General features: G+C 41.9%; 1 protein-coding gene across 2 annotated transcripts; it reads left to right on the top strand.

Moving 5' to 3' along the window:
* Window positions 1-28568: 28568 nt before the first annotated feature.
* CACUL1 (CDK2 associated cullin domain 1) lies at window positions 28569-69181 on the top strand. Of its 2 annotated transcripts, none has more exons than XM_079976757.1 (9): window positions 28569-29142; window positions 32076-32202; window positions 40447-40549; window positions 52662-52757; window positions 56630-56732; window positions 60197-60286; window positions 61510-61582; window positions 63665-63708; window positions 64583-69181. In XM_079976757.1, exons 1-9 carry the CDS (start codon window positions 28773-28775, stop codon window positions 64621-64623), a joined length of 1047 nt encoding a protein of 348 aa, XP_079832883.1. In that variant the 5' UTR covers window positions 28569-28772; the 3' UTR covers window positions 64624-69181. The 2 variants fall into 2 exon arrangements, with proteins under 2 accessions (XP_079832883.1, XP_079832882.1); XM_079976756.1 differs by having other exon boundaries at window positions 28574-29142; window positions 61444-61582.
* Window positions 69182-128544: the final 59363 nt, after the last annotated feature.

Genomic DNA, 128544 nt, shown 5'->3' on the forward strand with positions numbered 1-128544 from the left:
TTATGGTCACACGTTCTTATCAAAATCACTCTAGGTGTCAGCAAGGCCACAATATTTTGACAGGAATGTGTTGTAGTGATAAACCGTCCAATAGCACATAGCTTCTGGCGTCCAAAGTGAGATAAACATTCCCCAGTTACAAGGGAAAAGATGTCTCTTTGAAAGAGCTGACAAACATGCTGTCCTAATAAATATTTTCATTCACTTAAAGCCTTTTTGGTTTGGTATATAAATGACAAGTTTGCTTCTGCTAATACAAGTTATCATTTAGGTAGCCTTTGAACTGGCCTCTGGCATATACTATATCAGCAGCAGGGCAAAACCATAGCCTCATAAACAGTTTGGAACATTCAGCTGACAGTGGGAGGAAGGGAACGAAGGAAATGGGGATGGGTTTGACAATCCCAGGAAGAGAAGAAGTTCAGGGGGAAATCTCACTTGCTGCCAAGAGTATAATATCCCAAACTGTGATTCCAGGGACTGCCTACAAAACAACAACTGAACCCCAATGGGGAAGAGGAAACGGAGGAGGAGCTGGAGGTGCAGATGCGGCGCTTGTTGAGGGAGCGGCTATTGGTAACAAAGACAGGGAGCTGGAGCGGGGAAGCCCCAGCTGGCTCCCATAGGAGCATGGCACCGCAAGATGCATGTCCTGATTTTAATCAGTGGAATGTTGGAGGGTATGTTTAAGATGCAAAACTGCATCTTAAAACTACATACTACGTCAAAGCATAATTTGACCTTGTGTACTCAGCTAGGCACTCTGGGCTGTGGTGGTTGTAGGTATGCACAAATCTGCAGGTTTTGATTTATCTTAGTTTCTCATTTTTTCCACCCTGAAGTTCAAATTCACTGCTGCTCAACATCAGTTTGAAACTTTTCTAAAGTCCACATGAATATTTGTATGGATTTTAATGTGCATTTCTCCTAATATGCATATTTTGGAAACAATTTCCCCTAACGTAATTGTATGCTATTTTCAATCATATACATATTTGTATGCTCCTTTTCTCTAGTATATGTTTTTTTGGTTGGAGAGCTGCACTGCAAATTTGTCTGTAGATGTGCACTTGAAGGACAGCTGCAATTCAGCTTATGTCTTGGTCTGGGAAGTGCACATTAGGTAGGTTCACATTAAAATGCAAATGGAACTAATGTCTCCTCCATTCCTAGCTGCTGGCAGTGAAAGTGGATGGAGATATGTTGCAGCAAAGTTTGGCATTCACCTGTGTATGTATGCTGACAGTCTCAATTGAATTTTGTCTGAATATATATTTCCCCACTTTCCAAACACGCAGCAGTGACTGTAGACAATTACATTTTGATTACTGTCAACATTCGCTGCAGTATATGTTTGAGCTTTCAGACATTCACAAAATTTGCTTGGCATTCTGTCAACATTTCACATGTGAACGTTGACATCCACCAAATTTGTGACATTTGTTTTAGCAGAAAAAAATGTGTTGAGGAGAACAAACTTGTCTGGGTTGAAGAAAAAGAACTAGAGAATAATATAAAAGGAATGAGAACATTACATAATCCATCTAGCAGTTGTCTCCAATGATAAATTGACACTCCTCAAGATCTAAACAATTATTATTATTATTATTATTATTATTATTATTATTATTATTATTATACCAGATTCCATTCTATTTAGCTTGTTTGCTTGAATCCGTTATCTGGAGCTGTTGCTTGTTGTGGCATGTCTGTTATCTGCTTGTGGAATCCTGAAATTGAGATTCCAGCAGCTGATGTGGAATTTGGAGTGATGGCCCAGTCTGTGTTGGGAAGAGGAGAGTTAGACAACATACACTGGCTGCATGGATCTACAGAATGGATTCCATGCAATGCAGCTGGCAACATGGCTGCATGTGAACTTAGACAAAAATATCCTCTTCTTCATATGGTTGTACAGAACAAACCTGTGCATGTCTACTCAGAAGTAAGTCCCATTTAGTTCAATGGGGTTTACTTCCAAATAAGTGGGTATTAGGAATGTAACCCTATCTAGAACAGAAGAGGGCTTTAGGGCATGATCTAAGGTCATATGGTGGAGTCACCTTCCTGAAGCTAAGCAGGTCTAGGTGTGGATGGGAGACCAGCTATAAGAAATGTCATTGCATACTGGTGGAGTAAAGGCAGAATATAAATGTGCTAACCAGCACAGTTGTTGGGGGAAGGGCCAGATTCTATGCTACATCCATAATGTTATGTTAATGTTTCATATTCCATTTCTGAAACTGTGCAGTGGCATGGAAACCCTTTTGAAATATTGAAGGACCTCTTGCAAATCAGGCTCTTTATGTATATAATTTGCTTAAAAGCTGGTTGAACAATTTGACTTCCCTTGTGGTATTTTATTCATGACTGCAATTCTGACCCACAGCCTCTTTTAGTCAGACCAGAGTTAGGAAAGTAGAAGGCTGTGTTAAATATAGTACTTAGACTGAACGATAATAGACTGGCCTGGGCTCATGTCATAAAAGCGACAAGAAATTGCTTCTGTGAGGATTAAGTGCTTTCTCAAAACAAGGAAGCTGTTTGAACAGCAGGGTGGTTTCTTTTTGTGTTTTTTAAGCACACACACACATACCCTCACCATATAGAGCTGACCAAGTAAATTAATTTGGTGGCTCAGCATCTAGTCTTCAATATGAAGACAGATTCAGAATTACTGGGGAGTGAGAGACAGCTGTTTGAACAGCAAAAGGTTTTTGTACCAACATTTCTCTGTTGCTCCAGTTCCTTCCAAAGGTCACCGTGTGCATAAGGTCACCAACACTGCTTGTGGCTGGAACATGGTCTAGATTCCATGACTGGGAGGGCAAAACATGTGGCTCCTACAACTTGCACATAGACACGCTATGAATTACTTTGAGCAGAGTCTCTGGATTAATTGCTTTGGCAGTGTGGATTGGCTTGTGGTACAGACATTTTAGGGTTCATTTATGGGTCAAGAGTCAGTCCTTCATGAATAAGATGCTCCCTTTTCTAACAACATTCTTGCTGGGGAATTTGGGTTGCATTTCTGGCCTCCTTTCTGCTGGTATCACTCCCGGTGAACAGTCCTTCCATTTCCTCTTTCTCTATAAGTCCATGATGTCACAAAGTCTTTCTGTCTTGTTTATCAGTATATCTAAGGTCGATTATTTTCTCACAGCCAATGCAATAAAAATACTCATTTATTACTGTGATATTCTTCTTATTAGTCTATCTCCTCCCACTCCTAAACCTCTCTTTCCATCTTAAATTCCATTACCTAGCTGATATTCTATTGCTGGAGGAGACTCTTGAGAGTCCCATGGACTGCAAGAAGATCAGACCTATTCGTTCTTAAGGAAATCAGCCCTGAGTGCTCACTGGAAGGACAGATCCCGAAGCTGAGACTCCAATACTTTGGCCACCTCATGAGAAGAGAAGATTCCCTGGAAAAGACCCTGATGTTGGGAAAGATGGAGGGCACAAGGAGAAGGGGATGACAGAGGACGAGATGGTTGGACAGTGTTCTTGAAGCTACCAGCATGAGTTTGACCAAACTGCGGGAGGCAGTGGAAGACAGAAGTGCCTGGCGTGCTCTGGTCCATGGGGTCACGAAGAGTCGGACACGACTAAACGACTAAACAACAAAGCTGATATTCTATGCTCGCCACCCAGAGCTTATCACTTAAGAACATAAGAAGAGCTGAGCTGGATCAGGCCAGTGGCCCATTTAGTCCAGTATCCTGTTCTCACAGCGGCCAACCAGATGCCCATGGAAAGCCTTTGAGCAGGGTCTGAGTGCAGGAGCACTCTATCCTCCTCAGTTTCCAGCAACTGGCATTCAGAAGCATACTCTCTCTGACTGTGAGGGTAGAACATATTTATCCATGTCACTAGTCATATCCTTTAAGTTTCCCCCCCTAATCCTCTTTTAAAGCCATCCAAATTCACTGCCTCCTGTGGGAGTGAGTTCCATGCTTTAGCTATGAGCTACGTGAAGAAGTAGGGACGCGGGTGGCGCTGTGGGTTAAACCACAGAGCCTAGGGCTTGCCGATCAGAAGGTCGGCGGTTCGAATCCCCGTGACGGGGTGAGCTCCCGTTGCTCGGTCCCTGCTCCTGCCAACCTAGCAGTTCGAAAGCACGACAAAGTGCAAGTAGATAAATAGGTACTGCTCTGGCGGGAAGGTAAATGGCATTTCCGCGCGCTGCTCTGGTTTGCCAGAAGCAGCTTAGTCATGATGGCCATGTGACCCGGAAGCTGTACGCCAGCTCCCTCGGCCAATAAAGCGAGATGAGCGCTGCATCCCCAGAGTCGGTCATGACTGGACCTAATGGTCAGGGGTCCCTTTACCTTTAGCTTTATGTGAAGAAGTACTTTATTTTATCTGTCCTGAATCTTCCAACATTCAGCTACATTGGATGTCCATGAGTTCTAGTATTATGTGAGAGGGAGAAAAGCTTTCCCCTGTTCACTTTCATCAAATTCATGGGTTTTGTTTTCTGTTTTCATTTCAAGGGCTGGGAGTGGAATCGGTGCTGCCAACCACAAGTAGAAGTGTTTCGAAACTGCAACCCGAGACAGAAAAGAGAAAGTTGTGATTTGCAGGTGGTGTTGAAAGAGATGGATGAGACTGCCCACATTGGAAAACCTAGAGACTGATGTCCACGGATGGTTTGAAAAGCCCTTTTAAAACCAGAACAGATTCCCTTTTAGATTTCCTCAGCATCAGATCTACTGAGAAAAAAAATGTGCGAGAGAAGGACACATGGAGAATGGGAGATTAAAGGACACACAAGAGGTAAGCAATCTACATTTCACTGAGGTATGGACAGGCCCAAAGTTTAGCCACCCCAGCTTTAGAAGAGAAGACTGTAAAGCTGTCTGTGGTGGCTTGTTTAACAACAAGGGTAGCAACAACAAAAACTTCAGTGCCATGCAAGGAAAGTCTGAGTGAGGATGGAATGTCAGGACATGGGTTATTCCTGGTCAGGGCATTGTAGAAAAAGTAGGACCAGAAGGTTAGGTGTGAGGGAATATTAAATGCACCTGTAGTTCAGTCCCTTTTTGAGAAAAATGACTTCCTTTATTTATTTAGCTGTGCTCAAAGTATTCTCCTGTTTTAGAGTACTTTATAGATAGACTTGGCTAAATGAACTATTAAAAATCATACAGATTACGCAAAACCTTTGTGAGGCTTGGGTCTCAAGCTAAGGGCCAAATTAGATGTAACTTTAATTGTGTGAATGCAACTAATGGGCACATTTTAAATACAAAATGTCAGTATAAGCCACAGGGGGTCTGGTCAGTAGCATAAATGCAGGAGAGTGGAGAGTTTAACCTTTCCCTCTCCACCATGTTCTTGATGAAGTTTCCCCTCAAATTCATGCAATTATTACTTTTGCCCTGAGCTTCGTTCTCTCCAGCAACAGCGAAAGTACTCCTATAGACTTCTGCTGATCCATTCTTGCTCACTTTGAACCACATGCAAATATCATGACAAGATCTTCACAGAGAATGCCTAACACCCTTTGCCTTTGATCTTTGGCTTACATAGTTAATAGTTTAATTCATCTGCTCTGATCCTTCCAGCAAATGCACCAAAAGCAAATGTGCCGCAGATTTGTGTTAGTAGATTAACACCAGCAAACAAAATCAGGCATATGGCAACATTCTAGTAAAATATTCTATAGCCCTAAAACTTCCCTTTGAATTATGAGCACAAAGAAATGCAAGTTTCCAGCTTTTGCCACACAAGTATTTATGAGAAGGAGACTTGTCATGTACACTAGAATGTATTTTGAAGGCCCACAATTAAATGTGTGAGTTTTGCTCTCTGTTCCTTCAGTCTGGTATGAACATGACCTATATATTTATTACAATGAAGGAAATCCACTGGGCTTGTGGCTTTCTTTCTTTCTTTCTTTCTTTCTTTCTTTCTTTCTTTCTTTCTTTCTTTCTTGTGCTGTGAAGAAGAAAGGATGTCAGAGCCGTATTAAGAGAGAGCTCTCTTAAGGTGGAGGATTACAGCAGGCAAGATAGAGAAGGACAGGAGACAGAAAGAAGTGTTGTTTATTCATAGAATTTATATCACATCCTGAACTGCTCTCTGCCCCAGCCTCTTCCTGTTCACTAAACCCTGTTTCCTCTCCAGCTTCTGACACCTGCTCCTCCCAGTCTGCTCCCTTCTCTTCCTCTGACCACCCATCACTCCCTAACTCTGACCCTTCTTCCCCTGGGGGTTTCCCAGCTGCTGCCTCCCATCATTCCTCGGCACCCAGCCTGTCCCTGACAGCTGACCATGTTCAGGTCAGAACTGCAGTTTAGAGGGTTCCCTTTATCCATACTTCTGGTTTGCAAAGGGACCAGAATGTTAGTAGCTCAAGGGGTAAACTGCTAAAGACTGGCTGTTGGAATCCTTCCATCATGTTGTCCGGGATCACTGACAGTCAAGTTGATTTCATAAGTGTTCCCTGAAGGGACAAAGTGTTAAAAAAATAATAACCCTGAATGAGCTCAATAAACTGCTTTGGCCACAATGACTTCCGGACATGTGGGCATTGGTTTGAGCACCATGAACATGGTGAAGCCAAGCCAGTGATGTGAAGTGCTTTTAATGCTGCTTTATTCCCCCCACCCCCCTTTTAAATCAATCTTGAAAAGAATTCCTTTGCTCTACAGGACAAAAGTATAATCCAAAAGGTTTGTTCTGACATTTCAGGGAGGCTTACTTTTGCCAACTATCAAATATTCATGTAACAATCTTGCTCCTCTTCCTGCTGGAATGGCAGTAGACACAGGCCACTGAGGACCTTTTGCCATAGCTGCAAATTGTCCTCACAGAACCTTGCTTTGCATTTCAATATCCTTTCCCCAGAGCAGCTTTTCACACCTAACTGGACCTGTATTTTACCCTCATTATACCTGTTTGGCAGCCTGCAGCTTTTGAACTCTTATCCGTCTTGCATTTTGTGAGTGTTTTGAAACACAGTGCATATCCCAGCAGAGCGAGCCACTCACATGCTAACAATTTCCACAAGGGCACACATTAACACATTGTGTCATTTTCTGTAAGACTGATGAGTGTGGCTGTTTCTGGTGTTTGTGTGTTTGTATGTGTGTATGTACATATATTAAATCATGTGTCACATTAATGCACTTCTGCTATTTTGCTATCATTGTTTCTCTAATACAAGCTCTAAGAATGGGCTTGAACCTCCCTCCTCAACTATAGTCACCTTTTTATACATGTGTGGTGACTAAATTGATGACAACCCTTGAATTTTGTTTGGTATCAATCAACTCCATATGCAAGAAGATTAATTGTAGCTGTCACTTTCTCAGTTATATAATGAATGGACATCTATCCACAATGGCAGATGCAAACACTTATATTGTTCAACAAAGCACCGGTCCGCTTCTGTTGCTTTGTCAAGACTGCAAAAGCTCTACATAAAAGGTGAATCACTCAGAAAATCAAAACTGATTTGGGGGTTTGGGCTGCTGAGTTTCTTTTGGCAGGGCCCTTGCATCTTTAAGACTTACCCAGCAGACAAAAATCTAGCTCATGAACCTTTCCCTATATTGCCATGCCAGGAAAAGCATCAGCTGTTGAATGCCTACCCAGCATGTGACTGTTGAAGACATTGGCTTCGATCCTAAGGTAAGTTAAGGAAATTCACATTGGGAATTTTTTTCACCCACTCTTTTTGCTTGCAGTCACCAGTGGACCCTGACAAGGTCCACTGGAAGACTGAGTGACCCTCTTGAACTATGTGGAATGAAGCACAGGAGACAGCTAGAGGAGGAGAATCTTCATCCAATTTTTGGTGAATCTCCTTTTACAGTCCCGTCTTACATTGTTCTGGAGGACTCTTCAGCTCCCTGAATTTGGGGTGTGTATGTGTGTGTGTGTGTGCAGAGGGAGTTGAAGTGGGGAGGATGGACCAAAAAAATCCACCTTCTGTGAACTTCCTTAAGTTAACTAATCTTAGGATCCAAACCATAGGATCCCTGTTAGTAGGCAACACTATTTGAGGTTTATGTTCCCAAGCATACTCACATCCCTATGCACTTGAAGAACTAAAAACATTAAATTTGGGTATTATTTCTCCTTTCCCATCTATGGAAATAAATTCTTCCCATCAAAAGAAACACAGGTAATAATTTATTAAATGGGATTGATTTACTGGGGGAAGTTCATAATAATTTCAGTAACACATCTGCATCATTTTAATTTTGGAAACCAGACATTTGCCTGCAATTCATGGTCTTATTCATAAACTAACTTTTTCATCTTTCAGCAACAGGAACTGTCAAAATAATCAAACCTTTTAGCACAGCTCACACTTCAAATATAGTGTTTTCATTTACAATAGATGTCAGGCTACTATACTGAGGAATATAAAATGTATTTGAAGCCACTTAGAAACCACATATAGCTGAAATTTGAAGGTATTTAAGCCTGAGAACTGAGATTCAGTTCCAGGTGCTCGTTGGTTACTTTGATGATACAGCCTCACATGAACTGGGCAAATAATTTGGAGAAATTTGATCGTAGTAATTCTATCTAGAAATATTTTGGAAAATGTGATTAAGCTCATAATATTATTCAAATAACTATGGATGAGCCCCAAACTGGGATGCTTTTTGTGAACACTTTTCCCTCTTGCATAAAGCATCCCTATTTTGGGTGATTGTTTGATTGTTCAAAGGGAAGACTAAGAACAGAGTGGAAAACATTTTACTATTTAAACTCTAAACTTCAGAGTGAAGGTTGGAAGCATTGGCTCTGTGATGTCATTGTAGGAGCCCTTTACCAGTCTTTTAAGTGAAGCCATATTAGGCCTGTGTCCCATGTTACCCAACCTTGCTGAATTCAATGAGTAAGAGGAAAAGGGGATGTATTTTGTTAGTTTGAATGTGGATGCAGACCATGGCAGAGTTAAAATTAGCAAGAAATCTGGAGTGAAGCTTTTGGTGGTAGGCTGCAGCCTAAGCTAGCTGGGAATCTGAAGCAGGTCAGTGGTTGTGCTGCCTGCTTGAGGAGTCTATTTGCTTCATCTGTGCTCTGCCTGTCTATTTGTACACAAACCAATGCTACAAAAAGAAATAAGCCTGCAATGCTTTCTCTTTCAGCCTCATGAAACTAAACTGCTTTGTGCTGCCCATGAACACCTCTGCTCTTAGAGAAATGGGTAGCACATAACATTCATTTAATCCTTCAGGACCTGTTATTTAAGCTGCCAAACTGACATTTGTAGTGAAAGGAAAAGGTAGTAGAGGGAAGAGAAAGTAATCTTTCCAAAGCACCTGACAAAAGAACACATTGACTGATAGTAGTCTCGAAAATGTTAGATCACATACATGCCTGTTCATCAGCCAGTGAAAGTAACTTTGAGGGATGTCTAGAATGAGTGAAACAGCCACCATAGGCAAACCTCCCAGAGAGACCATTCATATCACCTCAAAAATCCCATGTGGCATAACTGGTATGGTAGAGGTATAATACTGTTTCTTAATAAATAAATCTCACAACAGCTTGAAATATACACAGCTCATATTTTTACTGAATTGCAAGATTTTGTAAAGTGTACCTGAATGTATATGACAGACTTGGTCGACGTGGGAAGCTATGAACCAGTTCCCATTTGTACAGAAATTCCTGGCTGCCCAAATAGCTGTTGGCTCACAGTTGCTACAGATTCCCAGAGATCTTTAGACTGTTCCTCTTACCAGCATAGTTGTTTTTGAAACATCAGCCCTAAATGCAGACACTTTGCTGCCTGAATCAGGTGTGTGGTACCTAAGGCTGCCCAAGTTGTTTTGGAACCTGAGGCAGAAAATTCCACAAGTGTAACCATGGCATGAAATTACTACTGCTACTACTACTAAAGATTGCTGGTCTGTCATGAACACCCCAAACCAGCTGTCTGAGGTGGCTGCCCCACTGTGACTCTGGAAGGTTGCCCACAAGGGAATGTGGCCCTTAGGCTGAGAAAAAGATTCCCTGCCTCTGCCTTTGCCTTGCTGTAGCTTCCTCCCTCTTCTTTTGTTCTGCCCAGAGAAGGTGAGTTTTAACAACAACAGTGATATCAGTGGGGTGAGGATGAGTAGACAGGAATAGGGCTCTCTGGGTGAATGAGCCCAAAGAAAACGAGAGTGTGTTTTCACAATCCTTCGGGAACATGGCTTTCAGTGACCAAATGCCACCTTCTGACCATGGTAGAGCTGGTTATGTACATGCTGAAGTCAGTTCAGTCCAGCTTTTGGCACATTAATGTAAAAGTTCAAAGGCTATTCCTGCAGCAAGGCACCCAAATCTGATCCATGTGACTTTAGCATGCCTGCTGACATCTCTGTAAGTATTTGAATCCACGAACACCAAGGCTGGGAGTCAGAACAGCTCCTGCATCCCATGAAGTTTGTGAGAATAGGTCCTGAAGGACCTTCATTTCTTTATTTCAAAAGGAATAAGCGCCCTGAGTTTATTTGGAAGCTGTCGGCTCTGCTGCACATATGCAACAAAATGAATGTTGTCAGTTGTGGGAAATGCGGGTATGTAAAGCAGAATAGGAATGAGAAATACATAAACCACAATCCATTCATAGCCCCCAAGGTATTCTTGTGCTCCCAGGGTGTATTGCTAAACAAAGTGTGTGTGTGTGTGTGTGTGTGTGTGTGTGTGCATGCATAGTTTTCGATCTGATTCAACCGATTCAAATAAACAACCATTTGAAAACAGTTTCAAAAATGCATTGGCCCCTATTTTGGATGTACAGAAACCAAACCATTCTGGGATGAATGCCGACAAAGAGAGAAGATAAAGTAGATGCCATTGTACTAGCTCTCCCTTTGACGTAGCGGTTTGCATGGTCTTTCAATGTCCTGGAGACTGTCCAAGCCTCATCTTCCTATGCCTGTGTAAGCAATCAGTAGGGACAGTGCCATGCCAATTCTGTCCCCAGTCCTGGTCCATTGTTCTCCCCAGCGAGAGCAGGCCCTACCATTAGGCAGAGTAAGGCAGCTGCCTCAGGCAGCTGATTTTGGATGTCATGAAAGAGCAGAAAATTGCTAGTTGTTTCTTATTATTGCGTCGTTATTATTTTTACAGCCAGGGAGGAGGAGAGGAGTTTGTGAGATTTTCTGTTACAATGGCAAATATATATTGGTCGGCTTTGGAATCTTGAAGCACCATTTATCAATTCCACCTCAGGCAGAAAAATGTCTTAGACAGATACTGTTATCCCTGCAGCTCTATTATCTACAGTGGTACCTTGGTTCTCAAACGCCTTGGTACTCAAAAGCCGTGGTGCCCAAATGGCGAAAACCCAGAAATAAGTGTTCCAGTTTTCAAATGTTTTTTTGGAAGCCAAACATCCAATGTGGTTATCGGCTATTGTTTCCAGGGCCCCTGCACCAATCAGAAGCTGTGCCTTGGTTTCTGAACATTTCGAAAATCAAACGGACTTCCAGAATGGATTAAGTTTTGCGCTTTTGTTTTTGAGGCTTTTTCGGTTAATTTGTTTTTGTGGCTATGTGGAACCCAGTTCAGCTACTGAATGATTGATTGTGTGACTGCGGAAATGGATAAAAGCCCCCCATCCAAACAATGACTGTCATCAGTGCAGGTAAGAATTATTTTTTTAAAATTTTTTATCATCTACAAGACTGTCTTATTTATTTTATAGTACAGTACATTGATTATTGCTTTCATTTTATGGATAACTGGTCTCATTAGATAATAAAACTCATGTTAAATTGTTGTTTTAGGGGTTGTTTTTAAAAGTCTGGAACGGATTTATCCCTTTTGTATTACTTTCTATGGGAAAGCGCACCTTGGTTTTGGAACACTTTGGTTTCGGAATGGACTTCCGGAACAGATTAAGTTTGAGAACCAAGGTACCACTGTATATGCCTGGTCAGCTATCTCTGACCACTTTGAGTAAGGCATTACCAGCAAGTCCCATTGGCACAACCATGGGTTGTTCCTTTCTGCTTCTGGGTTGCTAATGGGTGAGGGTGAGAAAGGCAGCTCCCACTCAGGCTGGACTAGCCCTGAGGTTTTTAGTTGCTGAACTGTGATCCAGAGCTCTGGTCCAGATGCCTGGGATCTAGTGACATTGCTGGAACAAGCAAGGCTGCTTGTGCAAGTGACGAACATTGCCCTTGTTTGATGTCAGATTTTCCTCCTATTGGAGGAGATAAAGTTTGAAGAGTGCTAGAGGACAATAGAAATGGGTTGAACCACAGAGCCTAGGACTTGCCGATCAGAAGGTCAGAAGATCAGTTCGAATCCCCGTGATGGGGTGAGCTCCCGTTGCTTGGTCCCTGCTCCTGCCCACCTAGCAGTTTGAAAGCACGTCAAAGTGCAAGTAGATAAATAGGTACTGCTCCGGCAGCAAGGTAAACAGCGTTTCTGTGCGCTGTTCTGGTTCGCCAGAAGCGGCTTAGTCATGCTGGCCACATGACCCGGAAGCTGTACGCTGGCTCCCTTGGCCAATAAAGCGAGATGAGCGCCGCAACCCCAGAGTCGGTCACGACTGGACCTAATGGTCAGGGGTCCTTTTACCTAGAGGACAATAGAGGATTTTTTATGGTTAGTGATGTCCACAGGCTTTTCTTCAAACAAGAATGTCACTCTACGTAATTCCTAACAAAAATTTGTGGGATGAGTTACATAACTATTCTCATGAGGTAGAGAAAGAATTCTTTCCATTTGTGTGCATTTTCAAGTTCTCTCATACTGGCATAGCTTTTAAAAAGTTCATTGTAGAAAGGTTTATTCCCCATATATTTGAACATAGCATGATGTAGCCATTTTTAAAGCAGTTGGAATCAAAGCTAGTTCCCTTTTTTGTTTAATTTACTTTCAGTAAACCAGAGGTAACTATTTTTAGCTTCTGGCATAGTTTCTGGAATATTCACTTTTCATCTCTTCCTTCCTTAGATCTAGCTAATGCTTTATCAAATTTAGATCAGTAGGGGAGAGGCAAAAAAACCACCACAAGTTCTTTTTAAATAAAACAAAAAAGAGAAATGGGTCAGTTGTTTTTCTTGCTGGGCTGCTGGCCTCTGAAACAGGCTTTTTGATTTACTCTCCTTTCTAAACCGCTCTGGTATTTCAGCCTCCTCACAGCAGGATTTCTTTTTGCCAACTTGTCAAAATGAGGCTAATTGTAAGACAATTGTTAATTGAATTAGAGAAGGAGAAGCCAGAGCCACAAATATTAGTCTCCGCTCTCTGCCTCTCACCTTCTTGGGGAAATAAAACCCAAACCCATATTTATCAATATTTATATTGATAATATTCATATTTATATATGCATTTTTTTGCAGTGATTTAATGCTTATTGGAAGGGAAGCCCAACATAATGTTGTTGTTGTTTTGTTTTTTGCTTCTTTTTGAGTGGTGTGAGCTGAAGCTTTCTCCAGTATAATGGGATCTGGAGAGAAGGACCAATTCCCACTGGCTGGAAGCATTGTGCTTGGACTGAACAAGTAAAACATACCTGATCTCAAGCTTTGTGTGCATATATCTTTCTACATGCATGAATGTCCTATGAGCAAAAAATCCCTTATTCATTTTCACAGATCAAGAGTAGCTTCACATGCCAGCCAGCTCCACACAGAACACATGGCATCTTCCTCCACTGTGAAAGTGAATGGCAAATCACTTGGGTAGGCAGGCTCTCCATAATGCACACTGAAGCTTCCTCATGTGTAGGGAGTTTCAGATTTCTTATCTTGTGGAAGATACCCTGTGGTATGTCATTTCTCTTCTAACTGGACAGAGGGGAGGTAAACAAGGAGGGAAGGCAGAAGGCAGCAATTCTCGATTTTTGTAAGGCAAAATAGGCAGCAATTGTTCTATTGGTTGTGTCAAGGCTGATTATACAGTGTTTGGATGAACTGTGTGAAGCAAATTAAACTCATAATAGCAATTTATGCATGACAGTTATCTTATAAAGCAGCAGGTAGAAGCTCACTCACACTGTATGATACTTCACATTTCACCTCTGCAGAAAACAATTTAAGAAAAACATATTAGAGGTAATTAGATTTGATTTAGATTTCCCGCTGCGATGGTAGCTGACTGGTATACTTTATCTTTGTATCCGCTTCATCGGCTTCATAAGAGTTTGCACTGAATGCATTGCCATACATCTTGTCCAAATAGATTATTAAAGTCAGATTTTAAAACAAATAAATAAAAAATGGCAGCTGGGTGCCAGTGTCCGTTAGTGTCTTTGCTTGTTAAACATTCCAAAATTAAATGCTTTAAGGTTGGCTAACAGTCATGTTTTCAAAATATGCATCAATTTAGCTAACTTTATCAGAATCACAGCACAACAGATGATGAATTGACTTTGACTTTCTGGAACAGGTACATCCTAGTCAATGACATTTATGAAGGGACCAATAGGAGGAGGGTGACTTACTTAATTCTCTTGGACAATTCAATGGAATATCCTTCAGGATCATCTTGTCAATGTGAGATAGAGGGAAACCATTCTGGAGTGACTCCAGTCCTTCAGGATCATCTTGTCAATGTGAGATAGAGGGAAACCATTCTGGAGTGACTCCAGTCCTTCAGGATCATCTTGTCAATGTGAGATAGAGGGAAACCATTCTGGAGTGACTCCAGTCCTTCCTGGAGTGAATCTCTCAGAATATGGTACTAAAAGATTGATGCTTCACCTTGTGGTCATTGGCCTACAATGTGCTGTAAGATTATATATTTTCTGCCAGACTATTTAACATCTACATAGAACCTGGTCACCTGCAGATCTGGAGTATAGTATCAACATATGCATATGGAACCCAGCTGTATTTCTCTTTATGGTAAAATCCTAGGAAGGCAATTGAGATCCCTGAACTGGTGTCTGAGATCATTGATTTGCTGCATATGGACCATAAAATGAACTTTAATTCAGATAAGATTAGAGAATTGGCTGATCTAGGGATATGTCCATGATCTGTATTGGACTGGGGTCTTGTATTATTCAGAATATCAAAGATATAACATTTCAAATAAATTTTAGTAGCAAATAAGATGTACTCCCTTTTGTTATTCAGCATTTACTCTATTCTGTTAATTTGCAAGCCAACTATTCTCAAAATTTAAGCATTCTAAAATACAGGAGGGGGTCCTCTTTTGTAAGTTTCAGTGTGATACTGTCAGCCGATGAGAGATTTAATGGGATAGCCTATTTTAATAGGGTATGCCCCTGTGATTCAGATGAAATTGAAACAGTAAGCCATATTTTTATTATTTTGTAACTTTTATCAAGCTCTCCAGAAAGAGGTGGTTAATCCACTAATCTCTTTGTATACTAGAATACTGTCTAAGTATTATTTTTCTTCTTTTCTCTGTTACAAATAAGATTATTACAGAAACTGTAGCTAAATTCCTGTTGAGAATGAAGATAAGAGTAAAATGTTGTCCAAACAAATGTATTTTTCTATCTCTTAATAGATATATTAAATACTTTTTTGTGGGATAACTAGCCTTATATAACCAACATGCTTAAGTCTAATTAATGCATGAAGGGGTTAAAACCATAGAGTAAGTTGTCCTGCTAGGCTTAGCTCACCTTGGAAGGGACTAGGGGTCAGGGGTCAGCAAACTTTTTCAGCAGGGGGCCGGTCCACTGTCCCTCAGACCTTGTGGGGGGCCGGACTATATTTTGGAAGAAGAAAAAAGTACAAATTCCTATGCCCCACAAATAACTCAGAGATGCATTTTAAATAAAAGCACACATTCTACTCATGTAAGAACACACTGATTCCCGAACCGTCCGTGGGCTGGATTTAGAAGGCGATTGGGCCAGATCTGGCCCCCGGGCCTTAGTTTGCCTACCCATGGACTAGGTAATCAAGCCTTTGTTCCCCCTCCATTTATCTGAGAAACTCAGCGTGTGAGGAGGTCTCAACTGGTAGCTCCAGTTCAGACTGCATGGCTCTCACAAGCCGCTCTTCAGTTCCTATATCAATAAACCACTGTGACATATATTTATGATGCAGCAGTATAAATTTTTTATATATCAATAAATAAAATGTAAAAAGAGGAAGAAGCTTTCCAGCCTGGCAGCCCATGATTCTGGAAAGTGTGTGGGAGGCAAGGTTTGGAGTAATATAAAAACAAACAAACCTACAATTCAAAGTAAAAAGAACCTGAAACACACAGGATTCTAGTCACAAAAACATCCAGAACATGGTTAAAGCAAATTTTTGATATAATCACACCAAACAAGGCCACAGATTTAAATGGATGGCAGAGACTCAACCATTTGTTATAGGGAGAAGTCCATCTAATTAAAATCTAGCCGTCTGTGTTATGATTGATATGCATTATTATTATTATTATTATTATTGAGGATATTTTTTGTGTTTTTTTCCAGGCAGGCTGTGCTTAGAATGCACTAAATTGCACTGTCAGTCAAGGAAAGTGAGATGAAGTTATCTAATTTATGTAATTATCACAGATCATTTCTCTTGACACAGGAAATTAAATGGAAGAAAGAAGCTCATAATAGTCTGCCAGACTAGGTTTTCTTACAAAAACAGTCACTATCAACACTGAAATGTTTTTTACTATGGGCTCCAATACAATGAGAGTTACTTATGACTAAAGCTGCAATCCTATGTACCTTTACTTGCTGAGAGTAAGCCCCATTCAAGTTAATGGGGCTTACTTTTGAGTGGACATGTACAGGACTGCACTGTTAACCCCATTGAAAGTAATGGGAGTTAAGCCAACCATGATTAACTTGTTCCATTGGTGTCTGGGTGACTAATAACTAACTTCTCCCCCCCCATTATTTTATTAAATTTTATACAATTATAACACATTCTACAACAAGAAAGAAAAAAGAAAAAATGAAAAGAAAGAAGAAAAAAGAGGGGGGAAGAAAAAAGATAAAAGATACATCTATAATAAATAACAACAAAAAAACCAAAACAAACAATCTTAGTTATTTAAAATCCAATCTTATAAACATAGTAATTGACTTCCTCTAATCCCTCCCTTCTGAGTTTCCTTGTGACTGAATGTAACAGTTTTCCAATATCATTATTAAAGCACAATATTCTGGTTATAATCAAAAAATCACTTTCCCTAATGTTCTAAATCCCATTTGTTTAGATAAATCGTAATTTAATCCTAGGCCTGTTTGGTACTTTCACGTAACTTCTAATTTTTAATATTACAATATTTATTCAAATAATCTTTAAATTTCCAATTTTCTTGATGTTCCTCTTCTTTCTGGTCACAGATTCTTCCAGTAAATTCAGCTAATAACTAACTTCGGCTGTATTTGGGCCATGGCTATTATCTTTCTCCCCTCACACTCAGACTAGAACCCCCTATTCTTATGCATTGTTTGTTAAAGTACTTTCTTTTTAAAGATAACAGATTAGAGCCAAAGAAACATAAGCAAAAATGAAACAGCCCAAAATGGGGCTTGAACCCATGACCATGAGATTTAGAGTCTCCTGCCCTTCTGACTGAACTGTCCATCATGAGCCGTCTTATATTCATAGCTATGATCAGCGCTGAGCTGTTGAGGAAGAGGAAATGGCACACAGCTTGAAAAAGTGGATGTAATACAACATTTATGCTATTTATTTACATTCAACATGGAAAATAAAACTGGATTAGTCAATTTCATTCCCTGTGGTTTAAGCTCCAGAACAATACTGTTTTGCTCAATAGCAGGGAAGATGTCGAAATGGAGATCAATAAGAACAGTAATTCTTTTTGAAATAACAAAACGTGTTGAAATTGGTTTTCCCTGCTGCTGTTTTGAACACGTTTCCTCTTAAAAACAAACCAGACCAAACAAACAATTATTCTACTGTAAGTAATGGCTTATAACAGATGAGCGGACCCTCCCAATCTTATTGTTAAACCAAGAAAGGCACATTAACTACCTGGCTATCTTTTGAAATCTGAAAATTAGTATGGTTTCTTCCAGACCAATTATTTCATTCCAAAAGTAAAAGCTCAGTGCCGTTTGATTCTGCATTGCTCTCCAGTGTATCCATTAGTAAATGGATAGATGACAGTCCCAGCACAAGGAGTGGAACCCATACTATACCATACCAAAATTGCAACCACCACTTCTTTCTTCATTCAGCTGGGGCATGTGTGGGGAGGAATTGACGTGGCCTAGGACCCATGTACCTACGGGACCACCTCTCCTGGTATGCCCTGCGGAGGACCTTAAGGTCCACAAATGACAACACTTTGGAGGTCCCAAGTCACAAGATGGTTAGATTGGTCTCAACTAGGGCCAGGGCCTTTTCAGTACTGGCCGCGACTTGGTGGAATGCTCTGTCACAAGAGACCAGGGCCCTGCGGGACTTGACATCTTTCCACAGGGCCTGCAAGACACAGCTGTTCTGCCTGGCCTTTGGTTTGGACTCAGTCTGACCCTTATGTTTTCCCTCCCCTTACAGTTTTTGATCTATGGGCTATTTTTAAAATGAGGCTGCATTTTAAATTGCATTTTAACCTGTATTTTAAATTGGTCCCCCCCCCCCATTACGTTTTTATTGTAATTTTACTGGCGTTAGCCGCCCTGAGCCCAGCTCTGGCCAGGGAGGGCAGGGTATAAATAAAAATTATTATTATTATTATTATTATTATTATTATTATCTAATCAATGCGGTGATTTTCCAATGTGCATCATGAAAACTCACTGACCCTTGTGGATGGCAGGATCTAGAATTGATCTAGGTTGAAAGCAGAATTGCTGAGGACCAGCACCCATGATCCTGTCTTGAGGAAAACATCTTTGCACTACAGATGAGTAGGTGTGCACACAGTCAGAAAGGCCAGTGTTCAGGGATGATGGGAGTTGTAGTCTACCAACAGCAACAAGCATAAGTTCCTCACACCAGGCCGACAGCCCTTGGGATAGACTCAAAATAAATCCAGCTGTTTGCAGGACAGTATGGAATCTGAGCATTTCACCCAGTCTCCAAGACAAAATCTGGTATCTGGACCACCACTGTTCTGGAGTTTGGCACCAACTCTAGCCCCTATAAACACATTTTAAATAAATATAACCAAATTGAATTACAGGGGTTTATTCCCTTTTGTGGGCATAATTTCAGTTACTGTGCTGTTTCCAAAGAATGCAATTGTAGGTTTTGGTTGTTTTTTTAAAAGCCCTGTTGGCAGATTGTTATAAGAAACACAAAATTTCATTGACATATGATTAAAGATTATTTCTCCTGCACTGGAATTTTTTGGCTGGGATGGTTTTGTTCTCTCCCATCATATGAAACAAACTGAGAAAACAAGGAAGGATTCAAAGATTATAAAAGGGGGGGGGACTATTTTCCTTCCCTGAGAAAGTTTCAGTTCCCTTTTATGCTTTTAATCAAGAAAGACTTGCATGAGATGGAGGAGGTTTTGAAAGCTTTCAATGGTCTGGCCACATAAATGCAGGGTTAGTGAGATGGTAAGAAAGATTGCCAGGAAATAAAGGAGCACAACCAAGCAGCAGGAATTGTGCATATTGTTGTGGTTGCCCTTCTTTCTGAGGCATAAAATAGCTGCCACTACCATCATGGCTTCCAAATCATGCAATAGAATAAAAGCCTGGTGCTATTTTTTCACATGGTCATGATTCCACCCAGGACTGAGCCAACAATACTCACTATTCTTTGCAAATATTTCAAGCCATGCTAAAAATACAACTTGCGGTGTTAAGGGAATCTAGTGTGTGCTTTACAATGAATCCAGTGTGTGCTTTACAGTGAATCCAGTGTGTGCTTTACATGTTTGAGTTCTCAAGCATCTTGAGCAATTCCAGTTCAGGATTGACACAAGGAGTTCTTGAGAACAGGCCCTAAGACAGTTGAAGAGAGAGATTTATGGTGGGCTTTGCCCATGCCCAATGTTGGTTAGAGTTTGCTGTAAACAAAACAGGTTGTTTGTCATGTTTTGTGTAAAGAATACAAGGTGCACCTCTCTCTTACTTATTCCCCATGTATTTGTTTAATTTGCCTCCACCTGCCCTCACTCTCAGTTGCCCTCAGAGATGTCAACATGTATCCAAATCTGATTCACTATGTAACATTATGCCATCATTCCATTCATGGCATGGTACTGGTTGGGTGGGATCACATATGTCATGAGTCTAGAAAGGAGCATCAGCAATAAGGGTAAAAAGCTTCAGGAGTAGGGTGACCAGATAGTATTCCCTCCTCTACATAACTGCCACAGGTTATAGGATCCACCCTGATCCAATGGGCTGAAGAGGGCTTTGATAGGGTTGAGATGTCCCTCCTTCCAGCCTTGCCTGACACTTCTGGCCTCTTGGTAGTGGGGAGAGCCACTGGCAGTGGGGATGTCTTGCCAGTGAGAAGCACCCCATGCTCCCACCTACCCAATTGGCAGGTGGGAAGAAGCTAGTGCAGGCTAAGATGGGATGCTGGCTCCTGTGCTGAGCATCCTGTTGTCATGCAATAGCAATGGCCCTGATCTGGTCCTCTTCACTGTACCAGTCTGGGATCTGAAACCGTGAAGGGGCATTCCCCCCCCCGCCCCCATTCTGTTCTTGTTGGTGTGAGCATAGAGACAGTGGGTGCAGTACTAGTTGCATCGCTCCATTAAGCTGCACTGTAGCTGGCCAGGGGTAAAGTTTGTGCCCTAAGGCTTCCTTCGGATAGGAACTTTGAAATAGTTTGTTGAGCTATTCCAAGCTGCATTTTTGGTGAGATGCTGCAAAAAAGAAAGGGTGGGGGGAAACATGAGAAGCATTGACCTAACAATAAAAGCATCCATCTGGAAGCACCCAAAGTGGATTTTCAGGATAAATTTCTACTGCATTTCTGCATTAGTTCTGATACCCAATTTCTTTTTTAAAAAAATGGTAAATATTGAATGCATTCCTAGTGTCTACATCAGGAGACAACTCAGCTATTGCTCTAGTGAAGGATGTTTGCCTAACATAATGGTGTAACTAAGAACCATTTGGGATTTTTGAATTTGCATTACCGCCGCAAACCTGCCAAGCTCTCATGAACTTGTGATGCAAGGGCTGAAATGACAGATAGATGTAGGTAAGCCTCAATGAAAACAAATGGATGCCAGTTCTTTCCTCCAGAACACAGGTGGTGTGCATTATGCAAGGAAAGCCAGCCAACTCATTTTGTTCAGGCAGGAGTGTGTCTAAGCCAAGCTTCTGACAGGCAGCTAGCTAGCCTTGTAGAGTGGAAATCTAAATGAGAAACTTACAGCAGGCTGGGTTTTAGAACCACTGATTAAAATTGAGTGTCAGTGCAAGCAGCATAATATAACCACTTTAATGTTGGATAAAAATGCTTGCAAAATAAAGGCCTAGTGTAAAGCAGCCAGTGCAACATATATCGTGAGTGTCTTTCTTATCTCTCAGTGTTTCTGAATTCACTGATTTACAGAAATGTTTGATTTTGCTCATTTTCAGCACGTTAAGCCATATTTAAACTGGCATGATAAAGGTCTGTCATGGGGTGACAGGGAGTAAGAGGTGACAGTTGCAACAGCTGGGCCAAGCACAATAAGCAGCAGGGTGGGACAAGCACAATAAGCAGAATACAAGCACAATAAGCAGCAGCACAATCCTACACATGTCTACTAAGAAATCAGTCCCATTGCATTCAAAGGGGCTTACTGTCAGAAAAGTGGGCATAGAATTCTCTCTCTCTCATAGTAATCTTTTTTAGATATTAAAGCAGCAGGGTGGGAGTTATTTTTGTGTGGGTTCATCTCAAGGTGCTACATCACGCTTATAGCCCCACGTGTGCAGACTTGATCGCATGAGTCCCTCTCCACCAGGATTGCTTGGGGGGAGGGGGAATTGAGGAATTTGATGTAAGGACACCAGAACTCTACCACTAGATTGATTCTGACCTTGTCTCTCCTCCCTTCTCCAGGTCCAAGTCTGAAGTTAGAAAGCATGACGGGGGAGGGTTTTGTCTTTTTGATTCTGTGCTGCTGAGAGAGTCAGATACTTTGATAATGCAGTGGCCAAAAGAACCTTTGCCATTCCATCCAGCTTTGGAGCTTAAAAGGGTGGTAGAGGTTTGTTGGTCTGGACTTGAGCTTCTGTGACCCTTGGATTGCATTGGCAATGCAACCTTTTCCCAAACTTTGGAGCTAGAAATTGGATGGGATTTGCCATGTAACTTCAGGAATGATTCCCACCCCTTCTGCAGCTCCAAGGCTGGGACTTGTTGCATTTACCAGAGGACAATAGCCCATTAACTGTGGCGAGTGACAATGTGGAACCTTGTTTATAGTGCAGGGGTAGATATCTGTCCTGCCTTCCTATATGGGGAGGTTTTTAATGTTTGATGTTTTATTATGCTTTTATATTTGTTGGAAGTCACCCAGTCAGATGGACAGGGTACAAATAAAATCATCACCATCACCACCACCAACACCACCATCATGTTTGTATCAAATGCTAACCATGTTAGTGCATGATACTCGCTGTGTGCTGACACAGCTACACAGATCTTTAATGAGATGCTGTCCTGTGAATCCTTTGGAAGCAGATGCAGACCTATCTTTTCTTTTTTTAAAAAAATGAAAATGTAATCTTATATTTAAGTAACTAATTTTGGATGCCTTAGTGTGACTGGATACTTGTCTTACCCATGGGTAGGCAAACTAAGGCTCGGGGGGCTGGATCTGACCCAATGCTGAAAAAGTTTGCTGACTCCTGCTTACCCATTAAAACAAATCCTACTACAGTCACCTTGTTCTTAGTTGCTGAAGTCATTGCAAGACAGCTTCTTCAACAGTTCATCCTTTTTAGGATAATCTCTGCATGTTTCCAAGGTGAGAAGAGCTGTCCATGGTTCTGATTCCTTTAGCAATGTAACCAAACACCTTCAAAACCAGGTATTGTAGGTTGGAATTCAAGTGACTCCAAGCATCTCTGATCGATGAGTAGCAGCAAAGTTCACTACTCTTGATCAAGCCCTGTTGTCTCCTGTTCCCTCTCTGCTCTCTGTCTATATTGCATTCTGAACAGGGCTTATCTGTAACACATGGGCACCTAGTTATATATGCAGCAATTCTTGTAATGTTATGTGAATTTATTTAACAGTATTTATATACCTTTAGTGATGCGGGTGGTGCTGTGGTCTAAACCACAGAGCCTAGGGATTGCTGATCAGAAGGTCGGCGATTCGAATCCCTGCGATGGGGTGAGCTTCCGTTGTTCAGTCCCTACTCCTGCCAACCTAGCAGTTCAAAAGCACGTCAAAGTGCAAGTAGATAAATAGGTACTGCTCTGGTGGGAGGGTAAACGGTGTTTCCGTGTGCTGCTCTGGTTCGCCAGAAGCGGCTTAGTCATGCTGACCACATGACCCAGAAGCTGTCTGCGGACAAACGCCGGCTCTCTCGGCCTATAGAGTGAGATGAGCACCGCAACTCCAGAGTCGTCCGCAACGGGACCTAATGGTCAGGGGTACCTTTACCTACCGTTATATACCTTTAATTGTCAAAGCCTCAAAGAGGTACCCATAAAATATATTATCAGTAAGCAGTAAACTTTCAACTGATAAAGTTTATAATCTTTTTAAAAAAATAATGGATGGCTCTGTCTTGCAGCAATGTGATATAAACAGTAGTTCATGAAATGAGCATAATTTTAATAGGATGTGGATATGTATATGGATCATATGGTGGAGTGCAGGGCTTCCTCATGCTCCACTGGCAAGTGGAAGCAGATACCACATTTAGCTCCAATTATGTGCTTTAAAACCAAGTACTAAATGGCTGCTGTGCCTTTATGCCTTTTCTCTCTCCCCCCCCCCCCCCTTTCCCCACTAACAGTGTCTGGAGAGACACTTTTGCTGATAGCAATTCTTGAGGCAGCCGCTCCCAGGACTGCTCCTATAATTCTTATTTGTTAAGTTTCCTTTTCTGACTACTTCTTATCGCCTTCTCTCGGCTGAATAGAAAGCTGACATTCTGATCAGGGAAAGAAGCACTGAGCGGAAAAGCACATGAAAAGGAATATCAAATTGAAAGTACTCCCCCGAGTGGATGCATGTATAAATTGTAAGAAAAAAATAATCTCTAAATGCAGCCCTTGGGACTTGAATTATTTACACTCTTTTAATCCTCTTAACTTCAAATCAAGATCACTCATATTGCTTTACAGCCAGGCTTTCAATTGTATTATGCGTTCAGGAACAATTTCCTTGTCAATCATCACATTTAACAAATTCATAATCTGCTCGTGTTTTCTGCATGTATTTTGGGGGCCTCACACTTCTCGTCTTCATCCTGGCTTACTTTTATCAAAATCATATTTTCAGGTTCTCCACACAGTGGGCAAAGTAACAGGAATACAGCTGTCAGCAGCAAACAGGAAAGAGAATACATTTCCCCCTGTTATAATCCACTTTGGATGTGAATCAGCCAACCTTCAGGGAACCCGTGCATTTAGACTTGAAACTTTGTCTTCAATCAGACAAAAAGGTTAGACATTTGCACTCCTTAATTCCTGCTATCTGACAAAGCCCCTGAAGTAATATAACATACTTGATGTATTTAAACTAAGGGTAGAGAACTGCCAGACTGTGATTGGGTGCAGCCCATGTTGTCTTTGAACCTGGACGATGTTCTCTATTCCCTTGACCCTATCTATTCCCTTGATCCTGCACAGAATTGAAGCCTAGACCTTCCTCCACCCCCCCCCCATCATTTGCTTGAATTAGAGCTTTCCCTTATAAGCCTAATTACCACATAAGGGAGTGGATGTTTTTAAGGAGGTGCCAGCTGGGAGGAAAGGCCCAACTCTTCCGAGCATTCTGAACCCCTGAAACCCCACCCCTTCCATGGAACAATCAGTTTTAGGATTAAGGATCCGGCAACATGGGTGTTTGTGTGTGTGTGTGTGTGTGTGTGGATAATTTTTGTGTGTGGCATAGAACAAACACTACATTCCAGGCAACTTGCAGCTCCGTCCTGCATAGCTACTCTTGTATAAGCAATGACTTCCCCCCTACTTACCTGGAAGTAAGTCCCACTGAATTCAGGGAGCTTACCTATGAGCAAATAAGAAGAGGATCAGAAGGCATATCATATTTCTCTGCCCTTGTTAGAATCCAGCAAAATGCATTTTTCATTTTTAGCAGGCCTCCAGTTCAGGGGTTAGTCAACCTAGTGTTCCCCAAATATTGCTGGACTCCACTGTTGGCTACCCCTGCTCTAGCTCCTCCTGTTTTCACAGGGAAGAATGTCAGGATATAGTACTGTATATCCCTACCAGGGGACATGTACAGAGATAATGTATTATTATTTCTAAACTACATTGTTTTCCATGTCTTTTTTTCAAGAATCTCAGCAGTTCAGTGTGTATTTGAGGGCTGCAAATGAAACCATTTCCTAAAAAACAGGATGCGAGAGGGAGAAAAAAAAATACCTCTGCGGTGCTCCTTATGTCTACCAATTCTAAATGCCTGACAATTGTATAACTGAGACTGACAGCCAGGTCTGCAGGACGGTGATCGTTTTTCCCTGCTGGTGAATAATATAAAATGCTTCTCAATAGCTATCGAGAATGATGTGCAGATTCGCATATGGAGCTGTGCAGGGACCAGAAATTATGTTAGAAATGGCTTCTTGACCGAGGTTCCAGAGTTTTATATCCATCCTAATAGGCTCCAGTGATGCTAAAAACAGCAAACCACCTGGTGTACCAAGAGAGCAGTGATGTGAAGCTAATACCAGACAAAGGCAATAAATTAACCCTCTGTTTTTTTTCCCCCATGTGCAAGCCAGGGATAGCAGGACATCAGTAAAAACTAGCCATAGCAGAGACAGCAAATTAATGTGCCATGCTGAGGTAATCTTTTGTGTGAAAAGATGTAGCAGATTGTGATGTCCCTGCTTTTATTAATTCATACTTTGCAAGACTTTGTGGTCACATTGGTTAACTCTACCTCCCTCCAGACTTTCCAGTGCTGTGCACTAGTATGTGTGCCTCCACAGAAATGAGTGGCACATTATGGGTGCTATGATTAGGAAGCAGTCGGAGTGGCTTTTATCGCTTGGCTTGCATCTGGAGGTATGATATCAAGGGACCACATTATAACTATATAATGACTTGCATATGCTTATCATAATTTGTCTATCTTTTCCTTTTTCATAAAAACGAATAGAGCAGATTCCAAATTATAGTTGGTAGAAATAAACAACCTATATTTTAAGTGTATTCTTAACCTTCTTTTGCAATTTGTAAGTAAACTTGAACTTTGAATGTACTTTGAAATTCTGAAAATTGAAGAACAGTCCCCAGTAACTTTATAGGTTGAGAGGCGGGTTACAACTGTTACAGGCTGCTTGAAACGAATTGCTATGATTCTAAATTGATGGGGACCATTTGATACTTCATGTGAGTCATCAGAATCTTGCACCACTAGATGTTCCCCCAAAAGGTTACTTTCTTTGTTTCTTTCAAATGACTAGAGATCTATTAATTGTCTTAAGGATAAACATGACTCGGGGACAGGCTTCCCCTACACTTATGAGTATACAAGTGCACTGAATCTGGGCTTTTATTTGTAAGCAGTGAAAGCCAGACTTTGTCAAGCTGCAGCAGAGAAGGGAAGAAGGGCTATTCCATCTCTGCTGAGAGACAAGATCCCTTTGGCTCTCCCTAACTATCTCCAAACACCAGCCCTTCCAGCAGGCTACAGATCAAAGGGAGGTAAAGGAAATTAGCTATTCTGTCACTGTGCTGGGAGACTAGTTGCTTTTGGCTTTTCCCCAATTTTCAGCGAGAAGCACCCATTCCATCAGGCTACCACCCTGAACTATTTCCATCCAAATTATAACAACCATATTATGAGAAATGTAACATTAAGAGCTGGTGCCTTTTCTCCCTTGTCTTTTATTGTGGAAATCCAAGGGCAGGGATTATCTTGTTTTTTAAAAATTGAACTGTAAGCTGCTCAGTGAGCCTTTTTGGTACAAGACGGTGATAAAACAAGGCTTTACACAAATACATGCATACATCTTTAGGTATAGAAGTTTGTATACTTGCAAATTAAAAGGAAATGGTATTATAAATAAATCCCCATTGACCTAATAGGGACCTTTTAGCTGTATATGTGAAAGCTCCCTCGCTATCAGATTTTGATAGAATACCTGAATGGTTTACCTAAATAGGGCTTGTGTGATCTATCAGTTAAGTCTATGGTAGAGACTGCGAGTTTTGAGCCATGGCCCCATGACAGGGCATTCCTTAAGGCAGCCCTTAAATCACAGAACTCCTTCTGTACAGAGGTGCATCTGACACCTTCTCTGTACAGCTTCTCATGAATGCAGAAGATACATCTCTGTGCTCTTGCCTTTGAAACCTGAGAGGCGTGTTTGCAGGCCTCCCCCCCCCCTCCCTGAAACTGTGACTAATTTATTTTAACTGTTTTCTATATGAGTTTCTAAATTGCTGTAACCTGCCCCGGGACCTGCTGCTGGAGAATGGGCAATAAATTTAACAACTGAACACAGCTTAGCATACTTAGGCAGTGCCAACAGGGCCCACAGCTGATGTCAACCCTGGGACCCCCTTTATTTTTTTATTTTTTATTTTTAAGACTAACACACTGAGCAATGAAAGGCAGCTGCACCTAGTCACCCTTTGATTGCCCACAGACTGATCTAGTGCCACTGTGGGAAATGTGTAAGTAGGAAGATGTCCAACATGGCTTGGAGGTAAGCCTGCTAGCGTGGGATGGTATTTGTTTTTTTTTTTTTTTGCCCCAGGTGAAGCCTCCAGAGGGGCGCCATTGAGGCTCCCAGCCTGTGTACACAAATGCGTGTGGGGTGTGTGTGCCAAACTGGGTCTTTGACCCAGGTGAAATAAAGCCTAGTTTTGCCCCTGCCTGCTAGGAAAGGAAGCCCACCACTTGCCCAGGGTGCTCTCAAATATGGACAGCAACCAAGGAAAGCAAAATGGAGGAGGGGAGCTGACCCACTGGAGTCTGTAGCAGGTTGTGAGCATCTAGGGCAGGCATAGGCAAACTTGGCCCTCCAGATGTTTTGGGACTCCAACTCCCATTATCCCTGACCACTGGTCCTGTTAGCTAGGGATGATGGGAGTTGTAGTCACAAAACATCTGGAGGGCCAAGTTTTTCTGTGCTTGATCCAGGGGTAACGAGAGACCACCTGCTTTGTGGTTTTTTAAAAAAGAACTCTGCTCCCTGCACTGTAAAGGGATGAGTTAGACAGAGACTGCTTTCCTCACTCTTCAGAATTGCTCTCCTCGAACAAAATATTCAGTTCGGGGCTTGGAAACATCTAGCACCCCATAACATAGAAGGAAAGCGGGAGGCGGGGAAAGAAGACGAGTGTTTCTTCCACCACTTCCGCCCCTGCCTCGCCCCCAGTATTACAGCAGCTTCGAGGTTTCCTGGAATCCTTTGCCTCTCGTGTCATGGCGGGGAGGCCGATCATTAAACGACATTTCCCAGCATGCCCCGCGACAGCAAACTGGGCCGGGCTGTGCCGCAAACTACTCCTTAGGGGTGGGGAGAGCCGTCGGAAAGAGCGGTGAGCGGGCGACGGTCGCTTTACGGCTGCCAGTGTCGGATCCGCTTCCGGAGTTAGCCACCCCGAAGGCAGCCGTTGCCGCCGCTCGCCGTTCCGCGTAACCTGGAGACGCGACAGCGCCGTTCGGCGATGGGCGGGAGGCGATTGTGACAGGCGGCGCTCTCCGTGCCCGCCCCCTCCTCCCTGCCCGGGCAGAGCGGGCCCCTCCAGGCCTGTCGGGATGGAGGAGGAGAGCATGGAGGAGGAGGGGGGCGGCGGAGGAGGAGGAGGAGGCGGAAGCGTCAGTAGCAGCAGCAGCAGCTACGAGGCCTTAATGGACGACCAGAACCACAACAACTGGGAAGCTGCGGCCGAAGCCGCGGCAGGAGGAGGAGGAGGAGGAGGAGGAGGGAGCTACGGGCAGACGCGGCGCCGGCCGGGCTCTCCGTCCCCCGGGGAGCCCCACAGGGCCTCTCTGTCGCCCCACGAGGAGCTGGAGATCCACATGATGTCCGAGGCCGCCAACGGGCCAGGGAAGGGCTGCCAAGCCACGCCGGTCAAGGGGGGCTCCAGCATCAACCTCAACATCAACCCCTCGGCCTCCAAGTTCTGTGAGTGAGAGAGAGGCCGAAAAGGGCCGCCCTCCTGGCCGAGGGAGGCCGTGGCCCAAGCGGCCGTGTTCTGCGCCACCTCCATCCCGCCCCCACCACGGTCGATCTGTTGGGGCTGAGCGGAGGAGGCCAGCTTGGTTCGTGCTCCCCCTTTCATTGCAGAACCAGGAGTGTCGGCTAAGGGGGCAGGCACATCCCGGCCCATTGGCCCTTTTTTCAGGTCGTCAGAAAAGCCCTGCTGCATCTGGCCAGGGGCCCAGCTAGTCCAACATCCTGTTCTCACCGTGGCCACCCAAAGATGTGCCAGGATGCCCACATGCAGGGTCCTCCGCAAATAGCGGCCTCCAGAAACTGACATTCGGTTTACGGCCCGTAAATCCTGTAGCATTGCTCTGTTCTCGCATCTTAGTGAAAGGATGCGCTTTTTTGTGTGGGGGCGGGTGGGTAATAACCACAGTTGCTCCCTGGGGTGATAATAATAATAATAATAATAATAATAATAATAAATTTTATTTATACCCCGCCCACCCCAGCCAAGGCCGGGCTCAGGGTGGCTAACAACCAATAATAAAAATAAGTTGAATGAATACAACTTAAAAGGAAGATTAAAATACAACATTAAAATGCAGCCTCATCACAGGAGGAGAAAGGAAAAAAATAGGGGGAGGGAATCAAATTGACTCCAAGCCAAAGGCCAGGTGGAACAACTCTGTCTTACAGGCACTGTGGAAAGAAATCAGACTCTCAGGGCCCTGGTCTTATCAGACAGAGCGTTCCACCAGGCCGGAACCAGTGTTGAAAAGGCCCTGGCTCTGGTTGAGGCTAATCTAACTTCCTTAGGGCCTGGGACCTCTAGGGTGTTGCTATTTATGGACCTTAAGGTCCTCCGTGGGGCATACCGGGAGAGGCGGTCCCGTCAGTACGAGGGTCCTAGGGTGATGGGATTCTGGTTGTACCTGTCTTAATAGGTGAGGGGCTGATGCTCTCTCTTCAGTTGTGGGTTTATGATTATTGCCTAAGTTGCTCCACAGTTAAAAAGTGCTACACTTGGAAATGTTGAGAGATAACCAACTATGGGACATCTGTCTGATCTCTGGTGACATGAATTTGTGTGCTTATACACACTAGAGACTGCTCTCATATGCCTGTCACCATATGTTCTCCAGCTGAGGATGGCGCCTCTTACTGCTTAAACTGTTTCCCTGACATCATCACAGTGTGTGCATGAATTGCTGCCCTCCCTAGTTTGGCCACATATGTGGGTATCGTTTTGGCTGTACAGTTCTTCTGAATACCAACAGTCAGATTTATGCAGAATAAGATAGTCCTTCAAATAACCTGATCCCCAAACTATTTTGTTATGTTTAGCACTGCATGTGGCTTATTTTACAGGGTAGTTGGAAGGATTGTTTTAATCAAGTGTGCAAGGCACTTGGAGCGCTTGGAAAACTGGGTTATGTAAAATGATATCTTGCTCTTGTACCAGTAGGTTTCCAGAGAAGCTTACAGTAAAACATAATCAACAAAAACAATTCAACAGCATAAAAGTATAAAAAGTTACCCAATGTGCATTTACTTTTGCATGCATGCACACACATGCTTATGGAAGTGCATGTTGTTTGCCCTATTGTTTTCTAAGAAAAATATAAATATTTGAGTTGGGAAAATTGCTATGTAAACATCTGTGTGTTTCAGGAGGCAATTGAATGCAAACATCTATCAGCTTCTTTGCCCGTGTCCTCTGTGTTGGAAAAATGCCCAGGAAGGCCACCACCTTCCCAAGACACCGGGGGCGTCTCTCTGGTGGTCACCCTCTCGCTGAAAATCTTTCTCAGTCCAGAGAGACCGGTGATAAGCGACCCCTCCCTCCTGAGAGGAGCACACTCGTCTTCTGGCATCTCATTGCAGAAGAAAGAGACAATCAGTAGCTTTAAAACTACTTTATTCAGCGGTCTATATACAAAGACTCCAGCATGTCTGCTCTCTCTCAGCAGCAGTACAGAACAACATCTCACACAGAAGTGAAAGTAACTTCTCACAGTACTCAGACTCCCTTTCTCACGCTCTCAGACACTCACATGATATAAACAACCATAGTGCTACTTGCTGAGCAGCAGGTGTGATAAAACTCCTAACATCTGTGTTTCAGGAGGCAATTGAACAATTCATTGACATAAAAGTATAAAAAGTTACCCAATGTGCATTTACTTTTGCATGCGTGCACACACATGCTTATGGAAGTGCATGTTGTTTGCCCTATTGTTTTACTAAGAAAAGTATAAATATTTGAGTTGGGACAATTGCTGCGTAAACATCTGTGTGTTTCAGGAGGCAATTGAATGCAAACATCTATCAGGTTCTTTGCCCGTGCCCTTTGGTGCCACACTATTCAGAGCCATGCCATAGATTGCCTTACTGTTACATCTGAATTTTCCCCACCGCACAAACAATGAGCAGTAAGCCAAGAACAAACCTTGGTTATAGCTCATGATTTGTCTGGAGCAAAAAGTACCATAAACGTGGATTGAGATGTAATGCTAAGCCAGACCATGGCTCTGTTCCAGGTAGCAGCAGGGCCAGAGTAGGGCAAAATGACAGCAAATTTTTCTTTTGAGTACCCACATGCTTGTTCACATTTCACCATGGTTTGGCTTGGGGTTAGGTGCAAATGTATAATGTCTTGTCTTTAAACACGTTTTGTGTTGAAATAAACATTAATGTCTCTAGCACACTGATGAGAACAAATTCTTGTTCTTGTATCACAGTGAAAAATGTGTTTTTTGCATCTCAAAAAAATACGTTTTTTGCATTATAGAGATGATTTAAATTTAAGACAGCTTTACAGATGTTGCTAAGAATGTTGATGCAATTATTTTATCATTTTTTTTGTTATGTTCCGTAAGTGCATTAAGATGATTTATTTTCTCTTGTAGTAATGAATGTTATAACAATAGAAGACTATAAGAGCACATACTGGCCAAAGTTGGATAGTGCCATAGATCAGCTTTTAACTCAGTGTCCTGGTGACTACATCCCCATCTCCTATGAACAAATATACAGGTAAGAAAAATTTACAAGCTTTGTATGGTTCTGGAATAAATTATTTTGCATTTAAGGTTTGCTGTATATCAGTTGTGTGCACAGAAGCTACTTTTAGTGCACTAGTATTGCATTCTTGGGTAACAATTTTCATTTTAATATTAGATTTTAAGACTTAAGGTTGAAAGACAGGGTAAAAGTATGATAAAAAAATCAACCAGGTAACACATTTTTGAAGCTTTCATTTATTGGAAAGTAAAGTGAATAATTTCAATTAATCAATTCAGACTGTTGGAGAGATCCTTTTGGAGCTCATAATCACTTGTTATATGGCTATGCTGAACACGTGGTGTTATCAGCAAACCTGGCCTAGTCACTTTTAAGTCTAGATCATTATTGGTTAATTAAAAATCATAAGTCTTAATTTAGATTCATAGGGGAACTCACTTCCTACATCCATTGACTGTGAGAACTGTCCATTTATTACTACTCTCTGCCTCCTCTTCTATAGTTTCTGATCTATAAGAGTAGTGGACCCTTCCTCTTAACTCATGACTGCTAAGCTTGCTCAGGTGTCTTTGGGATCAGACTTTATTGAACACTTTTTGAAAGTTGGAATACACAATGTCTGCTAAAGTACCCCATCCATGTGCTTATTGAGACTGTCAGAGAACTTTAAAAGGTTGGTTAGATAGGTCTTACTTTTGCAGAAGCTATGTTGATTGTTCATCAAGATGCGTTTTTCTATAAGCTTGATAATACTATTTTTAATAATGTTTTCTACCAGTTTTCTTGGAGTAGATGTTAAGCTAACTCATCTGTCACTTCCTGGATCTCTCTTTAAAAATGGATGTTACATTGGTCACCTTCCAGTGGTTGGGTATGGAGGCTGATCTTGGAGACAGACTACATTAAAAAATAATAATATCCAGAATGTCACATCTGAGTTCTTTAAGAACTCTAGTTTGTTGCCATCTGGACCTGGTGATTTGCTTATTTTTAGTTTGTCAATAAGACCTAGAATTTCATTGCTTGCCACCACTGTTTGTTGTAGTTCATCGGACTCTCTTCCTGTGAAAGTTAGTTCAGGTGCAGGGATTTGCCCTATGTTGTCTTCTGTGGAAACAGAAGCAAGTCATTCAGCTCCTCTGCAATCTCCTATTCCTCCTTTAGCACACATTTGACTTCCTTGCCATTCAAAAAATGAACTGCCTCCTTGGCTGGTTTCCTGCTTCTGGTATGTTTAAAGAATGTTTGCTGTTGGTCTTACTTATTTTAGTGGCATGCTCTGTGATGTCTTTTTCTTTGCACCCCTTCCTGTCTGCTTGCATTTCTTTTGATTTCTTCATTTCTTCATTCTTCATTTCATTTTCTTTGACTCCACTCACTAACTGTGCTGTTGTCCTAGGTGGAACCTTTCCTGAAATGCTATATACATTCTAGCTGAGCTAGTTAACTCCCAAGCATTTTGAAGAGTTTTTACTTTCTTAACTTTCCCTTTCACTTCCTTTTTTACCCTTCTGTTGAATTTTGAGAAGGTTCCTCTTTTGAAGTGTATGTACGACTGCTTTCAGTTTCCTTGGCAATTCCCCACTTCCATATATGTTGAACTTGATAGCCTTGTCATACAGTATGCATTTGGTTCAACAGCACTTTACATCCCCTCTTTACCACTTAAATTTAAGTCTTGAGTCTCTTCCCATCTGATCAGTTCCATTAGGGCAAACGTTTTAGGGCATCCTGAAATCTTACATCTCTGACTGTAGTCATCCAGCTAATGTGTGGGTAATTTGTCTCCTATTACTACCACACTTCCTCCTTAGAATGCTTCCTTGATTTGGATTCACAATCTCAAATTCACCATTTTAGTTAGGGTGGTGGGAGATCCCTAACAATTAAGTTACTAGTGTCAGCCACAGTGGTTCTGTAAAGGAGCCTGTCCCTTTTGGGAATTCTAGCTTTTTTGACTATGTCCTCTTTGACTTACAGTTCTGTGTCAACCCTAGTATGCACTTCCTGTGCTTTCTGTAGGGTTTGAATCTAGTGATGACTGTGTTGCTGGTTCTCTTGGTTCCACCAGGTTTCCATTATGCCCAGTATATCTATGCTGTTCTTTAAAACCAAACACCGCAGCTCTCCCACCTGGTCTTGGAATATTCTAGTATTGGCATATACCCGTATTTTTCACTCTATAACACGCACCCGACCATAACACGCACGTAGTTTTTAGAGGAGGAAAACAAGAAAAAAAATATTCTAAATGAAACAGTGGATGTATGATTTTTGTGGTTCATGCTGTGGCCACAGACATGTGATCTGACAGTGAGTTTGGAGTAGCCCAATGCAAAAGTCCTGAGGATCCTTTGTAACCATGTTTTAAGTGGGGAGGGAAGGAAAAGCACTCAAGGGACAAGGAGCATGTGTGGGGTGGGTGGAGAAGGATGCTGCTAATAATGAAGAAGAGGGGTATAAGGGGAGAAGGCTCCTCTCCTCTCCCGCTTTGCTCCTTTAAAGCAAGCAGGCTCTGCTTTTCTCCCTCCTCCCCGCTCATCCCCGGCTTAGTGAGCTGAAAAACTTTGCTGCTATTTAGCTAGCTGAGTGGGGAGGAGAGAGGGACAGAGAGCCTGCTTGCTTTAAAGGAACCAACCGGACAGGAGCCGCTTACACTTGTGTAAGCGGCTCCTCTCCTCTCCCGCTTTGCTCCTTTAAAGAAGCAGGCTCTCTGTCCCTCTCTCCTCCCCACTCAGCGGCTCTTCTCCCGCTTTGCTGTTTCAAAGCGAGCCACGGAGGAGGGAAGGAAGGGGAACCATGGATCCTCTGCTCACGACTGCAGCAGATCCCCCCCGCGACCCGTAGGCATTCCCTCCATAACACGCACAGACATTTCCCCTTACTTTCTAGGAGGAAAAAAGTGAGTGTTATGGTGCAAAAAATACGGTAAATACCTATAAATGGTGTCTCTCTCCAAATGTCTCTGGTACAGTGTTTTCCACTATGGTGCTGTCAGCTCTTAGAATAGCTATCATGTATCCTCTGTTACCTAGTTCTTCCCTCTCCCGTTGGGACAGATCTATAGATATGTTCAACCCATCACTTAGGGATGATTTGTCCCAAACAGAATGCTCCGCCAGACTTCCCCTCAGGGGTTGTCTGTTTGTATTGCTGGGTAGATTTTAATGTTCCAAGGACTGCATTAAGGTTATTTAGAATTATGTTTAGGTGAAACTCTTGCCGGTTTATTTCCTTAGCTCAGAATCACTGAGTGTGTTAATGTCTTAGGTATAGGTCCTGGATCATCTATGATTGTGAAAATTTATGAAATATTCAAGGGCCAGCCAAATATAATATGGATTACAATAATTCCTCAAGAGATATGAAGTGGCCTTTTTTTAGTTAAAAGGGGCTTGATGATTTTGAGCAGGGATTGGATTGTTGGTCCCTTCAACTCTGATTCGAATAGCAAATACAGGTTGGCACTTGGGGTGTTGAGAACCCTCAATAAAATGGGCTGAGAATCATGGGTTACTTGAGGACCCCATGGAAATGAACAAAAGCTGTAATGCTGGCAGAATACCACTGGCGCTTAAACTTCAATTCTTTGTTATCCTTTACTTTCCTCATCTCCAGTCACTTGCTATGTGTACACACAGTGCTTTGCAGTGCTTATCTCATGGAGCTTTGCAATAACTCTATGAAATAGGTGAGGCCGAGAGATGTTTGGGTCTTGTCCATGACCAACCAATTTTCTTTATTTCTCACCCAAATATTTGTCTAAAAGCAGCCCAGTGTCTAAAAACAGCATTCTGTTTGCTGTAAGCTGACACCATCTGACTTGTGTTTCATCTGCCCCACTGTAAAGTTATCTTTCTGAGAAGGACAGCGGAGGTAGCCACTCACTTTTTGAAAATATAGATCAGGGTACTGTCATGTACCAAGTGTCAAAGAAATTGAATGCATGTGCTTCCATTTCCTCTGTTGTGCTGGGAATTCTAACATGGGGCTGAAGAGAGGGAGATATACAGAGTTATACACAATCAATATAAAGTTAGTTGTGGTGTACAGTAGTCCCATTTATTTTGGTGAAGCTGTTTCATTCTGTTGCTTTATCCTGTTAAGATAGGCTCACTCATGAAAATGTTGCCATCCATTCCAATGCAAGTTGCTGTTTTTGTTTTTTTCCTGTTAAAGACAGGCACACTCACGTAGACTTATTTCCTAAATGCTTTGGTTTAACTCACAAGAAACTTGACTTTTTAAATCTGAAAGTAAAAAAAAAAATGTATTTTTTTTCTTGGTGATTCAGAAACGTCATATTGCATACAGTGTCCAAAACAGCACCATTGTCCATATTATACGTATGGGAAACAAAAGAGCTTTGACCATATCATTGCAGAAGTGTTTTACACAATAAAAAGAACAAGGGTTCCAAGATGTATGGGGTTTTTTATTAATTAATTAATAAAACTTAATTTTAAAATATTTTACCACCACCAAATAAACACCCTTCTGGTTTTTAAAACATAACAAGTTCATTGTTAGCTCGTTCTGCAAAAAAAGTATGGTACATGTGTTAGTTGTGCTTTGTGTGCTATGGCTTATCGAACCTACCAAGGTACAAAATGACTAAAATTCACTTTGACTGGTTGGTGAACCTTTTCTGTGGCATGTAATACCATTTTTATACCTTCTTTTGAAAGAGACAAAAAATAGCTTTATTTTGATACCAAAATAAGCCCTATTGGTTGAAAAATAAGCAAAACAGGAGGTTTTTTTTCTAAGCTGACGCAGGAATTGCATTAGTCTATATCATGTGAAAATCGAATTTAAAAAAAAATGCTCCTGTGCCCAGTATTGGACCAAAAAAATCTTTAAAAAATAATTTGAGATTATCTCATAGGTATCTACACATAATTTTTTTTGAAGAAAATCTGAGTCATGAGAGCACAGTCGAGTATTAAAATCAGGTGATTTGGCGTGGAAGGACTCTACTAAAAAAATGGTTATGGTCTTGTATCTGAGAATTGTGGTAGTTGTATTTCTGAAATTAATACAGTGGTACCTTGGTTTTCGAAAACCCGGAAGTAAATGCTTCCATTTTCAAACGTGCATCGGAAGTCTTCTGCTGAGGTACCACTGTATTTTTTTTCAATTTTCTCTGTAAATTTGCAGACTGCCCCTTGTGCCTTGGTTTTCAAATGTTTCGAAAGTTGACCAGTCTTCTGGAACGGATTATGTTTGAAAACGGAGGTTCCACTGTACTTAAAAGTTAAAATGAAGCATTTTGGAGTCCCACATGTTATAATTGTTATTTAAATATAATTTTGTTTTCATTTTACTATTTTACTTTTGATCTAAGAACACTGCATGCATTTTCAGATATACTCCCCGTGTATAGTTTTGCTGCTCTTGCAATTTTGGAAAGTTCTTAAACGCAGTAGTATTTGGCAATAAAGGCTTTGGATGTTAAGACTTACGTAGATAATAACTTTGGATGGATTTCTCTTTTGAGCCCGATTAAATTGATGCGATATGTAGTAGAGATCTAGAGACACACACAAATTGCAACTTCTGTACTTTGGGTAGGACCTGTTTCACCTTGTACTCAGGATACAGCCTTGATTTTGATTTTCTGAGTAATTTGATGTCCACCTGCTTACTACATGACAGCCACTGTCAATGTGAGCAGGAGTTTCTCTGCGGGTGCACATTGGAGCAGTTGCCAGAGAAAGAAAATAAATATTGCATCCCTGAAAATGGCTGGCAACAGTGAAGAAGTCCATACCCAGCATGGATCCTCTTGTCTCCATTGCCTTGCATATGAAGAATCAGCTGTCAGAGCCCCAGTGCATGCCTTCAGAGCAGTTCCTGCCGTCAATGACAGTGTGAGCAGGGATTGTGATGAAGGTGCTATCCTATATAGCTCCAAAGTGGATACGAAGGATCATAGACAGCCTTGTTTTTGTTTCAGGCCACATTGGTGAAGGTCTGAATACTTCTAAAACAACATCCTTTGGTTTGTTACTTGGGCTTGATCTGAAGTGGCTTCATGCCCCTTGATCTGTGGTATTTTCTAGGTCAAGATGAAGGAACAGCTTTATGCTGCTTAAGGTTTTGTGGCTTTGATGGAATTTCAGCCATACTTTAGATAGGTGCTCAGAACAGAACCACTTCCAATGTTGGCAGTCTTAGGTGGAATCTATACCAGTAGCTTTTCGTGCAAGTTATTCTGAGTTCAATGGGACTTGCTTATATTTTCACGCCATTTGTTTTGTTGTGCAAAATTTGTTTCATCAAAAGGCAGAGGAAGCTTGGAAACAGGCAGGAAAGCAGGGTGGCTAAAAATCAATGTTTTTTTGGTGTTTTTTTTTTTGAATGGATTTTTCTGATTTAAATCAGATTTTTCTAAATTTAAATTGGATTTTTAAAATAAAATGCTTTTGGAGGAAAAAATCTTTCTAAAGATAGTTTTCTATTTAAGTTACATTATAGTCCAAAGGTTATTCAGGAAATAAGGATTTGTTTAAACATGGATACATATACTATAATGTTATTGTTTTAGTTAAATAAATTGTTTAAATTGTTATTAAGGAAATGATTATTTTTCTCCTTCCAATAAAGTACAGCAGAAAAGTTGTCCAAAAATAAACAGTTCACTTACTAAACTTCACAATAATTTCATAATTACCAGTCTATGTATTTCTAATAGTATAACCAAATCAATAATTTTTGATATAACTGAGAGAACTACTCTGAAAATTTATTATTCCAAAAATGAAACCTTTGTCTGGTTGTAAATATTAGGATTACACCAGCAGGAATGAGTCTTTCTGTAAAACAATTGATTTAAATCAAGTCTTACTGACTAGTGTTTTAAAACTGAGATTTAAATTGATTTGATTTAAATCAAATCCACCCTGCAGGAAAGTAGAGAAAAGCACTAGTCTGGACACCCCTTCATTGTCTTTCACTTTAAGCAAGTCGTGGAACACTGTTCACTGATGATTGCTGAAATGTGGTTACTACTAATTGCAGAACTGTCAGTTTCCTTTCAGAAATAGCATCTTTAAATCCTTGTAATGTGCATGTATTTCTGTGCTACTTATTTTGTTTGTGGTTTGTAGCTTGCATTGCCGGGAAAGCCAACAAATATTAGCTTAGCTTAATCTAAGCCTTATTTATTTTGATTTTGAGAATCTCCTTATATGGAACAGTTCAAGCTGCTGTCAAAATGTCAAAATATACATTATAAACAATATCACATACAAAACCAACAGTTTAAACACTGTAAAAGAACTCACTATAACAATGAGATCAATAACTCTTTAAGCAATCAAGCAATGAAACCTCTTCATCCCAACAAACGTTATATGATCACCTAACCTTTAAAACTCAATCAGCCCCCAAGAAGTAGCAGTAAAATATCTGCACTTAAGTGCCTATGAGTAAAGTAAAGGAGTAAGGATTACTTGCTTAAAGTGAAAGACATTGAAGGGGTGTCCAGATTAGTACTTTTCTCTACTTTCCTGCCTATTTTCAAGCTTCCTCTGCCTCTTGATGACACACACTTTTGCCTGGCACCAAAATAATATCAAAGTCTGTGCAAAGTAAGCCTCCTTAGGGAGTGCATCCATTGGCATGGGGGCCACCACTGAAAATCCCTTCTTCTTTTGTAACTACTCTCCAGACTTCTGCTGGAGGGGCACAGACAGGAAGGCCTGTAATGACTTTGGGGGCTGGGTAAGTTCATATGAGAGAACTGGGTATAGGGGTCCTGTGCTGTGTGGGGCTTTGTAGGTTTAAACCAGCATTCTGTGCCTAACAGGGAAAGTGTAAAGTAGTTGACAGGAATACCTTTATGTTCAGAAGTAAAGACTCTCTGAAGGAATTAGATGAAGCTGTGGTTAAAGTGCATATAGCTTGAGAAAGTGGCCCATATTAATACAGACTCCAGTCATGTGAATAATTATTTGATGGCTTTCCATAACAATTTGATACAATCAAGCTATTCTGTTAAAATCCCAAACATTATATATGAGGCAGCCTTAACTTTTCAATGTTTGCAAGGCTGTCTGCAGGGAGCACAGGTAGTAAGTAGGCTGCTACAAAACTTGTTGGATAAATAGGGTCTTTGTTTAGGATGCGTATTGCTGAAGTTTCCTTTTAATTTTAAGCAGAATTTCTACTGGCTTGACATTTCTTGTTTATTCCCCCCCTGTGCTGCAAACTGTTGTCAATTCATCACTGTTCCTGTATTTATTTCTGCAGTTGTGTGTATAAATGTGTGTGCCAGCAGCATTCGGAACAGATGTATAGTGACCTAATAAAAAAGATAACTAACCACTTAGAGAGAGTCTCAAAGGAGCTGCAGGTAAGAAGCTGCACAATTTTGTTTTCCTGGGATTTGGCATTTTACTGGGAGTAGTGTGCCACCGATCATTTGAAATGATTGTTATCACAGCTGTTACCAATGTAGAACTCAACTAAACCTTATGTGTAATGTGTGAGTGTAGAGCACTAACCTTTGAATGATTCCTCTAGGAAAATGAGGTTTCACTATGTTTACTTAGGTCCTGTATTTTATAAAAGTGTCATGAACCAAAAGTTGAAATAGATGCAATGGAATATTCTTGACTCTTAGATCGCTAGACTTCTCTGGGATAACATAAAAGTGAGCCAAAACCAGAGCAATTATATTTAAATTTTCTAAAAACATTTCCTTAGTGGTCAATTATGGCACGTCGTAACCTACCCCGGGTCAGCACAAAAGTGCATTGTTTCCTCCTAAAGGAGCAGACATTACTATATATTTGCCTGGGTAAATTCCTTTGTGTTTTAGGATTGACCACAAATCCATCGCAGAACTTCAGCTTTGATTGAGTCTTACTTAAACTGCTGATACACATTTGTTTTTACCTAGCCAATGTCACTTGTGGGTGACATTGCCGTCTTAAGAGGAGCTCCCCCTTCTCTTAGAGTATAAAAGTTTCTTTTTGTTCATTCTTGCTTGCCATCGATGATGGGGGCAAGCATTTCGTTCCACCCTCAGTACTGAGCTACAAATATTCTAATACCTGTATGCTAGGACGCAGGTGGCGCTGTGGGTTAAAGCCTCAGCGCCTAGGGCTTGTCGATCGAAAGGTCGGCGGTTCGAATCCCTGCGGCGGGGTGCGCTCCCGCTGCTCGGTCCCAGCGCCTGCCAACCTAGCAGTTTGAAAGCACCTCCGGGTGCAAGTAGATAAATAGGGACCGCTTACCAGCGGGAAGGTAAACGGCGTTTCCGTGTGCGGCTCTGGCTCTGGCTCTGGCTCTGGCTCTGGCTCTGGCTCTGGCTCTGGCCAGAGCAGCGATGTCACACTGGCCACGTGACCCGGAAGTGTCTCCGGACAGCGCTGGCCCCTGACCTCTTGAGTGAGATGGGCGCACAACCCCAGAGTCTGTCAAGACTGGCCCGTACGGGCAGGGGTACCTTTACCTTTACCTTTATACATTAAAACATGTAGAGCTGTTTACACTCGTGGTTCAAAGTTGGGCAACAAGGTGCAAAGGAAAGGAGAAGTACATTAAGAGAACAAGTATAAAAGTGAGTGGTAATAAGAAAAATTGTTAAGTCAATTTCTTACTCAGGGCTTGTAGAAAGATGAGAGAAGTGGTTAGAAGTTCCTATCCCCATGCATGTTTACTGGTTCTTTACTGGGATGTCGGGCTTTAATGGAGGAGAACTCCTGAGAGCAGCTGCTGCAACTACTGTTCCCTTTAATCCACCACTATCTTTTTGTTTGCTTGTACTGGCTGAGCGGGGAAAGGCATATGCTTACAGATCCCACCATAACGGAAGTCTAACCTGGTTCAGGGTAGACATGGCCCACTGTACCCCTCGGCTTCTGCAGTCACCTCTTCTTGGCCTCTGCCTGCTCTTCCTCCTAGCTTTGAATGTCCTTTGTAAAAATGACTTTGTTTTTCAAAAAAATCTCCAAAAAATCAAATCCCTTTAAAAAATCTGTGTTGCTTTGTTTTTACTTTTGCCTTTGTTGTTGTTGCTGCTGCTGCCAGTTATCTTCTGTGAATCTGCATTTTCTGCTGTGAACATCATCCAAATACTACTCTGTTATTGCAGATAGATGCTTGGATTAATCTTTGAATTTAACTGTTATTAGATTTCATTAAACTACTCAGTCCTTAGTGATGCAGTGCAGTGCAAGAGTTCTGCATCAGCATTGAATTTAGACTTCTTTCCTGTTGGGAACAGGGTTTTTAGGTCTTTGTTTTCTTTTCTGCGAACCTGTCAAGGCAGAGGTTGATATGGATAAATTTCAGAGGTGGATGCTGGGATTGATAGGCATATAAAGTTTGTATTATGTTAAATCACAAGCCTTAATACATTTAATCACCGTACCTACAGTAGGTCTTTATGTAGTTTTTGTGTAGAATTTTTGGGGTCAAGGGTGTAGTGCCTCTTATAGTCATCCTGATGTATGACTTGTGGTATCCAGCATGCAGTTGCAGTGACCTGGTCTCCCAGGCTTTTGCTTTGTGACTGGCTTTACTGTTGCACCTCAAGGTTCTGGCTAAATAAATGAATAAAAACTTTACACTTGGATCCCACTTTTGTACCCTCGTGTTCAAGGTGATGAACATGTGATTCTCAGGCAGGTACCTATCCAGCTACCAACCAAACCAATACCTGCTTTATTTCAGCAAGGTGGTGGTCTTACGTGCCTTCAGATCATGGATCTTGCAGCCCTGAAGCCTGCTCACCCCCCAAAGTATGTTGAGCAACATATCAGATTGTATTGTATCTCAATTTGTCAATCTTTGTAATGAATATTCCCATAATGAGAGGAACAGAAAAGTGTGTGGAAAGCTGCTTTAAGAAAATGCAGGCATTTACTAGGGGAAAGGCTAGCTTTTCTCTGGCCTCTTCCAGTCTCCTCCTCCTCCTGATAGAGATGGGAAAGTAAACATGATTCACTCCCAACTTCTAAGCTTCTTTAACAAGATGCCATAATTTACATGTAATCTGATGCTTTTTCATGAAATAATTATTTAGACACTCTCTATAATCTGTAAATCTTATTTTCAGCATCACACAATTTTATTGGCAATGATTCCACTGGTGTGAAGTGTCAATGTGTAAAGGTTGTTTGCTAAAAAGAAAACTTGCCGCTGGATAGCACATTGTGCCTCTGAAGCATTATTCCCTAGTAAATTCGAATGTTCTGATACTTTCGTATTGCTTTCCTATGGAATAAGGTTGAACATCGTGATTAGTTATTAAAAGTAGTGCTTCCTTATACTTGTTAAAGACTTCATTGCAAAATGTCAACATTGGTAGCTGAATGTTTTGAGGCAGCCGCAGCAAGTGTCCGCTTGTAAGTATTTAAAAGTTACCATATTTTTCGCTCTATAACACGCACCTGACCATAACACGCACATAGTTTTTAGAGGAGGAAAACAAGAAAAAAATATTCTAAACGAAACAGTGGATGTATTTTTTTTGTGGTTCATGCTGTGGCCACAGACATGTGATCTGATGGTGAGTTTGGGGTAGCCCAATGCAAAAATCTTGAGGATCCATGTGGATCCATGCTTTGTAACCACGTTTTAAGTGGGGAGGGAAGGAAAAGAACTCAAGAGACAAGGAACACGCGTGGGGGGTGTGGAGAAGGATGCTGCTAATAATGCAGGAGAGGCTCCTCTCCGGCTTTGCTCCTTTAGAACAAGCAGGCTCTGCGTCTCTCCCTCCTCCCCGGCAAGGAAACCATGATAGTAACCACTCTGAGACAAATCAAGAAAAATTGCGACCAACACTCTCCCCCAACAAGCACAGTGAGGTCAAAACACACACACACGCAGAGAGAGAACTGGCCCTAAAGTCGCAGGGCGCTGGAAGTCGCAGGGGCGCTGGGGGAGTGAACGGGAAGCAAGAGAAGGAGAAGGAGCCCTCTCTCACACACACAGACACACAGAGTGTCAATTCTAAAGTCGGAGGGAGAGCGCAGGGGCGCAGGGAGAGCGAAGGGGAAGCAGGAGGAGGAGAAGGAGCCCTCTCTCACACACAGACACACAGAGTGTCAATTCTAAAGTCGGAGGGGCGCAGGGAGAGTGAACGGGAAGCAGGAGGAGGAGAACGATAGCTCAAGCACACACACACACAGCCCCTACAGTGGCTAATCCAAAATCGGACAGCAAAAAACTGCAGGCAGGGACAGAGAGCATGGGGTTGTTTTAAAGCAGCCAACCCCACTCTGCTTCTCTCCCTCCTCCTGGCTAGGCTGGCTGAAAAGCTTTGCTGCTACTTAGCAGCTCAGTGGGGAGGAGAGAGGAACATAGAGGACGGGGTTGTTTTAAAGCAGCCAAGCCCGCTCTGCTTCTCTCCCTCCTCCCCAGCTCGGCTCGCTGACAGGAGCAGCTTACACCCGCTTTGCTGTTTCAAAGCGAGCCACGAACTGCTCACAACTGCAGCAGATTCCCCCGCCATCTGTAGGCATTCGCTCCATAACACGCACAGACATTTCCCCTTACTTTCTAGGAGGAAAAATCTGTGTGTTATGGAGCGAAATTTACGGTAAATGCCGTATTTTTTGCACCATAACACTCACTTTTTTCCTCCTAGAAAGTAAGGGGAAATGTCTGTGCGTGTTATGGAGGAAATGCCTACGGGTGGCAAGCCTATGGATTTTCCTCTAAAAACTATGTGCGTGTTATGGTCAGGTGCGTGTTATAGAGCGAAAAATACGGTAATCAGCCATTTCTAAACAAGATGTTTCTTGGATCTACATTGAGATACTCATGGGAACCAGAAAAACCTGCGTGTGTGTATGGTTTCCCAACTATGCTTATTTATTACTTAAGAGATTTATACCCTTCCCTTCAGCAGATATCCGATACAGGTTGGCAGGAACATGAGACAGCACCTGTTTCATTGTGGTGCCCAGAAAGCACAACTCCTTCTGTCATGTGATTTGCTTAATAATATTAATAGCAGAGAGTGGCTAACATATTTCTGCTATTCTTATTCTGATTCTTATTATTAATTATTAACCTGCCCTTCACCTTAAGGTCCCAAAATACATTTTTTATTTGTAAAACTTTTGACCTCCCCTTTTGTTTAACAATTTTTTGTTTTTATGGCACAAATTGGGATCCTGTGAGACTCCAAATTGGAGCTGGAGTTCAGTTTCCATCAGTGCCAGTTAGCAAAGTCAGTGGTCAGATTATGGGAGCTGCAGTCCAACCTGTGGAGCAGGGCCACAGGTTCTCATTCACTTCCCTTCTTGTGCTATTGTTACGTTTTTTAGTTGTCATCCTGTTTTTATTTCTCTTGACTAGATAGAAGCTGCATTGATTGCTCTCTTCTAGACTGGAAAAGTGAGCTAAAGATCTCACCACATAACTAACTGCATATTGCCAGGACTGAGCAAACGGGAGAACGTTGGTGTGTAAAATGTTCACAAGTGCTGCCAGCTGGATGAACAATGCTAGAATTTCTGTAGCTCATTCCTTTCCTCTGTTTGTGTTAGGATTTTGGTGATTCCTCTTCCTAGTTCCCAGCGCTGGTGAAGGTGCTTGAATTCTGAAGGGGTCTGCTTAATCATAGGAGGAGCTGATCAGTATCCAAGATGAGGCCAGAGTTTGTTGCACTGGTGAAACTGTAGCAAGGTTTGGCTTGAAAGGGAGGGTAGGGATAAGCAGGTTAAAGCTGAATGTGTTTGCCTTTCATAGGTTGGCACAAGCTTATGCTTGATCTGTAACAGCCGCAGAGGAATGTTCTGTCTTTCTGCAGGATGTAACATATCCTTCAGAGACTCCTTGCCTATCTCTCATTTAACATTAAATATTGTCATTATTTTAGCACTCAATGGATTTCTTCATAATATTCAGCTCTTATCCCATTCTTCTATATAGTGCAGTGAAGTACTAATTTTGCTTTTTGTGTGACTAGTGACAAGTGAGCTTAACTTGCAGCGAGCAGCCTGAATAGATGATGTCTACTGTGGACTCTTCACCAGCTAAGTGGGGGAAAAGGGTTTTCCATTTTGTAAATTGTACTGTAGGTGGCAGCAGAATGCTTTCACTGTCTGAATACTGTTTAAACTGCAGAAAAGATAAGATAGATTTTCTCTTTTGAAAACCTCGTAGCTTTCCTGTGCATTAGATTGTCTCATAGATTTACAGAACCTGAAGCATACCGACTGTTTTCTGTATCACTTATCACCCCCCTATTATCCTCCACATGCACTACACTAAATACAGCTTATGCCTGATATATTACTGTATTTTTCGCCCCATAGGGCGCACCTAGTTTTTGGGGGCGCAACTCTCCCACGGCTTGCAGAGAGCTGCGCGAAGCCTGGAGAGCGAGAGGGGTCAGTGCGCACCGACCCCTCTCGCTCTCCAGGCTTCAGGGAAAGCCTGCATTCGCCCCATAGGATGCACACACATTTCCCCTTCATTTTTGGAGGGGGAAAAGTGCGTCTTATAGGGCAAAAAATACAGTACCTCCCCCCTTTATGTCACATAGTAACTGCTAGGTTTGGTCTAGCATAGTAACAACTCTGTAATTAGCCTTCCTTCATTATGCATCTGTAAGCATTCAACAAGTCTTGGAGATAGATGCGGATGACAATCAGTTGTCTAAATATCATAGAAAGGTTGCATAAGTCTACTTGGCATATTGTATTGTAATGGATGTTAATGGAACTTGAAGCACAGCCTGAGAAAAACGCTTCAGGGGTTTGTATGAACAGTACATCCAAGACCCAGTGCAGTTCTGCCAGAACTGATCCTATGTACTCAGACCATCTTGTCCTAGTGAGCAACCTGGCTTCCAAATTCTGCACCTGCTGCAGTTCCTGAACTGTCTTCAAAGGCAGCCCCAATGCATTGCAGTTGTGTAGCCCGGAGGTTACCAGAGTTTAGACCAGAGCTTTCCAAACTTTCCATGTTGGTGACCCACTTTATAGACGTGCATCATTTGCGACACAGTTATTCAGTTTTACTAGAAAACCGAAACTAACCCCTTTCCAGCCCCGGGAGGAGCGCCAGTAGTGTTTGTGCGACACGCCTACACACTGCTGCGACAGACGTGTCGCGACACACAGTTTGGAAAGCTCTTGTTTAGACAACAGCAGTTAGGTTGCCTCTATCTATGAGTCACTTGCAAAGAACTGGAAATAATTAAAAATACATGAATTGCTATTTTACAGAAACTTTAAACACTGCAAGTGTTGAACACACACTGCAGAGTTTATACTTAGGCTTATCTGTTGTTTTTTACATTAAATTTAGGAATAGTGGAACTACTGTGAGTGATTTTTTTTTCTTTTTTTGGTCTTCCATTGAGCTATGTCAGAATACTATGGCTTTAGTTTGAGACCTGGGTGGCTATATATGAACATTCATAATAAACTCATATTACTGATTAGTTGGTAACTAACTTTAACTATTTGCATATATGCACGTGGCATGTAGTTTGGTTTTACTGTATTACCAAGAGGTAGGGAGAATCTTGCAATTTCTCTTTTTTCTTGGATTTTTTTTATCAGGCAAAGAAGTATCATGTCCTTCAGGCACAATGTGGTGACATTCAATAATGGCTAACCAAATGGTTATATATGCATATGATAAGATATTGCTTGGTAAATGGCTGTCTACACTGCTCACTTTTTTTAATCAGAAAGGTAGTGCAGTGAACAAAACTATATATTGGCTTTTCTGTCAAAGAGAACATGCTAGGTTTTCGTTTTGCTGCTGCTTCAGATAGAAGGACTGCTTTATTCAGCATTTTATAAAGAATGGAATTGAGGGTGGTTTTTTTGAATTTACTTTGCATATATGTCTGCAGCATAAATAAATTTCCCCTTTGGGATCCTTTCTCTAAGGGAAAAAGAAAATGAAACAAACATTTTGTCAAAATATATACATAAACAGCTGCAGGGCTCAATCTTGGTTTCCATAGTGACTGCCTAGCCATCTTCAGGCAAGTGTAACAAAATCTGAGAGTTCCTCCAAACCATGGAACTGCAGGGGCAGAGATTATTCTTGTCCCCTTTTCCCAGCCCCAGAGATGAGCAGATTTGCTTTGGCTCCACCCTTGCTGGATGTGAGTGCAGGGCCAAAATAAGGCACAACCTCTGCCGTTCCTGCCCAACTCTAAATTGTGGAGGGGAAGATGAAGATAGGTTGTCTTTGTCTTTCTGCTTTTCAGGGGCAGGGGGTCCTTGGCAAGCCCCTCTATGTCAGGAGCTCATCCTACTCTCAAGTAGGACCCTGGTAGAGATACATGCCTGACTGGCATGTTCTCTCCCTCCTGGTCGATCGTTCAGGAGCTTCAAAAGCTTTCTTCTGCCCGAACATCACAGCGACCGATGCCAACAGACATAGGCACACTTAGGGATCCGCAGAGTGTTCACTGTTTGCGTAACAGACCTCAGCAACTCAGCATTTTGGCTAATCTACTTTATTTACATATAAACACACACGGAGCACTGCAACATGGCTCCCTCTCTCTAGCATCAGGCAGCAAAGACAAAGAGCAAAGGACAATAGTCCCACTTCACGGAACACAGTAACACAAACATCCTGTCTCCGTCACTTCCCACTCTATGGAATGAAAACATACACCATCATGTGATAGATAACAATCCCATGACTGCAGTCATGGAGCAGGAATTCTAGCACACTCTATCCCCACACCAGCTCTGCATGCAGTGGATTGGAAGGAAGAGAAGCACATACTTTTACTAGAGGTGTGCAGCACCTTTGCTAGGGCTGAATAGCAAGTGATTTGGGATGTCTTTACCCCTCACTATGGTGAAACGAAATGTCAGTCAAGTGCCCCAAGCTGGCCAAATGGTACTCTGTCTCTGTACTTTTGTGCACACTGTATCTCTGGTTTCTTAATGTTTCTTTAGGTTCGTGGACTTCGAAATGCTGCTTGTGGAACACTGGAAATCAACGGGTGGTTATTCTTATTGTTGTTAAAGCAGAACAGTGGATGGGTTGGAAACTTCCTTTAACTTCTTCAAAAATTCTCTGCTGCTCTGCTTGAAAATAATTTGTCCAAAACTTCTCCAGCACTCTGCAGACAGCCTTGCACGCAGCCATCATCACCTCATAAGGCTTGTTGGAAGGCAGTCCCCTCCCTCCAAGCACAAGCAGGCACTCAAAAGTCAAGGCATTCATTATGAAGCTTCTAGCATGTTAAATAATGTACAAGCAAAAATACCCACCATCGCCACCTCTTAAATTATTTTATGTTAAGAAGCAGCATAAGGCAAACCTTCATTCTCCCCTGAAAATATGAAAGTAGAGTTGAAGGGACATCTAGTCCAACCTCCTGCAGTGCAGGAATCTTAGCTAAACCATCCAGGACAGATAGCCATCCAACCTCTCTATAAAAACCTCCAAGGAAGGAGAGTCCATAATCTCCTGAGGAAGCCTGCTCTTGTGCCTTTCAAAACTCTTAATCTTACTTGCTGAATTGAACCTCGGTTAAGCAAAATCTTAAGCAAAAAAGTATATTGGAGCAAGGTGTTCTTAGCAGCAGTGTTAGTAGAGATTTGCAGGTTTTTAGATACAGTCATACCTCAGGCTACGAACGCTGTGGGTTGCGCGTTTTCAGGTTATGGACTGCACTGAACCCAGAAGTACTAGAACGGGTTACTTCCAGGTTTCGGTGCTCGCACGTGCGCAGAAGCGCTAAATCGCGCTTTGTGCCTGCGCAGAAGTGCTGAATCGCATCATGTGTGTGCGCAGACGCGGCGCTGCGGGTTGCGAACGTGCCTTCCGCACAGATCACGTTCGCAACCCGAGGTTCCACTGTATTTCTGTAGTCCTTCATATGTAAAAATTGTGCCTCCCCCGTCCTCAGTTTCCTTCTTTTCTGGGTGATACTAATCTTTTCTTTATATAAATGAAATGTTAGCTAATCATCACTTTTTCTGGATAACCTTATGTTGTGGTGTTTTTCTCCATTTCCAACTGTTCAAATGGTTGAATGCATTTCAGTATTTCATTTTGAGTTTAGCATTGAGCAATTTCATCCTGAAGGGGTAATTTTAACTTGTTAAGACTTGAAACTGAAAGATAGGACTTAGATTTGGCTTCCAGCATTACTGCAAAACCATCCCTTGTACCTAATCATAGTGCTGGAAATAATCCTCCCGTATAGTAGCTTGTAGAAGTGAAGCATAACTTTTTAAAAACAATAATGATAATTCATACAGAGAAATTTCAAGCAAACAGATTTGCAATTCTTAAATACTGTTGCTGGAAAAGAAAAGGAATATAATGAAGAAAAAGGAACATGCTTCAATAAGAAAGTATCAGCTGAAAAAGTTTGTGCTTAAAATAAGTATAATGCTGGAAGACCTGTTGCCCTTGCAAGTCTGTTTGAAAGTTGTTACAGTATGCACTTGATCTAATAATGAATTTAATTATGCATACAAGAACTCCCTAGGTATCTTTTGAACTTCTTAACAGTTTATATGAATTTTTAATTTAGCATTCTCGGAAAATCACTTTTCATTCTATACTAAGGAAAACTGACAGAAATACTGTGAGAATCGCATTTTTTTTTAATGCCAAAGATTGTCTCTATTATACATTAGGTTTTGGAAATCTTTTCTACAACATGGGATAAACATTTTTGCGGGCAGAGGGTATGTGTGAAGCAAAGGGTTCTGGTTTTTGCAGATGTGATACAAAATTAAACTAAATAAAAAAAAATTAAACTGACTCTCAGTCATATTTTCAGAGGTGTAACGTAGCTGTGTTAGCCTGTTGCAACATTTTCCACCAATTCATTGTGCAGCTTGTTTAAAAAACTTTAAGTGTCAGCAATTAACTTATTAGGGAGTTCTTCAGAAAGTTGTATTGGTTTGTATCTAGCATAGCACTGCATCAGGGTTGTGTCTGCACAAGGATTTCTGCTTGCAAAGTAGGACTTCCCCCCTCTTCTTCCCCTATACACTCTCGTCATTATTTAGGGGTTCTCCCAACCCTCTGGAACAGATTTGAGGAGAGCGCACACAGGGGCAAGACTGGAGGGATGGCAGTCCTGTTGCGCAAGTGGAAATCAGTTTGTTCTAGACAAGCTTCCCTCCATGAATTGCATATGCAACTTGGGATTTGTTGGGCCTGAGTTATATGCTTTACCTTTTTAAGAGAATTACTGTTGAATTTTGATGTGTATTCAGCATATTCAGTTATATGTGGAAGAGCAAATGCTCCTCAGAATATAAATAATTACATTAAATTGATGCCGACTTCTTGGAATATTCTGAAGTGTCCCTTTCAAGAAGAGATCCTTCAACCCATAGCAACAAAGGAAGATTTTCTTTCTTTCCTTCCTTCCTTCCTTCCTTCCTTCCTGCCATCACTTGAATTCGTTCTTAAACCTTCCCACACTTGACGTCATCAAGACCCAATTATGATTGCTAAAAGCATTTCTTGGTCAGTAAGTGTTGCAGTAATTGTAATGTTAGTGCAGAATAGAGTACAGATATAATGATTCCTTCAACAATTCTTAGATGCTCTCTAGGAAAATTAGGATACAAACACACATTCTTTTGCTTGAATATAAATAATAATTTAACTGGATTTCCCCTCCCTCCTGAAAAGTCTAATAGAATGTGTGTGTACTGATGTTCTTCATGCTTTATAAAACCTGGAGCAAGTGGAATCTGGACCACTATGTTGCAGTGCCTCAGTTCCAGATTCCAGCCAGCCATGCCCTTTTCTGGGATATTCCATACCATCCCCCTGTCCCCTGCAACAGACATTTGACATTCTTTGGCTACTGAGCATGCTCAGTCCTCATTGGCTTGGTTTCAGGTCCTCTCCCTTCCTTAGTATTCCCTGCCCACCACATTTTTTACCTACAAACATTGGGGATTTGCCCAAGCCTGCTGATAACTTCCCATTTTGGTTACATAAGGTTCTGCACTCATGGAGTGATTTCACTGTTGGTATACAGCAGGTTTCTAAAAGTGGCACTCTACAGACCACTTGGAAAAGTGAGCGTAATCACCCACCTGCTAATCACCTGGCACCAGATAATTGAAACTTCAGCTCATAGCAGTAAAGGAAGATTTTTTTTCTTTCTTTCCTGCCATGACTTGAATTCTTTCTTGAACTTTCCCACACTTGACATCATAGGACATCAAGCATGGAAAAGTGTCCTTGGTTCACTCAAAACATCCTGGCTGGCCTAATGAAGCCTGCAAGCCGCAGGCTACCCATCACTGATTAATATGATATTATATCAGCAGATACAATGGTGCTCGTTTTGGCTCTCCCTGCACATTTTCTCTTTTTGAGCAAGCTCTTTTCCCCCACTTAAGGACAAATTAGTAGTGCATTTAGCCAATATGACCCTAGATATTGTATTATTTCACCTTATTTAGTCTTGTTTTTTACCTGCAAGTCCAACCTGGTTACTTCATTCTAGTAAGGCAGCTATGTTTTCTTTCTTGCAGGCCAGCCCTCCAGACATCTACATCGAAAGGTTTAACATAGCACTTGGACAGTATATGGGAGCATTACAGAGCATTGTGCCTCTTTTCATATATATGGTAAGTTTTTAGACTATTTTTTCAAATTGGGCATAGTCTGGGACGAAGGAACTGATTAGGTGCGAGGTATAGCAGTGGTCAGCAATTAGATTCTCCTGAAGACATCCCACTTAATTGGGAGTTAAGTGGGATGATCTCCTGCTAGAACCACAGATTTCCTCTCTCTGCTCATAGAATAGAATCATAGAATTGTAGAGTTAGAAGGGACCACGAGGACCATCTAGTTCAACCCTCTGCAGTGCATGAATCTTTCACTCAAAGTGGGGCTCAAACCCATAAACCTGAGATTCAGAGTATCATGCTCTACCAACTGAGCTTTCCCTCATGGGCTCACTTGGACTTATTCCACCAGTTTAATTAAAGCCCAGGTCATAACAGAACCTCGCCTAGTGTTCTGAGGTACTTCTGTGCTGCACTCTATTATCCCCCAGCAGCACCTTCTGAAATTAACCACCCAGTTAGGAACAGAACCATCATAACACAGTGCATTCTGTTCTCAACCCAAACAGCCTGTCCAAAAGTATGCCATGGCTGATGGTATTGAAACCCAGCAGCGTTGGTCAATCTGCAATGCAACCATGAGGTTTGGCTCGTACAAGTTGTCTGTACCTGTTTTTTGCCCGTTTTCCCCTTGGCTGCTTGGGAGGCTTTATAAGGGACTGCAGAAAAGTGCAGCAAAGAGGGCATGCTTGCATAACTCAGGTTACAGTTAACTTAATCTCATCTAAGAGTGCCTGGAGTTGCATGGCAACCACTCAGGTTGAGTATGGTTGTACTGCATCAAGCATTGCTAATGAGTGTTCTAAAATTGGTATAAGCACTCTTTTGGAAGAATCAGTTTTGCCATTAGCTTGGTGTGTTAAGCTTAAGAGTGCATGTACATTTATTTTTTTGCAGATGGGTTACCAGGCTTTCATATTTATAGACATTTTGTATCTTGCATAATCTTTCCTGGATCAGTAAGGTTTGCTTCTTGTGGTTTTTTTTTTTTTTTTACATATTCAGACTATTTAATTCAAAAAATGCACTTACATTGCATATGTTAATGTGATTTACATGAGGAAGGGGTATTAGATGGGTTCTGCTCTAAAATGTCTTGCAGCTAAAACATTGCAAACCGATTTGAGAAATTTGATAACTATGCATATCAAGAGAATTCTGATCTACTTTGCTGGTCCCATGCCAAGAAGCAGAAGTTGTAATGCTTATTATTGCAAGAGAATTCATTCATTTATTGAATTTTGGCTCTAGCTGTGTTTTTAACGTACCAAAATAAGCTTGTAATTAAAAACAACCCTCTGTCAACACACCATCTCAGTTATGATTTAGGTTTTGTCAAAACTCTCCTACCCACATAGAGCCAACTGTTACTAGATCTCAGATTTTAAAAAGAAGTGTATTGGCAGGTCACAGATAAGATTTACAAATATGTGCCATAATTTTATTGCTTAGTATTTGTTTGATTTAAATGACTGTACCACAGAGAATGTTTATAACCCTTTGACTTCAGATCATGTTATCTGTAGTCCTAAAAGAACACTGGACCAATGCAAACTTGTGTTTCATTAAGAGCCTTTAAAGATATTAAAATCTTTTCAGGTGCTTTTTATGTTTCTCTCCAGAAATCTCAGCTAACAAACCAAGCTAAGCTGTTAGAAAACTCCTGGTCCATAGAGGCCATTTGTAACTCCCATGACTGGATCTAGGCGCATCTCCAAGCTGTCACCAGAAAACTGATTAGCTGGTATCCTTGGTACCATTGCTTTTAGAGAGCATCCCATTAGCTATCCTTCATAGTATTGAATAATGATACACACATTAGGAGGGTTATATTATTTGCCATGGCAACAACTAAAATGAATGTTGTAAAGCTTATTGTGTTGTCCATTAAAACTACCTGAGCCTGGTCATTATGTAGCCTTTCTTTTGTGTTGTAATATTTCTTGATTTGATTTTGTTTAATGACTTTTGACTAAATGATAAACATTCTGAACGGTAGTGAAGGATTTTAGCGTTATCAGAATATGTGCTAGTAATTCACAATTGACCTTTTGTGAGGAACATTTTGAAGTTGTTTTGAAGCATGTGTCTTTCTCAAGAGAAAATGAAGTGCTTTGAGGTGTCCTGTATTTGGCTGAAATCTCTGGGTGGTATGTTCAGGTCTGTAGTGATTCTAAATGGAGTATGAAGTGGGCAGTGTGTTAACTGTTGCTTTAGTCAGATTTAATGTCTTGGTTCTCTTTTTGCTCTGTCTCTGAATCAACCGTGTATTTCTGCTGAATCCTATAGACTTCATAGAAATTATATAATAATTTCTGTATTCTCATCTCCCAATGGCACTCAAGCCTGATGATCATTGGATCTGGACTGTTTTCACACCCTAATACCACATCCTGTAGAATTCTATCAAATATATTTCATCTGTACACTTGGAATGAATTTCAGGAACTGAAATGCTTTTTCTGTGCAGCCTGAGCAGGAGCAGTCACCATTAAGAAAAAGAGGTGGGAATAGGCCAGTATATATATGGACTGTCCCTGGATCAAGTGATGTTTCTTCTTTAAGTCCTCAGAGTTTTTAACCCAGCTCAAGGTTGTCATCTGAACTAGACAGATGTTTAACAGATAATCAATCACAAGCAGTCCATCATTTGAAAAATAAGACTTTTGAGCTGATTTGCCCCAAAATGACAAGTAGACATTCCATTTTGGTAAATGTAACCTTGGTTTAAGGAGCCATTTGGATGGAGGATTCAAAACATGATGTGTTTATCTCTTTGCTCTATGTTAAAAAATCATCATCACCTTAGAAGTACCAGCACATTTTGCCTCCTGACACCTGCTAGGTTGCATATATAGTGGTAGAATATAGTATCGCATAATGGTTATTGTTGGGCTATGACCTGGGAGACCAGGATTTGAATTCCCACTCAACCATGAAGCACACTGGGTGACCGTAGACCAGTCACTGTCTCTCAGGCTTACCTACTTAACTGGGTTGTTGTGAGGATCAAATGAGAAGGAGAGCTATGTGCAGCACCTTGAGCTCATTGGGGGAGACGGTGGTATATAAATGCAATTAAATAAATAAGTAATAGTGGGGACAGCTGGGCAGATGTGGTGTTTGACAGGTATCATTAATATTCATTTTATATGCTTGCTATCTGGAGGACCATAATGGCAACTGATGTGTGATGCTGAAGAACAGCAGTGATACAAGCAGGAAACGGCTCCTGTAGAAATATGTGATACCTGCAGTATTGATAAGCAAGATAGCTCTACTGTGGTTTTACATTGAACTGTTTTATCACTCTGTGAACACTTTCTATGTACCGTAATGGGGTAGCAAAAGTTGTTAGAATCACTTTCAAAGAAAGCTATGTTTACTTGCAGCCCTCATTTTCATTTCAAGCACATTTCATTTTACATGCAGCCCTCATTTTCATTTCAAGCACCCCTTGGCCTAATTTCATGTATGTGGCAAACAAGGGAAAGGGGAGTGGCAGAGAGAGAAAGAGAAAAGAATTCCTAAATCTTGGGGTGATCTAGTGGTTTTTAACTTCTGTATTGTTGATTTCCTCTCTTCTCTTGAAATGGGTATCATGCAGGAAAGCTGCCAATAAATACCTTGTAATAACAACAATGGATAATAATAGAAGTTGGGCCACTTGTGTCTCTAGTACAGCCCATGTCTACCACCACCATGTGGTCCCCAACAGTTTATCCCTGAAGAAATGCAGTGCTCAAAAGCAACAACAACAAAAGTTCTAAGGATGATGATGAATGATGCTTTTCTGAAGATTTTCACAGGCCTTTTTTGTGTTGCTGTAAATCCAAAACAGTTAACATGGTTTCTTCTGTTTTGTTTTTCAGAATAAGTTTTACATAGAAACCAAGCTCAATCGAGACTTAAAAAATGACCTTATAAAACTGTTTACGGAACATGTTGCAGAAAAGCACATTTACAGCCTAATGCGTAAGTAAAGTTCTTGGGCTTACGTTTTCTAAAATATTAAGTTAATTGGCTTCTTTTGTATTGTGGAGTTACAAAATGCTGAAGTTTCAGTATTAATGGTGAAATTGAACAGGAAAAAAGTCTAAGACCAAATATTATATCAAGGAACCTTTAATAGCTTATTTCAAAATAGGCTTTGAAGACCAGATGATGGATGTCATTTATTCCTGGCCTATATTAGAAAATGCAATATGATTGATTATTTCAATAAATACAGCTATCTGCTTAAGAGGTTTGAAGCAGATGTCTTTGACAGTATTAAGTTGTATGAAAATACAGTCATAATGCATCACTGGGAAAAACTGACTCCATGCATAGATTTTCTGGCTTTTTGTGGTTTTATTGTGAGCAAGCAGCATGCCAAGTCACTTCCACTGCACTGCACTCCATCCCTGATATGAGCAGGATATACTAACCAGAAAGCCTAAATTTCCTGTTCCATCTGAACAGGGGGTTGTGATTTGTTTCTCCCTAGCAAGCCTTGATCTCTAGCTAACCTTAAACCATGGTAGGTAAAGGTTATTCATCGAAGTAGTTAAGGACAAACAAGCCATGATCCACAGTTTAGATCTGGGCTTCCGAGTTTGTTTGTCCTGCTCATGCCTGGAAAGGAGTTCAGTGGAAACATTGGGAAGCATACAGTAGCATGGTGGTCATTCACAAAAGACCATTGTAAACCAGGAAGTCTGCAGCCACAGAGTTCACTGTTGATTTGTTCTTACTACAACATCCAACTTTTTGTTACTTTTTTACAAATCTTTTGCTATAAATGGAAACAGTCCTCTTCAGATGTCAATGTTGACATTGGCAAAACAGCAATTATGTCTGGATTCGAACCAACCTAGTAAGAAAATAAGAATACTTTAGTGATTACTTTGGCCTCCATTGAAATCATTCATGGAAATTCTGTTCAGACATTTTCATAAACTGTCACCAGGTTTCTGCATATAATGAGCTACATATTTCATTTTTTTGTATGTGTGGAAGCATGAAACATGCAATTTTCCATGCCTGTCTTTAGGAGAGCTGCACCACCTGCTTTTTGTGAACCTATACAGTCAAACCGCGGTTCCCAAACGGCTCTGTTTTGGAATATTTCGGCTGCCGAATGCCAAAATCCCAGAAGTAAATGCTCCATTTTTCGAACCTTTTTTGGAAGCCGAACGTCTGACCCGGCTTCCGCTTAAGTGCAGGAAGCTCTTGCAACCAGTTGGAAGCTGTGCCTTGGTTGCTGAATGTTTTGGAAGCAGAATGGGCTTCCTTAACAGATTACATTCAGCAACCGAGGTTTGACTGTATTGGCTTTGATTAAGGTAAACTTGTTACTGTCAATGTATCAGCCCAACCGAGGTGTAGGTAAGAATTATTAGATACACCCTAAAGTCCCATAAGTATTGCATCTAAATGCTTTATGCTAGTAGTTTAATAGCACTTATTTAAAATTCCCTTATATCAAATCAAGGTAAACAACTGATCATAGTCAATAAAAGGAAATGTTTGTTCTTCACTTCTTACATTCCAGTCCACAGCTAATGAACTCCCAGCAATGCCATTTTGTAGTATTCTACATTTTTGCTGTCTAGTGCTTCAGCGTCAGTTCCATTTACAGTAGTACCTCGGGTTAAGAACTTAATTCGTTCTGGAGGTCTGTTCTTATCCTGAAACTGTTCTCAACCTGAGGCACCACTTTAGCTAATGGGGCCTCCCGCTGCTGCTGTGCTGCCACCGCACAATTTCTGTTCTTATCCTGAAGCAAAGTTCTTAACTCAAGGTACTATTTCTGGGTTAGCGGAGTCTGTAACCTGAAGTGTCTGTAACCCGAGGTATCACTGTACTTGCAACTGATACTTTTTCTAAATCATTAACGTTATAATTTTAGTGAGACTGACTCATGTGTCTGACATATGGCAGCAGTTTTTTATTTAGGTGTAAAGGTCAAGGCATTTAGATGTAAAGGCATTGTTAAAAGTCAAGAAGTAATTTCCTGTGCTGCTATTGGGTGTAATCAATAGACATTAAAAGGCTGAGTCACCTCAGTAAATATAAAGGATTTTTTGGAACAATCAAAAGGTTGACGTGCTAGGTTTTCTAGTATGGAGAAAAGACAACCGAAACACGATAGCGGTCTATAAATGCAGTGGTGCCTCGCAAGACGAAAAGAATCTGTTCCGCGATTCTCTTTGTCTAGCGGTTTTTTTGTCTTGCGAAGCAAGCCCATTGACGGCTTAGCGGATTAGCGCTATTAGCGGTTTAGCGGCTTTTAGCGGCTTATCAGCTTAGCGGATAAGCGGCTTAGCGGCTTAGAAAAAGGGGGGGGAGGGAAAAAAAGTCGGAAAAACTCGCAAGACATTTCGTCTTGCGAAGCAAGCCCATAGGGAAATTCGTTTTGCGAAGCGCCTCCAAAACGGAAAACCCTTAAGTCTAGTGGGTTTTTCGTCTTGCGAGGCATTCGTCTTGCGGGGCACCACTGTGTATGTCTGGTGTGGAGAAAGTACATGGGCCTGAAGGAGCGTCTCCACCCCCATCGTTCTGCCCGGACATTGAGGTCCAGCGCCGAGGGCCTTCTGGCGGTTCCCTCGCTGCGAGAAGCCAAGTTACAGGGAACCAGGCAGGGGGCCTTCTCGGTAGTGGCACCCGCCCCATGGAACGCCCTCCCACCAGATGTCAAAGAGAAGAACAACTACCAGACTTTTAGAAGACATCTGAAGGCAGCCCTGTTTAGGGAAGCTTTTAATATTTAACAGAATATTGTATTTTAATATTTTGTTGGAAGCCACCCAGAGTGGCTGGGGAATGCCAGCCAGATGGCGGGGTATAAATAATAAATTATTATTATTATTATTATTATTATTATTATTAGCCAACTCCTCACCCATTTTCTCATAATAAAAGAACTCTTGGCCACCCAGTTATATTAATGGGTGAGTACATTTTCCATGCAGTTCATCATTAAGTTACAGCAGTGGTTCCCAATTGGTGGTCCATGGACACCAGGGGGTTCCCGTAACCCACCCAGGGTTACCTTCAAACTCTTCTGTTAACTTATCATTGCATGCAGAGATTTTCCTCTGTTTTTAATACAAACTGTTATCTTACTTGATTTTATTTTTAAGAGGCTTAAAATGTTTTCTTATCTTGGGAAGTTTTAACAGGCTTTAAAGTTCTTACTGTGTCATGTGGGGGTATCAATAGATATTGGAAGGATCCAGTATTTTCATACTGTTGTTAATAAAGATGGTAAAGGCAGTTGTCTCTATATTCGGAACAGGTTGTTGGAAAATAGAATATTCTTCAGTACTGAACTAGTAACAATTGGTAAGATGGTTCATTCAGTTTTGTCTTCTGAAAAGGATATTTGGATGCCACCATTACCTGCTTAATTGGCATACAATTAATGTTTAAGTGAGTTTCTTTTATCATTTCAGCTTTACTCCTAGAAGCTCAGACCACGCCTTTTTGGATAGACCCTTCCACTATGGCAAACATTGTCAAAGGATTGTATATGCTTAGGCCAGGTAAATTATTATTGTTATTTTTATTATTATTTTAAATACTCTTTATTAATTTCGCACATCGTTTAGAAAACAATAACACAATGGGGGAGAAATGGTATCACATTTTGATGATAGTAGATATAAAGAATATTGATACGTAGTGTATCTTACACTTCACAGAAGGAATACAAACATAGGAAATGAGCTAAATCATTTTTCTTTTGAATAGATTATAATTTACAGGACTGATGTCCCTGGAAAATCAAGCAGCAAGTTCTTTTGTCTCCATGGTGCTGATAATGCCATGGTTGAAGGTTTGGTCCCTGGATGGGACAGCTGCATTTTTCTGCATAGCAAGGGGTTGGACTAGATGATCCTCAGGGTCCCTTCCAACAATTCCATGATTCTGTGACTTCTGCCCTGTTGACATCATGGCCCGGCTTATGTACGCATGGCAAAAAATGAAAGGGCTTGGCTTTGAAGCCTTCAAGAGTGGTATATTTTAGGCAAGTCTCAATAACCAGATCAACAAGAAGGTGTATCTCTCTCTCTCCCTCTCCCTCTCCCTCTCCCTCTCCCTCTCCCTCTCCCTCTCCCTCTCCCTCTCCCTCTCCCTCTCCCTCTCCCTCTCTCTGTGTGTGTGTTACAGTCCTTTCTATTTTGACCAGATTGTGGACTTGCAGGTGAAGTCCTAGATCAGAGCCATTAATGTCAAGGTGTGTAGTTAAACTGTGTGGCACATGGGATATTGGATGCATTTGTGGTACGTTTGTGGTTATGATTGCTGTCAAAACACTAGGAGCACCTACTCCACCAGGCTGCTCCCTGACAGACATCTTTCTCTTCTATGGGTAAGCAATCTGGTGCCTTGTACATGCATTTAGCATGCAGCAAGGTAATATTTAATCCTTTCATAGAATCATAGAGTTGTAGACTTGGAAGGGGCCCTGAGGATCATCTTGTCCAGCCCACTGCAATGCAAGAAAAAGCAGCTGTCTCATACGGGGATCAAACCTGCAATCTTGCCATTATCAGCACCACGCTCTAACCAACTGAGCTATCCTTTCTATGTCGTGTGAAAGCTCAGTGCTAGGATGTTACAGGCCTGCCATATGAATTAATGTGTGTGCGTGCGAGTGATTTTGTTTCATTCACTATTACTTTCCATTTCTACACAGAATGGGTTCAGATGGCACCAGCTTTATTTTCTAAATTTATTCCAAACATCCTCCCTCCTGCTGTAGAATCTGAGCTTGAGGAATATGCTGCTCAAGACCAGAAACTCCAACAAGAACTTATTCAGGAAGGATTTTCCAGGTAATAACCCTGGCATTTAAAAATTAGTACCCAGTTTTTTTCAGCAAGTATCTCAAATTGTTGGGGTTTGGGAGTGGGGTCAGTCATGGCTATGACTATGAGCTGAAATAAAGTGCAGCCACAGTCAGAATAATTGCTGCCAGCAGTCCTTGTACTTGCCCAGAAAAGTCAGAACAGCTTGTGTGTAAAGCAAACATTTTATGAACTGCCCTGAAAGTAGAGTTTAAAGTGCAATAATAACAACTGATTCCCTACCCCTGTACTGTCTGTTTGCTGTAAATGTTTTGGGGAAGGAGCACATGTTTCTTTGTTCTCTTCTTTGGTGTTTCCATTGACCGTGGAGAATGTGTTCACTGAGGAGCTATCAGGGATGGGGACAGTTTTCAAGGACTGCGAAGAGGACAAAACAAAGACATTGCCTTTTGAACAACTGCTACAAAAGCACCCAAAGCTGTCTGCTTAAAGCCATATGATAGCCTTGATAAACCAGCTACCAGAGTTTTGAATGTTGTGATGGCGGAGTGGATGGGAATTATTACTGTTCTTCTTTGTTTGTTGTTATATGTCCTTCTTATGTATGTGTGCACACACTTTCAGCTTTTGCCAGGAAAAGCAGGAGTTCTCTCAACACCCTCCTTAAGAGGTTGTACAGTGGTACCTCTGGTTACGTACTTAATTCGTTCTGGAGGTCCGTTCTTAACCTGAAACTGTTCTTAACGTGAAGCACCACTTTAGCTAATGGGGCCTCCTGCTTCTGCTGAGCGGCCGTAGAGCGATTTCTGTTCTCATCCTGAAGCAAAGTTCTTAACCCGAGGTATTATTTCTGGGTTAGCGGAGTCTGTAACCTGAAGCGTATGTAACCCGAGGTACCACTGTACTTGAACCCTTGCAGAATGGCTGTAGGTTTCTTGCACAGTTACACCTAATCATTTTAGCCTGGTAATCTGATCAAGCGCTTTGTTTCATTTTCGTTTTGAATTTTAAACTGCTGTTCCCCAGTGACTCTGGGTAAATTTAGCCTCGGGGCTGATATTTAGTACTAGCAATGTTCCAGGAGGATAAGTTAGCTGTACTGCTAGAGGTCACTTACAATACAAAATAGTTTAGCTATGAGTCATACATATGTTGGAGGAATGTTAACTCTTCTATTTTGTTCACTAAATGGAACAATGGTGGCTTGGTAGCATTTCTTTCAGTAGCTTATCGGTGTGGTTTCCAAGATGCTCAGTTCAAACGCCTTTGGAGAAATAGTAAATTTGAGAAATTTCATCAAGACACTAACTAGTCTGATGGCTGAGGCACAAATGCCAAATGAAACTCCCCATGTTAGTAATTGTTGCCCTTTCCCAGTTTCTAAATAAGCTGCTTAAATAAAGCTGCTTTCCTGTGACTAATGGCAGGGTTGCTCCTTGTGTCAAAGATCTTTTAGGCAAAATTAGATGGCTCATTAAATATATGTATGTTTGCTAACATGCTTGGTTAGTATAATTATTTTTTTAAGATAGCCGATTCTGGGCTGTTAGCAGCATGGATGGGAAAAGATTATGGCATCCTAATGAAAACAACCCCTCAGTGAAGTTGCTGTTCACCTCCAAAAGAAAGTTGCCATAGGCGTCAATCTCATGTTATGATTTTGGGTAGGATAGCTACTTCTGCATGGTTGGATCCGTCCCTGTAACATTTAGAAAGGTGGCCATTGTGTTGGATAGGTAGATTATGTGTCTGCTTCACATGCCAGCACATGCTTCACAGAGCGGTGTGCTGCCAGCATGGGAAGTAAGCACATCATTTGCTTATCCTCTGCAGCTGCTCATTTCAAATAACTGCTGGTGTGGAGTAAGACCATACAGAAATAAAACCCTGACACACAGGTAATTCAAAACTTGGCCCTAAATATTAGAGATAATACTTGTCAGGCAGAATAAATTGATTCTGGTACATTCTGTTCCTTCTGTTATTGTTGCTCTTCTGGCATACATAAATATTATATTTTATTTGTATTGTTTTTGAACTCTATGTTGATGCCATGCTTCATGCTAACTTTCTATAATTCCTTCCATTGCTACCTTTTTTTTTTTTTAGAGGTGACCAGTCACGTAAAAGAGCTGGAGAAGAATTAACCTACAGTAAGTAATTTAGATTACCATTATAAATTATTTGATTAACAACAGATGCTTCGTTTGAGACAGTGAAGCAAACAACTCCTTCTCACCAACAGTTTCAAAGTTAAGTTCCTGTGTATGGCAACTTGCAACACGGGTCAAAGAGAAGGTGCCAGGGTGCAGAAAGTTTGGAATGTAACCTTGAGGAGTAAGAAAAACTGGCTCTCTGTAGTTCCACTTCCCTCTACATCAGGCATAGGCAAACGGCCCTCCAGATGTTTTGGGACTACAACTCCCATTATCCCTAGCTAACAGGACCAGTGGTCAGGGATGATAGGAATTGTAGTCCCAAAACATCTGGAGGGCCAAGTTTGCCTATGCCTGCTCTACATCTCTAAAATATTGGTAGCCTGAGCCCATAATAAAGTTTGTACAGATGAGCAAAAAAAGATTCAAGAAGTTGTAAATTTAGTATTGGATCACTGAAGTGTGTGTGTGTGTGTGTGTGTGTGTGTGTGTGTAGGTTAACTTTACCTTCAGCATGATGTCACTGAATGGATGCTACTTGAATTGGCAGGATCAGAAATACCCAGGCCTTATCTTGCAGGTCAGTTCTGCAGAACAATGTCGTTCTGCAGTCCTTGGTGCGCCAAACTGATGAAACTACTGTAGCGTGTTGTATAATATGGTGGTGTTTAGGGCTTTATGGCTTAACAGCCATCTATGTACTTTTCCAGCATATGGAAAGATGTCCTTCAAGTTTCTTAGGGTATTTGTACGCATAGAAGAATGGGTGGGATGCTTGTCTTTTGAGATAATGTATCAGGTGGGAGGGCACCAGCAAAGATGCTACCTTGAATCATTTTTCTCGTTAAACTTTTTTTTTTAACTGTTTTAGATGGTTCCGCTTCGTGTGCAAGCTCAAGAGGATGCAGATAGTGACTGCAACAAGTATTTTATTCTCAATACGAGCGGACACTGGAGTGACATTGGAAGGGAGGGTATCCAGAAGCCCCGTTGGGCTCTACTGATACTCAGGTTCTTTGATGCAAGCTATACCTACAAGAGGAGTTTGGACATGTTTCTTGCCATGTAATAAAATATCTGTTTGCTGCTATTTGGGGGCTAACTTGGAACAATGTGACCAGTCTTGACAAGTTCTTCTTGGGCAATCCTGTGAGGAGCAGACCTTCCTGTTTCTTGTTTTAAAAAGACCAGTGCATACTAAAACATGGTAGCCAAAAAAAAAGCAGCTTCTCCTGAAAGAAACTTTGCACTTTCTAAATGTGTGGACATTGCTGAGCTTGTGCCCATTAGGTTTTGTCTGAAATGTTTTGCTTAGAAAGAATAAAAATCGATCACTTGGGAGTATTTCTTTTGTTCCACAAAAAGTTTGCATCCTAGAGTCAGTCTTCTGTTATTGACATGTTATTGACATTCCAGATCTATATAGTTCACCTATTCAGCCCCCTTCCCCCTATTCCCCCCCCTTTATTCAGATATCCATTAATAGGTCCTTCTGTGCCCTCAGTCTCCTTGCTTTCAGCTTGTGTGCTTTGCAGCTTTGTCTCTCTTAAGCTGTGATTTGATTAAACATGCTGCAAATTTGCAAGATTTTCTTGCAACCTATCACTTAGGAAAACAAGAGTGAACGAAAATTGTAATTAATTTCCCTGTTTCCTTCCACGTGAGAAGTATTAATGCAAGTCTCAGCATTTATTGTATTTTGTTGTTGGCTTCAGTAATGATTGCAAAAGCTTAAACCCCAGATAGAAAGCGGTTCCCACATGCGATTTCAATTCAGAGTTGAAACGCTGGTACATACAGATAGAAGGATTTGACAAGACATTGTGGGTCAGGTTATTGGCTCACATCTACCGTGTTGGGCTGTGACAGTACAGATAGATTTTTCTTTATGGTTTTAAGTAATCTGTTTGTTTGATTACCTTGTTATTGGACTGCTATAATAGATTTAAAGAACGTAGCTGAAACTTTGCTTGTAGCTTACCTCTGGGTAGCAAGGTACTCCAGGTCAATTTTACACACCCATGAAAAGCTTGTACCCTTTTCAGAAGGTAAGTGAATTGTGTACTTGATTTGCACGTAAAGGATTTTTTCCTCTTGTTAAAGCTTGAACGTCCTGCAATAGATTGCACTGCATTGTGGGTATGAATATATATGCAGCAATCTGTACCTCATATGGGATGAATTTGGATCCCTGTATTCTACTTCTGGTCCCAGATCAGAGGCAAGTCACAAGGTGCTGTCCTGCCCACCCCATGTTCTCTATGAAGAAGCGCCATGCATGCATAGAGAACTAAGGGATCCCCTGTGTCTTATGTGTGGTAACCAGCTAGGTCATACTCAGAGTAGATCCATAGAGCAGACTTGTTAGTCATGACTGAAGTCCATTGATTTCATCAGGTCCCTTCTGGGTAGGATTTAGTTGGATATCACACAATGAGGAGGTTTTTTAAATAGAAAGAGTAGGTCGTTCTCTGCAGATATCGATTGCCACTGAGACAGCAAAGCCAAACTGGATGCAGTTGTTCTGAGAAGTTAGTGCTCAGGGGAAGTTCATTATGAATGAACCTTTAATATAAGTGTTGTGCCCGTGGAAGGCCATGGAGAGGAAGCATTTTGCATTTCCAGAAGTAGTAAATGGCAGCTCTCTTCCTCACTTTTGTGCACTGGTCACACTGGGCTTATCTAGTGCACAGAGTGCTCTGCACAGTTTTGAAATCTCATTGGGTAGAGCTCTTGAGAGATATGTTTGTCCATTATGGTGTGAGAGCATTATCTTAAATAGCAAAATGGTACTTGGAAAAAGTTTTGGTTTGTTTTAAAAAGAACAACAAAACCCTTGCAATATCAAAAAATCTTTTAGATCTGATGGGAAAACTGGGCTCTTAGTTAATGGTCAAAAATTATGCATCACTTCAAAGAAACCATGACAGTAGGTATGGCAAGAACATTCCTTTCTACTTTTACATAGGCTGTCCTCCTTTCTTTTGATGTTCAAATGAAAGACACTAGGAAATTACAGATTGTTAATTTTTGAAATGTTTTAAAAATTAATCCCTTGCATGTTCTTGGTTTGTTCAGTATTTTTCTTCGAAACAATTAATTAGATGAAAATTACTAAGTGAGAGGCAGGTATAATTTTGTTAGAGCAGATTCTGCTGTGGAAGAAAGACTCTGTTTTCCATTAGAAATAATGGACTACCTAGGACCTTTACCAGTGTAACATTTTTTGTGGTTTCATCCACAGCAAATTGATACCATGAGCAGTATATTGTGACATCCCACTCAGTGTCAATAAGTTTGCACGCTGAGCTCCCAGTCATTGAATGTGATGAGCAAGTACATAGTCATTCCACTAGAATTACATTAGCCCAGTTGGCATCTGCTCCAGGTTGGCACCCCACCACCAGACCTCAGTTGCCCTCAAGGATAGAGTTCACATAAGGCCTTCTGATGTTGGAAAGATCTGGGGGGTATCTTTTGTAGGTAGGTCATATATATCTAATACTGTATTTAATGCAGAATGTATCTGTACAAATGCCACTCACACCAGTTGACTGAGGATACCTTTGGATATGGGAAATGGAGCGTGCTGAATGTATGCACAACTTAGTAGTTTTAGTAACCAAACAAAAACAGATTGAAGAAAATAAAACCAACTTCCCTGATATAAAAGCTACTTGCTTCTGCAGTTATGAAAATAATTTTCATGATTTATTTATTTTTAAGGATGGGTACTTCGCTACATCCAGGTGATTCCTATTGTTGTCGCATTCTCCCCAGAATCCTTCCATTCAGGCTTTAGTTGTGTGGCAGAAGATGGCAGAGATACAACTGCTAGAGCAGGAGTGGGGAACATGTCGGGCTGCTTCTCATCACCTGTAGTCTGAACAGCATATGGAGGGCTATAGGTTCCTCATCCCTTCTCTGGTTAGTGAATGAGGACTGGAGCTAAGCATATGGGACACCATGCCTACAGTCATTCCATGGTGCTGGGTCTTCTCTAAAAGATGGAAACCTAAGAGTTGTATCCATTGAAGTCATCTCATTAATGCAAGGTTTTCCACAGTGGGACTTACTTCCTTTTCCTTCTCCCCTCCAAATCTGTTCTGGCTTTCCCCTCCAGCCCTCCAGAAGACATTTGAGGGGCACTGAGGAGAGAGATGGGAAGTTCCATTGCACAGGTGGAAGTCCTTGTGCTCATGGGGCAACTTAGTTGGGTGCAACCCATATTGTTCTGCCCTCCCCAGTTAATGTCGCCACTGCACTGCAGATCACCCTGGTAAAGCACTGCATTGCTTAGTATAACCCATCATAGACTTCCTACCAATGGTCCTCTGCCGTTTGGTCCACTTTATCTTCATTTAGAGTGGTCAGAGGTAAAGTGATCTGAGGAATAGCCATCTGAAGCACAAGTGAAATATTGGGTACCACTGAAAGGATGGGAGGTTGACGATCATGCCTGGGATTTGTGGTTCTTGTTTAACCAGAAAGGCCATGTAGTTAATCTTCTACCTTTCTGCCATTTTGCTTTGACCAGTGAGATATACCCCTACAATAAGGAAACATAAGCAGAAAGTAATCATGGTGATTTATACCATTGCCATGGATTTACCTTCATTTGGAGTGTTGATACTGTTTGAGACTGAATATATTCCACATAGTCTATGTTACTACGGATTAGAATGGGATTCTCATTTGATATTTTGTTGTTGGCAGAACTACAGCTATCAGAATCAAGCGGATGAGACTGTTAATATAAAACACCCTTTTGATTTCCAAGAGTGTGCAGGTTTATTATGTATGTTGGGCTGCTTTTTTTTTTTAACTCGTATCTAATTTGTGATTTGTAAATAACCTGTAGAATGCAACTTTTGTTTCAGGTTATATAATTTTATTTGTGTCATTGAATGTTGAGTCTTAGGACATTACCTTTTTGAAACCAGTCCTCCTCTAAAAGTTAGGACAAAGCCTTCCTCTAATGTCAATATTCTACACATTCTTTGGGGGAAAAATGTTTTAGCCCTATGTAGCATCTTGCCTGACTAGGATACTGAAAACTTTTTGTAAAAATAAAAAAAATGTTGTGTTATGTTGTAAATTAGTATTAAGATTTCTGTATGTTTTGGCATCTAATGCTGAAATCATTTGTTTCCTTATCTTCAAAGGGTTTTATCTTTGTGAGCTGAGCATGAAAGAACACAACAAAACATGAAACAATGGTTACTCTGTAGATATTTTTCTTGGTCAGTGTGTCAGGTCTCTAAAGCCATGACTTAACCAAAGCAGCATGGTCTTAGCTATGGTGCTTCTGTGAATCAGACAACTTGCCACACGTGTGTATGTGTGTGTGTGTTTTGTTTCCCCCCTCAAATGAGACCTAAATAGCAAAATTTTATGCATCAGGTGTCATCTTATATATCAGATTTGTTTCTTGGGAAATTTGCTCTATTAAAATATTTTTAGACAAACATTTTGGTTTTGAAGTTTCCATTTTTAACTTGCATCCACTTATCTATACTGGTTTGCCCGGCTGAGAGAAACTTTGATGGCCAGTAACAGTGCTGGCATTACACAGTGAGTGCAGAAGTGTCCCAAGGAAAACTGCCTGCCTTTTGAAGGATGCTTCTGCAGTAATCAGCCAGAGAAGTAATGACATTATTTTCTCTGAGAATTCCATCTCGGATCTATTGTGGAAAGGTTCCTAATATTATACTGTTGAATATATTACTGTGCAGAGTGCACATAGAGTTGCAGGCTGTTCAAACTCTTCACACGCCATTCACTGACATGAGCAAATTTTCAGCATCAGTCTTACACCTCGCTGCTTTTTTTTTAGGTGGCAGGAGAGCTATGAAAAGTGCTTTGCATATATAGTGATCTTTTGATCTTCATTTCCTGAATCCCTATTTTGTCTGCCAGACATAATTATGCCAGTTTACATTTGCTGGTAATGGAACAGCAGTTCATATTTAAGACATCACAAAAAGTGTTGTGATTTAGCCACTTCACTGCTCAGTGGCTTGTTTGCTCTTGTATTTCCACCCTCTGGATGAACCTTTCTAATTTCTAAAGCTGTCAGCCAGTTTTTTGTTGCTAGGGTAGGGTGATTGTGTGGCTAGAAACCCCTTATTCTGAAACAATTTTTTAAATAAAAAAATGCATCTATCTAGGCCGATTAGGATGGCTTCCCCCTCTATCCTCCATATAATGTTAGTGATTGCTCTTTCTGTTGCTGATGGAATGAGATAACCTTGGAACTGTATTCTCTAGATCAGTAGCCGCCTATTATTTCCGAATCTGAGATCCACATTTAACTCAAAGATAGATTTTGGTGGCCCATTTCTTAATCGTTTATCATATATTTGTTTTGTGGTAGTGCTGCTGTTGCGAACCACCTTGGATCGTGCTGTGACCCAGAAGTGAGTCCTGACCCCTAAGAGCTGAAGGCCAATGCTCTTGAGGGATCTGTCATATAGTGGTGGGAGATTTCTTATCAGCAAGCAGCAAAAAATATAATGTGTCTCCTTGGGGTTAGTCCCATGTATGAGGTTCCCTAGCCTGGAGATACCACTGTGCAGTGATTGCTATAGTTGCTGTGGCATTTTACCAGGACTTAATAATTGTGAACGTGGTGGGTTGGCTTAGACAACCACTATTGTAAGAAGGGAACCTACTAATTTGCTCAAGTGATGTAAATTATGTGATTGCACCTCCTGCTTGCCCTTAAAACTTAAGAGAGCAGATGGAGTTTGCCTGGTACATACACAACGTTCGCATCTAACAACGACCCCAATTTCCCCCCTCATAAACAGGCATGCTTACATACAATTCTTTATATCTTGGGTTGGAGGGTGAGGATGACTATTCCTACCAAGTTTTCTTTATGCCTTTCTCCTTTCAACAGAATCAGTGGCTCCATTAGGCCCTATCCAAAAATGTGAGTGAGGTGGAGGGCAGTGGTTAGACATAGGATGTGAACAGGGGGGCCCTTTGGCAAAATGTGGCAGCGGGGTCTCATGCATATTGAGTTACCTTAGCTCTTGGATACTGGGTGGGAGCCACAAAGTTTATCCTCATTGCCAGGTTGACTGGCATTGGTGCATTAGCTGCTGAAGAGAAAGCAGTGGTGGGGGATGATGGACGGGTGTCAGCGTAGGTAAAATTTGTAGTACAAATCATTATAATGTGCCCTGTTCCTGAGTAGGTGGGGCCTGTTTCCTAGTAGATAGGCCACAGGATCAGGTTGTTAGTAAATTTTTTCAGACTCTGAACCCAACTTTAGAGCTTTAGCATATATACCAGACTTCCCTTGTAGGCACGAGGGACACGTAGGTCAGAAACAATTGCCGGATACTGTCAATCACTGTTGCTTCCAACCCAGCAAATGATAAACTGAAAATCCTCAGTTGGCAAGGAGAGAAATGAATCTGCTTGAGGGCTACTTCTCTAGCTTAATAGTAGACTTATAAAAGCCACAGCCAACACCTTCAGATACGCTTGTTCACTGCTCTTCTGCAGGAAGCTCTCCAAACTACATCCCTGCTCTTTGTGTGTACACAGACATAGCCTTAGGACTTTCCCTCTTCCATTTCTTCCTGCCCACCAACTCAGACTGCCCCCCCATCCCCACTCTCTGTGTCCATTGGGATCTCTTGCAACCGCTCACCACCTCCCATCCTTCCCTCCCTCCTTCGGCTGTCAAACATTAAGTTATCCCACAAGGACCACCTTGCAAGCTCTAGGTACCGCTTTCATGCATTTCACCAGACACAGGGTTGTAATCAATCCATGCTCCTACTCTGTCTTCCAAAAAAGCAGCATCTTCTGTTCCTTTCAGAGCAGCCAGTATTATCCCCTGCACCAGGACCTGGGCTACCACCACCACCACTGAGTTGCTGCACCTGCCTAAGTGAGCTATCTGCCCAGCCACTATGCACATAGTCCTAACGGAGTAGGTTTCTTTTAGAAGCCATATACATCTGTGTGGCTCAGGGTCCCCCAGATATGCAGAAACCTGTATTCTTACGGGTAGCCCCATTTTGTTTCCAACCCATTTGAGCCAGCCAGTGAGCCACAATGCTATTGGAAGGGGAAAGTGGTGCCTGCAGCTTCAGTTCAGAATGCTAGTTACCTCATTCTGTTATCCTTCCTTTGTTCTCAGTTTCTCCCTGTCATCTGCTCCAGTGTGGTGTAGTGGTTAAGAGCGGTGGACTTGTAATCTGGTGAACCGGGTTTGCTTCCCCGCTCCTCCACATGCAGCTGCTGGGTGACCTTGGGCTAGTCACACTTCTCTGAAGTCTCTCAGCCCCACTCACCTCACAGAGTGTTTGTTGTGGGAGAGGAAGGGAAAGGAGATTGTTAGCTGCTTTGAGACTCCTTTGGGTAGTGATAAAGCGGGATATCAAATCCAAAACTCTTCTCTCTCCAACCCTCAGTATTTCTTGCTCACTGAGCATATTTGGGTGCTGGTGAGGTTTCCCTGCCCCTCCATTTTCAGTGTGAGAATGGGCAATGGCAGCTAAATAAAAATCCTGAATTTCTCATCTCATTTTTCTAGTCATCTCAGGGAGCATCTAAAAATGGCCTTTTCTCTTGTGGACCAGGCAGCAGTGAGAAAATTTTCATCTCTCTGTGCTTGCCTCACTTTCCCGATCATCCTTTCCCAGTTGCTCAATTTCATATTCTCACCCACTTTTCTGCATCTCCCTCTCAACAGTCTTATCAGCATTCTGTGTCCAGTGAGCACGCTCTATTCCCATAGGGCTTGACTTGTCCATTTGGTGTGTGTGTGTGTATTGGAAGGGGGGTCCCTGTCCATTCTTAACAAACATCAGGTTTGCTGTGTGTGACTTAGAATCATAGAACTGTAGGAAGGTGTCCTGAGGGTCATCTAATTCAACCCCCTGCAGTGCAGGCATCTCAACTAGGTCATACGTGACAGATGGCCATTCAACCTCTCACAAGAATCGGGTTCCACTGTTGAAAAAGCTCCTACTGTCAGAAAGTTCTTCCTGATGTTTAGTCTGAATCTCTGAAGAAGGCGAATTCCAGGTAAGTGCTGTGGCCTGGACCTTCTCATATCTTGGATAAGTGGGGCAAGGGTAACTGTGACAGAAGCCAGAGCCTCATTTCTCTAAGATCTATGATGGCATTAAGAAACACATAGGGTCTCTTCTAATGTAATATATAAATGGTGCCTCTCCCAGTACCATCCAGTCCAAGTATTGAGATTAGTTGGAAAGGCCCAGTTAGTAGTCCAGTCATTAACAGATGTCTGTTTGACTGGTACATGCACTTAAAAATGCACATACAGTGGTACCTTGGTTCTCAAATGCCTTGGTACTCAAACAACTTGGAACCCACACCCAGAAGTGTTCCGGTTTGCGAACTTTTTTCGGAAGCTGAACGTACTCCATTTTGAGTGTTACACTTCGGATTTGAGTGCTACACTTTGGTTTTGAGTGTTACGCTGAGATCTGTCTGTTTTTGCTATTTATTTTGCGTTTTTGTTTTTGCTGCTTTTTTGTTTTGTTTTTGTGACTGTGGAACCCAGTTCAGCTACTGATTGATTTGATTGTGTGACTGCAGTACATTGTTAATTGCTTTCATTTTATGGATGAATGGTCTCGTTAGATAGTAAAATTCATGTTAATATAATTCATGTTAAATTGGTGTTTTAGGGATTGTTTTTAAAAGTCTGGAATGAATCCATTTTGCATTACTTTTTATGGGAAAGCACGCCTTGGTTTTGGAACGGACTTCCAGAAAAGATTAAGTTTGAGAACCAAGGTACTACTGTAGTAGTTTAAAACACCCACACACACATAAATGCATTATTTTAGGGGAAATGGCTTTGCAAATTTGTTTATATTAGCTGAGTTCACCACCTTATGAGAGAGTTGGCCCCACTTTTGAACAACTCTTACTGGTGTTTAGTCAGAATCTCCTTTTATCTTGAATCCATTGCTTTGGGTCCCAGCCTCCAGAGCAGGAGAAAACAAGCTTGCTCTATCCTCCATGTGACAGCCCTTTAGACAAGGCATAGGCAAACTCCAGCCCTATAGATGTTTGGGACAACTATTCCCATCATCCCTAGCTAACAGGACCAGTGGTCAGGGATGATGGGAATTGTAGTACCAAACATCTGGAGGGCCGGAGTTTGTCTGTGTAGAAGATGGCTATATCTCCTCTCCTCTTTACAGGCTACATAAGCAGTGGCATTTTAAAAAGTGGAATTAGAATGGCATTGGATTGAAGATGTTAGTGTAGCTTCTCTTGAACCACAGATTCATTTTTGAAAAGAAAGCCAATCTGTGATGCATCACCCAAGTTACTAAGCTTCAGAACAATGACTCTTGAGCTTTTCCTTCACCTGATAAATGGCATTGTCTGTCAACAAATTTCAGGTAAAATGCATGGGTTTGGTTATATAAGCAGGCACATTGCTGTATCAAGTGTGATTGACTCCTCTGGTTCCTTGTTCCCTCTAGAAGGTTTGTTGCCTTTGACAAGGGTTGATTGGAAAATAACAAAACGTACAGTTTGCTAGGCATTGCAATCCCACTGCATTGACTTCTTTACCTGACGCACTTATCAATTCTCAAGGGATGTAAGTAACATGCTGTTTTGATTGCTGTCAATGTGATAAACCTAAATGGCTTCAACTGCTGAAGTCAGAATCACATGTATAGTTTTGAAGGTATATGGAGAGAAGATTTGGTAAACCAATTATTGCAGAAGAACGGGTGTGGTTGTATAAATCTGATTCCAGTGGCATTAAAATAGAATTTATATAACTTGCAAATTAGTATCTGATGTTCGTTCATTTGCAGAAAACACAATCTTCAGGATGATAATTACTGGAGATGTCAATTGAGCCCAGCTTCGGCTGGGGAGGGCGGGATATAAATAAAATTTATTATTATTATTATTATTAATTGCAAGCCTGTTACATTTATTTTGAACTTGTCCTCAAGTAATTGGCGAGAGATATTGAATACAATGAAAGCTATTACTGGTTATGATATCCCAAGGACAGCAAAACCACTCCCTTTGGCAATTTAAAAGAAATGGTTGAAGAATCAGATCTCAAACATACAGAATATTAGATAAGAGCAGCTAGGCAAGTCACTGCTAGCAACTGGAAATCTTCAAAACTACTGATAGTGATATAAAAGAGTTTGGGAAATAGCATTTCTCACAAACTATAGAAGGAATAGGAAAGGAAGGGTACCAAATAGATTGACTGAACACTGGAGATTATTTATAAATCATAGGTTCCAAGGCAATGCTCATCTTTATATTTTGTTTTCATTTCTATGAAATTCTTGATGATGTGATTAATTTGCTAATTGAGTCTTCTAATTAAGTTAAATAACAAATATTTTTGTGCTGGTACTCATCATGAAGTTGGATGTAGCCTACCTTGATCTCAGCAAGGCATTTGACAAGGTGCCCCATGATATTCTTGTAAAGAAGCTGGTGACTATGCTACCACTCAGTGGATTTGTAACTGGCTGACTGACCGAACCCAAAGGGTGCTCATCAATGGTTCCTCTTCATCCTGGAGAAGAGTGACTAGTGGGGTGCCACAGGGTTCTGTCTTGGGCCCGGTCTTATTCAACATCTTTATCAATGACTTGGATGATGGACTCAAGGGCATCCTGATCAAATTTGCAGATGACACCAAACTGGGAGGGGTGGCTAACACCCCAGAGGACAGGATCACACTTCAAAACGACCTTGACAGATTAGAGAACTGGGCCAAAACAAACAAGATGAATTTTAACAGGGAGAAATGTAAAGTATTGCACTTGGGCAAAAAAAATGAGAGGCACAAATACAAGATGGGTGACACCTGGCTTGAGAGCAGTACATGTGAAAAGGATCTAGGAGTCTTGGTTGACCACAAACTTGACATGAGCCAACAGTGTGATGCGGCAGCTAAAAAAGCCAATGCAATTCTGGGCTGCATCAATAGGAGTATAGCATCTAGATCAAGGGAAGTAATAGTGCCACTGTATTCTGCTCTGGTCAGACCTCACCTGGAGTACTGTGTTCAGTTCTGGGCACCACAGTTCAAGAAGGACACTGACAAACTGGAATGTGTCCAGAGGAGGGCAACCAAAATGGTCAAAGGCCTGGAAACGATGCCTTATGAGGAACGGCTAAGGGAGCTGGGCATGTTTAGCCTGGAGAAGAGGAGGTTAAGGGGTGATATGATAGCCATGTTCAAATATATAAAAGGATGTCACATAGAGGAGGGAGAAAGGTTGTTTTCTGCTGCTCCAGAGAAGCGGACACGGAGCAATGGATCCAAACTACAAGAAAGAAGATTCCACCTAAACATTAGGAAGAACTTCCTGACAGTAAGAGCTGTTCGACAGTGGAATTTGCTGCCAAGGAGTGTGGTGGAGTCTCCTTCTTTGGAGGTCTTTAAGCAGAGGCTTGACAACCATATGTCAGGAGTGCTCTGATGGTGTTTCCTGCTTGGCAGGCGGTTGGACTCGATGGCCCTTGTGGTCTCTTCCAACTCTATGATTCTATGATTCTATGTTACAGGAAGTGCACCCCCAGAAAAATAGCTCTAGCAAGAACCTTTCCCAAACTACTGCAATTCACCTTCTAATTTGTGGTACACACATAGCCAGTGTATACCATTTTATCTTTGAATTTACTTCTTAGTGCCAAATCAACTTCACTTCCCCCTCTCTCTTTTAAAGAATCTGTTACTGAAAGGCTTTGTGAAAACTCAAATGGCCTCCCCCAGGCTACCATCTTTGCTTCCAGGAACTGATGTCAAGGAACTGTTCAAGACTGCAGTTAAGAGAGAGGGGGCGGCTTATCAACCGAAGTCTTGGTCCTACGGAAGGTTTAGTGCTGTTTGGTGAGCAGCTGTGTGCTCTCAAGTATCTATTTTGAGAGCACTAATGAAATTACCGCTCCATAAACATGTATTATACACAAAAGGTTTCATCCAAGCAGCCAATGTTGGTTGCTTTAGCAACCGTTTGCTCAAAGGAGGCTGACCTTCAGCAACTCATCAGTGTGAAGTGGACATTTCTGCAGAGTCACTGCAGATGTTTTACATTTCCTCAGCCTGTGCCATATATCCACAGAATGATTTAGTCATGTGTGGCAGGGGGTTGGACTAGATGACCTTTGAGATCCCTTCTAACTCTACGATTGCCACGTTTTGAATCACCTTGCATCGCTTAAGGAAAGAATGTTGTCTTTGCATTTGGATCACTTACAGCTTTCGGACAAACACCTGAAAATTAAGTAGTGCCTAGATTAATTCTTTCTTTTTAAATACTGTTCCTTGTACAAATTTCTTTTATACAACCATTGTACAGAACAATAGTAAAAGAGTCAAAGGGATAATTACATGAAATAACTGTACCAACAAAGCCTAACAGAAGGGTTATAAACGATTGAGATGTGTGTCAGGTGCAATTGATATACAGTTGATTCGATTCCTTTTTAATTATTGCACTGAATTCTTTTTCCCCCTAGCCAAGCTTGGGTGAATCCAGCTTAAAAAACCAACCAACCAACAGCATAAAAGACTTATAAAAGACTTTACTTTTTGTCAGCATAAAATAAAGATTTCAAGAGATACCTGAAGGTTAACAGCAAGGGTGACTGCCAGATTTATCCTGCTGGATTTATTTATTTATATTCATTTATTACTTATTAAATTTATACCCTGTCCTTCCTCCTGAAGGAGCCCAGGACAGCAAACAAGTGGGGGGGGAAACAATAAAATGTCTTTTAAACAATTCCAATGCAGATGCAGAAGACCGGGAAAGATCTCAAAAGGGATCTTTCAAAAGATCTTGAAAGAGGGAGGGTCTGAAAAGAGGGAAATGTTGAAAAGAGAACAGAGATGGCGTCTGTCTAATATTCAAGCGGCCCCCATGAATGCAGTTCTCAAAGCAAAAGCAAATTCCCTGCCATGGGCTGTGAGAGTGAAGACACTGCCTGGTTACTTCTCTGAGGACAGAAGTGGTGACGAATTCCTCTCTCTACTACTTCTCTGAACCCTTTTGTTGACCTTTCCTTTTGACTCTATAGCATGCTCCTCTGCCTCATGAGGTATGTGAGATTTTCTCCACTTTTCTTGTACATCATCAATGCTCTTTCCCCCTTTATTGTACGGCACACTCTACTCTCTTTATGCTGACAGGCCTCAGTAGGAAAGCCCTCAAGATCCACTTGTGGCTGTCTGCTTGCTCCCGAGTTGTGTCCTGATGCTGGTTTTTGTTGTCATGATGAACTGTATTTTAGTATCTTTGCAGCTGGATATAGAAACATCGAATTGTAGAGTTGGGACCCCAAGAGTCATCTAGTCCAGTGCAGGAATTATCATGACAGATGGTCATCCAGCATCTGTGTAAAAACCTCCAAGGAAGGCGAGTCAACCACCTCCTGAGGGAGTCCGTTCAACTGTTTAACAGCAATTACTGCCAGAAAGTTACTCCTGATGTTTAGTCGGAATCTCATTTCTTGTAACTAGAAGCCACTGCTTCAGGTCCTCCCTACTGGAGCGTGAGAAAACAAGCTTGTTCCCTCTTCCATGTGACAGCCCTTTAGATATCTGACGACGGTTATCATACCTCTTCTCAGTCTCCTCTTTACCAGACTAAACATACCCAGATCCTACAACCATTCCTCATGACTTGGTTTCCGGACTGTTGATTATCTTGGTTGTCTTAATCTGCATGCTTTTTTCTCCCTCCCCACCCAGAGGCTCCCCCCCCCAGCCCCATCTCTTACCCTGCCCCCTGTATTTTACATTTTTCAGTTTTCCTTTCATTTTCAAAAGCCTAGCTTGCTCTTCAGTCTTTAACAGCTGCTTGGTATGCAGAACCCAGTAGATAAAGTACAGAGCTAAGCATTATCACCTGCTAATATCGGTACATCCAGGTGGTCTTTAAAGGCATAGTTCCAGGGACTACTCAAAAGATGGCAGCCAACATAGGAAATTTAGACCAAGTCAGACCATTGGTCCATCTAAAGGTTAAAGGTAAAGGACCATAGGTGCCAACTCTCTGGGGCCCTGGGTGCGTAAGCACCCACAAAATTCCCCACGAAGGGGCCAGGCACCCACAACTTTCAGTGCCAAGGCCATGCACACTGCAGGGCACCCATGGCCCCGGACACTCAGAGTTACAGGGTCAAGTTGGCACTCCTGCCTTGACAGTTAAGTCCAGTCAAAGGTGACTCTGGGGTGCGCTGCTCATCTTGCTTTCAGGCCGAGGGAGCTGGCATTTGTCCACAGACAGTTTTCTGGGTCATGTGGCCAGCATGACTAAATGGCTTCTGGCACACGGAGGACCGTGACGGAAACAAGAGCTAACCGAAACACCATTTAGCTTCCCGCCACAGTGGTACCTATTTGCACTGGTGTGCTTTTGAACTGCTAGGTTGGCAGGAGCTGGGACAGAGTAACAGGAGCTCACCCCATCATGGGGATTTGAACTGCCGACCTTCTGACTGGCAAGCCCAAGAGGCTCAGTGGTTTAGACCACAGCGCCACCCGCGTCCCTTTTCCCTTTACCTGGTCCATCTAGCTCAACATTGTCTACACTGACTAGCAGTGGTGCTTTAGGATTTCAGACCGGCATCTCACCCAGCCCTACCTGGAGATTGTTAGTTTCTGTTTCTCACTGAGCAGCTGCGTGGAGTCACAGGACTCTGTTTACATTCCTGGGATTCCATACTATTGGAGTCTCACGGGAAAGGGAGATGGGATGTGACGTTAGTGGTTTCCTGTTTCCTTTGTTCCTTTGTTCAGTTGCTCTCTGCTCTCAGAGAGAGAGGATGTATATTTCTTAGCTGTCTGCGTAGCTAGAAAATAAAGTATAGCAATGTAGCCATAAATCTCATCACTTCCGCGTGCTGTTTTGATGCTCTGCTGGGAGCACGTGCCTTGGAGCCTCATCAAAGGCTTGAGGTCGTTAAACATGTCGGGAGGCAATTCTGAAGGCTCGGGAAGAAAATGAGCTTTATCAGCTTGGCCAAGTGGAGATCCTGATAGGGATGGAACCTGAAACCTTCTGCCACTGCGCTATGGCCCTTTCTCTCGCCTGTCCCCCATTCTATCTGCACCACAAGCTTTGTTAGCTCTCCTCTTTTCCTCTTTATCTTCCTTCAGTTTTGTCAACAGGCTGCAATGGAACATAGAAAGCTTTCTTTATGCAGTAGTTTGAGGGTTGCATGGGGGTGAAGGAGGAGGAAGGAAATGGCGGCTAGGGAGCGGCAGCCTCACGCTGCCCTCTGATGCTGCAGACTGCTACAGCTTAATATTCCTCGTCTCAGATGCCCTTTCTTTATGCCAACACTTCACATGCTGCAGGAATGTCAGTTATGAGCAAGCCGTCAGATATAGCTAGATGGTGCCAATAATATCACATTCTTCTGGATTCAGGGGCAGAACGAGCAATTCAGAGCATAATGAGAACCTCTTGATGGATGGTGCCCAAAACAATAACTTTTGGAATTCCCCCAGGGGTCTGCAATTTGCTTGTGGAATTTCTCTTGTGCAGAACTGAAATAAATGATTTCTGACTAAGTGGCACCAGCAAATCTTCTGTTCTGACGACGTAAAGGTTTTGCTCACATTGAGAATGATTATGCCTAATTCCATAGCCTATCAACACTCTCTGACAGGGCAGCTTGAGTTAAAATCTAAGTTAAAATTAGCTTTTAAAATTAAAAGTGGTGGATGCATTGTGTACAGAACAGAACCAGTGAATCACTTAGCTCTTTCATTCTCTATAAGCATCACAAAACTCTCTACGTGTTGCTAGAATGCAGGGTGTGGACAGATAAATTTGCCTCTCCACCCACCACTAACATACTGTATTTTTCGCTCTATAGGACACACTTCCCCCCTCCAAAAATAAAGGGGAAATGTGTGTGTGTCCTATAGAGCGAATGCAGGCTGCGCGGCTAAGTCCAAAGGCAGAACAGGGAGACGGAGCGCTCCATCTCGCTCTTCTAGCTTGGGGTTAGCTGCGCAAAGCCTCTGCAGGGCAGCAGGGTGCCTTTACCCCGCTGCCCTCCGGAGGCTACAAAGGCTGTCCTGGAAGCCTCAAGCCTTTGGAGTGCAGTGGGAACTTGCGCTGCGCTCCAAAGGCTTTGGGTCAGCGAAAGGAACCCAAAGCCTTTGAGCGCAGCGCGAGGTCCCGCTGCGCTCCAAAGGCTTCAGGGATCTTTGAGGCTGGCGGTGGGGGAAAGCAGCACTTGCCGCCACCGCCAGCCCCACAAGCTCGGGGGGCAGCGGGAAGGCAGCGCGCCGCCTTTGCGCTGCTCCCCGACCTGGTTTTGAGGCTGGCGGTGGGGGGAAGCAGTGCTTCCCCCCACCGCCAGCCCCACAAGCTGCGGGGCAGCAGGAAGGCGGTGCACCGCCTCTGCGCTGCTCCCCGACCTCTTTGAAGCTTTTCCCCAGGCCGTGTCAGTCCCTTCTCCCTCCTGGTCGAAAAGCCCGCAAGAGCCGTGCGCTCCTTAAATGGTGCGCAGCTCCTGTGGGCTTTTGCGGGAGATGGGGGAATTCCCCCACCTTCCACAAAAGCAGGGAGAAGGTCTGGGAGAAGCGCACAAGCTGTGCACAGCCTGTCCGCTGCTCCCAGAGCTGGGGGGAATCATATTTTTTTCCTTGATTTCCCCCTCTGAAAACTAGGTGCGCCCTATGGTCAGGTGCGCCCTATGGAGCGAAAAATACGGCAATAAAGGCAGTTTTGGTCCATCCATTAGCCAAGATACATTCCTCATCTCAGGCTGTGGATCAGGGTTAGCCAGGGATGCCAACCTGAATAAAATATTGTGGGGGCCCAGGTTAGCCCCGCCCCACATAATTGATCACATGACACAGTGCACCCACACCATTTGAAAGGGAAGGCCCATCAACTTTGTGGAGGACCTGCCTTCTCAAATATTTTATTGTGGGGGCTGAAGTCCCCACAGCCCCCAGGAGTTGGCTCCTATTGGATAGCCATGGTTAGTTATCCATGCCTTATCTCCATCTGTCTGAGGAACGATCTGCTGCTGTTTCCTGAGTGGGCAGGCTTGTTACTGTAGCTCACCTGCCTGGGACTGAAGGGTCCTGACGCTGCTTTTCTGCTATACTGAAATTGTGGTGCTTTGAAAAGGTTCTTTGGGTCACCCTATGTCTTTTTCAGAGTGAGACATTGTGGGCAAGGTATCCCAGAAGCGTACCTGTTTTAACGTTTAACAGTTTACTACTGTGAAACTTTAAATAGTATTTGCCATCACAAAGTGGTTATGCTGCAAGTATTTTCTCTCTTTTTATTATTTCTTTTTAAAATAGTTTTTTATTTATACTTTTCTCTCCCCCCTTTTTATTGGGTTTTTCACACACAAACAACAAGAAAATAAAGCAATCTTTTACAATCAACATTTTAAGTTATCATATTTACACTGCGTGTCCTCACGCCTCGACTTCCTTCCTTCCCTCTTTCGGTTTTCTTTATTTATACTTTTCAAATTTATACATTTCAGTAGACTTCCGGGTTAGCGCGATCTGGTTAATGGCGGATTCCCTCCGAGCTCCGGAGGGAATCGGCTCCACTGGAGAAGGGTTCTACCGCGACGGCGACACGGGGACCCTCAGAAACCGCAGGCGCGGAAGCCTGCGGACTTGGTGACTCGGCGGGCACCTAAAGCGCCCCCCCGACCCATGAAGAGCCTTTTTAAAGGCTGCGGAGAGGGTACGGGGAGTGGCGTGGTGCTGTGAGTAGACCGCTACTGCAGTGGAGCGAAGCCGCGAGCCATGGCCGGAGACCGCTGACTTTCTTCCCTGAAATTTGGACTTTAACTAATCCGTGAGTAGAATGGAATTTGGACTTTAAAATTTCTATCCTTGAATTCGGTACGATCGGGGGATGTGCTAAAGGGAAGTCCGCACCCCCCTGCTTACAGAAGATTTAAAGCAAGGATCGGAGAACTAAGGTGGAGAGTTTTTTCTTTTTGGTGTTTTTAAAAGATAATATTTTCATGAATTTGACATAAGAAGATTTGTGCAGGAGAGTAAGACTGGAATTTTAGAAGTTTTTGTTCAAACCCCCCCAGACCCGGGAGTGTCCTGTATGTGAGCTGGAGAAAAAGGAACAAGGAGTTTGACAGCTGTCAAAGGAGCTGTCAAATAGGCAGCGAAAGCTAAAAATCTTATTATTTAACACCTTTTTGGACTAAATTTGTTATATTTGAAGTAAAATGGTTGGGAACAGCAGTGAAATAACAAAGTAACGGGCTATTGGGAAAAGACTATTAAGTAACCAGAATCCCCCTAGGGGAAACATTGAAACACTACAATGGCTGCAGATGGAAAATTACAGGCAGAAATAGAAAGAATGTTCCTTCTTGTGGGAAAGTTGCAGGAGCAGACTATAGCTATGAGTAAACAACTTATAACCTTGAACTCTAAAATAATTGACTCTGCTTAATGCACAATGGACTTGACCGGGGAAAAATCTGCAGCTGAATTAGAAGAGATAACTTTGGAACAGGAGGAGAGGGAACAACGGCCAGTACAGATGGAGAGTACCAACCACAAGCCTGCATTGTCAAAATACAAAGAAGAAGACCTTTGGATTATAAACCGGCGAGAGATGCGAAAGAGGAGGAAGGAAGCCCCTGGAACACTTGGAATAATTGAATTTAAAAGAAATAAGAAATATGATTGGGGCTTCCTCTTTGAGCATGGATTGGCTGATCTTTTGCAGCAGCTGGTGTTAAGTACTTTGGATGGAAGAAAACCTGATGAAACTGAGCTAGAACTCCTTCGAGACCAACAAAGAGGGCTATCAGCAAAATCGGCAGAGAGAGACTGACAAAGATTTAAAGGCCTCGGATGTGAGGAATCCAGGCTAGAGACTGTATTTGTGGACATGGGGATATTGGGAAGGGACAGAAACCGGGGCGGGGGGGGGGAAAGAACTTTCAAAAATATGCTTATGACCTTTGTGTTTGATTATTATGACCTATTTTTAAGATAAAAGGGAAATTCGTGGAAGGAACTCGAGCCGACCTTAGAAAAGGATCTAATGTGTATAAGGAAACTGGATAAGTAAAATTTGGCCAAGTAATAAGAATTAAGTATTTCGTTAAAAATATATATATATATAATAATAATATGTAAAGGATGAGAGATATGAACTTGCTGAGCTAATTTAATTGAATTAGGATGTATGAAGGGGGGGTGGGGGGAGGTCAAGAACTGGGGTTAGGAAAGTAAGAATATGAAATTACATATGTGTTGTCCTTGTCCGTGTGTGTGTGTCTGTGTTTATAAAATGTGAAAACCCAATAAAAATTTTATAAAAAACAAACAAACAAATTTATACATTTCATTGGTTTTACAATCTATTTAACATTTCAAAATTTGACTTCCTTCCCCCTCTTTCGGTAGTTCATTAAATTTATTCTTTAATATCTTCTACATATCCAAATTCATTTAACTTGTTCATTTAATTATCTACTGTAAATATATGCTCTTATAAAACTGCAGTTTATTACAATAATCCTGCTAATGTTTTTATCTGTTTTCAATTTATCTGTAAATATTCAATAAACTATTTCCATTCTTTTATAAAAAGTTTGTTATATTGACTTCTTATTCCTCTGGTAAGTTTCTGCATATTCCATAAGTTTTTGTATCCATTCTTCCTTTACTGGGACTTCTGCTTCTTTCCATTTTGGGGCAAGTAACATTCTTGCTGCTGTAGTAGCATACATAAATAAATTTCTATACAATTTAGGTAGTTCTATCCCTGTAATCCACCACCCAAAGGCTTCTGGGTTTGTTTGTTTTTATAAAAGTTATTTTGAACATCCTTTTCAATTCATTATATATCATGTCCCAGCAAGCTTTAACCTTACTCCACATATGATAAAAAGAACCTTCTTTCTCTTTACATTTCCAACATTTGTTTGATTTAGATTTATACATTTTCACCAGTTTACTTGGTGTTAGATACCAACTATATATCATTTTCATATATCATTTCCTCTTAAACCATAATATGCTGAAAATTTTATATCCAAATTCCACTTGCTGCAAGGATTCTCCTGGGCATCTCACTCTGAGGAAAGACCCGATGTTGCTCAGAGTGAGATATGGGTAAGATGCTCGCAGAGAAGCACCCACATCACTGATGTGGTGACAAAGGAGGAGGAGCTAAAGGAGGTTGGTAAGCAGGGTTTCAGCAAAAGCTGATTTCTTCTTACCTTGGGCCCCACAATGCCTTTCCCCAGCCCCGAATAAAAGGCCATTTAGCTCTTTTGATTCAGGAGAATGTTGTGTATGCTTTTCTTTCTTGATCTGTACCTTTTAAATTGGTAATTAGGCAAACTTGTGACTTCCAAGGACATTCTTTCATCCCTAGAGAAAAGAGAAGCATACAGGGCTTTGCCCAGAGATCAGTTCCCATTCAATTAATAAATGCATTAAAAAAAATAACTATGGAAACTTGAGCAGACTGCTTGGATGTAACCATAGCAATTGGTCTTCAGAGCACTGTCCATTATCTAGCACGCAGGCACACCGAAAGGCAAAGAAAGAGACTTGAATCCTGGTTTTAGGACTATTTTCATTTGCCATTTCTGAAAATGAGACACTTTTGACAGATCATTTAAAACCATCTTTTCACTATAGCATTTCAAAATGCTAATAAGGTCATGCTCAAGCTGCAGTTGCTCCTCTTTAACAGTAGGAAATGCAATGTCATTTGAAAGGATAAGGTCAAGATTAAGTTTTCAAAAAACTGCTGGGTGAACTCAGCCCAACTCAAAATTGGCTCAATAGTTGAGGAGCTTGAGCTTTCTCAGAGGATGCTCACAAAAAGCTCATGCATCCCCCCCCCCCCAGATATACTTGTACCCATGTACTGACAGGACCACACATTTGCAACAATTTGGTTTGCCAGCCATGAATATGACTGCTTGGAAATTTTCTCCCCCTTCCATCTGCTGCCTGTAGCATAAAGACTAACAGATGTATGGAGTCAATCATAAATAAATGCTAGAGACTATGTGCCTTGAGTATAGATTATTAATATTATTTAAAGTGTTGAGTAAATTTAGCCTGTGTGATGCAGTGAATTGAGCTGCTTTTATATGGTGGGTACAAAGGATTAATTGTGCTCACCCCTAGTTTAGACAACATAGCTGAATGCTGCTCCAGGTAAATTTCAGCATACGTCTACTGGGGGCTACAGAAAAGTAGCCATATTTTGGTTAAGGAAACAACTGAGGTAGAGGAAGATGGCCTGTCACGTAACCTAGGATTTGGGGGAACTGGGAGTAAATAGTACAAAATAACATGCACAGGTGGTATTTGTCATAGCATCACCATTCCATTATTTCTGGTTCTATAGGGACAATAGTTTTCTAGATGTTATAGGGTTGATTCTGGAACGGAAGTAACAAGGGTTGCAAATCTAACGTTCATAAAACTGTTGGATGCACAGGGTCAAGCCAGAGAGCTTGGCATGCTCTTTTGTAGAAAGAACTCTCCTGCCGAACATAGGATTGGCTCTATAGAATCACAGAGTTGGAAGGGACACTGAGGGTCATCCAGTCCAACCCCCCGCAATGCAGGAATCTCAGCTAAAACATCCATGACAGATGACCATCCAACCTCTGTTTAAAAACCTCCAAGGAAGGAGAGGCCACCACCTCAGAGTTTACAATAGAGCCTATGTGTTGGGGCAGAGGAAGGGATGCCCAGGCTCAGGCCCCCTCAAATTGGCACTGACAGCTCTGTATTAACCAGTCTATGTTTGCACAACAGGGACACAGGTGTTTGAGGAGCAACTTCAGCATATCATATTACTGCCCTGGTTGCGCCTATGAATTTCTCTTTACTCAAGAGAGATACTGATTGAACCTGGAATCTTCTACAAATACTCTGTCATGGCCTTTCAGCTTTAATTAATATCCTCTCAATATAAAATTCCCACTGTACTGATTTCTGCCCACCCCCATAGATGAGAGGGAGGCAGAGAGAGGGGGAGAGAAACCCACACACAATAATTTCAAACTCCTTGCCAAAGCTTTCAGGCTTAATAATTCTGGCCAATTATGCCTCCAAGATTTTATCTTATGTAGGTTAATTTCCGGGAAATTTTTTATTATGCTATCACTTACCCACACATATGATACCAATCAAGTAGAATAATTATCTGTTGTGCTCTCAGACCATGGCTAGGGACCATAATGCAGGCACCTTGCCAAAAGCTAAGTGGGTCTGGATCCGGGCAGACCACATGGGAGACCAGCTGAGTTCCATAAGCATGCTTGCTACCTTGAGGTCAGTGAGGGGAGAAAGCTGCAGTAAAAGTATACTTAAATGAAAAGAAACAAATGAAATGTTCAGTCATACTAGACTGGCCGTTTTGACTAAGATACTAAGTGCTACACTTGCACAGCTCACAAATCCAGATGACATGTTATTCCAAGGAAGCAAAATGAAATTATTGCCCCCCCTTTTTTTTGCTTGCAAGAACTCAGCTCCAAGGTAAAAGAAAACAGGCCAAATGGAAACAGGGTGGCTTGAGAGACCAGAGGTGAGAGCAGGGAGCAGAAACTGAAATGTAGTGCGCCTGAGAAACACAGGGGTTGGGGTGAGGGCTTCATACGAAAACTGTTATTTCAGAGTGAAAGGAAACTTAATATCAGCAGCAAACATGATAATAAGTCCCTGAATGTGTCACTGTTGCCTGTTCTTGCTGTTATGAGAATGTAAGAAAACTAGGCCAGAATCTATAATAAGGAGTTAGGAATTCATATAGGAATACATATAGTGTTTTGTATAAAATAATGGATAGATGCATGTGACAGTTTCACATATGTCTGTGCACAGATTCGAGGAAACCATGACTGGCAGTGAGTCTATGTGACTACTACATATTATGAGTGTGCATCAACTCTTGTACTCTAAATGGCGAGGCAGATTGGGGTGGGGGTTGATGACAGTTGTGTTTCCAAATCAGAGTACACTATTAACAAGGCATCTGAAGGTGGATCAGAGACTTGATAAGTTTCTGAGTGCTCTTGTGGCCCTGTCTCTCTAAAAAAAGAACATTTATTTTTTGTTTTGAGAAACTAAAATTATTATTACTATTACTGTTGCTGTGATGATTATTATTATTATTCACCTACATGAGTTAATGATTACCTGTTGATGTTCTCTCAGTGGCGTAGCATGGGTTGTCAGCACCCGGGGCAAGGCAAGTAATTTGCGCCCCCTAACCCTGGATTTGCACCCCCTAACCCTATCCCTAACCCTAACCCCCAGATGTTGCACCCGGTGTGGCCGGCCCCCCCTGCACCCCCCACGCTACGCCACTGTGTTCTCTGCTTTTACATGTGGTGTTTAACTTTAGATCATGTGAGTTGATTATTCAATTGCAAATTGCCATTTTGAAGGGAGTTGCCTTTGGTCTTTTGTTCCCAGCCACAGTTGGAGAAAGATGAGTTAATGAGTCTCTCCAAAACAGAAAACAACTCCAGGCTAATGGAAGCCGTAGGGAGAGAACAACCTTTGATTTCAGGTCTGTTTGGAGTACAGTAATCTAATATTACTTAAAAGGTGAACCTATGCTTTAACAAGCTTGTGTCTCATGGAACTATTTGGATGTATCACTGTTTTTGTACCTGTTACGAAGAAAGTTCTGGTTAGTAACGTTTTAAATCCTATTTATTGACCTGAACAATTTTTATTCCAAGAGGAGTCAGTTTTCATGCATCCTATTGTTCCAAGCTGCACAATATTAATATCTGCAGTACAGTTTGCAAAGACTCCAGCTCAAGAAACATGAAAAGATTAGAAAAGATGCAAGCAGATTACGGGTAGAAGGAGGGAGCTGTGGAACCACCATGTATGATTTAATTAAGAGCTCTTCAAAAACATCTGACCATTTCTGACAAGAAGTGTTCAAAAGGTGCACTTGGAAGCAGTTAAAGTTGAACCAAGAGCTATTTTGGAACTCTGACATTTCAAATAAGCCATAATTTCCTCTTTTAAGTGATTGAAAATGTCCAGTCGTAATGCCTTTCATAACTAAATACGTACTTCTGACAATATCAAGTTGTGGGACAGGCTGCCATGTTGGATGGATAAAGCTGGGGCAAAACTTGGGTCAGGAGGTAGTAAACTGCTTGTCATCTACACACAGGTGGAACGAATGTTGCAAGGACCAGCATATGGTGAAAGTGAATCTGGATGGAGGAAAGAAGGCTGAGCCAGTAGTAGGGTAATCTAATGGTTAGGAGATACAAATTGGAAGGTCCCAGGTTGGATTTTATCTCTACTATGAACTTATTAGGTGGCCTAAGGCAAACTGCTCATCCTCAGTCTCCCCCCCCCCAACTGCAGTATAGGGGATAATTATTATACTGATTTACTTTACAGGGTTGCCAATATTACAGCTAGACAAGTCTCACACCCATTGTCTTGAAAGTATTATACCAAAGGTTCTTTTTTGTTAACCCAGGAGCTGAAGGATGGGGGGAAATGCACTAGGCTGTGGAACTATTTAGGAGACCGTACAGTCTGTACAAACTTAACTGAGATTCCCCCACGTTGTTCTTTCAAGAAAATACTCTGATTCAACCTTATCTCCTAATAATGAATTCTTTCTTGAGAACCCTCAGTAAAAGTATACACTTTATTTCAAGTAAAGCAGAAGAAGACTATCAACCACTTAAAGCCATTTGATACTTCTTTTGAACAGCCCACTGTTCATTCTGCTAAAAACTAACTGGAAAAGCTTCATAGAATCATTCTCCTTTGCACTATAAGATTTCTAATACAGTGGTACCTCGGGTTAAGTACTTAATTCGTTCTGGAGGTCCGTTCTTAACCTGAAATTGTTCTTAACCTGAAGCACCACTTTAACTAATGGGGCCTCCTGCTGCCGGTGCGCCGCCAGAGCACGATTTTAGTTCTCATCCTGAAGCAAAGTTCTTAACCCGAAGCACTATTTCTGGGTTAGCGGAGTCTGTAACCTGAAGCGTATGTAACCCGAGGTACCACTGTATATTATTTGGCTTCCTGCAGTTTGTTATTCTGCAGTTTGATTGGCTAACTCAGACTTCCTCAACCTCGGCCCTCAATATGTTTTGAGACTACAGTTCTCATCATCCCTGACCACTGGTCCTGCTAGCTAGGGATCGTGGGATTTGTAGGCCAAAAACATCTGGAGGGCCGAGGTTGAGGAAGCCTGACCTAGGCTTTAGTTAAGGGCTGGCAAACAGGATTCTTGTGTCTTTAACAGCTGTATGACAGGCAGGAACCCATACTTTTCTAGTATGGAAATACAACTGTGTGGAAAGCTTCACCGCAACAGTACTTTCTCTAATTTTGTATTATGCTGCTCCCCACAATGGTCATTTTGTGACTGGTGCCCCCAGGCACCAGTGGTCCAAAAAGGTTGGCTACTCCTGTGTTGGCTACTCCTTCCTTGTCATATGCAAAATTTGCTAGGAACATGCAGCCGCTCAGTGCTGGGGCAAAAACAACTAGGGAAATTGGAGTGACTCAGAGTGACTCTCACTGAAACAAACTGTGATGTCAACACATTCCCCAAGTTTGATTAGAACCCCCCAGAAAGCTGTGTGTTTACCCAGTCACTCTGTTTTGATGCACTCTCTACTTTTCAGTGCACTAAATCTTTGCTTTTCTATGTCTCTATGATCCTATACCATTAGCTCATGAGCTTTGCAAGAAGTGAGTCTGGCTAAATGCTTCCTATAGAGGACTGAAGAGCTCTAGATGATTTTTACTTGTATGTAAAAGCAGAAGGTGGAGTGGGGCGTTTTTGATTGCTTTTTAAGTTAAAAGCTGCATTTATCTTTTTTTTTAATCCTCCACTGCTCTGTTTGAAAAAAAAAATCACTGAGAGCTCTTCGGCACTTCACAGGCAGTATTAAGGATAGTCTTACCTTGTACAGTGGTACCTTGGGTTACATATGCTTCAGGTTACATACACTTCAGGTTACAGACTCTGCTAACCCAGAAATAGTACCTCGGGTTAAGAACTTTGCTTCAGGATGATAACGGAAATCGTGCTCCGGTGGTGCGGCGGCAGCAGGAGGCCCCATTAGCTAAAGTGGTGCTTCAGGTTAAGAACAGTTTCAGGTTAAGAACGGACCTCCGGAACAAATTAAGTACTTAACCCGAGGTACTACTGTAATGTCTATTGGAGAACACCCCCTCCCAACACAACAACCACCAGAAAAGCTGGTGTGAATCTGATAATGCTTAAAGCATGTACAACTAAGAATGCACTCCACCTGGCTTCCTCTTAACTATTTGAAGGTAGAAAAGAGTGAGAGGCAAATCCCTGCTCCCCACTGTGCTTTCCACAGTTCTGCTTTTTCTCTTAGGTTTCCTTTAAACATTTACTGCCTTGTCATGAGAAAGGCAACTGAAATGCCTACTTCACGTAAATTCTTCATTTTGCAGGTATCCTTTGCATCAGTGGGGAAGCTATTCTTGCTAAAATCGCTAAAAGACTGACATGTTTCTTTCCGAACCCTTCCGTCAATTCCCACCGCATCGTATTATTACCCAGAAAAGTAATTCCATGATTTTTGCCTTGGGTGCTGATGAGAAAGAAATAACACTTTCACCAAAAGCAAAGCCAATTTTCACAAAAGTGGAAATGCTGTTAGAACCAATATTCCTGTGAAAAAGCCTTTTTACTTCAATTAGAATTTTTCAAGCCAGATCTGCAGGCTTACTTTGCAAAGGGAGTTCAAAATAATTGTGCAACAACATTGCCTGTTCCTATTCATAAGGGGATGTTATGAAGGGCCAGCTTCATTATCATATATATCAAGTAACAAAGCTAATCACTTTGGTCTCAATAATAACAATAATAATAATAAAATCCCTGCAAGCGTTAAGCACAATCTACAACTAGGGTATTCACTCACTTCCAGCTTGGAAAAAACAATATGATGCAAAGAGCAGCATTACTGCTCCCTCATTGTCTCCCACCCAGGTTGGGCCTTAATGGTATACCAGTTTTTCCCACTGAATGGTATTAAGGAACATTGCAACACATAACAACATTACGACCCAGGCCTTCTATCTACTGCCCAATAATAAATTGTTCACTTTCTTCTGCTGGCTAATAAATTCAACAATGAAAAATGAAAGAGGGCAGCACCCTCATGGTGGCACTGAAGGGGCAGCATGTCTCTCCCGGGTCCACTTCCTGGGGTTGGCTCCCCAGTAGCCTCATGCCACACGGCAACAACCCTCTTAACTTGTTTGTAGGTTGGGAGGCAGGTAAATTTGCCATGGCTGTTTCAACTCCCACCCTCCGCTGGAATTGGCAGCAGTCCCCTTGCTGGCAATTCAACTGGGAACAGAGTTGGCAGAAAGATGGAAGGAGCTCTTAACTGCCCCTGTTTACCAGCAACAAGAGGCAAAAGCAGGTCAGCATACTGTCAGTTAAAAAGGTCATCCTACTGTTTTCACCGTCTAATCAGAATAGCTGTAAATTTCACAGTCCCTCTTGTTCACCCATGTTTGAAGGAGAGAACATTCTTCTCCTCTTCAAAAAAATGGCTACATAACTCAGATTTATGCATTAGGATGATGTGGAATGAGTCCTGATCAGCTCTTTGAACCTACCTACACTGAGTATTATGGTTAGGTAAAACTGATTCCATCACAGCCACATAGCAACTGTGCTTCACCTAGGATTGTGCCGCAAGTCTTAATTTAGATTCCACTATTATCCCCGTATAAAAGGATTGGCCTGTTGAAGTAGTGTTATGACATTACCATAACATTAAAAGTTATGATTATTCCGTTTTGAGACTTGAGGAGGATGGCAACCTCTCTGAATGACCCTATGGTCTGAACTGCTCCCAATGCTGATTTAATTGAGCTTTAATTAAAGAAGGGCTGAATAGAGAAAAGGATTTAAATACCATGGTCTTGCATTTCAGCTCTCCTTTATTTCTCAGCCATTGTGGAGAGAATAGACAGTTAAACAGGCACCATCTTCTCTAGCTGATTATTAATAAAATAATAATCCAAGAGTGGGGAACAACACAAACAAACAAAACACAATGTAATCCTGCAATCAATTAATTCAGCAATAAACAGTCAAACATACATTTGAGAATGTGCTCTCACCTATTACAAGATGCAGCAAAAGAGATTCAGTTAAGCACTTATAAGAGCTTATAAGCACTAGCAATGGGAGAATGTGCCAGATCCTTCTCCCCACTAATGGAGTTATGTGTTCTTAAGCTTCAAGGCCACCTCTGTCTTGCAATTCTCTATTGATAAGAGAAAGCACTGAGAGCAATTTCAATTTTTGAACTATATCACAGCAACAGGATTCTTCAGTGTATATTCACCTCCTCTGCTAATAACCCAAGCAAGCATTTAGAAAACCCCGTTGTTTTCTCACTTCAGAGGTCATTTCCCACACTGACTGGCACATCTTCTTCATAACTATTTAGCCTGCAGGAGGTCACTCTCAGTACTTAATATGAAGGAAAGTAATCTGTGTTGTTCAGCAGCAAAACTGGCACAGAGAGTCTGGAAGGAGAGAAATGCTCCTAAATAATATGCTGGATGCACAGCACTCTGCCAGCATGCTCACTACAATCCTCTGGGACAGGAGGAAAGTTAAAAGCACATAGGGGCCCTAGACTATTGTGGTTATTAATATTGCACATTTGAAAGCAATATGATGAATAAAAATGGACACTTTGAAATGCAACATGGCAAGCCAAATGCAGCATTATGGAAGAAAAAAGGCCACAAATTGCACAAGGAAAGAGGAGAATCAGGTTTGGGGTGCATATGCAACATGTTGCTAGGGGTGCTGCCTAATTATGGAAATGTAGAGTTGGAAGGGACCATGAGGGTCATCTAATTCATCAAATCAATGGCCAGGCCTGCTGTGCCTTTAGGAACTCTGAGCTGCAAAAATCAGCACATGATGCTTTTTGCAGTATAGAAATGTAAATATTATCAACCTGTGAATGTTTGTAGATGGAGCTTCTGTTAGTTATACAACTACGGAGGTCAACTGAGAATTTGGCAGGCTTAATAGTTTCCTTTCTGCATCCTTTAATGATGCTATTAGCACTAGACCAAACTCATAAAAGGAAAAGGACATCTGTTCTGCTTTGAAAGCTCTCCTGCCAGCTTTCTGTGCACAGATTTTTCTGCTGTTTTAATGTGGGTGTTTTTGATGTGGAACAGCTTCTGCAGAGGTGGGGTTGGTCAAAACAGCAAAGACTGAAAAATGGGGAGAATGGTGTTTGAAGTGCTGGGTTAAAATCACATCCAGATATAAGCTGCTCAGGTATGGGCTGCCAGGGAACAAATGGATTAGATAAAATGTGGATTCTGTGAACAATTCTGGATGGACTCTTAGTATTGTCCCTTGCAGTAAGCAGCAGGGATGAGGCTGGGGAGAAAACTGGAATAAAATGGCTCTGCCTCCATCTACAGTTAGTCTAATGGGCACCAACTTCCACTTACACTGAGGACATGGATCACAAGTCATAGAATCATAGAGCTGTAGAGCTGGAAGGGTGCCAGAGGGTCATCTAGTCCAACCCCCCGCAATGCAGGAATCTCAACTAAATCATAAATGACAGGTGGCCATCCAACCTCTGCTTAAAAAGCTCCAAGGAAGGAGAGTCCACCACCTTCTGAAGGAGTCCATTCCACTGTCAAACAGCTCTTTACAGCCAGAAAGTTCTTCCTAATGTTTAGTCAGAATCTAATTTCACTTGCTGTGTTTTTACCCTTTCCTCCCTCTCTTTCCCACACCCAACTTAAGTGATGGCAACCTCTTGAAACTAACCTTCTCTTCAGGAACACTGATGCACAAAGGTGATATTCATTTCATCTGAGTTGAACCACCTGCTGATGCCCTTTGATCTTTTGAAAAGATCACCATCTTCAGTTTTATACGATGGAAGGATTTTCGCAAAGTGTAATCACATTCATGGTTATTTGGACTGGTAGGTATTTTATGTCATAGAAACCTCAGGAGGCTATGGGTACTTTTGGAATGGCTAAATCAGCTCTGAGCATTCATTACTCTTTGCTTTTAATAAAATATACCATTAATAATGCATTGCCATAAATAATTAAGACACAATGAGAGGCTGTATCAGAAATGGCAGTACAACCATCTCTAGACACACAGCCCATGGGATGTTCCTACTCAAGACATTTGCAGCCCAAGTTTTACTCAGAAACAAACCCTACTGCATTCAATGGGACTTTCTCCCACTTGTGTGTACAAGACTTGCAGCCTGAGGTGGTCTGCATGTTTTGTTGGCAATTTCAGTTTTCAGATCACAGCAAGAACAGATTTCAACTCTGTTCTGCTGATGCTCTTTCCTAGGCTGATCATTAAACCACACAGGCCCAGTTCACATGTAACCCTAAGCCAAACCATGGTTTAGTGTGAAAGAGCAAAGGCCCAGGCCACGAGAGAGGAAATGTCAGCCCCATTGTTCTTCCTTTGGTCCTTCTGCTGCTGCACTGAATTAAGCCATGGTTTGGCTCAGCACACCCAAACCTGGGCTCGTGGTTTAGCTAGTTTGTCTGGGAGAGAAGCCACACTCCCCTTTCCTTTTTTAAAAATGAGAACCAATTGTAGCTTCTCATTGCACACGGAGTGTGTATGCAATGGGAAGAATTGTATAACCACATCAAACATTCTGGAGTCATGTTTGTTATGAAGCAGCCATTAATAAGCTTTTCTTTGATGCTAATGCTCAGTTTTTGTAGATGAATGAAATGGCATTCCTGTGCAAATGGGTTCCATTAGCATGCTGAGAAAAATTATCCGCTGGAAATGGGATGCAAAGCAGGTTTACTCAAACCATTTTTATGCTGTGCAAGAGCCTCATGCAGAACTGGTAGGCTGCTTTTGCATCCAGATGTGAACAGTTAACTACGGGAAGATAGAATTACTTATTCTCAAAACTCAGAGTAAAAAGTTCCTTCCATACTATGTTCCTACCATTTTAAGCTAACATGCAATGTGGATCTGTTGGTACAAAGTGTGAAAAGCTATTAAATGGGTTTAAGAAGAAGAAAAATACCTACTTTAAGGCTTTTACAAAATAATAATTGCATCTTCTAAGTACAAAAAAAGTCCTTGTAAAACTTTAAAAACTTTTTAAAAACAATGAAAGGTCTTGAAAGTGCCTAGTGTAGGAGGAATAAAAAATGGACCTTTTCAAAAAAGAAAAGAAACAAACAAGCAAATATCTCTGTATTCAGAGATCTAAATGGCTGGTTCCATCAGCATCAATTTTTAAGGAAGCCTAGGAAACTCATATGCTTTCTATATGTTTTTAATTGAAAGGCACTATTCCATATGCTGACAATGCTTTTTTGGTCAGCATTTTATCTGGTTCAGCATCCTGTTTTGACAATGGCCCAACAGCTGCCTATGGGAAGTCCCCAAGCAAGACATAAATAGGCAATAGCCTCCCCTGGTATTTTCTTCAAGCAGCTGATATTCAGAGGCATGCTTCCACTGATCCTGGTAGGAGCATATGGCCATTATGACTAATTGGGACGTATTTATACAATTCCTCCTATTTACCTAAGTCCAGTTGGACACAAATGGAATCAGTGAAGCCTCACTTACTGGAGTCTCACGACTGCCACTTTTAGTAAAATCTCATGAGAGGTCCACAAGATCTTGCCGGTTCCTGGAAGTCGCAGCAGCTTCTATTTGTTTCTCTAGCAGTGGTGGCAGGGCAGGCCAGGGGGTCCCATCAGCACAGGAGGAGAACCATGGCAACATCTTGTGAGAGCTGGAAGCTACTACTGCTTCTCCTCGTTTCTCCAGTGGTGGTGGCAGGGGCAGCTGTGGTGACTGGGGGTGCTGTCCCTTGGGATTCCACTGCCCAATGCAGCTGCTCAGTCTGCCTCATGTGCTGGCCAGCCCTGGTTGGAAAGCTTCTGAGTAAACGTGCTGTTAAGTGAGAGGTATTTGAGTGCTTTGGTGAAGATTTCCACACAAACTTTTTGCCACCTGCACTCCCAAATTATGTGATTTCATGTTTTCATACATACTACATATGCTGAATGGTACCCAGATGATCCAGGCAGCTGAATAATCTTGGCAATTTTGCCTTAGCGGCCACCTCATTTCCAAAAGATAAGATGAGAATCACTGGTTGTTGTAGGAAGTTTATGAAGGTGATAAGTGCCATAACAACATCCGTGTGTGTGTGTGTGTGTGTGTGTGTGTGTGTGTGTGAATCCCAGAATAAATCTGTAATAAGCAAAGAACTTGTATTTTATGCAGTGCATTAACAACAGGAGGACAGACTGAATGAAAAATGTTTTACAATAATAAGCATACATTCCATGAATGTTATCCATTTTGTATATTGACTGAATTAAGAGTTTGTATAGAGTATCTAAACCACTAAACCACTGAATACATATGGATGGGATGCAAATGTGTAGATAAGATTATTCAAGTTAACCCAGGTTAGCTTCATTTTAAGATATGAAATGTAAAAAGTACACTGCAGTGCTATAATTTTTAAAAAAACAAAACAGAATTCAGGTATGTTCTCACAGTAATGATAATGGATGGCTGTTTCTGTGCTGAAGTGATTATTTGAATAGCAAATGGGTTGGAGATTATTTTCATTTGAGCTCATATTACTCTGAAGAAATATGAGGATTCCCTGTTGTTATTTTTTAAAAACAACAACAGCTATGTTGTTTTCTTTGGAAAGCAACGCAGATGTCTAAATTAAGTCACAAATTGGATGATATACAATTAAGTCATACTCAGATGAACAGAAATCAATGGGTTGTATCCAACAAAGTTATAGTTAGAGTATACCCGTTCAAGTTAGTGGACCTAAATTAGTTAATATTTTAAATTTGATTGAGCCTATTCTGAATATGAATAGCATTTGTCATTTGGATTTGATTCCAGTGGGTGTACTTTGTGTCTGGACTCTTACGAAGGTAAAGGGAACAGCTCTTCTTTAGGGGCCTGTGAGCTTCTCAGGACCCAAATAGGTATGAAAGGGAATGGCCCCATTTGCCAATGGCAGAACTACAGTGGTACCTCGGGTTACATATGCTTCAGGTTACATACGTTTCAGGTTACAGACTCCGCCAACCCAGAAATAGTACCTCAGGTTAAGAACAGAAATCATGCTCTGGTGGCGTTGCGGCAGCAGGAGGTCCCATTAGCTAAAGTGGTGGTTCAGGTTAAGAACAGTTTCAGGTTAAGAACGGACCTCCGGAACAAATTAAGTACTTAACCCGAGGTACCACTGTATAAAGGTACAAAGTAATAGCACCGCAGTGTGGCCCTCTGGATGTTTCTGGAGTACAATTCCTATTATCCCTGACCATTGGCCATGCTGGTTGGAGCTGATGGAAGTTGGAGGGTAGGGATGGATGAATCTGTCGATTTTGGATTCTCTCCGTTTCTCAGCCCCTCCCTTCTTCTTTGGTTCAGTCATCCATATTTCCACCACAGTTAGGCAGTAGCAGAGGGAACCAGTAACTAAAAATCAGCAGTCGGCTTGCTGCAGAATGGCACCAGGTGCAAAAGTTAGGCAGGAGAACAGCTCCTAGACAGCAGACAAGATGCATTATTAAGCTGCATATTTTTCTTACATTGTGAAAACATCTCTTTCTTTTTCTTAGGAGGGAACAAATGGCCAAAGCATTTTACTATACCTTGATTAAAATTTGATATTGCTACCTGAGACCAGTTAAGATAACTTTAGGGTTAGAGTTCAGATCCAACCTTTAATGCCGTGTTGTATAGATGTGCTGAATTTATTCTATAAGGTCTTGCTGTGTACACAGCTATATTGCTGCCTCTTGATAGTTATGCTAAGGTTTACCTTCAGTGAAACAGAGCCCTCTGCAGCCTGGCCATCATCGCTGAAAACTTCAGGTTTTGTGGAAATTGCGGTTGCCTCATCAGAATCATTAATTAAAATAAATGTCACTGGAAAAGTATCGCATTAGAGGAAATGATCTAGAATTTCAACAATTATGCTAATGGACTGTCTACGGTGTGTAATTAAAATTTGGCCTTCCAAATGTTGAGTGTTTGGTTTAGCTTTCGGAAGAGATGCAGCTTAGAACTGGACTGCAGCCAATGCAATCTGCGTAATTAGCAAGGTGTTTATTCTTGTTTCAGTTAATCTAGTTGACTAAAATGTGACACGGCTGTAGGTAGTGGGTAAATAATGCGTCAACAAACACTGTAGTCTAGTTTGGTGATTGTTTTGCCTTGATATTGGTGTTTTCCTTCACGATCCAAATAATAGGCACAGAAACTGGGGGGTGGGTGGAAAACTTGTATGGGGACCACAAGTAACACTGATCAGGTTCTCAATAGTGTTAACAGGTCAGGTGTATTGAACCTGGTCTCTGTGCAAGTTAAGGACATACCAAGGGATCAATATCTCCTTGCAATATTTATTATGGGCAAACGAAGAAGAAAGAAGCTGGGTTCAAAAGAAGCAGGTTGGGTAATGTTTGAGGAACAAGCCAAAATCTGAGTGGATAATAATGAATGAGATCAAAGGTTCTCAAATCCCAGTGAGCTGTGTGTGTGTTTCATTTAAAACCAGGCAATGTGTTACAATCCAAGCATTCAAATCACTAACAAAATACAAAGCGTAAGGGGGAAGATGATTGTGATTGATATCAAGATTGCAGAGAATACAGAGCAGAGGTTTTAAGGCTTTCCTCTTTGGCCACAGTCTCCATGAAATTTGCCCCTCCCCTGTGTGACAATTTATCCTATACTGGGGAGGAAAAAGCTCCCATGGGTACCAATGGGAACTTTCTTTCTTCATGCTAATTGTAATTGCTACACCAGTGGGAGGAGGGCAATTTTCATGGAGATTATGGCTGGGGAGGAAAGGCTTAAACCACTTGTTCCAGCAATGCAGCAATCTTGAAAGCCATCTCCCTCCTTCACCCACTCCTGGTATTTATTTTTATTTTTATTTAAAATGTGTGATATGAATACTTATAGTGCCAGTTCAGTTGTGTATAGTTAGGACCTAATTGTACTTCACAGCAAGTGTGGGAGGGAGTGAAGGGGTTGTTGCTGCTTTTGATGTAGTTTGGTGTAGTGGTTAGAGTGTTGGATTATGACCTGGGAGACCAGGGTTCAAATCCCCACTTGCCCATGAATCTCACTGGGCGACCTTGGAGCAGCCGCTGCTCCTCAACCTTACCTATCTCACTAGGTTGTTGTGGGGATTAAATGACTGGGAGAACCATGTACCTTGGAGAAAAAGGTGGGCAATCAATCAATCAATCAATCAATCAATGGCTAGCACCATCCAGAGGTGAAGTCATGGCAGCTCAATGAACAACCTGGTGCTCCAATCAAGTTCCATTTAAAAGGTATTATGGAAATGCCCTTTGTACCACTTTGCAAAACCGAAGCTGTGTCAGCATCCTCTGATGAATACCTTCAAGGTGAGGAACTTTTATTCCAGTCTTTGAACATTCTGCACCAAGAGCTTCATTCAGCTTCAGTACGATCAGTAATGTGCTGGCAGATATTGTTGAACAGCGGAGCTGTCAGATGGAGATATAATTAAAACTTAAGTGGTGCTCATCTGAAGAAGAGTCTCCAGAGAAATGAGCGTTCATTTAATTAGCAAGAAGTCATACCACAAGATATTCTGCAGACAATGGTAATAAAACTGGAAGATAAAGTGAAGAGACTTGCACTTTCATGTCTCTGGTTATGGGTAGCCACAACCAGCTTGGCAGTCGCTGGGCACCAGACTTGGCCTGTTGGCACTGAGGTCCATCCTATATGCCCTGTGGTAGCAGTTATAAGCTGCCACTGAAAATTTCCCATAATACCCCAGAGCAGCTCACTGATTAGAAGCGCTCTGGGGCTATGTCAAGTGCTCAAGGGCATAATGAGTGATTGAATTGGAAGCCACCAAGCTCTCATTTGAAGGGTGCCTAGCTAATTCCGATCAGAGGTGGGCACTGGGCACATCCGATAGCAATGAGTCTATCAGCTGGCATGATGCCAAGGGCTGCCCCAAATGTGTAGGTGTCTCTTTTGTGATGAACTGTACCTAAAGGGAAATGAAAATTAGGCTACACCCATTTGGCCATGTTAGATATTTTCGTGACCTTTGATTAGTGTGGATTGAGTCTATTTCCAGTCCATGTCGATTTTGCCTATGTGTTTCCATACTTCTGTCTTCAATGTGTGAATTTCTAAAGCTATTTCATTGTAAAGCACACATTTACCAACACATTTTTAAGTCCAGAAATGTAATGCACAATCTAGAGATTTGCAAAATCGAAAGATAATGTACATGTGGTGTAGTGGTTAGAGTGTCAGACTAGGAGCTAGGAGACCAAGGTTCAAATCCCCACTTGCCCATGAAGCTTACTGGATGACCTTAGAGCAATCACTGCCTCACAGCCTATCCGGCCCTACAGGATTGTTGTGGGAATTAAATGAGGAGGAGAAGGGAAAGAATCAAGTGCACCACCTTGAGCTCATTGGAGGAAAAGGTGTGATATAAAAGCAAAAATTAAAAACCAACATTCCAGTTGCCACATTAGATCCACACACTAGCCTGGGAAATGCAGATCAGGTCAGTTTGCACTGGAAGTCATGGAAATTGAAATCGACAGGTATACTTGGGACTCTATGGGCAGAACACGATGGCCTCTTTTGTTGGCCATGAGATCCAAGTGCCCCCTGTCTCCTAGAAAGAACATCAGAGCCAAGGTGGTAGTGGGGAGAGAAACCAACCTGGCCCCAATCCATCAGCCAAAGAAGGAGCAACTCTGCTGCAACTGCCAGTTGGCATTGGACTGGGGAAAGAACACTCTGGCTCCTTCCATTGGCCAAAAGATCAAGAGGCACCCATTGCTACCCAAGCAAGAACACCCTCTTATAACTCAGCACTTTGCTCTGATCTAGAAGAACTCCTCCCCCTTTCCCTTTCCCTTTCCCTTTCCCTTTCCCTTTCCCTTTCCCTTTCCCTTTCCCTTTCCCTTTCCCTTTCCCTTTCCCTTTCCCTTCCTCCTCTTCCACTCTCTTTCCCTTGTGCGTCTTGCAGGAGTGGCTCACCCAGAGGGGCAGAACCTCAGCAGTAGCCTCCTGGCAGTGGTGAACTGGATCCGCTGGTGCATCTGTGGTGCTGCTCCAGCCTCACCGATGCCTCGCCTCTTGGTAAGAGGTAGCAAGACTGCTACTGGGAGGCTATTGCTGTGCCTCCACTGTTCTCTGGCAAACCACACCAAGTGCCTTTGCTTTTTTATGTCTGATGTCAGCACCTCTCTTGCCTTTTTCTTGATGGGAATTGCTTTGGGAGATAATTTTCATCTAAAACATGAGGGGTTTGTTTTTTTGTTTGTTTATTCTGCCTGTCTTCTATTTGTACCTCACTTTTCTTCCATCATGGAATCCAAGGCAGTATACATGTGTTTTCCAGGTTGTCTTTCATGCAGGCACTGAGCAGACCTGGAACTGCTTTTTTTAAGCAAGATGGTGACTTTGTGTACCATCAGACCACTCCCTGGACCAAGTGCATACCTTTGATGTGGCTGGCTGCAAGCTAGTGTAGGTGACACCATGTCCTAGACTTGACAGGTGTTCATGGCACTGTTCTCAGATGCATCTGCTGATTCCTGCCAGGAAACTCTCAAAGGTAAGTGATGGATGGGTGAATTGTTCTTCAGCACATTTCTGGTGATGTTCTCAAAATTTCTCTTCTGAGGATCTCTGGCCCAGGAGACTGCTTGTTCACATTCAGTATCTATTTCGTGGGACACATCTTGACCCTCCTTACAGAATCATTTGCACATCTCCCAGCTCAAATACAACATATCCTGAGTTCTTTGCCAGTTAGCCTTTACAATGTAAACAAAGGCCAAAGTAAACGTGCATAGGCATGGTGTCTATGTTCTACCTCCACTATCAGAGTTGCTAGGAATCACACAAGGATGAAGATCCAATAGAAGATCCTACCAGCCACTGCAGTAACAAAATGTTGGATTCAGAGCATCGCAGAGTTGGAAGAGACCACAAGGGCCCAACCCACTGCAGTGCAGGAATCAAAGCTAAAAAAATCCCCAACAGATGGCTAGCCAACTTCTGTTTAAAAACTTCCACAAATTCCACTAAGAAGAGTCCATTACTTTTGAACAGCTCTTACTGTCAGAAAGTTCTTCCTTATGTTCTTATGTAAGCCTGTGCTTGAGAATCAGGGTGGGGGGGCCAAACAAGGCTGCAGACAATTCATTACAAACGTAGATAGGAAAAGTATTTCAGATGTATTACATTTACAAAAGAATATGAAGTTTAATGAATGCTAATGATCATGGAGTGACTGAGAGGTTTTAGAAGGACTGAATAGTCTCAAACTGCACTTCCAGCCTGAGGAAAGCAGGGTCATAAGAGTTTTATGATGCCAGTGAAGGACAGAAATCATTATGGATAATAAATGGTATTAAGAGGCAGCAGGCATAAGCTACAGCCATGAATATTTAACATTTGGAGTCATCAAGGTGCTGGATTTTGTACAGAAAACAGAAGCAACATTGCCTCTGCCCTTACAAACCACAATTGGCGGAGGAGATGAGAACAACCTAGTTGGCCTGCACCAGTAATTAATTCATTTTGAATTGTCAGGGCAGAAGTAAGAGTTCAGAAGTTACTGCAGAAAGTGCAATCAGTAGAAGAATGCAAAGGAACCTAAGTGTATGCATGCTTACTTGAAAATAAGTCCCACTGCATTCAACGATGGCTACTCCCAAGAAAGTGTCAATAGGTTTGTAATCTCGGTGACTGAACAATAAATTAGCAGATAAAAAACCAGTGCTGAGAAATCCAACGTAAAGTGCATTGGTATCGGCATGTGAAGCACATTTCATCAGGGTGCACACCCTAAACAGATATAGAAGAGGAGAGTGCTGCAATTCACATGCTTGTTTATGGTCAGGAACAGAAATCAATCAAGTCAATGCTGACTGGCATTTGCTCATTCTTCTTTCTTTCTTTTTAAAAAATGCAAGCGATATGTTGGCCTTAAATATCAGCTGCAGGGAATCACAAGAATGTTGCTGTGCTCTGGTACCATAGGCATTTGTTTGTCTGCTGGGGGGAAAGGATGCTGAACCAAATGGAACTTTGGTCTGACCCAGCAAGGCTATTCTTATGTTCCATGTGCATTTGCCCACCAGGGTTCATGGGCCCCAAATGTTATTCAAACAGTGACAAGTCTGTCACTGAAGACTTGTAGGTTAGAAAGTTGCACACTGACAGAAGCTGAGATTTTCAGGATACAGTGGTACCTCGGATTACAGAAGTTTCAGGTTACAGACGCTTCAGGTTACAGACTCCGCTAACCCAGAAATAGTACCTCGGGTTAAGAACTTTGCTTCAGGATGAGAACAGAAATCGTGCTCCGGCGGCACGGCGGCAGCAGGAGGCCCCATTAGCTAAAGTGGTGCTTCAGGTTAAGAACAGTTTCAGGTTAAGAACAGACCTCAGGAACGAATTAAGTTCTTAACCCGAGGTACCACTGTACTGACTGACTTCTACATGTGATCAGATCACAGAATCCAGCAGTGCTGTTTCTAGACAGTTTATCTCTAAGCAGGGCTGTCTGCATTCGCTACAATGATGTTTTCAGTGCTGTTGCTTGCCTTGTATAATAATATATCTCGAGGGTTACTTCAGCAATGTTTTGCAGTCTGTTCATTAATGGTCCATCAGCATTCTCACCCACCAATCCTTTTTTCTACATGGAAAAGAACCAGAATTGTATGCTGAAACAGCTGCAGGCACCAGGTTGTAGCACTTTCAAAACAAGTTGGATTTGTGTGCGTGCATGCGCATGAATCATACACAGGGGAATATGTTTGCCTCCTTAGGCTTACCCGCATTGCAGATCTCTGAAGGAAGGCATGAGCTTAAGGTCAATGTGGGGACTGCGAAGATCCACAGAGGATCACTTCTGGAAGAATGGCCGCTAACAGAACTGACCTTTCAAGAAGACCCCAGTTCACCTCTATAGGAGCCAGGGTCGCACCAGAGTCAAGCCAGCCAAGAGAAGGGTGAGGCAGGGAACAGCTGCTCCACCTAAGACTCTTGGAGTTTAATAAACAGTCAAAAGGCATCTGCTAAAGGCCAAGGGTGACTGGCTCATGGCTTCTAAACCTTCTCTTGCCAGCAGGGAAGTACAGGGGAAATAGGCTTCCCATAACTCCAGCTGAAGCATTTTTTTAAAGTATAAGTCTGATGTGACAGCCATGAAAAGAACGTGAGATGAGGCCCCACTAACTGCATGAATGGCATTTTGTCTGGGGTCCCTCTAGTCCAACATCCTAACACTAGCCAAATGTGCCTCAGGAGCCCATAAACAAGCCAATAGCCCTTCCCTGTCGCTTGCCTCACTTTCAAAGCACACGTCTTCTCCTCAAGAATCACAGGAGCTGTAGTTTGTAAAGGGTGCTGGGAATGGCATTTCCATGACAGAGTAAACTATAGTTCCAAGGATTCCTTGGGGGAAGCCATAGCTGTTACAGTGATGTAAAGGTAAAGGTAAAGGTACCCCTGCCCATACGGGCCAGTCTTGACAGACTCTGGGGTTGTGCGCCCATCTCACTTAAGAGGCCAGGGGCCAGCGCTGTCCGGAGACACTTCCGGGTCACGTGGCCAGCGTGACATCGCTGCTCTGGCGAGCCAGAGCCGCACACGGAAACGCCGTTTACCTTCCCGCTGGTAAGCGGTCCCTATTTATCTACTTGCACCCGGAGGTGCTTTCGAACTGCTAGGTTGGCAGGCGCTGGGACCGAGCAGCGGGAGCGCACCCCGCCGCAGGGATTCGAACCACCGACCTTTCGATCGGCAAGTCCTAGGCGCTGAGGCTTTAACCCACAGCGCCACCTGCGTCCCCTGTTACAGTGATGTAAAGGTGCTTAAATGTATGGTTTGGGTACTGAATCCCTCTTCAGAGGAATATTGCCTCTGAATCTCAAGGACATACCCTTTGTTAATGTGTGGGTTGCGAAAATATATGATAGCAGCTCGGGAAATGATAGTTTTTGTGATAAGAACGAAAATTCAGATGAGAATCTGCTAACGCATTTACTAAAAAGAAGAAATCGTATATGTTCTGGTAACCTTTCCTCTTCCTTATTTTTTATTGTGTATGCTAGATGTGAGTGGACTATAGATGCTTGATACTGGACTTATTTGCATTTCCAGGCAAAGGAATGAATGAAATGAGAAATAAAACAGTAATTTAAAAAGTACAATAGGCCAGCAGTAGAGTGTGTGCTTTGCATTCAGAAGGTCCCAATTTTCTGTCTCTGTCTTATCCTCTTCCATTCTGTGTTATGGTCCCAAATCTATGATCTTGATTTGTTGTTCCCATGGCTGCTATTTTTAAAATGCAAATATGAATGCATAAATGACCAAACATTCAATGTAGTTTGGCCCTAAGATATAAGGTTGGTCATGACTCATTTCTGAGTACCTAAATCAAGTGTCAGGAATTTAGCAAACTCACAGTCTGCCAGGAATGAGTCATGACCAACCTTGGGGTGGTATGCTCTCCATCCCCTCTCTTCCTCACTAAACTCATCATAAAAAAGAGGCCAAGAGACAGAGTTTTGCATAAAATTTGCATGTGCTAATTTATATGTATAAATGCAAAATTAGAAACAATGACTGTACAGTGGTACCTCGGGTTAAGTACTTAATTCATTCTGGAGGTCCGTTCTGAAGCACCACTTTAGCTAATGGGGCCTCCTGCTGCTGCCACGCCGCAAGAGCACAATTGCTGTTCTCATCCTGAAGCAAAGTTCTTAACCCGAGGTACTATTTCTGGGTTAGCGAAGTCTGTAACCTGAAGCGTATGTAACCTGAAGTGTATGTAGCCTGAGGTACCACTGTAGTATAAATATAATACATCTCACCACAGTGGGGAAGACTGAAGACTGAAGAAGGCATACCACTTCCTACTCAGTTTGCCATTCATGTATTCACTGTTGATGGTCAACTTCTTGGTCCGTGCTCTTCCTTCTTAGGTTTATCCTTAACCTGAGATTGGTTTAGACAGTCCTTCAAATAGAAGCCACCTTCAAATAAAGGACACTCCCCTAACAACCCTTCAAATAGAAGATAGTCTTCTGTTACATGGAACAAATGGTCAGTCAATTCTTCATATGCAAGAGGAGTAGAGTTTTTCTTTTTTTATATAACTTTTATTAGTTTTTCAGATTTTACCAATTCTTTTAAATAATCTTCAGAACATATATCTCTTCTCCGTTGACTTCCCATCCACCCTTCCATGGTTTAATTTTTTTCCTTATAAAGTCACTTTCTAACAAACCACAGTTTTGCTTTGCATTCAACCTTGGGGAACTGTGGACTGTTGTGACCAAAGTTAGTTAATGCCAACAAGGATCAAACCACTGATTTAGTTTCAAGTTTGCTTATGTAGATGTGATGTCATCATAGGGTCATTCAATATGAAAAAAAAACCAGTTTTGTTGACACAATGGAACACACTCACACTCTGAAATGCTTTGAACAACATATCCCACCCTCCAGTCAGTGCTTTCTCCTAATGAAACCAAATGGTTTTGTTCCCACTTGAAAAACAAGCACCTCTGGCATTTCTTTTAGTTGGAATACATTGTTTTGTTACTCCTGAAAAGTTGGAATGCTTTTAAGAGAAATTGTATAACAGCTAAACACCAAAAGTATCACATTGATTCATCACAAAACATACCATTATTATCTGTCAATCCTCCCCCCCCCCATAATCTCATCAGTTCATTTCAGCAAAAATTGACTGATAATAAGGACACGCTAGGCTATGTGATCGTTAAAAGGCAGATGTAATGAAGGTGTGTATAGTTTGCTGATGGATTTATTTATATAGCTGGAGCCAGTCAAAGCCATAGCGGAGCAAGGTGGGTACGGTGGATGCGGTTTGCCCCAGGTTTGATCCCTGAGGGGGGTGACATTGCCACAGGTGGCGCCCCCCGGACTCTCCCCGTCACCGCCACACTCCCCTGGGATGCGTGCCAATGCAGGCTCATCCCCATGGGTGGCTAGCCCCGCCCCTGCGGATGGCTAGCCAGGCCCCCGCAGCCTCTCTGGGTGCCGGAGCAGCTAGCTCCACCTCTGAGTCACAGAGTGTGTGAAGATCATTCTTAAAGTAAGCCAGTAGTTTCATTTTTTGTAAATAGCCTGAATTCAGCATAGATTGATCAAATCACCCCCATCAGCTTTTAGTATCCATTTTTAGGTGAACAGGGTAGTTTGCAGCTCTACATTATTTGTTTAGGCTACTGGTGGGGAACCCATTGTTAGTTTCTGTTTGCCACTGTGCAGCTGCTTAGAGTCACAGGACTCTGTTTACATTCCACACATTCCATACTGTTGAAAGTCTCACGGAGACGGATGTGACGTTAGTGGTTTTCTGTTCCTTTGTTCCTTTGTTTGTTCCAGTTGCTCTCTGCTTTCATAGAGAGAGTCTGTATATTTCTTTGCTGTCTGCGTAGTAAGAAATAAAACTCTTTAGCGATGTAGCCATAAATCTCTCTTTTTTTTAAAGTAATTTTTATTGGGTTTTCACATTTTAAAAACACACACAGATGAAAACAAAAACAAAACATGTATAATTTCATAACCTTACTTTCTTAACCCCACTCCCTGACTTCCCCCCACCCCCCCTTCATACATCCCAAATCCAATAATTAGCTCAGCAGGTTCTTATCTCTCTTCTTTAACATATTATTGTTATTTTTAAAATTAATTCTTATTACTTGGCCAAATTTTACTTGTCCAATTTTCTTATAAATATTAAGTCCTTTTCTAAGGTCGACCCAAATTCCCTTCCACGAATTTCCCCCTTTTTATATTGATGTAGGTCATAATAGCCAAACACAAAAGTCATAAAAGTTTTAAGATTCTGTTCTCCCCTCCCTCCCTACCCCGGTTTCTGTCCCTTCCCAAATAAATGTCCACAAAACAGTTCTTAGCCTGGATTCCTCACATCAGAGGCCTTCAAATCTCTGTCAGTCTCTCTCTGCCGGTTTTGTTGGTAGCCCTCTTTGTTGGTCCTCAGTTCTCGAAGGAGCTCTGGCACAGTCTCATCAAATTTTCTTCCATCCAAAATACTTGGTAACAGCTGCTGCAACAAGCCAACTGATCTCCCATACTCAAAGAGGAAGCCCCAATCATATTTCTTGTTTCTTTTAAGTTCCAGTATTCCAAGTGTTCCATGGGCTTCCTCTTTCCACTTTCGCATCTTTCGCAGATTGGTAATTCCAAGATCTTCTTCTTTATGTTCTAGCAGTGTAGGCTTCAGATTGGTACTCTCCTGTAGTTTCTTAACTCCTTCTTCCCTCTCCTCCAGTTCCAAAAAAGTCTCCTCTGGTTCAGCTGCAGATTTTGTTTCAGTCAGATCCTTTATGCATTCAGCAGGGTTGCTTGTTTTAGAGTTCAAGGTTATAAGTTGTTTGTTCATAGCCATGCTTTGCTCTTGCAGTATTCCCACGAGAAGAAACATTCTTTCTATCTCTGCCTGTAATTTTCCATCTGTAGCCATTGTAATGTTTCAAAGTTTCCCCTAGGGGGATTCTAGTTACTTAATAGTCCTTTCCCAACAATCTGTTGTTTTGTTATTTGTAACTACTTTGTTCCCAAGCACTTTAATTCAAATATAGCAAATTTAGTCCAGAGAGATGTTAAATAATAAAATTTTTTAACTTTAACTGCCCGTTTGACAGCTCCTTTGACAGCTGTCAAACTCCTTGTTCCTTTTCCTCCAGCTCACACACAGGGGCACTCCCGGGTCGGGGGGGGGGGGGTTAGACAAAAGCCTCTAAAGTTCAACTCTTACTCTCCAGCACAAATCTTCTTCTGTCAAATTCGTGGAATTAATGTCTTTTAACTCGTACCAAAAAAAAAAAAAAAAAAAGATCTCTCCACCTTAGTTCTCCGATCCTTGCTTTAAATCTTTTGTAAATAGAGGGGGTGCGGACTTCCCTTTAGCACATTTCCCGATTGTACCGAATTTAAAGGTAAAAATTTTAAAGTCCAAATTCCATTCTACTCACGGGTTATTTCAAGTCCAAATTTCAGGGAAAAAAGTCAGCGCTCTCCGGCCATGGCTCGCGGCTTCGCTCCACTGCAGTAGCGGTCTACTCACAGCACCACGCCACTCTCCGTACCCTCTCCGTAGCCTTTAAAAAGGCTCTTCGTGGGTCGGGGGGGTGCTTGAGGTGCCCACCGAGTCACCAAGTCTGCAGGCTTCCGCGCCTGCGGTTTCTAAGGGTCCCCGCGTCGCCGTCGCGATGAGACCCGTCTGCAGCAGAGCCGATTCCCTCCGGAGCTCGGAGGGAATCCGCCATTAGCCGATCGCGCTAACCCGGAAGTCCTGATGTAGCCATAAATCTCATCACTTCCATGTGCTGCTTTGATTATCTGCTGGATGGGAATGTGCCTGAGGCCTTATCAGAGGCTCAGGTCGTTAATTATTGTCGGAGGCGATTCCGAAGGCTTGGCCGGAGGAAAATGAGCTTTATCAGCTTGGCCGAGCAGAGATCCCGACACCCATGACCCTCCAGATGATGTTGGACTACAACTCCCATCATGCCTAAACATTGGCCATGATGGCTGGGTTTCATAGGAGTTAGAGTTCAACGTCTGGAGCGCCACAGATTTCCTTCTACTGGTTTAGGCCTACGGATTTTGGTAACCATGCAACTTTATATTTCTATTTAATTTAATTTACTGTCATCAACAAAATGTGGCCCGTTTTGTCAGCAGTTTTGACTAATGTACAATTTTTCCTAATAAAATACCATGTTTGTATGGTATTTTGCACTAATACATGGGAAATTGTGGGCTCTATTTTTCTTGAGGTTTTTAAGCAGAGGTTGGACTGCCATTTGTCATGGATGCTTTAGCTGAGATCCCTGCATTGCTGGGGGTTGGACTAGATGACCCTTGGGTCTCTTCCATCTCTATGGTTCTATAATTCTATGATTCATTTTTGTAAATATTGCCCTCAAAATTTGCATTTTTGTCACGAAATTCAAAGAGGCCTGCTTCTTGGGAGAAAAGCAATGACAAACCTAGACAGCATCTTAAAAAGCAGAGACATCACCTTGCCAACAAAGGTCCGTATAGTTAAAGCTATGGTTTTCCCAGTAGTGATGTATGGAAGTGAGAGCTGGACCATAAAGAAGGCTGATCGCCGAAGAATTGATGCTTTTGAATTATGGTGCTGGAGGAGACTTGAGAGTCCCATGGACTGCAAGAAGATCAAACCTATCCATTCTTAAGGAAATCAGCCCTGAGTGCTCACTGGAAGGACAGATCCTGAAGCTGAGACTCCAATACTTTGGCCACCTCATGAGGAGAGAAGACTCCCTGGAAAAGACCCTGATGTTGGGAAAGACTGAGGGCACAAGGAGAAGGGGATGAGAGACGACGAGATGGTTGGACAGTGTTCTTGAAGCTACCAGCATGAGTCTGACCAAACTGCGGGAGGCAGTGGAAGACAGAAGTGCCTGGCGTTCTCTGGTCCATGGGGTCACGAAGAGTCGGACACGACTAAACGACTAAACAACAACAAAACATTGGTTGGAAAACTGCATCACAAAATTAGGAAAAGTGCAAATATTGATGGATGGCTGTGTTCTGGTTCTCATTTTGTTTTGAAAAATGAAAATTCCATAGATTAAACTCTAAATGCAAACTGAATTGAATTTCTCCCCATCCTTATTAAGAAACATATTTAACCATTTGCCCCCACTGCAATCAGAGCTAGACCTATCCAGATGCTTGCTATTTGCATGAGAGGAAATCTCTCATTGGTGCCAATGGGAGGTTTCATCCCACTGGGAATAGCAGATGTTTTCGGGAAGGTCTGATTGGAGAATTGCAAACAGGACAAAGATTTAAAGCACCCCCCTTTCCCTTTGCCAATGCCATGCCTTTTATTTAGGTTTCCCACCACCTCCATGCTGGCTCCCCACCTGTTACAGTTGCAGAACACTTAAATTCAAATCCAAAATTCCTTTTTCTTTTCCTTGTTTAAAAGAAAAAAAGACTTTTGAAAACATTTGCTTAGAAAAACCACAAATACCTCTCCTAACCTCCCTGAATCATTGTTCAATTGTATGCCATGCTTTTAGATATAGAAGAAGAAGAAAAGCAATTTGGGTGTCAAAGTGTTTTCTTTTTAGAGTTTTGCTATTGTTAAGTGAGCCATTTGGCGGAATGTATTTAACTGGTGCTTTAATGCTCTGCTCCTTGACATTTCACTAATCTACTTGCAATCATCTCCAAGTTGTTTATTGGATTTCTAGCCTTTTGGTAGGATGTAATTATTCCATTGTGCTTCGAATATTAAAATGTATGCGCGCGCGCACACACACACACACACACACACACAATCAGACTGAAATCCAAAGTCTCTTGTTGCTGGTGTGATTCAGATTGGTGTTTAAACTAACTCTCTCTCTCTCTCTCTCTCTCTCTCTCTCTCTGACTTGGGCTACAAAGCAGTGAGTGCTACCTATTGATGCCACTGGTAGGAGAATGGAGAAAAGTACATCTTATACTACATTTGGCTTCTTCTTCCTTCTCCATTGAAAAGGACACTCAGCAAAACGGGTGGAAGCACTGTGTACTGGTAATGGTGCACAGTGCTAGGAACCGTGACATGATAGGAATCTTAAGATGGCTGTGTGAACATCTTGCAAATGAATTGGATCTGTGAATTGACTCTAAGGCTGTGATCCCAACCCCACCTACCTGGGAGTAAGACCCACCAAATTCAGTGGGACTTCCTTCTAAGTAGACATGCTTATGATTGCAGCCCTAGCCAGGAATTCCTTTTACAGTCCTTTGGTGCAGTAGCAACTTTGCTGGAAGGAAAACTGAAACTAAACCAGATCTCTATTGATTTAGGGCAGTGGGAAATGTTTGGACACTGTTTTCTAGAAAACCCATATCTCTGGTCGGTGGTCCCCTCAACGCGGGGGACGAGGTACAGTACCTCCCACTCCATCTCTGTCTTTTACTTTTGGTGTTTTAACTTTGTGTCATGGTGTTCTGGAACTTTAAGAAATAGTCAGACTTCCTGGCAAGGTATCTATGTCTTTCTTCAACTTTGGAGACTCTGTAAACTTTCCCCAGCCATATGAAAGCTGTTGATCTATGAGCCGTCCTCAGATGACCTGTAGAATGCTAAAATGAGACCACTGTATATGTGAGGTCCCAGCAATATCTTCTCCCATAGAACTGACCGTGCATCAGGAACAAGGTGGTCCCAATTCCATGGGAAAGAGTCACATGACGGGGGCTTGCCCATCTGGTTTGGCACCAAAATATTGTTGAGAACAGTTAAGCAGCTCCTGCAGGACTTAGAAAATGTTTATACCTCTCAGTTATATTCCTACTCCAAACACAGTTTTGGCCCAAGTGTTTTTACTGTTTGGAAGTACCTTGATGCATGAAAGCATGAGCTCCTGCTTAACTGCAGGAATATATTTGCAAGACCGTTGAGGGATTAAGGAAAAAGGAGGGAAATCAATTGAATTCTTGAAACAGGTGTATCAGTTTCAGATCTATACTTTCTTTTTGATTCCCTGTTACAATGCAAGCAAAGTGGCTTGGCCAGAAGTAAGGGGTTTTTCTTATGCGCCCCAGCCATCAGATCTGCTGTGTTCCTACACTTGCGTTCCTCTCCAGCAAGAGAAGCTGTACATGTACAGTTACACAGAAGATTCATCTCTTCTGAGAAGGAAGTCAGATGGATGCAGAATTATGAAATCAGTGTGCTTCAGGTAAGGTAACCTTAGCATTTTATGCCTTCCTAGAAATCAGAGTCATATAACCCTTTAGAGCTAAAGTCCCCAAAACAGCACTCAAGAAAACCACAGCGCCTTCAGACATCCCTCTTGGTGTCCCCCAAGCACTCTACCCTTTCCAATTAAAGAGAGAGAGATATTATTGTTTTTTGGAGGTAGACTGTGTCTGTTTCTTTGGAAGTGTTGCCTGCCTTTGTTTTGGTGTGTGTTCTATTTTTTGTGGGGGAGGGTAGGTGTTTTTCCTGTCTGGGGTGTTCTTGTTCCTGAGTATTGATGGATTTTTCTATTTGAAATGGGTATTTTTGTAGCCTTTGTGTGCTTACATTACTGAAGTACCCGCATAGGAAAGAAGGTGATCAAGAAAAAATAAAGCTTTGTATAAATAATAGTGTGACTCATGAATATATAGGTGCAACTAAATTTTATGAAGTTGATCCATGAAGAAACTTTATGGTTTGAGGCAAACTTCTTTGGCTGTTTCGATAGTAGGAACAAATGCAGAGAACATTATCAGGCTTCTTCTTCTTTGTTTTGACAAATATGTCAAATATTTGTTCTGTCAAATCAATCTTCCTTTAAAGCATTGCAAACCAGACAGCTTTTACTTTGATATATTGGCTTGTTGTCTTCCCTGTAACTATTTCTCAGCTTTGCAGGTCACACTATAATGAACACATGCAGCTGTTTATCTCAAAGTTAAATGTGAGTCTCTTCACATGACTCATGATTGGCCACCCTATGCAAGGAATTATTTGAGTGCTTTTCCATTTGCTTCCTCTCTCCTTCAGGTCCCTTCTTGCACTTCATCTTCAATGAAGTGCCCTTCCCATCCTTCTGCATCACCATGGGAGCTGCTCTTCCATAGGTGTATCTGTTTGCAGACCTTTTGGCATGGGTGAATTAAATTGAAGTAATCACTTACAGTTCCTGGAGTTCAAAGGCTTTATTCATGCAGTAACTATTTACAAGATGAATACAGACAGAAGGGGAAAAATAGCAGATGTCTTGTCTGGATAGAACAGCAAACAAAATGGCTTTTTAAAGCCATCTATGTTGGTGGCCATCACTGCCTCCTGTGGGAGTGAATTCCATAGTTTAACTATGCACTCCATGAAGTAAGGTTAAGATCCAAAGGTAGGCTTCCTCGGACAGAATGAGTCTTCTTCCTTCACTCCTTGCAGCCAGAAGAAGGGAACCTTTGGATCCATAATGTCTAAAGGACACTTGAAACTTCTTTGATGGGCTTACTCCCTTTATCCTTAGTAAGCTTAGTAAGTAAGCTTAAGTATGAAGGTACATCTGTACCTTTATGTATGAAGTACATTTGCTCATATTCATCATTTGTCTCTCTCTCCAGCCCCTCCTCCCACTTTGTTATTCTTCACACACACACACAGCTGCAATTTAGATTGTGATCTCAGCAGGTGATAGGTACTCATGAACTCTGCATATGAAGCCCTGTAAGTACCTTGTTCTCCATAGCTAAATAAAACCAGTTGCTTTCTTTTTTAGGTCTAGCATGGATAGTGCTGTGGCCAATGAGGAACTCATAAGATGCATAATGCTTCAAAAGAATAATAATAATAATAATAATAATAATAATAATAATAATACATTTTTAAACATGTGTTTAAGGTCAAGACATAAAGCTAAAGCTGGAATTCAGGAAATGGCCTAATTGGCACATAATATCTCAGTGGTAATATGAACTGAACATGGATTGTTATTTTATGTTAGTTCTGTTTGTTTCAGAAGAATCCCAACTGAGTAATATTGTGGCATTGTTTACAGGTATCAAATTAATGTCTGAAGATTGAAATCATGTGGTAGGAGTGAATGACTCATCTCAATGAAGGTATCACAATCACAGTTACTTTGCAAATGAGTATAAAGACCTTGGGTGAGGAGTTACATAAACTTGACTGTCATTTTTTAAAAACTTCATTTTATTGGAAAATGTACTGAGCCTAAACAATGAGTCTTTTGGCACCTTGAAGAATAATAGACTTATTATGGCATAAGACTCATGCTCTGCTCTGCTAGTCTTTAAGGTGACACACAAGCACAGTTATCCCTTTGAAAGTTATTTAATATAATTACTTTAAATTTTATCTAATATCTGTTTTATCTGTTTTTCTTTCTACACATTTGCCTGGTAACTGCAATGAGACCTTCTTAATGGAGTGTAGTGAGTCCTGCTATTTGAAACACCCCTCCTCTGGAAATAAAGAGTGTGCCAATGACTATGTGTACCTCTACTGTCAGAGGCAGTATGTTCCTGAGTACCAGTTGGTGAAAACCACAGAAGGTGAGAGCACTGTTGCAGGCTTCTCATAGGCATCTGGGAGGCCACATTGAGAACAGGATGTGGGACTAGATGGGCCATTCCCCTGATCCAGCAGGCTTTTATTATGTTCTTATGTGCCTTCAGCACATGTTAAAAACCCAGATTTTTTTCAGATTATTCTGGTGGATATCTGAAATTATGGTAATTCATACTAGTTTCATGCTACTTGCCATTGCTCTTATCTTTCGCACACCAGTTCTATATATATATATATATATATATATATATATATATATATATATATATTTGATGCTAGCCTGTTCATACATTTCTTCAAAAGAAATTTAAAACATGTGACATTTTCTTGCTAGGTTTGTGGAGGTAGAGAGTTCTTTCCCCACCAATATTGATCCTTTTTTGTAGAGCCAGTAATATATTGGGCACTGGGCAGAACATGGAGAGGACACAGTCCCAGACCAGAATGCTTGCCATTTACAAGGAAGGTCGGCGGTTCAAATCACCGTGATGGGGTGAGCTCCCATTGCTTGGTCCCTGCTCCTGCCAACCTAGCAGTTCGAAAGCATGTCAAAGTGCAAGTAGATAAATAGGTACTGCTCTGGTGGGAAGGTAAACAGCATTTCCATGCGCTGCTCTGGTTCGCCAGAAGTGGCTTAGTCCTGCTGGACACATGACCTGGAAGCTGTATGCCACCTCCCTCAGCCAATAAAGCGAGATGAGCGCCGCAACCACAGAATCGTCTGTGAGTGGACCTAATGGTCATGGGTCCCTTTACCTTTACCTAAACTATTCAAGACTGAGATGAGAGGGGAAAACCCATGGATTAGGGGCACAATAGGTGAGGTGAGGCTAAGTTGGTTAAGGAAGATATCTTTTTTTTAAAAAAAAAAACAATCAAAGGTTTATGTCCTTCCTAAAGGACACATAAGGAGACAAAGATGACACTAAAGGAGTGTGAGTTGGGGTGGCCACTTTTGCACGCATCAACAGAAAAAGAGGGAATGAGTCATGGAAAAGAGGGCACAGATTTGCATGCAATTCACATGTGCTAATTTAAATAGAAATTCAAGACATCTCCCCACAGTGGGAAAGACTGTGACTGGGTGACCTTTGTGCTTTCCTGTTCAGCCTGCTGTCCATGTACTAACTGTCCCAAGTGATGGTTCTCTATCTTTAATCTGTACTTAGAATGTAAAGTAGAACCAAACCCTAGTTTAGTCCATCACAGAAAAAAGAAATGAAAGAAGGCTTAAGGCGTAGAAGACTGTTATCATCCCCAGTTCCTGCTGTTGTGAATAGCATCTGTGCTTATCTTCTGCGTATTTGAGCTTTGCATAAACTGACACAGCCAGTACTTGGACATTTCAAGGCCTTTTGAGCTCACTGTTTGCAATTCTCTGTGCATATAAATCTCCCAGCTGATGATACACTTTATCCATGAAATGTCTACCAACACTTGTCCCATAAATTTATTATTTGTCTTGCACAGCAGCCAAATCAGGCTCATTTGCTAGGTGGGAAGCAGTGGGAATATATATAATCAAAGACTTCCACACTAATCAAAAGCCCCTTACAGCTCCAGAAATAAATTTTATATTGGGAGACATACCATGTGTCTGCTTAGAGATACACCAGTTCATATGTTTTCTAAATCAGCACTACAGAGTTTAAATGGTTTTGAGCAGCGACTCAACTCAACCAACCTAGCTATATAAAATCCTCACATGACTGGCTACCCTTTTTCTCACTTCACTAATACCAAAGTGGGGAAAATATTTTGGAAAAGAATTAGAGGAACAACTCTAGGAACTGTGGGAATGTTAATGATAGTAGGAAAGGATATATTGAATAAGTATTATCCTTCCTTCACTCAGGCTAGTAAGTGATGTAGCAGAGCAGATTCACATGCAGGGGGAGAAAGCTCCATACCAGTGGAACAGGAAGTTACACTGACTGGATGTCCCCCTGCCTGTGCCCACTCTAGGGAAATAAGGAATGTTGCATTTGACTGTACCAATGGATTACATCACACAGGAACAAATTTGGAACAAACTACCATTCTGATCCATCTCAACTGAGCTTGAGAAAACGCTTTCTTGGAATGTCCAAAACTACAACCATCAGCTGCCATTTTACTTTCTTTCTTGTACAACTACTAAGGAATGCAACTACTAAGCAACACAACTACTCTGTATTCCTTGTATAGGTATGTTTCATTACTTGAAATTGAACATCTATTTATAGGCAGCCTCCCCACGTTCCTGTGCTTCTAGGGAAAGCTAGCTAATGATGCCCTGCATTTTTTTAGGCACCTAGGAAGGCTGCAGAGTGCAGACCATGAGATATTATTTGAGAACTAAAAGAATGAACATTCACAAACACCCCGGGCCATATTTAAAGCAAGGTGAATGCAAAAAACAAACAAGAATCCCATCCTGCACCCCACTTATGAGGAACAAAATTTGATTTCTCCTTTCCTAATTTTTCAAATTCAGTTTCTTTTATGATGGAGAATGGTAAATAAATAAGTGACTGTGCAAGAGGGATGTTTTCGCATAGCGCTACCTGATACCATCAGTCTCTCTTGAGAATAGGAGAAAGAACAATGAGCTTTTAAGAGAAAATGTATGGAAACTGATGTGATTCCAGACAACTACCGATAAGTGTATCTTTGATAAACAAGAAGCTGGTGGGGGTCTCCACAGATTTCCCTTTATGCTCAATCTGATGGAGAGAGAGAGCAAATGTTACAAAGCTACAGGCAGGATTTTGTTAAACTGTCTGTAAACACAATTTCCGTGAGCAACACAGCAACAGTTCTCCATCTGGAAAACATCACAGTTGCTGAGATATTACTGTATGTGTGCTGCAGTGCTTGGACTCTGAAAACATTTCTTGTTTGCCTGGATGGAGGACGGAGAGTTTTGTTTGCAAGTGGGTGTAGAGACTTGGGCCCAGATTCAACATTCTCTGACCACCAACACGAGGGCTGTTGTACTAGTGTAAAGGTGAGAATTATGGTTAAGCAATCAAAATCCAATGTAACCATTGCACTAGTGGAAGCTTGTTTTGCAGCAGAGCTACAGCAAATTGTTGCATACCCTCCAACGTTTCTCCAATGAAATAAGGACACCTTATTCCATAGTATTATTATTAATATTATTGTTATTGTTATTTATACTCTGCCGATCTGACTGGGTTGTCCCACTCTGGGTGGCTTCCAACACATATAAAAATGTAGTAAAGGTAAAGGTAAAGGTACCCCTGCCCGTACGGGCCAGTCTAGACAGACTCTGGGGTTGTGCGCCCATCTCACTGAAGAGGCCAGGGGCCAGCGCTGTCCGAAGATACTTCCGGGTCACGTGGCCAGCGTGACATCGCTGCTCTGGCGAGCCAGAGCCGCACACGGAAACGCCGTTTACCTTCCCGCTGGTAAGCGGTCCCTATTTATCTACTTGCACCCGGAGGTGCTTTCGAACTGCTAGGTTGGCAGGCGCTGGGACCGAGCAGCGGGAGCGCACCCCGCCGCAGGGATTCGAACCGCCGACCTTTCGATTGGCAAGCCCTAGGCGTTGAGGCTTTAACCCACAGCGCCACCTGCGTCCCATATATATATATAAAATGTATATATATATAAAATATATATAAATATATATATATATATATATATATATATATATATATATATATATATATATAAATATAAAATATATAAAATGTCAGAGCTGCCTCCAGGTCCCAGCTCACAGAGGACCAACGCTAGGCTGTAGTTATGTACAAAAGTCTTTATTGAGATTCAGTCTCCATTTTAAAGCCGCAGCGTGCAGCTCTACGTCCCGACCTTAGACCGGCGAAGTCCCGTCTGAGTCTCCTCCCCCACCACACCAGTTTAAGACTCTCGCTTTGCTCCACCTCTTCCTAAGTTCCTTTCTCCTCTGGGCCCTCCTGCCCGCTAGGGTCTCATCCTTCCTGGACTCCTCTGACGCTGACCCTGACGATTCTTGCCCCTCCTTCCGGCGGGCTTTAGGACCTGGTTCCCTATCCGGGCTACCTTCTGTGCCGCTCTCCTGTACCTTTGAACTTGGCGCGCGCGCCCAGCCTGCAACTTTCCTCTTAACCGTTAACTCGCTCTCCGATGGAGGCGTGGTCAACCCTGACTCATCTTCTCTCGCTGGTGGTGCATATGTGGGCTCTGACACCTGGGACTCCTCCCCCCCACTACGCTCTGGTGGGGAAGCTGTTCCTGATTTCCAACTGCTGCTCTGGGAGTCCCCGCTGGCCCCTTGCTTCTGGGGTGTCCCCCTTGGGTCGCCCCTTGCCCTGCCCATCGGCGCCCCCTTCTGTGAATCTTCCGATTCGCTGGAGAGGCTCATGGAATCTATCGGGCTGCTGTCATATTCTCCTACGCTGCCCTCGGATTGCTCCCCCTCGCTTTCCATCTCCTCTCCTCCCTGCGCTCCCGCTGAGTCCCTGACATAAAATATATAAAATATATATAAAAATGTAATAAAACATTAAAAAAACTTCCCTATACAGGGCTGCCTTCAGACGTCTTCTAAATGTTGTATAGTTACTTAACTCCTTGGCTTGGGGGTCACATAATTCCATACCCTCCAATGAAAATAGGGGCATCCTAAGGAAAAGTGGGACATTCTATGATTAAATCAGAAACCAGGATGGCTTTTGCTAATCTGGAAAATAGGAACACTTGGAGGGTCTGTTGTTGTACAATCAGGCACACAAATCATGCTATTTTCCTGCACCTGCTTTTGTTCAGGAGCCATTCTGTCTGCACAGACTGTAATTTAGCACTGTTGAATTCTTTCCTAGATCTGTGCAAGTCCTCTGCATTTGGTTTGTGGCCTGATTTGGTATCCTGATTGGGTCCAAATCTGGGCTAGTCCAATCTGGACTCTCCAAACCAAAATGGGAGCCTTGCACAGCTATAATGCTTAGTTAGGTTTTCAAACCCCAAGTGGGTCCAGGTTAAGAGAGGGAGCAGGAAACTTCCTTAAGATTTTCAGAACCAAGCCACTTGTAGGTGGAAGATTTATCATCCCCAACCCCTCCACTCCCCAACCCTTGAGTCTGCTACTGAGGCTGAGTATATTCTCCCATTTACTCTGCATCCAATATACTCCCACTGCTGGTTTGGCTAGTGATGTCATCCACAATCCATATCTTTCCTTGTATCTGATCTGTCAAGTATTATGAAATGTTGCAGTTTGACACATTTCCCCCTGAAACAGGTTTGATCCGAATTGAGAAAAAGAACAACCTGCCCTCATTTCAAGCCAGTAATGTGTGTATCGGATGCACCTACTTACTTAGCCCCTGAGAGGTACTAATGACATACTAATTATTCCTTTCCTGTGCCAAGATTAAGCAAACCCTAGGACTCTCCATATTGATTTCTCTAATCACATGAGTTTTTTGATATAGGACTGGCCCTGAGGAGATGGAGTACAGTCTGAGATATCAGTGAATGTGCTTTTCTTCTGAGCAGAGCTAAATCAATGAAGGTTACTTGACATCACTTAAGACATTCCTCTCTCCGTGCTGAAACTTTACCAATATTCTGTGAAAGTACAAGAGTGCTTTTTTTCCATTTTGGAATACTGTTCAGACATTGAATCATGCTAAAGAATGGTTTACCAATTACAACTAATTCTTCCTCCTCCTTCTTTTGCCTTTGTGATTAATCAAAATTTAGGATAGATTTAGAGGTTGCATCCCTATAAACATAATCCACTTTATTCTGTTTTGAACTGTCACCCTGCCCTGCAGAAGGGCCCCCTGGAGTTTAAGAAGCTAAACCACCTCTATAAAAGGTTTCATTTTGGTGTGCTCTCTGTGTGTTATTTCCTGTGATTGGAAAAATGGTAACTTGCTATTCCAAACACTGCAGACAGAAAGCATCTCCCTGAGAGAGTACTTGCTTTGCGCAGTGTGATTTCATTTGACAGGCCATCAGATTATCATGGTGTTGGTTGTGATGCAAAAGAGGATTTGGATCAAGGTTGCTTTTTCTTTTGTGTACTAACATGAACAACCAAGAGAAGTGGAGAAGTTTATACACAGACGTTTAAATAAAATATATGCAGCCAATGGCTGTTTATCAGCTGAACTTAAGCAATAAGCATGCTTAGGTTTTCAGTCTTAGATTTTATTCCGGAGACAGAAAAATAATGATTTCACTGTGATTTTTTTATGTGAAGCAAGAATGATGCTTTAAACTAGGGATGAGGAAACAGTGGCCCTTCAGATATTGTTAGGTTCCAACTTCTGTCAGCCCCAGCCAGCATGCCAATAATAAGGGGTGATAGGAATTGGAGTTTAGAAACATCCAGAAGGCCATACGTTCCTCAGTCCTGCTATAATGACAGAGCTATGGTATAAACAAATTTCACAGAGAAGCAATTCCCCAAGGTATAGATACATCAATATTCATGATGCAAATGGCTTTTCACAAAGCAAAACAGATTGTCGAAGGCTGTGTGGTCACATCTGATTTAATCAGACTACATTCTTTATGAGTAGCTGTTGATAATGTTTTCTTCACCATTGTTGGTTAGTGATTGCATTTTTTAGTGTCAGCTCTTCTCCTGATAACTGTTGCTCTTTATTGTTAACTAAACTGTGGGACAAGAATGAAAGTGGCTTTGTAATTATGAAACAGAATGTTTTTCCTCCATAGCCATTATAAAGAACACCTTTGTATTCTTCCTCTAGAGAATAACTTGACGCTGCCTCAAAGAAGTAAAATAAACATTACTAAAACTGAGTCAATTTCTGGGTTTCTTTCTTTTCTTTTAACCTCAAAGCCAAACAATATGTGATGCTAGGTGTAAATAAATTCCACATATGGAATGCTGAGAGGATGAGCTATTAGGATTGGGACTGTGAGATGGCAGAAGGATGAATTTACCTTTCTGTCACACACTGTGATCCTGATAAAAATGGTCCCTTCTAAGTTGCAATTTCACTCAGGCTTCGGACATCTGCTCAGACCCCAAAGCATTGCAAGGGATCACTCCCCCCCCATTTCAACTAATATCTTGTGACCTGGTGCTCTGAGCATCATCAGGTAGCTGCCATTATCACTCTCCCTAATGCTCCCAATGTAGTATCACTATGAAGCATGGTGGAAAATAAAAATATCAAGCCCAGCCACTCAATACTTATTTCTTCCTGAAGACTGAATATTGTGGTTTAGTGAATTCGTTTACTTTAGACAGGGTTGTCATACGTCCAGAATTCCCTGGACATAGATGGAATATGGCAGTCTGAAACAGGGTTTGTACAGAAATTGCTGAAATGTCAACAACTCCCAGCATCCTTAACAAACTACAGTTCCCAGAATTCTTCAGAGGAAGCCACAGCTGTTTAGAGTGATATCATGGTGCTTTAAATGTATGGTGTGGATGTAGCCCAAGTGTCATAGGTGTTTATGAGGAACCACATCTTCACCAGGGCCCAACTCTAATGAAAGATGCTCATTAACACCTTATAAGCAGAAGGAAGCTGGCTCAGTCACATCAATATTGGCAACTACATTTATCTTTTCTTGTCTGCAATGGTACCTAAAGACCATGGTGATATAAAACTGGTGTTATAAAAATATGTCAGAGCATTAGCCAGATTCAAATCAGTCTCTGAATTGTGAATGAATGTCATCAACTCTAATGATATTAACAAGAACATAATTTCTTTCATTATTCACTATAAGCGAGGGGGTTCCTTTTAATTGCTTTCTTTGCACTCTAGATCAAGGGCTCTTCACTGCCAGTCAGTTTTATGATTAACTGCCACACCTCCAAACAACCCTTCAGCTTTCTGCTCATGTAGTCATGCAAAAGGAAATACTTTATGGGATTCCAAGGTAGTGTTGGAACTATGGGATTAAGTCCTTACTTTATGGGGATCATAGACATTTGGGTGGAGTGTCTATTGGGATAGATGTATGTTGCTCTTATTAAGTCTAGCCAACTTGACAGTTTGTTCATCCCACAGGAAAGAGGAAGAGGAAATTAATTACCACTTATTTGGTTAGTTCTTGGTGTTTGTTCCATCCAGCCTAAACACTAAGAGTAGGCAAAGGCATGTTAGATGGGGATTGCTGGTCCCCAAGGCTTGCCATCCTATACTCACCTGGGAGTAAGACCCATTGATGTGAGTGAGCATTACTTTTAAATAGGCATGTCAATTTCACTGTAGATAAGTCATATGTTATTTATTCTTATTATTTATTTCTATTTAATTAAATTCCTTTTGTCATTGTTCTCAGAGTAGGAGAATATCTCCTGAACCTAGATATTATACCTCTTAAGTAACTATGCACCCCCAATGTTATTTTATCTGATGCTCTTTCCATTGTGCTATTTGCATATTATTTTTGATTCACATTTTTATTGTAAGCTATCTCTTGAGGATTTGCCTTAAAATGTGGGGTAGAAATAAGCTGAATAAATCCATTTGATGGCAACACTTCATGCACTCAGTGAAGTGGTAAACTGCTGCTGATTTAAATTTATTATCTGCCCTTCATCATAAGGCAGATTACAACCATTTAAAATGCAATATTAAATCGGTCTACAAAACCCCACATTCACAATAATTGGGTACACAGAAACATACAAGCTGTTATAAGTTTTATAGCCTTTAAGGTGCTGCAAGATTTCTTTTTTTTGCTGCAACAGACTGCAATTTTTAAAGAAACTGAATGCATTTTCTCTTACACACCTGGAAATATGGATGGATTAATCTCCCTGGGGAGAACATTCCACAAACAGGGAGCCACCACAGAAAAGGCCTGTTCTTGTCTTCGTATATGAATTTTTGCACACATTTTTTGGTTGAAGAACTTTATTTCAAGAGTCAGAAAATGCAAATTGAGTGTGCTTTCCCACCAGGTGTGTGTGTGTGGGGGGGAGGAAATCCAGTTTCTTGCTACATCCTTTCCCCTCCCATAACTGCCTCTGTACAAGGAGAGTTCCACACTTGTTGCCCCACTGCATGTAGAGAGCTGCATCGATTTGCAGGCTTGGGCACCCAAATTTTCATGTGCAGGGGACTGACTGCATCAACTCTTCACAACCTTTTTTCTACTTACATAAATAAGAAACTGTACAACGCCTAGAAAGTCAGTATTCATATCTTGTACTAATCACATCAGCTTAAGAAAATACCAGAACATGTATCTATTTGAAAAATATCCTTGTTGGCATATATCAAGGGTATGAGAAAAAGTCTCTTCTGTGACTATGCCAGACCAAGCCCTTTTTGATATTCAGTACCTGTTGAAATGGAAGCAGGAGGATGGTGCTTTTCCACACGTGGAATGCTAATAGTGCTTTAATCAAGCATCACATGCTTGGCCATGCAGCTCCTGGACTAGTCTGTAGGATTTATTAGCACCCATTTCATATTAATTCTAAGTCTCCAGTCACTCAGCTGCTTTTCTGTGTTCCCTGATATGCCTCTCTCTGTGTGTGTGTAAAGTGCCTTTGCCAAAATGATGATGAAGGCAAATCTCAGAATGGGGATAGTTTGGAAATGAACTTGCCGGGTTCAATTTTTTTTGGACCATTATGTACCAGACCTAAGTCTCCTTTGCTTCAAAGTCCAGAGCTGACTCAAAATGGGCCTACTGACCCAAAGGCCTGTCCTGCTAGCCTTCTCTCCTTCTATTCCACCCCCCAATAATATTTATTGAGTTTCATACAAACACAAAAAATAAAAAACAATAATAAAAGAAAAGAAAAAGAGATAACATATTACAAACCTCTCAGATACTACCCACAAATAACACCACATACACAAATACAATAAGACTTAATTAATCAGTTAAACTCCAACTTCATAAACATATTACTTGACTTCCTCAAATCTCTTGCATCTGAATTTCCTTGTAATTGGATATAGCAGTTTCCAATATCATTATTCCCTTAAAAAAACAATATTCAGGTTATAATCAAATTTTCTAACTTTTCTTATCATTCTATTTCTCATTTATTTATTTAATCCTAATTTAATCCTAGGCCTAATTGGTTCTTTCAAGTAATTACAAATCTTTAATATTAGAATATTTATTCAAATAGTCTTTAAATTTCTTCCACTCTTCTTCTAAAGCAAGTTTGCTCTTACAATGAGAGGTACAAGTGGCAGGTAGTGCAAGAATCCTGAGACATCAGTGCTGCTGGCCATGCTTAGGACCTTTATTTCCTACCAAAGTTCATGGGAGTTGAATTGGGAGGCATTGGAATCAACAGCACCCAAGAAGCCCAGCAGCAAGGGACACTTCTGAGCAAACATGTTCAGGTATTCAGTCTACGCCTTACTAAGCTCCATTTGTTGACAGTCAGGCTTCCTTGCCACTGTCTCTCCCCAACTTTGCAAGGGTATGCTTGCTTTCGAAGGACGAGAGTGGCAGAGAAAGTTGGGTTCAGAGAAGCCTTGGAAAGAACCTGAGTCTTATGGAGAGTTCTCTGAAAAATCTTGCAGGAAATAAGGTCATCCTAGGGCAAGTCCAGAAGTGCTTTTCCATGCTAGTTAGCAAGGCATCACAAATCAGATCAGGGCCCCCCTCGGCTTCTGAGCTTTTAATCAAAGGTAATTATTTCCCCAAGGCATTCCAATCACAGCAGTCTAGGGGAGTGATGGACATTTTTGAAGTGGATCTATGCCTTCCCCTGTGCAAGTCAATGGAGAAATCTCAATTGTATCCCTGAAAATTTGTAGGGGCTGAAACCTTTCCTCATCACTACCTCAGGATAAGAGGATCTTTGCTAGGACAGTGACATTTTCTCCATCCTGGTCTTTCCTGGGCATTTATGTGACTGCCCCTCCTCCAACAATTCCTATTGCACATACTCCCAAACGGTAAGTTCAGCCCTTGCAAGAAAACTAATGCAGCTGTCATTCTGAAATTGGTCGTTTCATCCCATCAGTAGGGGTGACTATGCCTGAAAATCTAAATACTGCTTTTGTAAGGAAATAAAGATGAATGCTCAAACAATATGTCATCTGGAAAAGCCCCTTGAAGAACTGGGTGCTATTTCTTTTCTTTTTTAAAAAAATACCATTACATTCTCCCCCTCCTAAATTTCTTGCTTTACTGACTTTACTGAGTCCCAGTTTTCCCAAATGGAAAAGGTCATTGTACAATGACTACATGTGGAGTAATAAGCCTCTCTTGCATGCATAGCCCTTTTCAGTAGTCAAATTGATGATTTTTGTATCAGAAGATGCAATGTAAATAAGATATGCAGCAGCTTGCAGAATAAAGCTAACAATAGCTATGTGAGTAAATTTTCCATGTGGGCTATCATCTTTGGCTCTTAAATTAAAGTTTGGACAGATTTATAAGGATAGAGTTAACTGACACCACCACCACCCCTTACTGCTGTAGAAAAACACTGTTGATTGCTCTAAACAGGATGTTCAACCAGTTCTGGTTTTAGTAGTGCTTAAGCATACTCACATTACTGCTGTTGTCAGGAATGCAGGCATCTTTAATTGACATTGGATTGCAAATGTTTTGTTGCTGGGATTCAGGAGAAGTTCCCTTGTTTCACTGTGGTTGCTGTGCAAACTTGAAATGTGTCAGGGGTTCGGGAGCAGAGGCACAGGGGAGAGAGGAGGCGGAGAGCGAAGGGGAACAATCCGAGGGCAGCGTAGGAGAATATGACAGTGGGCCGAGAGATTCCATGAGCTTCTCCAGCGATTCGGAAGATTCCCAGAAGGGGGCACCGATGGCCAGGGCAAGGGGGGTCCCGGGAGGGACGCACCAGAAGCAAGGGGCCAGCGGCGACTCCCAAAGCAGCAGCTGGAGATCGGGACCAGCTTCCCCACCAGAGCGTAGCGGGGGGGGGGGGAAGAGTCCCACGTGTCAGGGCCGGCTTCCCCTCCATTGGGGAGAGAAGATGAGTCAGGGCTGACCACGCCCCTATCGCTGAGTGAGGGAACGGGGGGGAAGTCAGACCCAGCTAGCCCCCCCGAAGGGGGAAGCAGTGACAGGAGCAGTGTAACGGTCAGGAGGAAGGTTGCCGGCTGGGTGCGCGCGCCAAGTTCAAATGTACAGACGCGCGGGACAGCAGGGAGCTCGGATTGGGAGCCAGGTCCTAAAGCACGCCGGAAGCAGGGGGAAGAATCCGGGGAATCAGCATCAGAAGAGTCCAGAAAGGGCGACACCCCAGCGGGCAGAAGGACCCAGAGGAGAAAGGAGCAAAGGAGGAGGTGGAGCAAGGCTAGGGTCTTGAACTGGTGTCGAGGGGGAGGAGATTCAGATGGAGCTTCAGCGGTCTAGGGTTGGGACGTAGAGCTGCACGCCGCGGCTTTGAAATGGAAACTGAACCTTAATAAAGACTTTTGTATATAGCAAGAACTGGCGTTGGTCCTTTGTGAGCTGGGACCTTGGGCAGCTCTGACAAAATGGAAGATAGTATTAAAAGAAAGAAAGAATACAAGGTGAAATGGCTGCTCTGGAGATTGTGAGCACTGGGGTAACGTCATCTTTATTCAGTACTCATGATTGCCACAGGTGCATTATATAATTTTGCAAAAAGAAAAAGAAAATATTCCAACGACTGCA

This window comes from Podarcis cretensis (assembly GCF_951804945.1).
Source record: "Podarcis cretensis genome assembly, chromosome: 5".
Classification (NCBI taxonomy): Eukaryota; Metazoa; Chordata; class Lepidosauria; order Squamata; family Lacertidae; genus Podarcis; species Podarcis cretensis.

What these genes read in the sequence shown, in the direction of transcription:
- CACUL1 (XM_079976756.1), top strand. Translation starts at nt 28,773, where the DNA reads ATGGAGGAGGAGAGCATGGAGGAGGAGGGGGGCGGCGGAGGAGGAGGA. An exon ending in ATTCAGGAAGGATTTTCCAG is followed by an intron (nt 61,583 to 63,664) that starts GTAATAACCCTG and finishes TTTTTTTTTTAG; the next exon opens with AGGTGACCAGTCACGTAAAA. An exon ending in TGGAGAAGAATTAACCTACA is followed by an intron (nt 63,709 to 64,582) that starts GTAAGTAATTTA and finishes TAACTGTTTTAG; the next exon opens with ATGGTTCCGCTTCGTGTGCA.